The 144,179-nt window shown below is 39.3% G+C and overlaps 1 protein-coding gene across 1 annotated transcript; it reads right to left on the bottom strand.

Moving 5' to 3' along the window:
- Positions 1-41,889: 41,889 nt before the first annotated feature.
- On the bottom strand, positions 41,890-127,524 carry vstm2a (V-set and transmembrane domain containing 2A). The gene is made up of 5 exons (XM_073488866.1): positions 127,446-127,524; positions 126,067-126,233; positions 62,931-62,981; positions 58,490-58,820; positions 41,890-41,966 (listed from the first exon to the last, which is right to left on the bottom strand). Exons 1-5 carry the CDS (start codon positions 127,522-127,524, stop codon positions 41,890-41,892), a joined length of 705 nt encoding a protein of 234 aa, XP_073344967.1.
- Between the last annotated feature and the right edge of the window lie 16,655 nt (positions 127,525-144,179).

Below are 144,179 nucleotides of genomic sequence, written 5' to 3'. Positions count from 1 at the left end.
GCTAAGTTAGCCACTTCTAAAAGTTATTTAGGGCCAAGAGACTAACAGATGCTGCCGTCAGCTTTAATCATAACGATCGCTTCCACATTGTGACTGAAAAATAAACCTGCATGAGCCTCGGACCAGCTCTGTCCCAGCTGTTGTCTGAGTAGCACCACGACCGCGGCACAAACGTGCCCGTAAACCGTAATCTCTTGTTTATGACAGACAAGACACACAAATACACACATCGTAACGCGTATATGATAATCCATCATATTGATTTAGCAAAGGCTTCGTTGAAAACAAACGGACAAGACCGGGAGGAGGGTTAGCAAAACAGCTGAGTAGTGACCGGGCGAGAGGTTTTTATGGAGAAATAAATCCGGACAGGATGAATGAAACCCCGACGTGAAGCGGAGGGTTTCATTCATCTTACTTGCATTGCTGCTTCATTTAGCTGCCACGAGCAAATAAATAGGCTGATTTGGTGTAAACATGATAGCAATGTCAGCTTGTTGTTAGCTTACAATGCTAACATAGAGGCTAACGTCTCCGTCGAACAAGTAAACAAGTGTTGACAGTATTGCAGAGACAGAAATTGTCTCGAGGCCGTCTAATAACACAGAAAAAAACTAACAGCAGCTTTCACAGTCATAAGCCAGCATCGGCATGAAAGTTATCTGTGTCACAACATCCACAATAAAGACGAAAGGTTACCTGTTCAACAGAAACTCCGCTGTATCAGCATCAGGTCCATATCTTCACGGAGCTTTCGCCACCGTTCAAACGATGACCCGATGTTTACTCGGGTTTGAGACCTCTTTGTTTACATCTCCGCTTTGTGTCTTTTCAGTGACAGACTTTCGCTTTCTTTCAGACTTTGCCGGTGGGGCAAGCTCTGCTTTCCCTCCGTACCTGAACTGCTCAGGGCAAAACAAACCTCTTGTCTGCTTGTAGTTTCAAATGCGGAAGTGGGTCGGGACGAGCCGTGACCAGGAGCAGGGGAGTGAGCGAGGGGACTGGATGGGAAAATTGACCAATAGGAGCCGCATGGCTCCTATTGGTCAATTTCTTTGCAGTTTTGCAGGCGCTAGAGAGAATGGATTTATTTGGTTCCTTTTGCTCTTTACATTGTGTAGGTCGTACTATTGGGCCATAACCACCATCTAAATAATGTTAATAATAATGATCAATCTTTCAAATTGTAGACCATAGCTTAAACACACTAAGTCAGGTAATAAACAAGTAATGTGAACATAATATCACAGTATTACAGAAATGTCAATATGGCACATGTGACACGTGACATGTTTTCAGCACAGTTAACATTTCATCGTGATAACTCACCAAATTCTGCTCTCTTTGACAACATGTGTCTCTCAGCCTTTGCCAGTGCGAGCTGTTAGAGGTGAGGCTAGCTGTCACACTGGATCAATGAATCATCAAAGGAAACCAAGTGAGTTAACAATCATTTCCCAAGGCCTCTGTGTTCTGTGCCTGTAGACAACAGTGACATGCAGGAATATCACCAGTGTCCCAGATACATGATGTTTTCATGAGTCACGCCTGGAGTTAAATAAGCATGTCAGAGAAGAAAAGGGCTTTGAATCAGAGTGGGATCAGTTACCTCTGTCATAAACTGACATTCAAAATGACATTTTTAAATCACAAATTACACATGTTGGTGTATTTACGCAGGATTATAATCACCAGGTTCTTCTCGGTTATTACAGCTCACCAGAGTGACGTTAGGTTGGTTGTTCTGTGTACAGAAGACTTTCACATCTTGTAACAGCTCTCATTTGGAGGCGGTATCTCTCCTGAGAGGCTCCACACAGGAACAACTGCGACATGTGCCGCAGTCCTTATGTAAAACTTTGGCTTTTTGGAATTGCCGAGTCCTGGTTCCTGCTCTCTTCGGTAGAGAGTGGGGGATTTTTTTTTTTTTTTTTTTTTTTTTTTTAAAGAATGATGAAAAGCCCACTTCACAGCTTATCCCGGCTGCAGAAAGGAAGACTTATCTTTTCAGTAAGATTCCAAATTATGAAAGGCAGAACCTCGCTGGCAGATGTGCTTTGCTTTCATCAAGCTGACTCCTATTTGCCTGGGTTTATCTGCCAGCAGATATCCACGATGTGACAGAAATACATTCTACAACTGTAACGACAAGCAGGCCAAATCCTGTGACGGAGTAACATTCAGCAGTCCTTCGTAGATGGTGTGCAGATTGCAAAGTTGCATATTAGTCAGAGTGAGATAACACTGAGCCCCACTTTATTATAAACTGAAAACAAACACGGCGCTGCTGTTAATTCTTTCAGAAGGCACCAGGAATTTGGAAGTCAGGCGGCTGACCCATCAAGCTTTCAGTTGATCTTTTTATACCTTTCTTTGGATGAGTATTCAAGACAAGAATGTGGTTCATCTTGCATCAGAGACCAGATGACACCCAAACTGTAACTAATGCCTCTAAGCTTACTGTGCAAGAAACTCATTCTGTTTGCCAAGCCGTACAAAATCAATGTCTGTGCAATCACAGAACCATGGATGCAGCTGCACGATGCACTGTTCTGACGTGTGTTAGACTAGTTTGTGTTAGTGCAGAATATATTTATCCAAGAGCACGTGACAGTCAGGGCCTACAACGTGATCAGCCATCAGTCATCAATCCATATAACAACACGACACAAATAAACATAAAGCGAGCAGGGTTTCAGAGCTCAAATGAGTTAATGAATTAGCTTATATTTATACTTGTAATGGATGTTTGTTACATGTTTTCTTGTTGTTACCGGTCATGTCCTCCGTGTGGATATGAGCTGCAATCAGTTTGACTAAAAAAAGATTTTTTTCTATGTCTTATTAGAGGATGATTAGAAAGACTAAAATAGACATCATTTTTGCAGAACAGACTTCTCCTTCTCTCATCTTGTGACCAGTACGATTTATCTTTCACCCTCAGATGGGAAGCACTGGTCCAATGAAATTTCAGCCCAGTCGTCAGGATAAAATGTCGGAATCACCATCAGACATGGATTTTACAATACCTTCATTACCGTAATATATGTTTTAGCACATTAAATACAGTGTGTTTCTTCAGTATCCTGACTACAACTGGAAAACCCTTGTAGGCTATGTATTCACTGACCATTCTACTTTGGACTGCTTTCTCAATGCCAGTGACCACAGTTCCAGCCTGTGGTTCAACATGGTAAGCGTGACACCACTGGATTATTTTTATGGAGACCTCAGGACAATTTCCAGCAGTTTTTATGAAAACCAAAATTCAAATCAAGCCAGCAGATTATCTTTTTTTGTGCCTAAGCCTGACCAGACCTTCAGTACAGTGCTGTCACAACATAAAATAGAAAACTGAACCGAGACAGACATTGTCAACATTTGGTGTGGCGATTTGGTCGTGCAGTTTATGAAAATAAAATGTTATATTTTAAAAATACATGTTATATATGAAAGGACTCCACTGATATTTGACATGCCAGTATATCATTTTGCTTCAATAATGTATAACAAAATATATAAACTTAAGTTTTAAAAATGCAATGGTAACATATACTGACATGTCCAGTATTCAGAAATATATTACTTAAATATATTTTCCAGTTATTAATAAATCATATATAGTAAAATATATTTTACAACATATGAAAAACACCAATAATTGGTAGATTTGTCAGCATACAGAGAATAAATCATTTGGTATTTTCAACACTGCAAGTACATTATTGAAAATACATTTTAATACATATAAGGATGACTACTTTCAAACATAAGCCTGTGTCATCTCTTCATAGCTCTGTAATATATAATCACAAGGTGAAAATATTGTCATAACACTTTAAAGGGCCACTGTGTAGTTTTGGAGAAGAAAAATTCAAACTCAGAATTTTCATATTTACAATATTAATGAGGTAATAATACAAACTTTTTCCATAAGTGAATAAACAAGCTGTTCTCAGAGGAAAATAAGGTCCCAACACTGTTTGAAGCTAGAAAGGTGGCAGGGTCCGCCACATATAAACAAAGTCAAACAGTATGAACTTGTGTTGTCCTTTAAGGTCAGTTTGTTTATTCAGTTTATTCAGTCATGAAAGCAAAGAGAGTTTGTTTATTTAGTTTGTTTAGGCAGAAGAAAAATCAGCCAATGAAGATCTTTCTCTGCTCATTAACATTTCTTCAACAAAACTACAGACTGCTCCTTTAACAGACACCGATACTAATAAAAAGCTAGAATGTTAATCAATCTTTCAGACTTTTTTTTTCATACAGCAAAAATGACACAAGCATGAGGCAACTACATTAATAAAACACAAAAATACAAAACACATACAATCGGGTCAAAATGTCCGAGACCACCAGTCAGAACACCTCCACCCTGCAGCCCGTCCCGATCGCAACACCACCCTCTCCACTACAAACCACAACACCAGCTCAACAATCCAAGCGAAAAAGCAAATCAATCATATATGGAAAATATATTCGGATTGCATACCGGTGTGAAGATAAAATCCCGGTACAGATGAATACAAAACTAAACATTTAAATGAATGAACCAAACATTTGATTCAGAGGTGATTGAGGGTCCTCGGGTCAGTATTCATGTCATCATGTTATAAAATGTCACATTAAAAGTGAGATCAGAGAAAAGACCACAGTACACCTGTAGGGGATAACAGCATTCATTTTTCACTCTATTCACTGAGATCCCATTGAGCTTTCTTCCTCATGCATGACAGATAAATATTGTATGCATGTCTGCAAGAACACAGCCACATCTATATGCACACACTGACACACACACAATGTAACTGTGTCTCCAGGCACTTTAGGTGTTAAGAGAATATCAGGGCATCGGAACAGCTCGCTCTGCCTCTCCTCTTTCTGATCTTCTCTTCAGACCTCCCGCCTCTTGATGGTTCTCAAGTTCTCTCATGCCTGTCTGCTCTTCTCGTGACCTTTTCAAAGTTATACATACAAAATGAGATTCTTTCCCTTCAGGAATGTACCATTTGAGAGCGAGCCCATAACTTAGAAGACACTTTCGAGCGCTGCGAGGATTTTCAAATGCCCATTGAGACGTACTGTGCATGATTTCTCTCGCCCCCTCCCCCTGCCCTCCCCATTCTTCTCCCTCGCTGTTTTTTTCATAGTCATTCCACACTTCAGCTCTCACTCTACATCTAATATTGGGCCAAGATTTCAATTTGTTGTTTGACCTTTTCTCAGCTACATTCTTGGGGAAAGTGCAAATAGCATTGTGCTCCCAGGACTTTAATTCTGGGAGCTGAGCTTCGCTGAAGGAAAAGTCCATCTCTATTCTTCAAACTAATATATCCTATCAATAGCACCATATCTTTTGATGCCTTGGAAATATAGCTATTATTTACAGGTATTAGATACTCGCCCACACAACATTAACTTTCAAGCGATGTAATGCATCTCCTCTGCCACCTCACCCAGACGCATAATGGTATTCTGACTGTTTTACATGACCGATGCTATTTTCATTGTGCAAATGCAACTCATATCATAAATAAGCTTGTTAATTTTTGCCCTGCTGTTTGTGATGACAAATCACCCGCCGTGTAAACATTGTCAACAGATGGCAAAATTACTCAAGCGAGGGTGTGCCTGATACTTCTGGGAGGTGTAATGGTGGGGCTGTGTCTGGCAATGGGATGCTAAGTGATGCAGGGCTCCATTCTTCTTAGCTCAGCCCCAGCAAACAGCTTCATACATCAAATCGACGCACCACCTCAGACAGATGCGTGCCGAGGAAAAGACGGAACACATGCTACTATTACCTCAGATGGATCTCGCCAAAACAAAGCGCACAATGGATATTCCACAGTCCCCGAGCTTGACAGGCCTCTGCAATAACAGTGCCCCCCAGGAGGACAATGTGTCTGTGTGTAGATGTGACTGAGAGGGTGTTTATCCCTCCTGTCTTCACCTTATGTGCTCAGATTGATCAAATTCCATTCATTTCCTGTCAGATACATGAAGTCATCACTGGCAATTATCCACTTTTATTATGAAATGGAAGTTTTAACACAGTCCACATTGTGAAAAGGGTCACGGTTGTTTGCGCCAAAGTTCTTCCAAACCACTCTGCTCTCCTGTTCCTCCTCCGCCTGTCTGAGAGAAAGAGATCAAAAGGGACAAAGGACCTGATACTCAGACTTTGTGAATATGGCTTTCACCATGAATAGGCTCATTGTATCTGCTGAGATGCAATTACGCTGCATTTTTTGCACTTACTCATGCCTTGCCTTGTTTCCTCACCAGCTGAATAGTGATGTTGTGATAGTCAGATGTGTGAGGTGAGAAGGGGCAGGCTGAGGTGGTCTGAGTCTTTGTTACAGCTGGGAAAATATGTGTGGCAAAAGTGACTGAGGAACACTGTTTCACTGCACCATCAAAAGTTGCACGATAATGAAGGTCAAAATCCTCAAGTTGGACTGTGGTGATGATTTTAAAAGGTAATGGTCATGGTTACATATTTTACAAAGGGATTTATTATTAACATTTCAATAAAACACATTCCTTTCCGAAACTTAGCCAACAGCTCAGGCACCAGAATAAAATGGTGGCAGTTAATGTTAATGCAAACCACTAATACATTCACATTTGAACAAAACGTGTCATATCATGTTTACATTACAGGTTTATGACCCGACTTTCATGACGGCTGGCAGAGGGAATGGTGTCGGAGGTAAGCGACATAACTGGCAAGCCAGTGGCCGCAGTTCATGACTGTGTTCCAACATTTGTAAGTGTGAAACCACAGAATATTTTTTAAGGACAATTTCCAGGACAGTTTTTAAAGGCAAATAACAAAAATATGTATTTAGTAATGTAAAGTGAAAGTGCATACATACAAAAAATGTCATACATATTACATAATTGTATACTTAAAAAGGTTACTATATTAAGCCACTTTCATACTTTGTTTGAGATATATTTTTTTTCAGTTTCATTAAAATAATTCATTTAGATAACAAGTTCCAACGGGCTCAATGTATTATTTGGATGTCTGAATACAGTGTGCTATATTTAAATCAGTCTGACTAAAACATTTATGTTACTGTATGTGCCTGAATGTTCCCTGCCTCTCTGAAAAGACTCTGCCACTGAACTCTGTCTCAGTGTCACTGATTACGCATTTCCCTCTTCCTCCTTTCTCTGCTGCGGCTCTGTTTTTTCTCATGTTTTTTTATGTGTTTGAATAAGTTTGTGGTGTTGCCACAGTGAACAGCTTTCCTGCACACATCACAGTTCATTTACAGCTGCGAAGTAGCTCCAAACGACGCCCCTCTTGCGTTCAGCCATCACTGCATGTCGGATGAAACTAGTGGTCAGGGTGCGTACCGGGGCGAGCTGCACATGCACAATGCGCGATTTGTGCACACAACACGACAACAGCAGAGCAGTGGAGAAGCAAAGAGAAGGCTTACATGTGTTCACTCTGAACTTTTTTTAGACAGCTCTACTTGATGAAATATAAATAAAAGAGCACAACGTAGAAAAGGAAACTGACCTTTATATCAATCCAATTAACGCTTGAATAGATCTAAAAAAGGGGTTAGTAGTATTGGTATTTTTGGATCGACACCAGATTGTGGCATGGTGTGTCAGATTTACATACGCAGCATTTTATTAATTCATCTGTAAACTGTGTAAGCCTGATTAAAAAGACTTTGAATAAAATAAATTGCAAATAAATAAATAAAGACTATTATCTTTTTTTTTAATCCAGTCAAACAAATTAAAAACACAGGACAAGCACTCAGTGGAGCGCATACATCCGTCAAGGTCCATTTTAATTCAATCAGGCCTGATCAAATATCAAACTCACCCTGTATCACTCAGCATTTTCACCCACCCATAGCTGTTAGGACCTGCACCAAACTGTACTCACTCATAGATACAAGCGCTCCTACACACACATGAGTTATCCATGCATCACTGACTGAGAAATTAATGAAAATGTCAAAAGAACACCCTACCTCACAATGTTAAAGAAAGAGACAGACAAATCCTGAATCTGTCCCTTCATCTGGATCTGCACCAACAGTTAATGGGGTCTATTCTGGGTCTCAACCTAAACCATCCAATGTGTAATCCTGCTGACAAACCAACCAACCAACCAACTGGACACGGGTGAAAACATAACCTCCTTGGCAGAGCTAATCATCAGTAGAATATAGACCGTAGTGGAATGGTAACAATGTCTGCCACCGTATCTTTTTTGATCCTCACTACATTTGTTCTAATTCTCCACATTGTTAACCCGACGTGCCACATGGTTTCATACAAGGAACCATCTGGAAAGACAGTTCTAGAAACCGTTTGGAAAAGGGCAGGCACTTTCAAAAAATCACTTGCCACGTAATTGGACGAACCATCTGCCTATCTCTGTCAAACCCTTACTGAGGCCAGTCGGGAGAGAAGCAGAAGCATCCCTCATCGAGAAAAGGCTTCAATGCCGGTCTTTTTCCAATGAAATATATTCTATATGTGACCAACCCCAGTGTAAGGGTCTCTGCATAAACCCACAAACAAATTTATCCCCAGGTACAAGGAGAGCCGGAGACGTGCACTCAAGTCAAAATTCTAATTATGCAAACTGAAATCAACTGATGGTAATGGACCTGATAAAGAAAGAAAGAAAGAATAATTAGTTTTAGCACAATACCTTTAATACTACAACACTAATAAATATTTAAAACTACAAGGTAGCTGAGATGACTTATTACAATGAATAGAAACAAGCAGGAGTATACAATACACTACCTGCTAATAAATAAATCGTCAGACAGGGTACTCACCACGGGGAGATTCTATCGCAAAACCCAATAGCAACCACCACGTGCACACCGTTACCACTGCAAATCACTGCAACGGACACTGCAACAATTGAAGTAAATCTACAAACTACTTTTACGGATACTCCCCGCAGATCCTCCCACTGCCTGACAACCAAACAAAAGAAAATACAATATTAGTACTCGGTTGGTTCACACATGGTTATCAGCTGACACAGTAAAAACAACAGTCCCAGCAACAATACAAGACAATAGAAAGCTCATGATGAGCTAGTTTACATCCACAGCAATTCAAAACTATTAGGAGACTTCAACCAGGCCGCATGGCACATCAGCCCAGGCAAAGCAGCAGTCTGGCACTAAATCTGAAAAAAGGGAAAACGCAGCCATTAAATTGACTGGCAAACATACCTCGGAGGGAATAACCCTCCTACGTTACCATACCAGTCGAGGTTACCTTCTCAGTCTGGGGCCTTGTCAGACACTGGCACCGGTGGAGCTGACTGGCTCTATACTGTGACTCAGGGAAAAGGCTGACTCATGTCCTAAGGAATTAAATTGGACACATCACTAATAATTTCTGTTGTCAGCAGCCTACCTCTCAAGCATGGGCCTACAGCGCAATCAAACTGGACCGAGAGGAAACGGCTGCACCACGGTTCTGTATAAGGATGCTGGTCAAAATCCCCCAAAATACCAAATAAAGTTCTCCTTCTGCACAGTTCTCTTACCTGCACAGACAAGACTGTCCCACCACACATCTACCAGGCCTCAGACAAAGAGGCACTAATGGCTCACACCTGTCCTTATGAAGAGGGGGAGCTTTCTCTAGCCCTACCTACAAGGGGCAGTGCTCCTAATCCAAGTGCCAGCCCTCACCCTCATGAACAGTAAGAGTGTGTGTGTGTGTGTGTGTGTGTGTGTATGTGTGTGTGTGTGTCTCTAAGGTGCCTGCCCTCACATATAGTTTTGATATAACTGATGGTGTAGCGGCAGATATGCAAAACTCTTGAGGGGCTGCTATTGTTGTCACTTCTTCTAACCCTAACCCATTGACATACAACCCATTGTTGGTAAATGAATTCTTAGGGTCCATTGGTTCGGACTGATCAACACTGTCCAAAGCTTTGCTGTTTTTTCTGTTTCTACCCACATAATCCCTTCTAGTAATGAAGGTCTTAAAGTCTCAAGCAGCACACACACCCCTGACTACCATTTATTTGAGCTCTCCTCCAGATCAATAAGCTGGTATGCACTGGACAGATAAAGTTGGTTTCGATGCAAAGCAGAAGTGTGTGTGATTCTAAAATCTCAGCACAAATGCTAATCAAAATGTTGATTTGAAAGGAATTGAAGGCAGGAGGTGGAGCACTGACACACACAGCCAGTGACTGAGCATTATATTAATTCACTATGCTAATCCTTTCAGCAACGCAGCTGGAGTCCAACTTAGAAGAAGAGATACGGCTCAATTCTCAGGTTCAGGTTATTTTAAGACATAAGAGACCTCATTTTCAAAGGAAATATAAAATGAGAAAGAAGAGGTTGGGGCCTGAATCGAAACATAATCAGGTATTCTCTACAACAGTAATTATCTTTTTTTTATTTCTTACAGCAGTAGAAGTGCGGGCTTGTCTTGCTTTGCTTCCATCTACTTACAGATGTGTATCTCTTCTCATCTTGTTCATGCAAACATTTGATTATCCAGCTTTTCTAGTGGAGGCCTGCCACATTTTATTATTTCATCATTCAGCGGAAAGTGGTAAACACCACTGCATGAATGATGATCAAATATCTGCAGAGGAGCCGTTTTGTCCTCTCAGCCATCTGAACACATAGCATCCGATTATTAGGAATCGTGCACGGAGACAGAAAACAGTTAAAACCCAAAGGATGAATAATAAATCTCTTTTGCTTTTAGACACCAGTTATACTACAGATCAGTAACAATCACAAAAGTTCCTCCTATAATTTAGCACATTCGTCTCTCTGATTCCTGTTCACAGGTAATGATAAAAGGTCTCGATGAGGGATGTCATAAACAGAAAGCAATTTTGAAAGCAGCCCTCTAGAGAACTTGAAAATTCTAGTCGGAGCCTGCCAGAGTCACCTATCAAATCTGTGAGGATGACTGTGTATTGGAGCCATGAATTGACTGTCTAGCAGCCCCAGTTTAAATATGTAGCAGTAAATATGGACAGTCCTGACTGATGGACTGGCTTATTTGCTGAAGAAAACAGCACAGCACAAGGAAAACAGAATATTATACAAGCAGTACTTGTAGCATCCCACTTTTGACTGTCTTAAAGGGGAACTCCACAGGTTTTAAGCATCCTTATTCGTTACATTTACACTCAGCAACTCAGAAACAGATGTTTAATGTTGTCTATATTCCTGGAGAGGCATTGTCAAGTCACACATGTGATTTGAAAGACACATGTACCATCCATGGAATGTATGAAGAAATACCCTGTCAAGTTGCATTATGGGAAAGGTAGGGAGTAAGGCTTAGTCCCATTTCCATTTTTACGAGTATCCCCTTGCACCTCAGAACAGACTTACAAGGGCTAGTGGTTGAAATCTCCCCCCCATATGAAATTGAACAACCCATCAGGACCCTCAAATGTCATCAGTAGTCATCTAATGAGTCAGCTAGCTACTGAGACTTCTGCAAACAACAGCGATTGTTTTAAAGAAAAGGACCGCAATAGACTGAAACGACGAGTTCCCAGTTTGAAGAGAAAAAACTCCCTTTGGAGTGCCATGGAGCCATGGAGCCCACTTTATGTATGAAAAATAGATATGTCCATTTCAAAAGATAAAACAGTCTCTGCCAGCCTACTTTCATGTGTCCTTCATATGGATATAAGTAGTATCTGTTTGCCTCTGTGTCCGGGCAATGTAACATCATAAAGATGTTTAAAACTTCTCACCAACTGATAACCACTCCTTAAAAAGCGCCGCCACTTTTAAAACTTCTTCCTCTCATCCTGTGGTCAAGTTTCACTTGAAAAATTGTCTACACTGCCCCCCAGGACTACCGGAGATACTGCTCTGTTTGTCTGTAACCGTAAGCTTTCAGAAAAGATGAAGTACGGGCTCCGCATATATATATGTATGCGTATCTAATGTAGAACATAAATGCACCTTTACACTTCACCCTACCACTCCATCCCAACAAGAATCAGGACACCCCTAGGTGTGAATGGCAAAATGGAGAGGCAGGGGCAAAGGAAGTATTGAAGTCAGAATATCTCGGCCGCTACCGCTGTGATTTTGGTTATTCTCCTCAGGCGTTGCACAGTTCTAGGGATTACAATGCTCTGACAGACAGGCCGACATTGATGTGATTTTTTTGTTTATTTTTCTTGTGAAGGCCTAGAAGATGAACTATAATGTCTTGGCAGAGATTGGCAGAACATTTTGTACAGGCAGTGAATCCACATGACTTCCACTGACAATCATTCAATGGATTGTTGTGACATTTGCTACAGCCATGGTCCCCAGAGGATGAACCTTGAAAACTACGGTCACCCTGAGTGCCAGTATCAGGAATAACTACTTGCTGGAGTACTCCTGTTAAAAACTTGAAGTAATATGGTCAGTGCCGTGGGCACTTTTTATTGCTGATTGGCTCACCAACCTGTGATACAGAACAGAACACCCCTTTTCTCATCCTGTTGTACAGCGGTCGGTTTGTCCATTCTGGGCTGCTATAGAAACATGGCAGTGCAACATGTGCAGTGGCGATCGGGTACTGACATGGAAGCCAGTGACAATACATATATGGTGTTTACTTTTTTATATCTTTTACTTCAGTATTTACACGGTAACATCCAGAATGTCAGTGTGTGTCATTGCATTGTGCCAGAAAATTAGCGCATTGTGCCAGAAAATTAGCGCGTCTGCCTGAATGTTGTTTTTTTTATCACAGCCGATCAAAGCTGGAGCCAATAAACACCTGTGACTACTGCATGAATATCAATTGTACACATTTACATTGTAGACCAAAGCCTGATGTTAGTGGGTGTCGGTGGCGTTTTGTCCAGTCTGTGAGGGGTATTATTTTAAGGTAAATGCACACTATAAATACCACAATTGTGAGTATTGTATTCCATATCTGCCCTTGAATCCTCCACACTGGACATGTATCTAGTTCTTGTCTTCTGATTCCTGTACAAATTGCATAATGTCTGTCTTTGGATTGACCCTTTAAAATCACTTAAAATGTAAATAAAAAAATATAAACAAATGAGGATACAATCTCTTTGTAGCTTAGCTGCTGAATTCCAAAACTTAACTAATGAGCCCTCTCTCTCTCTCTCTCTCTCTCTCTCTCACACACACACACACACACACACACACACTGCAGCTGAAGTAAAAATAGAGTAAAATAAACCAATGCAAGCCTGAGTTTTGGCTTGGGAGCACAGAGACTTAAAAGAAATGGCTGCTTTACTTGCAAGTGTAAGCTATCAATATAAAATGTCTGTACAATATTAGTTTGTACCCACAAGTCCATGAGTTGTCATCTGAGCATAGGTGAGGGGAAGATGGAGAATGGGCGAGGGAATGGTGGGGAGAGGCTGTGAGTGGATTTCAAGCTGCAGCTGCAACAGTCCATAATTAATTTAATTCAAATGAGTCTGTTGATTTTAAACAGCTCAGATGAATTTATTTCAATGTTACATTTCTCAAGATTATATGTCCTATTAATTGCTTCTTTATTTATGCCGACAAATGGAATGTCATACAGGCCTTCAGTGTATGTGTGTGTTCATATGAACACATGGTGGGTAAACAGTGTATTGTTGATTCTTTACAAGCCTCAATACATCTGCAATAGGGACAAACACAATGACTATAAATGAGCAGCAAAGTGCTTCAGCAGCTTTTAGCCAACCATGCCTCTTCTGCCTGGAGGGTATGTTGTGGTTTTTGCTGTTGAATACATATTACATTCTGGATAAACTATCCACTGAGTCTCTGTGACTCTGAGTGCTTTCTTTCTTTCTGTTTCATAACTGGAACAGAGTACAGGACACTTCCCTAGTGGCATGGCTGCCACCGCCCCCCTGGGATCCCAGTGCATACGGATGGAGGCCTTAGTGAGGCTTTTTAATGTGGTCCTGAGTTGGTTCATGCCCTCTTCTTTCTTTCCTCTGAGACCTTCTCCTTTTATATAACTAAATCTGTTTGGTAGAGGAAGAAAAAAACAGCCGAACCATACTGCAGAGAGAAAAATATAAATAAATTGGAATATACAAAGCATGAGATGCAGTACTTTCTTTTGATGATTAGGTATCAGCCGAACCCTTTTCCAGTTTTGTCTATTAACCACAGGAAATGAATAGTTAAGTGCTGAACTCTCAACTGAAGAGAATACTAATGAGCAGTTACAATATGTGCTCCAAATTTTGCACATAATAGTAGTTGCAAAGCGTCCCTGACGTCAGTGCCTCAGGCGAGCGGTATGGGGAAATGACACCAGCTTGTTTTCAGCACTTCTCGTCACAGTTAAAGAATGTAGGACAGAATGAATAAGAGGCATATGAAGCAGAGAAAATAGCATGTTGTCTCACTCTGCCATTGTAAACACATCTTTATTGGGTGGATTACATTCTTTTTCTTGGCACGGGGAGGTGATCCGCTCATTGTGAGTGTCAGAGGAGGCGGCTGGAGTCGGAGGAGTTGTTGGAGGAGCCGTATCATCATCACTTATTACTGTGGTCCTTACATGTGAACATCTGAAAGTCACATCTGAAATAGTGTGAGAGTGGAGAGAAACAAATAACTACATCTTGCACAATATTTTTTGAAATAATTACCACAGCAGAAGGCAGTGGTGATATAAGGAAGTATTTTTATTTATTCAAATCAAAAAAGAAAAACTGTGACTTCAAACTGTGCAGTCAGTTGCGGCACATTGCTTTTCATCTTATTTAGAGCTTCCTTTTCAGAGACCACAGGGTGGCCATGCAATTAATTCATTTCTCAAGTACCAAACAAATAAACTTAAACTGCCAATAAACAACTTCCTTGCTTTAACTCATCATCCTCAAGTAAATACTGATGTCACAGTGTGGTGGCTGTAGGAAAATGACATCATTCACGTATACATTGGTTGTCTATAGGCCTTGCTTTCCATTCAGTCTGTCACTGGGCAGGGGTTTTCCCCAAAAATGAAGGTTGTATTACACAAAGGAAGCGAGTCTGCCATTGCACAACCAAAACAGTTCGAGGCATTATTTTCCCTGGTCACTATCTCCAGGTAACGGTGGAACAACTGGAATAACTGTGGAAGAAGAAGATCCCCACTGTTGGAGAAGGCGATAAATGTGAAGAGGGAGAATGATAGAAGCCAAGGTAAAACGAGTGAACAGATGGACATTCACTGGATGGAGAGTGCTATTACAATTTCTGAAACCCTAAGAATTAACCCATCTATAGGCAGGTAGAAGGTGCATAGGCTATAAGTCTGTTAAGTGTTGGTTTGACTTCTGTTTCGTTCTGTTTCTTTTACGGCAATACACATGTGCACCTCACAACACCACCAACACAGCCTTGCGCTCAATGGCACGTTCTGCACACCAGTCCGCAACCATACCACTGGCTAACTCCAATCCTCTCGAGGAACAGGAGAAGCCTGCTAACCTTTCTTCTAACCAGCCTTCTTTTCATCTTCCTTTCCTTCTAATTTGAAATATTATACACATATTAACACATTACACATTTTAAAGTGAACATTCTTCTCTTGAGACTGTTTTCCCGTCTGGTTATCGGTCCCTGATTCCAGGGTGGTGCTCCATATTATTCATTTATATGTTAATATTTTATTATATTAATATTGTTTTTAATAATTCCTATCAGTAATTATTAATCGCTAATAACCAAACCTGCCCAACCTTTGTAACCATCAAATGTGTGTATTTTTTCAGTCTTTTCCCCAAGTCACAAATTACAAAATCATAATAACTGTGGTCCTGGAGCAACATCAATTATTATATTCCAGTAACACCAACACAGCAATATCAGATCGAGCATTTACTCCTTTGCACTGCTCTCCAGGTCTCTAGAAGAGGTCTCTATTCTCAGTGTTTGTTCTGTGTTATCTACTAGTCCTCTCTTTGCTCTCAGATGTGCTGTCTGAGCAAGTACGACTGATCCCTGTTTGAACCAAAGCCAAGATCAGAAATTATTCAGTCCTCAGATCATCACTGTGCTGCCTGACTGCTGTAGAAAGCCCAGCGCTGGTGGGACACACAAGGTTTCATCTTTTCAACTCAACTGTTCGGACTGACCTGAGCAAATAGTGTTGGTGATGGTCGGAGATCATGTTTCTAACCATGGCAGTGACATTTCTACCAGATTCTATATCCACAGAAATGACCTTTCCACCAGTGCTGATGATGTTTCCACACAGGGCAGTGCTGTATTTACCCACAGATGACGTCTCTGACCCCAACAGTGACCTTCAGTGATAACATCTTCTCAGTATGGGACACTGCTGGGACACTTGAAGCATATTTCTAGTTGTTGTTCATTTCATTGAATATCAGCTTAATTATTTAGAACAGAAATACAGAATGCCCTCTGAACCAGACTGTTATTTTAGTTGGTCCATTTGTTTTTTAAATGTTCTGGTCTACTAATTTCCAAGGACAACATGTTGATCCAATATTAATTTATACTGCCAGAAGCTGTTTAGGTGGAAGGTCTTAGGAACTGGTCGCTACGTTAACCCTTTATACGGAGGCGGAATCCAAAAGGTTTTTCAAATGAATATTTTCTCTAGTTTTTCTCTTTTTTTTGTAATGTAGAAGAAGACCAACAAGCATGCCTTCATCATTGATTGTGACAGATCATGCCATTTTAAACAGGTCAAGAGTATCAGGTGCACATAACCTGATGTTTTTTTTTTTTTATTTGATATATGCCCTACTATGTCCCTTAAGATTGAGGGACATAGTAGGGCATATATCAAGGAAAACACAGCATCACATGTAATAAATGGAAAGATATTATTTAAAATGATTAAAATAAGAAAAAAACAACTTGAGAATAAAAACAAAATTAAATGAATAAATAGAATTTGTGTACGTGTTGATGAAGGTTCTCAGTCATCCAGGTCATGGTAATTCTAGGTGCTGTATCGTAGGCAGCTGGACGTGTTTCCGTTTCTTGAAGACGTTTCAGCTCTCATCTAAGAGGCTTCTTCAGTTCTAACTAACTGGAGGGGAGCTGCAGGCTTTTAAACTCTGTGTGGGAGTGTCCTTACAGAGTCGTTAAGGACACCTGTGAGCTCTGAGTTTCAGAGTCGTTAGGGCCACCTGTGGGTCACTGACCCAACCGGCCTTCATGTGGGTTGTTAGGGCTAGGTGAGCCCAGGTGTGAATGGTTGTTAAGCTGTCTGGGGAGGGAACCCCAGAACTGTTCAAAAACGGTCGTTCCAGTTTGACATAGATGGATTATTTTACTCCTCTTTCAAACCATCTGTCTTCTCTGGCCAAGATGTTTACATTGTTGTCTTCAAAGGAATGAGGACGAAATATATATGTTTTGGCTTAAAATACCAGCTTTGGTCTCCTTACAAATATCCAGTGGTTTCACACTTAGAAATGTTGAAAATCATTCTCGAACTGACAACACTGGCTTTGCAGCCTTCTCGCCCAACATCCCCTCCACCTCCCAAAGTGGAGGGGATGTCAGGTCATAAACAGAAATGTAAATGTGATATGACACATATTGTAAATGCCAATATGGTTTGACAACAGGGTGATACGTTCAAATGTGAACGCATGAGTGGTTTAGAGAAACGTTACATGCCAACATTTTGTCTTGGCAACCGTACTGAACTGAAAGAGAAAGTCAAAATATTGAAATAAATATTCATTTGAAATAAGGTTAACTGACTGAAAAACTACCACAAAATATTAAACTTCAAATGATCAGCTGTTTTATGAAGATAAAATAATATTATAAGATAAAATAATCATTTAGCTGTTATTGTATGCATTTATAACCAGTGTTGGGGGTAACTCGTTACAAAAGCAACATGTACAGCAATATATTTCTTTTAGCGGTAATGGAGTAATATAACTAATAACATTTCAGTAATATATTACTACAATTATGTCAGTAACGCGTTACAATTCGCGTTACTGACCGAAGTGAAGGGTTTATTGTTGTTTTTTAAGAACCCATCCACACCAATATGACCATATCAATATAGACTCTGTGTGTTTAATATAGACGAGCCTATAAGTTCTTTGTTCAGTCTCTGTGTGACTGAAATGAGCTGTATTTTGTAGGCCTAATGATGAAGCCTTATCTGCCGAGCGCACTTTAATTTACGTTCTTGAATAACATATGTCCATGCATTCCTTATTCTGTGGACTAAAATAAAAAGGCATAGAAAAAGAGATGTTGGTCTTGTCATGTCATTATAGGCTACATTATAGAAGGAATAGGTCTATTGTGCTCATCCCTGTGTCCAAGATCATTCCTTTATTTAAAAAGATCGTGGCTACTTAATTGTTCTATATATGTTAATTGGGCATTTTGTTGGAAGTAACTAAAAAAGTAGTGTAATAAGTAATTTATTACTCTATGCAGACAGTAATATTGTAACGTAATATATTACTTTAAAATGAAGGTAACTAGTAATATGTAATATATTGCATTTTGAAATGAACTTGCCCAACACTGTTTATAATCTTCATGAACAGTGAATTGATAAACTGGAAGTCAACCAGTGGGTTAATCAATAATGAAAAATGACATTTAGTTTCTAAACCCTTATTTTATTTATCTTCAACTCATCTGTTAGCAAATTAACCTGAGGAAACATCACACAGTCATGTTTAATATAAGCCTCTCTTTGGGACTCTCCACACTGCTTGCTGAGGGTATTATTTATCACCAAAGCCTTCTGTTACCATCAGCTTTATGATGGGAACTAGTCATGAGCCTTTGTCATAACGAATAGTATCAAAAAGAAAACAGAAAAATAAGGAAAGGACTTGCCTGAATTGTAAACTCTGGGTTATTATGAGGACTTTTGAAGAATGAAATGGGCAAGTGCTGTGGCCTCTCTTCTATAGCTTTTTCAGGAAACAGTATGCCCCAATTCCTTTCTTTTATGTGCTTTTTTTCACTCTTATAGTACATTTCCTGCAGTTTATGTTTGCCCTGTGTTGGTTTGTGCAGCACTCTAATGGTGGTGCCATTTTGTGTGCAGAGATTTCAATACACGACTATCTACGTTATGTAAAGGTAAGGTATAGAAATAGAAATACACTGCAGCCTTCAGCATATGTATGATAAAACATGTGCTTCCTTCCATGAGTTGAATATGTCATGTCATGTGAGCAGCATTCTTCACACACTTGTACAAGCTTATCAGTATTAGTGGTAGAACTGTTAGCTCTAAGCAGCTGACACTTTTTGACTAAATATTGTATTTTCTGTTCATGTTTGATTTGTGATTAATGTCCCATTTTCATTTTAGTTTCTCTACTATAAAATGACTCATTCCTTTTGAGTAACTTTATTTTTTCACCTGATGACTGCAGTACTTCCCTCTTGTGTGCTGTTTTGTGGCAGTGTCACCAGACTAAAGGCTTGGTTGCAACAGAAAGCCATAATTATCCATGCATCATTTGGAAAAGATCTAGAAGAAGAAGAATATGATCTCTAATTTTAAAACAATCATTCAATTTGCAACATAGTGAAACTGATTGTGTGCATTTAACCCATCCCAGAGGAGCAGTGGGCAGCCAATGTACAGCGCCTGGGGACCATCGCCAGATCTGTGCCAGTGCCTTGGTCAATGGCAGTGATTGGAGAATTGAGATGATATACACGTTTTTGATGGTGTAGGAAAGCAAAGTACCATAGAGACTATATTTACAGGCTAGTTGGTGAACTGCCGCTGCTGGCGAGCTAAACGCTAACTTGACGGCTGCCAGGCTAGCACTATTCAGCCACAACAGAGAGCGGCAGGGATGACGTGTTTTTGTAGGCTAACCTGTAAGTTAGCATCACCCTGGTTCCCTCCACAAATAGGATTTTTCAGTTGGATATCGGATTATTGAAGTAAATATTGTCCGTGGCAAACACAAGTTTATGATACTTAAACGTTTTGTTTAGCAAGATAGTCTTCACAGATGAACACCACTTGATTTATGACATGATTTTTGAAGCATAACTTCAGTCACCAGAAGCAAGCTAACGTTAGGCTATACATTAATTGCACCAAGTCACACGGCTACAATATCATCACCTCTATGCATTTTACTACACTATAGTATGAACACTTTACAATAAATTAATAACCCACTGACTTTGAGACGAGGGTACCAAAAATGCTGATGTATTTCAGGGTTCACACTGTATAGCTCTAGTAGATCTATCTATTCTGACTCTCTACTGTTCTGTTTACTCACCATTGGGAGTCTGTCACCACTGTAAACCATTTGTTTCTATAGTTAGTTCATGAAGAGGGAAGTAAAAGCTCTTTAGCCAACAAACTTCCCAGCAAGTAGTTTGCAAACTTGGGAAAAGGTGCTAAATAAAGGCACAATGAAAGAAAAGATGAAAACTGAAACCAAATCCAGCTGGACTCCAGAAGATTAATTTCATATCACAGCAACAAGATCCTGGGATTGAATCATTATCCTCTCTGAGTGGAGTATACATGTCCTCCTTGTGTCTTGTGTTTGTAGTCTCAGTACAAAGACATGCAGGTCAGAAGTAGAGGGAACTGCCTGTAGGCATTGATGTGAGTGTGAGTGGGTGTCTGTTTAAATGTGTTAACCTGGTGACAGACTGGTGACCTGTCACGGGATAGGCAGGTGTGGATTGATTATCTGTCTAAGGCTGTAATGAATGTTTCATTAACCATTAATAACAAAGTCATTAGTGAGAACTTGTAAACAGATTATGTCTGTTTCTTTGTACGATTGTTTTGTTTATGTTTATGAACGGATCAGGCTGAGCAAATGTCTCAAAGCCTCTGTAATCCACAGCATCGCCAATGATGGATGGAAAGAAAATTAATTTTATTGTGTTGGAGGGTGAACTGTGCCTTTCATGATTATTACAGCACATGTAAAGGATTTAAAGATTAAGCACCATACATCAAACATTGATATATATGCAGCACGGATACTGCAAAGACTTCTTGTTCTGTGCAACATGCTTAATTTCTAATGCACATTTCATGGTTATATACCACATGACTGCATGCAATAGTCTCAGTTCATGTGTTATGTACTGTATATGACTTGGATAAACACCATGTCCTTTTTTAAAACATCTAAATCCAACTTGTTTGATTTGGAAAAACTCAAAAGTGCTCTTGACTGTAACTCTCCAACATGTTTCAGTTAAAAGCCAAAGAATTTAATCCATCACAATCTATTCTTGCTTCTGAAAGATGACATTTTCACAGGTAGCACGTCTGAGGGCAGCAGCAGAGAGGCTAACATGGAATGTAATGAGTGTGTCCCAGACATGGCTCTAAGGATGGCCTGGAGTTAACAATAGTTTGTGTTAATTAAAATGTTAATTAGAATATCCCTGTAGCCAGACCCAGAGTCGCAGTGCTCTTTTTTCAGGTCACTCCATCTAACCTCCCTTGGACACCACAAATATCATGAAACAGCAGGGAAGCCACTTTGAAGTCCTCTCACATCTGAGATTTGAGGCGCAGCAGTTGAACAGAAACATGGGAATGTGCAGCTCGCTGTAATTAAGGGAAATTTTCTTGCACCCATAGTTTGATGTTATGTTATGAAATGTTATGTTTTCATAAAAAGAAATATACATGTTGTCCCAAATTAAACAAATGTGTGATAGCTGTCCATTGTATCATTAAACTGCTGCACCCACAGCTTTGGTTAACTGTTGTAGGTCGCAGTTGTACAAGAAGTGAATCTGCAAAATAACTCAACTAATGATGCAACTAAAATGTATTAGCAGTTTACATTTGCTGGTAACATTTGTGTGTTCGCATGAAGTAAAGTGACATTCATGGCACAGGGACAAAGTGCTGCCACTCAACTAAACATCATAATACCAGAAATAACTGTTAGTACTGTGGTAGTTTACTATCAGTTATTTCCGGTGAAACAAACGTTGCTATGACAGCCCCGTTGCCAGAATGTTGGTTTCTGCAAACCACAGATGTTCTGAGACTTAATATTTCTTGTTGTGACAATGTCGAGTTAGGTGTTTGATTAAAAAAACCACTTGGGTAGGGACGGTTTGTCATGTTTTGGCTTAAAATACCTGCTTTGGTCGCCACAAATGCAGCTGTTCATGTCCTGAGATCTCAGGTTTGTCACTGCGAACACAGTCCACTCGCCTGGATATGTTAGTTAGTTAAACTTTATTGTCTCCAGGACAACACTGCACATCAGCTTTGCACACATCATCCCACAGCAATGACAGACAGAAGTACATGAAGTGCTGCACGACAATGGCAAAAACAAACAAGATGAAGAAGATTTAGCAGTTAATGTTTCTGCAAATCAGAGATACATCCGAGGTTGACATTTGTACCAAACGTTGCATATCACGTTCACTTTAAATGCTTGTTAGCTGACTTTTACATCAAGTGGTGGAGAGGATGGTGGTGGAGTCATTATAAGCCACAAAGCTGCCAAGAGGAAACCCCAGTTCGACTCTGGGGGGAGAATTCAAGCCACTTTTTTTGGCGACCAAAGCTGAATATTTTTCTTGGGAAGGTGAACCATCTCCAGGCGCTCTTCTGTGGCAACAAGACCAGGTGTTTTTTTTAAGGGGACCTGTGACAGTTCCTGCCTTTTTTGCGCAACCAAATCAGGTAGACTATTTTAAGCCAAACCATGATGTTTTCATAATTATGTGGCTTTTGTGCCTAAACCGAACCAGCCCATAAGCAAAGTGTTGTGCAACATAAGATTGAAAACTGAATCTGACGAAACTTAAAGTTTCTACATATCTGTGGTTCCCTGAAACATAACATTAATTCTGGCGAGTTGGTGCTACTGCTTTTCTCCCACTTCAGCTCAGCATGGAAAGAATTCCCAGGAACACATAAAAAGGGAATATTCTATAAGCTTCCCCACATTTGATGGAAAGCCAGTATGAACACGGAAAGATCATAGCAAGAAAACCCTGTTTCAGTGTTATATAGGTATGTGACTTGGAACCAATCTTCATATGCCCTTTACAGCTGCACTCAACATTTTCAAAACCACAGAGGAAACCTACTGTAGAGATTCAAATATAAGGTCTCCAATAAGAGCAAGAATATTAGTTGAAGTTCAGTCAGAAAGAAACACAACATGATAATTTGACATCCTGAGAGTTTTTGTACACTTCAAAATTGGAATGGACTGAATACATAATAGGAAAGCACTTTTTCTTAAAACACAGCATGTTTGATTGTGGCACATGCTGGAAACTGAATGGATGCAAAATTAAAAAGATGAGCAAACACTCAAATCACACTGGAATTATCCTTAATTATGTTCCCATGGTATCAACCTTCTGTTTTGCTAAATTACCAGCCTGCCTCGTGTCCCTGGAACTATCCATACTTTATATCAAAACAGTCAATCACTGTGAGACAAACACCCGCTCACACTCACACAGATACTCAATACTAAATATAAATTCTCATTAATTTACTGGATGTGATGAAACGGTTTCTTTTATCGTTGAAACCGCTCCATTACAGTCATGTACAGCTAATGTGCGCCAGGCTAAATGGCTTCATAATACACACTATAACTCAGCGTCTTCACGGGGACGGAAACATATTACTGTCCTTTTCAGCCGCAGCTATTCAGCCTGTCCTCCATCCTGCCATATGACATCTATTACAATACTAGTCAATGAGATTCGCAGAATGGCAATGAAAGGTTCTCCCAATGTCAGCTTTCCTATCTCTGAAATGGAGTCAATGATTAAAAGGAATAAAGACCGAGTGCAATAGGCCGTACTCGACAGGCGGCCAGAGAGTGAGAGGGAGTTGTTCAAGTAGCCATTTGCTGCGCGGCAACAAAATGACGGCCCCAATTATATCTTAGCAGCAGCGAGTGTGAGGAGGCAGCTGAGCAAAGCAGTGGGGAAAAATGAACCCCGCTCAAACTGTTGTAATTAAGAATTACAAACAATATAATACATCTTGAATAGCTCTCACATGCACCGCTGGATTCATCTGTAAAGTTTAATTATGACACAGCCCTTATTTCCATTTGAAAGTCTTTCACTTTTGTCTTTTTGAATCCAATCTATTCAGTCGGACAGGTTTGAAGCAGTTTTCCAACAGATTCTTATAACAGAAATCATTCTACCTGTTCTGAATGGCCGACACTTAAAGTAATGGTGGTCATTTGAAGTTTCGTAGTCCACGAAACATTACTGGAGTTTCACAGCAAAGCAGAAAAAAAATAATAAAAAAAAATAAAAATAATTAAATCTCCATATGCTCGTCCACTGTAATTTAAGTCTCCAGAAGCCCCAAGACCCCAGATTGATTTGAAAAGATGTTATCTTCGCCTTTTTTTAAGCAGAAATCTTCACTGTATAGCTGCTAAGCTAAAAGTGTTGGCATGCACCCCGTCTAAAGTGTGTGCTCGAGCTCGACATCAAAAGTATAAATAACGTCTTTTCAAACCAATTTGGGATCTCAGGGCCTCTGGAGACTTGGATTACACTGGAAACTTCTATTTGGCTCTTTTACAGTTTAAAACAAGTCCCCAGCTACTTCAGTTGTTTAGTAGAATGCTGCAGCGCTGTTGTAGCTGTGAAGCTGTGAGGTGGGGGCAGGGTACTGATCCTTTAAAGTAGTTCTGCCATCATTTTCTCATTCTTTTTGGATCCCTCTGTCTGTCCAATCACTCTCCAGGAATTCTGGATCAGATTTACTTTCATAAATTGGCACAGATATGCAATATAGTTCTCAGTTACTTAGCAGCCGCAGTGTGCAGTGTATTAGCTCTGATTTACTGATGAAGCAGATGATTGCGCACTAAGCTCCTGGACTGCAACTTCTGCTAGCGGGCAGGTCCAGCAGCTCAGGTGCAGCAGGTGGTGCTGATTCAGCTGATGGCTCATTAGAATAACAATGCATTCAAATAAAACTATTAAAAAAAATTAAATTAAACAAAAAATTTAAATACTGTCAATGCCTAATCAAAAGAAGTACAAGTACAGTACAACTAACATCAAGTTCAAATTCAAGGTCCCATCAAGTCAGAATGGACATTTGACATTTTTTTTTTATCACATATGTTGTTTTGTAGTAATTCTTAATGGTGTTTTAGAGCTTTAGAGTCAAAAGTCAAATCAAACCTGCACTCTGGGAAATTAACAAATATTTTGTCTAATAAATGCATTCTTAATTTTTATGTCACTGTCAGTCTGTAAAACAAAAACAAGAATATCATTAGAGCGTAGTGTCTGAGGCTGGGCCTCATGGATTACTGTACAAAAGCACAACTTTATATAATAAATTAGACATGCAATAATAGCAGTAACAAAAATAAATAATTATTGCTCCTTTAGCTTTCTTAGAATCAGATTTTGTAAAGGGTTTATATTTGATTTAGATGTATTTTTTGGATAACTGATATGATGCAGGACATTGTTATGGTAAGGCTTCTTTGTAGGTGAGGTCATTGAGATTGCTGTCACCACTGTAAGGACCATCTGTGCTTTAGAATTTTCTGACCCCGAAGAAAAAACATGGATATACTTACAGCCAGCTGAATTACTCAATCATTTTTGTTACTGCTTATTATAATAGTGGGGTTCAGAAACAAAGAGCAGTGTGTATGTTTTTTATATCTACGGTGAATCTTACAAAACAAATGAGTCATTTTTACCTGCAGCGCCTGACAGAAGGAAATGACTCACCTTCAACTGTTGGCTAATTTACTGTATTTATTTTCTAAATTGGCTTATTAAAGGAGTCCAAGAAAAGAACTGACAAAGAAATCATAGCTACAGTGAATCTAACATATTTCTGTCAGCAGGGCAGAAGGAGGTGTGCAATAATGTGCATACAATTTCACCAGCTACTGGTAACCTGTGGCTTTAAATAGTTCAGACTTATAGCTGTGACGCACATGAGACCAAGTTATGTCTTCAAACCCTAACACAGAGGTTAGCATGATGGACAGACGGAACCAGCAGAGGAACACTGAGTCATCTGAGTGGTGGGAAATATATAGATCACATTTTCTTTCTTTCTTTTGGCAAGCATAGCCCTTTCAAAGATAACCTTCATTCATTTTTTTTCTTTTTTTTTGGTCTGTTCTCTCACATTACCTTGAGCCAAGTATCTGTATGAGCTGGATGAGGAAAGGAAATTCAACGTTACTAACTTGAAACTGGGTATATGGCTGGACCGTGTCTGGTCAAGGTGTGAAAATGTGGCCATTTATTCCCGGGGTGGTCAGTGGTAGAGTTTACGATATGAATTTCTGGATATAAAATGCACAATGTACAAAAACTAGTAAAATATTCCTTTGTCAGTGCAATTTATGAATGAGTTGGGTTATTACACACCTGTTACATTCATCGATTTTTTTAAAATATATATCTTACTCATTATCATGACAGCTGTAGTCTATAGATATGTATTGCTGAGATCTACTGATTATTACCCCTTGATTTATTTAACAAATTTCCATTTCCCATTCTGAGCGTCACAATTCATGTTTCCCTTGTCTTGTTTCCGTTAACAATTTCCTCTTTGCACATGCTTTCAGATTGACCGTTTCCATGTCAGCATTTGCATTTTAAATTGTACTTCATTTTACATTAATATATTTTACCTTTTAATGTTGTTTTCTTTTTAGGTTTGTTTATGACCTGATTATTCCTAGTTGTGCAGTACAATAAGAATCTTTTTAACTGTATTTATTTTACCTTTAATTTCTATTTGGAATTTTAGTTATGACTAAAAATATCTTCCACTGGATGTTCTGAACGCACCAAAACTGGAACTGAACAAACATTTCTGACTGAATGTATGAATGCACCATATATATAGCTAAACAATCACACAGAATCCAGCATTGAGGCAGCTTCCTACTGAATTGTTTGTTTTTTTAAGAACGTAGCCGCTGTGACATGATCAGAAAATAATGTTTTATTTCTCTAATTAACAGTTTTTTCGGGATGCTGCCACTCTCTCTCTTCATTCACTCTGTAGCTCGACCAATGCTGACATGAGATTTCACATCAATGAAGCAGGGAAATTGAAAATGGCTTTCACTGAGATAAGAATACATAAAACCATCCAATGGGGATTTATGTCATTTGACACTTCCACCTCCTTTTCACACAGTTTTGTCTTGTGTCTGTAATTACTAACATGTTGTCAATGATTAGCTCGGTCAATGGCCTTCAGCTTCAAAACAAGACGCTCTGCCTCTCGAGAGTCAGTTTTGTACATGAAGGGCTCCACTGTCAAGCTCCACTGTCAGGCACAAAAACTACTGGCAACGCTGGCTACACTTTCAAAATAAAGCTTGCTGACAAAGATTTCATATATGATGGCATATTATGACTTTTGGACTGGTATTAACATTGTCAAATGGTTGTGATTTGGTTAGGTTTAAGCAGCAAAACTTCTTGTTTAGGTTTCGAGCAACATGTGCTGAACAACCCAACATAACTTTAAAACAAATCACTGTCAACCCTTAGTGACACACGGGACGCCAACCCCAGGAATATGACCCACCCAACCACCCTGACAACCCCACTACTTGGACTTTTCTCACTAGTTATACAGCTATGTTAAGGGAGAGCGTCCAACAAATGATGCTAGAGGGGTTACAGTGTCCAACTCTACAATGTAGGACAACTAACCAGGCTGCTGTATTTGATGCATTGGGAGTGAAAGCAGGCTGTTATTACAGACATAGTCCCCTAGTGTTTAACAGAAGGAAATGCATTTCTCTATGAATGGATTGATGAACCAATGTAACATGGGAGAAGAGTAATTTTTTCTGTTTTTATATGCATAGGGAGCAGTATCGAGACGAAAACAGTACCAGTAAAGCATGGTCATGAATCACTTACATTATGGATGCAAATTTTTAACGTACTCACAGAATATTCCGGACAAAAAACTGCTTCACAAACACATCGGAGGTTCCCGTAGGAACGTATGGACTTTGGTTTGAGGTGCGCACGCACGCGGAACTGGAAAACGTCCCACCCTTTCATTAGAAACCTGAAATTGGATGCTACAGCTGATCTGACACGTCAGGCTGCATTGAAACTGCCGCAGAGCAACACTGCAGTCAAGTCAAACTGCCGGCCTGGACGAACAGACAACAGCACCAACTCAGGTGTAACATTCTATTTTTTAAACACATTCTCTTCTTCACCTAATTAAAATGATTGGATCAGTGCTAAATGCAGCGGTGAATCAGGGAGCCATAAGCCCCCTTTTCAACCTCTCCTAATGTTTCTTTACTAAAAAGCTTCTTTTCATTCTCTTATCTCTTGTTCTGCCTTCACCGTGCATCTTGGCTCACAGTCAGGCGCAGACTTAGAATCTGTGATAAATTACTCTTGGCCCCGGGCTGAAGTTTAATTTTCATTTTAGGCTATTTTTGTTTTAACCGTTTATCATAACAGAAGCTCACCTGTATATCAAACTAATTAGCCTGCAGACTATAGAGTATTATCTTTTCTCATTGCTTTGTCATGGCTGCTTCTTTAGCAATAAACACATTTGATTTTGCTGTCATTTCTTATCATCAGGTGCGAACCGATTAATCACGGTGCATAGGGCTGTGCAGGCTATAATCACCACTTTTTTTTTGACAATGGTCATTCAATTATTTCTACTTAACATTGCATTATACCTGAGATCAGACATGATAAATGTACAAGCGAAGAATAAATGATTTAACTGCAAGGAAATCACAGCACAAACATATAAGCTATACACATTTATACATATAATATGAGTTTTATTATCATCTTATCCTGCAGCAATAAGCTGCACCAACAAAAGCCAATAACACTTTAATGAGCTCCGATTGGAAATATGTAAGTAGTGTTGATGAATGGCTGGTGTCTGGAGTGAGTATCATAGATAAACTATGTGAGCATGTGAAATATACTCACTGACAAACTGTATTATGGTTTAATCCATCTTTAATTGTTGTTGTGGTGTTCGTAAGCGAATCTCTGGGAAACTGCTCATGAAGGAAAATATGCACAGACTAATAGTGACTTCAGGGCAGTTGATGTCCATTGGCAGGTGATGGAACTTTGCAACCGTCATCAGGAACTGACGTTGCTTCAGAAGATGCTCGAGGAGGAATGGGCGCCGAAATGAGGCGGACTGGCCGACGAAAGGGCATAAGAGGAGTTAATGGAAAATAAAATTCACTCTATTGACTGGTGTGTTCGGGATGAGTAACATCTCAAAATCAATTCTGAATTATTGAAGAAGTGGATGCAATGAGGGCTGAAACGGAGGTTATGCACTCTCTCAACATATTGTGCTTTAGAGCTGGTTTGATGAATGCTTGAGACATAAATATCTGATTCTCTGTCTTGTTACTTCATGCGCTCTCATCATTGAGTCAACTGAGAGCTGCAAGAGGCTGCAGAATGGTTTGTTGATCGTCAGTGGGATCGCCATTCCTCTCAGTCCTTCCACATAACGGGGAGATATTAGAAATCAAAGGAGGCTTAATATTTCGGCTACAAAGGCTGCAATCATGCTTGGTTTGAGACTAAATGGCCTTAAAAACTGATTTTAGTTGAAAGACCATTTTCTGACACTCTTTGGAATTGTCCTTGATTTAATGTTTTTCCACAATTAACTGATCAAATTTGGTGAGGGGTAAATTACAGTTGCTCAAGCAAAGAAGTTGGTTAAACATTCTGTTACTGGAAACTACAGATTTCACACATCACTCTGTTTACAGGTGTTGGGGAGTACGACTGCATGTGTGAGACAAGGTTGTATGAAGCCGTTCGTGGCTCCAGACGGAAATGTGTTCTTAAGTGGTGTCACTTGAGTCTGTGTCAGTCGGGTCTGAAGACAACAAGCTTTGTATGTCTCCAGCCCAATCGCTAGAATTAATGTTGGCAATGTGTATTCCTGCAAACCACGGATATGCTGAAACTGAAAGGCACAAAAAAACACTCGGTTAGGGCGATGTTTCAGTTCAAAATACTTATTTCTTTTGGCTGCCACGAACTGCTGGAGATGTCCCGACTTCTTGTCAAAAAATACTGTTTTTTTGTCATCACAAACATGGCTGGAAAATGAGGACTCCATTCAAATATCCAGTGGTTTCATACTTGCAAATGTTGAACCACAGTCGCAAACTGCAGTAGCCTTGGCAGCCTTTTTCGCTTGTAACTCTACCACCATCCTGTCCACCTCTGAACTTAGTATTCTAGAAATGTCAGTATGGTACATAGACTATGATACGCACAAATGTGAATGTATCAGTGGTTTGCAGAAACTGCCAACATTTTATTCTGACAACTGAACTGTCATGGCTTAACATATTTAGATCTCTGGCCAAACTGTTGCCAGTCAAGTTGCGTTTTGGGAAATTTAGGCGCCAGGTTTTGACTACAAAGAAGAACGTGTGGGGTGAAAATAGACAGTGTATCTGGCGCTGCTGCATTTATTTTGATCCTTTTCTTTTCTGTCTATCTAAAGGTTTATCTTGAGTCCAACAACATTATTGGAGTGTAATGCTAAATCAATGAAGTAGTTATTTGTCTGTCATTGGTGGCACATGGGTTATTTGGTCTGTTTCAATGACAATCAATGTGCCCCACCACTCATAAAGGTACTTACTGACAGGAGAAGCACTGGAGGCTAGAAGTTTCCCCCTGCTTCCACTCTTTGTGCTAAGCTAGGCTAAACCTATTTTATGTTTGATGTTTGATGAATCTCTGCTCTGAAAAAGGTTTTTTCCTGATAAACCAGTAAATTGTGTGACATCTCGAATGACAAAGGTGCATGTTTGTCATAAAATCTTAAAGTCATTGTATTCACTTGAGTGTAACAGTGTGTTTAGGTTCACTAAGCAACCACACAGTGAGAGGGGTACGGGACCTGTCTTCTACTTCCACATTCATGACACTGATTTATTTTCAGTACCTGAGATGCCCCAGAACAACCTTGAATTGATTTGACAGCAGGGTGTCACTTTCACGTCCTCTGTGTATGCAGTTCACTTCCTTCACCCGTGCCCCCGTGGCAACCTGTGAGGATTTGAAGGAGAAAGGAGGATTTTGCTGGAGGGGTCTTCCATTTTGCATGGCACTTAGATCTGGAACCGCAGCATGGCATCGCCTCTGAATGCTGGATACAAAGAGACAAGGATGTACAGTAGACCCCAACACACACACACACACACACCCACCCACACACACGCGCCTTCTAACTGTTCTGACTGATATTGAATTGAAACAAATGTGTTTGTTGACATGTAAGGAGAACAGAACGTGTCAGTCCCCAGTTCTATAGTTTAATGAGGCAGGCTTCGCATCCTGTCAACGCACGTTCAACACTCAATTCTCCTGGGCTCTCTCTTTTAATCAACACACCCACTCACTCACTTATAGCAAGCAGCACATTTCCATAACAGCCTTCATACTGCTTCATTTGTCTCTAATGTTGGGTTAAACTCAGAGCTTTGTATTCACACACTTTAAGCTGACATGGCCGTTGTTGTGGTATTCAGTCATTTGCAGCCATCCTGAGCCCGCTGCTGTACATTTTCTGGCTGATACGCCAATATGATTTCTTCAAAAAGCTTTGGGCTTCCTAAATCCCACGCTGCACTGAGTGATGCTTAGCATTGATGGGTCGGCGCAAACACATTTCCATTCCTTTGGGCGTTTTGTGAAACAAAACAATCAAGCAGGGTTAGAAAGTCACAGGGTACATTACAGTGACGGATCCCTGAAAGCCCAATAAAGACCCTTACATCAATGCCAGTTTCAATTGATTACTTTTAATGAGTGCAAATAAATAATGCAGGACCGTTCACACACATACTCACTCTCTCACACACACACACTGGCAAGCAACAGAAACTTTAGTAAAGTTTATGCCCTTCAATTGCTTCGCCTTTCTTAAATTGTCTTTTAGCAGAATTGCTTGTTAGTGCTCTGCCATCCACCAGATCCCAGTAGCACCAATGAGATGTCAGAGGACTCTTCATCCCGTTAAGGCAGATGTACTGGTCAGCATGTGTGAAAGCATGCAGGATATTTTTATTCATTGCTGGGATGTCCTAATTAGCAAGAAAATTATGACTTTTCATGCAGCGCTAAGGGCAGATCATAGATTTTGTTAAACCAAGTTGTTTACAGAGAAGGTACGTTCTTGCTTCTTAAGAAAAATGTGCCACATAATCATAAGGAGAGACACATTCATGCTAGGGCTGTCAAGCAATTAAAAAAAATAAATCTAATTAATAGCATACTTTGTGATGTTAATAAACCACCATAATAATGTGTAATTAATCACAATTAGTCACGCATACCAATATTTGTCATAGGCATTTAAAAATATATGTACAAATTTAAAATAATTCACTGTAAATGGATTTTATTAGCTGAATGAATCAAGAAATAGCCAAACATTATAACTTTAAAAGGAAATTATATTTCAAGCTTGAAGTAGTCCGACAACGAAATTCCCTGCTCCATAAAATGCTCTGGTCAGCAGTTTCATCTGGGCGTTTTTTTGAAGCCCATGTGTGTTTTGGTATTTGTATGATGTTTCAGTAATTTCCTGACAATGTTTTACCCAGGGACTCTTAGATGGTGGCGTGGCCCCTTTAATAACAGGCCGGTTTGTAGAGAGTCAGTGTAGAGCAAAGGTTGGTGGCTGAGCTCAGAGCCACCGGAGCTGAGGAAAGTTTAGCAGAGAAGTTGTCTAGTGGCAGTAAATGTACAGTACAGGTTACAGTCGACCATGAATAAACTCTGCAGCTCCTCAATACACAAGAGGACCTCATGTTTGAGTGGCAGCTATCACTATCCCTGTTAATATCCATGCTATTTGTAACCATACTAATATCCATGCTAATGATGTTAATTATGCTGTAACAGCAGTCTGTATGCAATGGTATAACGGCTGTCTATTAATCGCACAAGCATTCTGGGTTTGAGAAAGAATGTAAACAGGAAGAAACTCTGGACTTTATGTTTATGAAGCTGCTGTGGAATGTGAAGGGAACATGTTCAGTGACATAAGGTCAAGGGGCGTCATAGAGCGCGATTAATCTGCGTTATCATTTTTAACATGTTATTTTCTCTATTGTTAATTTATCAAAATGACTGTGTTATGTCGACAGCCCTAATTCATACATGGTAGTTGCCCATAAACATTTTTTTTTTGCCCCACAGGCACCGAGTCCCTCAAATTAGAAATGACGCTTAAGGTCCATTCATCTATACCACACTTAGTGCAAGTTAACTCAGCACTGAGTGGTATGATTTCAGATCAAATTATTAACCCAATCTCCAGAAAAAATGTTGGCAATGTACTTATCTGCATGCCACAGGTATGTTCAAACTTTATATTTCTTTATGGTGCAACTTCAAAGATCACATTTTGGCTTAAATTACCTGTTTTGGTCACCACAAACACAAATGTCACGTCTCTTTAAAAACACACAATTTTGGTACCACAGACATGCCTGGAGATATCCCAACTTCCCATTGAAAATGTCCAAGTTTTGTCACCTCAAACACGGCTGGAAAGTGTCCCGAGGTTCCCTTAAAAATGTCCAGTGGTTTTGCACTTCAAAATGTTGAAATGTGGTCTCGAGCTGCAGGTACTGACTTGGTTGCCTTCTCATTTAACTCCAGCGCTCCCCTCCACCTCCCTATATGAAACAGAGTATGTTTGTTCATGCTTCTTGAGAGAAAGTGCTTCAAACCAACTCAAAACCACCTGGTAAGATTTCAGATTAAAGTAGCAGCCCCATCTCCAGAATAAACATTGGCAGATACATTAAAACTTTACACTTCTCTATGTTTCAACTTAATGTTTCTTTAGGGCTGATTTACAATGTTGTGTTGTGACAACGCTGTGCTCATGATCTGGTTAGGTTTAGACCCAAATATATGGAACGTAGCCTATGACACATATAAATGTGAGGATATTAATGGTTTGCAGAAACATGAACTGACTACATTTTATTCTGGTATCTGTGCAGAAATAAGATGTAGGTATTATTTGTACCCAGAGGATGACATTGGCTGCCATCCCCTGACCTTAATCAATATCTAAAAAATGAAGGCCTGTCTATCTGTGAATTTCCGTTAGTCCAGGCAAAGCACTGAAGACATGGTTGTATTGGCTGATTGGCATTAGTTGGCCATTCATGCTTCACAATCACCGGCCCTTTCATCATCTCTTTGGCTACTGCACCAGCTAACTAATGACTGGTCTGATCATGTGCATGGCTGTTTCAGGCTGACACAATACTACACAGACACCATTTGCTCCCACAATTCCCTCCCCCACCCTAACCTCCTCCATATAAGCTTTGGTGTTGTTGATTTATGATGTTCATGTATGTGTTAGGGGGGATCGGTCTTACCAGAAATCATTAAAGCTGTTCACATTCTTCGAGCAATACCGCAAGGGTTAAACAATTCACTATGAATGTTTAACTTGACATGTTTCCACTTTCAAATTTCCCTTTTTCCTCCAAAAACCTTGTATGTCTCCAAAACACTCACCACAATGAATGTCCTTTGAATTTGTCCTTTGTGGATGAATATGTTAACACATATAATGTCTTTTTGTTAAAGGTTTGGATTTCTTGAGGTTAAATGTTCTTTCTGATGTTGAGCCAACACTGTGCTTGTGATCTCGTTAGGTTTGGGCCCCAGCACCTCTGGGCGAGGGTTAGGAGAAGATCATGTCACAGCTGGACATGTCACCACAAAAAGGTCTCCTTAAGGTCTCCTTGAAAATGTCCAGTGGTTTCACACTGACAAATGTTGAAACACAGTCTCGAACTGCCGTCACTGGCTTGGCAGCCTTCTCACCTGTAACTCCACCATCATGCCCTCCACCTCCTGATATCAGGTCATAAACATGTGATGTGAATATGATATGACATGCTTTGTAGAAATATCAATAATCTATCTCTGACGTACAAATATGAACGTATCAGTGGACTGCATGAATGCTAACTGCCAAATTATTTTATTCTGGCTGATGTCTCCTCTGGAAATCAATGCCAGATGATTAGCTTTGTCCTTGAGGTTGGAAGACTTGTTAGATGACATTTTGGTATCCCTTGCCTCAAATTAACACTTAGACTTAAGACATTTTGAATCACAGTAGGCTGGTTGCCTTGACATTTGCTCATGGCAATTATAAATCACCTTCCTAAAGTAAAAATTTCCATCGACACAAACTTGAGCATGCTTGTTAGTGAGCACAAGGGGCATAATAAGCCCCTATGGGCTACTTGTAAGGCTTCAGACTTTAAGGCAGATAAAGCTGTTGCTCAACAGCACCTTTGTAGAGTTGTTCAGAGAGACAGCACTCTTTGTGTCTAACTCTTCTTGCTGATATGCTTGCAGTCACATCCATTTCTCACACCTTAAGGCCACTGCATCCCCACAGTGTTTTTATGGTTAGATCTTCCCCATTTTATCTGATGCACAATGTCATCCTGGAGGTGTGAGGAAGCAGTTGAGAACACATTGCCTGCCTCATGCAGTGCTACCAGTGGGGTGCTTTGCATTAAGGCTGGAGTCACAGTGGCTCTTCCACTCAGCATGGATTCTGTCCCTACAACGTACGCATGCATTTTTCATGAGCATTTGGAAATGTAAACTTCAGTTATCTTGCTGTGTTATTTCGATCTCTCGATGAAGCATGTAAAAAGACTAACAGATCTTGGCTATCTGTGATTCATCAGCTCTGCCACAACACAACATATTTTAATATGGAACATTTAGATGGACTTAGTCATACGATACAATCATTTCCACCATCCCTCTTTATCTGTGCTGCAAAAGGACCAGTGGCCTGATTAGAGCGCCAGAGGCAGGCTGGTGATTTGCCTTCTCTTTGCCTCCACATGAATAACTGTGTCATTGCTCGCCGAATTAACAAACACGGGCAGAGGGGTTAATTTTGTATTGTTGCTCATCTATCTCTCTCGCCTTCGCCCTCTTTTGCTACTTCGCCTGCTTTGCATTCTGAATCCACTGATTAAGTAAACCTGATTAGCTGAGCCGTTGCTGCCAAATTCACTCCTCAATTCCAAAGAGGATCTTTTTCCCCTCTCTTCATTTTCCATTCCTCTAGCTTGTCTTTCAAACAGATGAATGGATGATGAGATTTGACAGGCCCGTCCCTACCAACAGAGAGGTAGTTTCCTGTTTCCTGAGGTTTGCACTGATGAAGGCTGACTGCCAAAGCCAAGAGACCTGCAGTAAAACCAATTTGCAGATTCACCTGCAAAATGCTACTTTTCTCCCCCCTCGAGTCAAACATCAATGGAATCATTTGTGAGGGGTTTGGACTGCTTTGGAAACTATTGACGTAAAACGGCAGTCATTTAGTCCTGCCAGCTTTTGTGCCTGTTTTTTTATGTATACATTTTCTTTGCTTACCTGTATTTTTATGTTCATATATCAATAAACCAGTCAGTTTATGCAGTGTCTACCTTCTCCTACAGTTTTAACACACATGTCAAATTGTGTAAAGTTCTTTGTACGTCGGTGCTTTGACCTTCTAGATTGTTTGATTTTGTGATTTATGAGTTATTATTATGCAATGCATCTATTTTGTTTATATCACAGCCAGTGTGCAAACATTCAAATTTCGAATGGCTCACTATTGCAGAGTGATCCCCTGCACAAGATTTTGTGTGATGTATAAACACAAATTTGTTCAAATCTGTGTCAGTGAGCGTTTAACTTTTCCCCAGATACCAGAGCTGTTTCCAGGGAATTGAATGTTTTTTTCATTACTATAAACCATCTCCAATGTCGTTTCAAAGAATGTGGCAGTGCATCTAGTCGGCCTCACACCTGCAGACCACATGTAAGCACGTTCTCACTCCCAGTGCATCAAATATAGCAGCCTCATCAGTGGCCTTAAGCTTCAACTACCTACCCTCCAGTTTCAGTTTTTCACATGAAAGGCTCTGCAGTCAAGTTAGCAATAATATGTAATATACAACATCCACTTAGACTTTCAAAATAAAGCTAGCTGACATGTTTCGACTTTTGGACTGTCAGTAAGGTCAAACGGATGCCGTTTGGTTAAGTTTAGGAAAAGATCATACTTTAGGTTAAATAATGATGTTCATAATGTCTCGTAACATATGTGACATATCTTACATAATTTACATACATTAACTTACTTATGTAATATAAATTAGAAACTATTCACTTTTGGTCCCACATGGGATGCAAGTGATGGGAGTGAGAACGGGCTGGCACATCAGCCCAGGACCTCCACATCCAGCTTCACCTGCATGATTGACTGAGACCAGCCACTCAGACAGATGATGCAACTGTCTTTTTGCAAAACCAAAGAATACGTGCACAAGTGTCAGAAAGTGTCTCAGGGATGCTCATCTGTAAGGCCCCTCATCCTCACCAGGGTCTTGACCTGACAGCAGCCCGTTGTTGGAACCGACTTGAATGCTCACCTTCAGTAGCGTCTGGAACTTTGGAGAGGAATACTCTTCACAGATCAATCCTGGTTGCATGCATGCAACGTGTCGGCAAGCAGTTCAAACAGATATGTTATGCGTAGGGATAAGCTAGGGTCAACACACTGCCAGTTTTAATGCACAAAGATACCGTGTATCTTTACATACTACCTACCCACCAGACATATCAGACATGTTGCATGTTTGTGATGCTTTGATTCGTCGGGCACGACAGCATGTTCCACCTCTTGCCAATAACCAGCAACTGAGGAGGAGAGTTCCAACAACCTCATCAACCCTTTCTATTTCTTTGGGGAACCTGTGACCCAAAATATTACATATCTGTAATGCTTGTCATGTGATGTCTACAGTTCAGTGCCTAATAAATGTCCTTTTTAAGATCAAACTGCACATTGTAGAGTGCTGAAGTCTTAAATCTTCTACTTCAACTTGTTAAAAATAAGGAGCAAAACAAGAGTTTTGCATTTATGTCAGGACTTAAAGTAAGTTAAATACTATATTAAAGGCTTTGGAGGACCTTACAGTCAATGTATTCAAACTTCTTACCGCAGTGCATCAGAGTGTTTTAAAGCTTCCATTCTTACCATAGCCTTTATACCTCAGAGAATACTTCTCTAGTTTTATAACACGGTCATCCCGTCTTTCTGTTCTTTCCCATTTCTCACAGTCACAAGCGAAGGGCGGATTGATTTTGAGTAACATTTAACAGTACTATCAAATTAAAAGTGATTTAGCCCACACATAAAAAAAGGAGAAACTCTCCTCTGAGTTGGAAACTGGGCCAGTTTTTGGCATTGTCAGCACTTTGTTCAGCTATAAAGCTCAGTATGGTACCAGCCACACAGATGGAACCCCTCAGTGTTTGAATTTAATCTGTGAAAATGGTTTATTTAAATATTATTCTGATATCGTCATTATAATACAAACTGTTGCAATGTTCCAGTACAGAAGCCTCACACAATACCAAAGAAAAGAGAACTATAATTCATCAGAATTTTTGACAGCTCAACAAACAGACAGGACCGCATCGAAATGAAATACATTAGAAGAAACAAATACATCTAGAGTGAATGAGTAGTGTGGCATATAAAACAGAACAGAAAAATGGTTGTGTGATGTTTCTGAAATAGCATCCCTGGATGAAGGAACCGCTGCTCCAGCCGTCATCGTGAACTGTTCTCTTCTTTGGTAACGGAGGCCTTGTTGCTTGTAAGCAATTCAGCCTCCATCACGACCCAAACAAGCATCATTTTTCATCACTCCGATTACAGTTTCTAATCAATCTTCGCTCCAAACTCTCCTTCTTTGTTATTCAATGTGTTGCAAGGACCCAAGCGAGTCCCCTAGATTAAGGTGAAAGCTTTATAAAGGAGATGTTTCTAATATATATAGATATATTTTTTTTTTTGTCAAATACATTTTATCCAAGTTCATTTTGAAGAGATGAAAACCCACTTTGGACTTGTTAACACTTGAATATGAGTACATGACACCATTGTTACAAGTACAGAACATCACTGGCCTCTGCCTTTTTAAATGGATTTTTTAAAAAAATGTTAACATGCTGATTATTTTCATTTACAAGTTGTACAGATCTTTAACTTTTTACATGAGGGTTGGACAAACTGTCCACTCAGACTGTGCACACTCTCTCCAAAGTGCTGTGGCACATTTCCAACAGTATCCACATCCAAATCCCATTCTTCATACATTAAAATAAGCTGTACTTTTTTCTGAAAACTAAACATTCTGAACCATATTATATAACATGTCTCATTTCAAAAACACAGCAATTGATTCCCAGTCACAGCAGAGTGAAATATATAAGACTGATGCTAGGTTAACTGTCCAAATACATCCTGAAGCTATTTGGAACTCGAGGGATCGGACAGGGCTGCCCTCTGTCTCCCACACATCCTGTACCCAGGCTGGAAGCTGCTTATTACGAGATGTCTCTGGTCTGATCCCAAAGCAAGACAAACTCTGTCAGCCTTTAAACTTCGGTGCTGAATCAACAAGTTTCCCTCCACAGTTCTTTGGGAATGCAGTACGACTATACAAGGGGGCGTTTTTGCTTTGTCTGCAAAGCGGAATAAAAGCTTGAAGGAAGGTGAGCATTTTGCTTTTGAGAAAAACACAGCACAGTAATCGTTGGCAATAACATCTGTACGTCATGTATGAATGTTAGATTATACCATACAGCACATGAGGAACTACATAATCATGCTTCATGTTAGCTTAAAGGTCCCATATTTAGAAAGGTAGATTTGCATGTGTTTTTTGAGTATAAAGCAGGTCTAGGTGCTATAAACACTGTGAAAGTATCAAAACGCTCAGCTCACAGAAAAACTGACACAGCCTGTGTTCAGATACTGTGCCTTCAAACAAGCTAAGGTTGTGATGTCACAACAGTACAGCCACGCCCCCCAGCACGGCTGTTGTTGTTAAAACACCGGCAGAGATGGGACGGAAACGCGGTGGACGGTGTCTGATCAGAGCAAATTGGGCATTTCGGGAGGGGGGGCCTTAAAGAGACAGTCACTGAGACAGAGGGAGGATAGAGGTGCTGCAACAATGGACAGTATGAGAAAAATAATGTATTTCTCAACACTAAAGCATATAAAACTTTTCTAGTAGACACCCAGAATAAAGCATGAACCTGAAATGAGCGGAATATGGGACCTTTAAGTTGGTGTAAATTCTGGGCATCAAATGAGCAAAAAACAGTATGTGCTTGGAGGTCAATGTCTAACAAAAAATAAAATGTTGATCTCATTGCAGGGCAATTGCTGCACTGTGGCTGCATGATACTCATGGTGGATAACATTCATGTACAGGATGATTCTTGAGACATAAATCAACTACTCTATTATTCATAAATATTTCAGGTTGAGTCGGAACATCTGCATTTCTGATGGATGGTGCACATTTTCCTTTTCAGCTCAAAAGTTAACAACAACAACAGAATCCCATTTATTTTACCAGGTTAAACTATGTCATGGTAATGATCTAAAATTGTTGCCCTATGAAACCAAAACACCTTTGTCTGTGTTTGTGTCGGATTGTCAAAGCGTTTTGCTTATAAATGCTCTGTGTGGATAAAAATCTCTATAATATATCATCTGAAAATAAAACTAAAAATATATTACTGTGAGATATAAGAGAGAAAATTTCAACAAAACTAACTTATTTCTCCCAAACATGGGTCATATACAATGTCTATGATAGATAAGCAAATGTTGCACTGCATCTCATGTCACCTTCCAGCCATTTAAACATCTATCTGCAAATGTGCGATTGTGTGTGTATTTGCTTGTGCGCCGGCATCAACATAATATAAATGAGCAATAGCCATGATCCAGAGTGGGTGAATACTAATTTACCTCTTTGTAATGAGACATAGCAGGGAGGTGCACAGCAACTGAAGCATGCCATTTAAAAAATGGTGCAGGTCAATTAAAATTAATCATCCAATTGTCACATATCAGGGTTTTGAATGAGTCATAAATCGTCACATCCTTTTTATTCCTACTGAGGATGCAATACAAATTAAAATGACATTTTTTTACACCAAAGCTAGCACATTAAAAATAAAGCTAAATTCAACATACTGTAACACTGAACTCCAAGTGTTGACTTACGTAGCTCAAATAACGTTTGCTCCCTTCTTTTAAGCCTTCAGACTAATAAGCATGCACACCTGTATATGTATCACTAACAAGATGTAAAATTATGCACATCAGATCATTTGGATGGCTAATACTGCTGAAGGAAAATGAGAAATGTAGCCTTTTTTCAACCTGATGGTTGATGTTAACAGTCTAAATTAACATGTACTTGACTTTCTTTTGCTTCTTTGAGAGGGCCAGAGTGCCTCTTCACAATGAAGTTCCATGGCCAACATGGAGCGCTATGTATACAGCACATACAGTAATTCTAGGTGTTTCAAAAAAAACAGATATATATCTAGAATCATATATATTACACAAATGTAGATTCTCTGTTTTTTCTTGTTCACTTTTGAGCAATGAACACATGAAGAGGAACAGCAAAACCATAAGAAAGTCATTCTTCCATGAGGGTTATCCAACAAGATACAGAGTCCGTTTTCACACCGGAGTGTTGCACCTCGGATGGTGTCGACAGCTGTACAAAAGGTAATCCAACCGGTTTAAAGGTGACTGGTGTTTACAGTGGCTAATAACAATGTGCTGGGTAACTGTGCAGTCCGCATGGTGAGGGAGGGGAAGGGGAAATAAATCAGGCAATTTTCTCGTTCACTTTGAGAGCAAACAGAGAGAGCAAGATCAGGGCGCAAACCATATCAGTTCTTCAAATTATAACAAGGCATCCCTCACCAAACCACACGCCAGAAGGAGGACAGCCAGTCCATAGCTGGAGGATATTCTTGTACCTGAGAAGAGAAGAAACAGAGGATTAAAAGATGTACAGTGAAGCATACGTTTGTGATATAACCACTGCACAGATGTTCCGAGCTTTAGATCGACCAATGCAGCTCTGTATGAAATAGACATGTTTTAAATGTAATTATTATTAAGTTGTATGGCAACATGTCAATATGTAATCAGATGATGTTATACAACTGTACCATTTTTAATCGAGGTTATCACAATCCAGAAAAAAAAGTGTCAAAAACAGCTAGTTTTTTCATCACGTTGAGTCAGTGTGAATAAATTAAATAACTGAACTCTGATTAAATAACATTTATGCAGACTTATACATAAACTTTATGTTTTTATTCAGTTATATCAAATATACTTAAGGGGATCTTCTACATAAACATGAATTTGTTATTCAAGCACTGTACATAAAAGTAATGCATTTCCATTAATCCATATCTTGTAATAAATTGCACATCTACTTATTATCTACATCTATCCATCTATTACTACATCTACCTGTTACCCATCCCCACCCCAGGGGTCCTCATAGTTGTGCTGGAAAAAAATGCTTTTAGACTGGAGTTAAGAATGGTTAACAATGGTTTATATTACAATGCCTGTACCAAATATAATTTGCCGAAAATATATTTTATTGAGGGTGTTTATAAGAGTCAGGTCAGTAAGTGTGCATGAAACACTGCGTTTAAAGACCCAGTGTTGGGGGTTGGGGTTGTGAACACCGACCAAATTGTTGTGAGAGGTTGCAACATAAAAACGTTTAGAACTACTGATTTAATTCATGCAGATGGACTCAACATGATAGAGCATGTTGCATTAAATGTGACCCTTTGAAAAAGTGATGTGTCGTAGCGCTACAGGAAATAGACAAACAACATGTTTTGTTTTTTAATTTGAAGGATTTGTTTCAACCGTCACATCCTTACAACTTTCCACATCATAACATTAAATGCAAAATAGTTCATGAGATTGTAAAAAATGTGTCTAAAATGTTTTTTGGTTTGTTTGTTTTTTGTTCTTTAACTTATTGTGTTTTACCCTCTTCTGCATTCCACATTTCACACCATATGTTTGAATTAAACCAAATATTGTAAATATTATTTTAGGTTCTTATTTGTAACAAAAGTGATGCACACACGTTAAGAGGTGAACCTTAATGTATGGATAGTGATCGAGCTTCAATTTACAATACATATTCATCTGGTCGAAGCTGCTCAGCATATTTGCAGAATTTGATAGAAAATGGTGCAGCATTCATACAAAACTGTCAAGGTCTAAGATTGACCTTGTGCCTATGAAAATGAATATACATATTTCTTCTCCACCATCTTTGACAAACATGACAGACACGGAAACTTGTGTGGCCCCTAACCCTTAAAGGAAACAGTCTCTGAACTGTTATGAAAAGGATTTACATGGGCAGCTGCCGTCGCCTTGGCCCTGACAAACTGCCTTCACCATGGCAGGCAGCTCGGACTGTTTACTGAGCGTCTGACATGACTAACAACTGCAAACTAGAACACATTCGCCTGAGTCTCAGGAATATTGAACCTGAACTGATGAGAGTAACAGACGACACCAATACAATCCTTTGCAGCAGAATTCTGTGTCCAAAAACCGAAACAGAGAAAGCAAGGCTGCGAGAAAGACAGGGCTTTAAAGGAGGGAGAAGTGAGCAAAACAAGAAGTACAAAGTTTTAATTCTGTGAAACAAGGGCGGACTTGGGAAATAGAAATAAAATTTTCACTAAATCCTGTTGACATTGACTATATTCATGTGTCAGACAACCTTCTAAGAAGGAAATCTTCCAGGGGGACACTTTGTTCCTTGCAGCTCAGCTCTGGATTGTCTGGGCTGCTGGGGATTGGGGGATGAAGGGAAGGAATGGTGGTGGCTTGAGGTGATCTAGAGAACAGGAGTGCCACAGAGGAGCAGCAATCACTCTGGGCCAAAACACCCTTCACACAGAGAATAATTAATCAGCCTCCAGCTAGCAGTCTGAGCAAGACACAGGCGCAGAGAGACATACAGATGTACATGGGAAAAACATGCACTAATTCTCTAATATCCAGCTTTGTACAATAATCTACTCTGTGACAATTGAACCACAGTTCATATTCACAGTAGACACACATCTTTTGTAAAGTTGCAGCTGATGTTGATAATACCTCAGAAATGGTTAATAAATATTATGCAGTTCATCAGTAAACATTATATGGATGGTCTTTAATAGACAAAATTGCACCTGATGTTTATAAATCTTTACAGTTGCTTAATAAATGGTTAATAAAGCATTTCATTGTCATTAAGTTTCATTTACTATAAATGTGTCATTTATTAATGATGGCTATGATGGCGGTTATCAATTTACTTTGTTAACCAGGGCATTCCTTCTTAAAAAGAGTAACTGGGCAATTCCACTGGTTGCATGTACTCCGCTATGGTTTTGCTCCATGCTCCGCCGTCCGTCAACCCCCACCAGCTGTGTTTTGAGTGCAGCACGGCGCAGCACTGCCGGACAGCTGGAGTTGTGAGACCGAGGAGTTCCTGCGGTAATTACAGAATCACACCTATGTGTTATAAACACAACAACAAACAGACAAAAGGTTAGTGTTCCCATCTGAAGGATTAGAAGAAGGATTTGGATTTGTCTCTTTTTTGAGATTTTTGTGCTGGTGTCAACAGAGTGTTTTATTCAGAAAATGAACCGGATGTTGTGTCGTTGCTTCGGTGTGTGACTTCCTGTCTGCTCTGTACTGAATTCGGCTGAATTTTTGCGCCATGCTCCGGCATCCTGCAGAACTAGAAGCCCTGCGTGTCTGCTACGGAAGGGTCCGAACTGCCGGAGCTACAACGGAGTAGATGCGCAACGCAGCAGAGCCAGTGGAAGTACACACATAGACTAGAGTGAAACCTATACCTTTCATATGTTACACATCAATCATTCATTATCCAATACAATATTGTGTTGTGATTCAGTTTGAAGAGAGACACAAAAAAAATGATCCAAACTAATTATGTTAGAGTGTTGATGATGAGTTCAGGAGTCTCACAGCCTGAGGAGTGAAGCTGCTCTGTAGTCTGCTGGTACGGCAGCAGATACTTCTGTGTCTGTTGTCAGATGGCAGCAGGGTGAACAGACTGTGGCTGGGTGGGTGTTGTGTTTAGTATTCTTTGGGCTCTGTGCATGTATTAGCTAAACATCTGGCTGAATTTTTCACTTTGAAAAAATGTATACATAGAGCTGTATTGCATTCATTAATCAGTTAGCTAATTTGTTTTCGTGCTAACTTCCTGTGGCAGGCAGGGGACACGGTTTATCAAAAATAGGCTGCAAAAAGTTAACATTTTCAACATACTTGAGGCATAATTGGCACTGGGAAAAAATAAAATAAATAAAACAGGGAGGAGATGTCAGAGGTTCCCACTGGAATGAGTAGAGTTCAGGTTGACTCACATATAAACACAGAGCTATGTGAAAACAAGGCCTGAGTCTCCTGCAAGATTGTGACATTGTGACCAAACAAATGAATTTTTTATTAAATTAATATTTGATATATTGAACTTACTGTATGAACTGTAAGGACAACAGTGTTGTTGTACTACAGGCAAAAGTACATTGCTATTACCCAATCAGGGAATGTACTTTTTATGTAATTTTTATTGCTTTGTTGTGCTCCAGCTACATTCATTGAGTTACTGTGTGGGTCACTGTGTTTGCAGATTGCATCAGGGCAGCTTTTCTTATGGACTGGAGGCAAACACATCCCAGCACCATAGCAGATTTCATCACATCATTTACTTACTAAACTGCATAAGGAAATGTTTCCTCTTAGTCTGTTGTGTGTTTTTAGTGCATAGCAAAATATTCATAATATGTTCTCTCTAGTTTGTTGAACATGATTCATGATTTAAGCAGTTCAGTGCAACACTGTGTTCAGGTGGACAGTTAATGCACACTCATAGCCATCTGGTGAGAGGCCAGAAATCTGCAACACCTGCACAGCTGGGCTGTAAGAATGGCTCTTGGTAACATCAGGTTTAATTGATGCAATATATGGAGCACTTCCAGCTCTACTCTTTTTAATGTACTGTAGTGGGAATTGCAATGTATGAAAGATAATGGGAGCCATACTGACACCATGCTTCAGAATAAGATATTGTCATGTTGTGTAATTGTTGTTATACAGTACATTGATACTATATTTAATTGTGGTCTGTGAATGGTCTTTCTCTGTGTCACAGAGCTCCATTGTTGTTCAAAACTATTCAAACACATCACCGAGCCAAAGTGTTACACTGGGTAACATGTTCCTTCACTACCATGAACACACACACTGTAGTTTATATTGACTCAATCCTACATACACTGTCCTGATGCCACAAATACTTTCTAGAACTACAAATTATTAATAATTAGTTATGTATTAAGATGGAGACTAACCAATTGGATTTGGTGTGTTTCAGGGATTTGCTTAAATAGAATGATGCTAGCCCTCTGTGACAATATTCACCACAAAATACATGTGAGTTGAGGGAGAGTGATAGAAACAGTTAAAACAAGAGTGACAGACGGACATTCACTGGATGGAGAGCACTCCGGTGTTGTGTCAAAGTCTGTTCCCCCGTTGGTGTGTTTCCTCTTACTACCAGGAGCATTCTTTCTACTAGTTCAGTAAGTAACAAAGACAGGGTTTTGAGGTCAAATTGGGATTCTTTGTTTTGGACAGTAGCCAGGCTGCTCGTGGAAGCCATGTTGCTAATGCTGTCTATGCAACAGCAGAGCTGACAGTAACAAGCTGGACGCACTGGTTGCCTGAGTCGGAGTCTCGTCTATTTCTATTGTAACACACGCGGTTCTCATCAAAAATGGACCTGAAAACGACCTGTAGACAGTCATCTGAACGTCATACCAGCGTTTCACCACAGTTTTAATGTCTGTATGTGTAGAATATGTCACAGACATGAAGCGAACACACACGACTGGGGAGGGGCAGTTTCTTTCCTGTGCACTCTCTTTTTCCTTCTCTCCCTCCCTCTCTTTCCCCTTCCCACTTTCTCTCTCTGTCATCGGAGTAAAGGAAAATCATGTCATCATATTTATTGATAAGGCAGGAGGACCAGCTGGACCTACACCTAGTCCAGGGCTCTGGACCTGAAACCTGTCCTGAAACATTTTTAGTTGATCTTACTTAAATTGAAATGAAAGAAAAACAAATCATCAACCATTTGTTTTTCTGGAGTGGCAACTTATTACAGCAGCCGACAGAGCTACCATAATGACCTCCTTCTGAGTAAAAACAAGTATAATGGGTCACACACCGCATGAGGCACAGCTGTGCTGGGTCATTTCTTTGGTGTCAGTTCTGACATCTCCCAGATGTACTTTTAAAATCCATCGAAGCAACTCTAAACAGTCTAGACTCCCTCTAGAATTTGGTGATCAAGCCACACTTGTAGAGAACAGCAGGGAGATTGTTATTCATACATTATTGATTTGCTGTTGCAGTGGCTTCTATTGCTTTGGAAAGCAATTTTTCAGTTTGGTTGTCTGAGAAAACACAAACGGTGAGAGAAGGTGAATGTAGATATGATTTTATCAGGTAAGAAAAATTCATTCAGAACCAACAATCTATTCAGGGCGTCTGTGGTAGTGTTGTCAACACACTGGAATTTCTAACTTACAATACACGATACAATACCCCAAATAATATTTATATTCGATACCACATTTGATCGCTATCGTAAATATTGACACTACATCAGGGGCAACATTTTAGACTAGATAAAATATGGCTTGTTCACTGTGTATTTAGCAAAACAGCATCTTAGTTAATTAACCTCTGGAGGAGGTAATCATTTCTATCCTTTACAACAACATATGTTTCTTATCTAAGGTGTGATGAAACCCTCTTACCTTCAGGTCAAAGGTTAAAGCCTATACTCTTTAATGTTTGGTCATATGTGGACTGCCTGTTTTGCTCTTGGATGTTGGACTGTGAAAACACCAGGGACAACGATGATAAGCCAAGACTTTATCCTTCTATCTCTGATACAGTCTGATATGTTATTTTCTGATATTTCTTTTTAAGATATCAGATTGTTGTTGTCAACAAACAGAATTAGGAATCTAAGCCAAGGTAATAGCAAAGATCTGAGAGCAAGGAAGGATGAGTGGACAGATATTCAGATAGCTTGTGAACAAGCCAGCAGTCTATTTGGAGCGTTGACACGACTGGCTCCCAACCTTTTGGGTTGTACCTATTTTAGTTAAGTTTCTATACATGATCCCTCATCGCAGGTTGCATATATGATATATATCATATGTCTATGAGTAATGTTAGAGAAAATTGAATATAATTTCGTATAAGAGAAATATTTTTTGTCTGCTTCTTTTCTCCTTTTGAGGAGGTTTGGAACCACAATTTGGAAGTAAATCAGGCTGAGGGCTCTCGAAATGACTCTGAGAATTCCACATTTCCCTGGAAAACTGTTTGTACAGTAACTGTATGAAAACTATGTATGTGTAAACTATGTAAGTGTGTTAGGTGAGTTGAAGCAGTAATTCTGTGTAACCTGTTATTAATGGTTTATATTTCTACTGTGCACCTTCATACTAACTTCACAGTAAGCCAGTGTAAGATTTTATGACCAAGAGAATTGAGTCAGGCAGGAGGAGAACTGACCCCCAGATCCGAATTGGGTCTGCCACGGCGTATTTACTCCGTTGCAGCTCCGACAGCCCGGACTCTTCCGTAGCAGATATGCAAGGCTTCTATTTCTGCCAGATGCTGGAGCACGGCGCATCAATTCAGATGAATTCAGCACAGAGCAGACAGGAAGTCAGACACAGAAACAAAATCAAAACATCCGGTTAATTTTCAGAATCAAACACTCGATGTTGACGCCAGCACAAAAAAGGACAAATCCAAGAAAGTCCCCCCAATCCTTTGGTTGGGAACACTAACCTTTTGTCTGTTCGTTGTTGTGTTTATAACACATACATGCAGGAACTCCTCAGTATCGCCCCTCCATCTGTCCAGCAGCGCTGCGCCATGCTGCACTCAAAACGGACCCGGTGGGTGTTTTGATGGACGAGGGAGCACGGGGCAAAACTGCAGTGGAGTGGTTTCGCAACGCACATGCAACCAGTGGAATTCTGGAGTGATCCTCTACCTTTGAAATGTTTTGGGCTCTGCCTGTAGCTTGTAGCTGCAGAGTTGGGCTTTTCCACTGTAGAACTGCTGAGAGCCTTTAAAATCTCTGCTCAGCTGCAACACCAGGTCCCATTAGCAGTCTATCACTGTCACAGCTTTTGAGTCTGCACGAGTGAGACAACTGTGCTCCTATATGTGTTTGCATTTTTGGCAAATTGACACCATTAAAAAATATGCTGAATAAGTTAGCAGGTGGTCTGCAGTACAGGCAGCTATCACTGAGTTATATAAAACAAAAAAGTTCCGGAGTTATAATGAGCATCATTTATTTATGATGTATATGGTATTTATGGACCATTATTTGTGTCGAACTTTGGAGATAATGATATCCCTGTCATTCACTTTGAATCTAAAAACGGTATCATGCCTGTAAAACTCAGTGTAATTCAGACAAGGAGCACAATTGTTGCTACAAACTGACAATGAGGCATGAAGTGTTTTCAAGTACTTTAATTGCCTCCATGAGCTGTGTGTCACAGCAATTGCTGCTTCGACTGCTGACCGTGTTTGTGAGCGAGTAAAACTACAGTAACTTACTGTTAAGTTTAGAAAACCTGCATGCACCTCTGCCTTCATCTCACACAATACATCTGCCTCTGTCACTACCTCGCTTCGCTTTCCTGCGCAGCCCAGTCGCCAGGATGAAATGTTGGCAGATAACATTTCCAATGTTTCCTGCAAACCACTGATACGTTCACATTTGTACGTCTCATGAACAGTCTACCAAACTGACTTTTCTACAATACGTGTCTTATCATGTTCAATTTACATGTTTATGACCTGACTTCTGTATGAGGAGGTGGAGGGGATGGTGGAAGGCTGCCAAGCCAGTGACAGAGTTCGAGACTGTGTTTCAACATTTGTAAGCGTGTCACCACTGGTTGTTTTTTAAGAAGACCTCGGGACACTGTTCAGGTGTGTCCAGATATTTCAAGCCAAAATATGATCTTTCAGAAAAATAAATGTAAGTTACAACATAAAGAAATGTTAAGTTTCAACATGTGCATATATGGTATATATTTGCATATAGGCACATTGCCGACATATAACCCAACAAACACTGTTATGGTTTCTATATCTCTGCCTCATGCCTCTACACCCTTCACTGTCCTGCAACCTGGGGAGACATACCTCACAGCTGGAACTCTTCTGAATTGTATAAATACGTAGATAAGATTCAAGTTGTAATAAACAGGAGTTGTCTCCTGCAGAGTCATTTGGAGTCTTTCCCTCAATGCCAGCCATATTGAGTGAGACTATTTTGCATTGCACTACCTTTGAGCATGCATATGTTATATTTGTTGTAGTTGTTATATTCTTGGCACTGAAAATGCATATATAAATCACATATGCACAGCTATTGAATTATATTTTTTTGTGTGGGCTGTTTTCCACTTTGAAACTAACCTTGCCAGCGAGCATAATAAAGGTACAGGTACCTGCTGTGCTCCTGTGCTATTTTTAGAAAACAACAAAGGAGGAACATTTGTGAATTATTGTGTTTTTTGTACACGACCATGCATTTTAATTGCTGAGCAAAGAAAAAAAAAGTCTGGCAACAGAGCTGAAAACACACCCTAAAAAAATACATTTCATAAGGACCACGGGTGTATCTTTTCATTAATCCATCACTGTGTCTAAAAGCGTCTCCACCAACATCCTGTCACAGTTTCCTTGACGAGACCATTTCATGGATGTCTTTACAAGTCATTTTAGATTAATTCACAGCTGATTTCTTCTGTGGTTGTTCAGCTCATAGACAAATGAAGGCTATAGGTGAAAAGGCTCCATGAATTGGAGATGCCTAACGTTCCACGATGTCTCAGGGTTTAGAACTGCCTCTGTGAGTTTGCATGCGTTCTCCTGCCTTTCCTCCACATTACGAGGGAGTACAGACTGACTTATCTCCAGGCATAATGAGTAAGAATATCTGTCTGAGCTAGTAGAGACGTTTTCAGGCTTTCTTGGTGCATGCTGGGATAGAATAGACCCACAATGAATACTCTTCATTTTGTCCTACTTAACCTAACACAACACTCCACGTTTTTGCCAAAATGTTTTTGGCTCAGTGAAACGGCAATGTGGAATATCAATTCCAGGCCAGCGAGGCAGTCAGGTTCAGCGAGGCAGGGAGGTGAATCACCACAGCACCTCCACAGGGAGCTCAAACTGGCTTAGTGCCAGTTCCATCTATTCCTGCTGATCCCTGGCCGGCTGACTGGCTAGCTGACTGTCTCTTTGACTCGCTTGCCTACTTGCCTGGTGGCTCTGTTATAAAACTGGCTTTCTGATTTGCTTGTCGACTGATACACTCTCTAACTGACAGTGCGGCCGCCTGAGCCATGGCTGGATTGTTGGCTGACTGACTGGTTAAACACAACTGGATGTCATTACCTTGCAGCTTCACTGTTCATCTGTGCATGAGGGCAAATGCGATAACACAGTCCGGCGTGTAATGCTCCAAATATACCATCCGCCACATTTGAAGGGATCACACTCGCAGTTATGTGTGTCTTAGCCGACATTACTGCAGCCATTTTACAAACTGTGTCAAGCCGTAAAGCCATATCTGACACGAGGGACACGCAGCTGATTAGTGCTTCTTACTTGAGCCCACCACGGACAGTTTTATTTATCTTTCCTCTCTCAGTATCACTGTTTCTTTCCTCAAAAAAAGGGTTTTACTTGACACTTCTCTACTTGTACTCCACTACATTGAGGGATTTGTGCTTTTCACACCATTGAGAGTTTTAGATTCAGTTAATTGAAAGCTGCAATAGAAATGGTCTGCCAGCACCTGCATTGGTATCTTTGCTTATTGTGATGTGACTTTCTGGAGTGGGCTATATTCAAAGGCTCAGTGTGCTCTCAACTACATTATATACACTACGCTCAAAATTAAAGACTCAATCTCTCTCCGACAGCTATTAACCTGCTACTCCACTGCACATTGTCATCACATTTTGCGTCGCACTTCACTTAACATAATGACGATGATGATGTGCATACGATGTGATATGGAGGAGGACAAAAGCTTTAGCTCTCTGCTATTATTGTTTTTATTTTACAACGATTTAGTAGAAGTATTTTTTTTTTTCAGTTTAAGACTTTAAAAAATAGCGTAATCGAGATTTAAAGGAGAGATTATCATCATAATGACCTGGATGGGGACATTTTATTTTCAAAACTCTGCACGCAGGGAAGAGGTGAAAGATATAAAATGGTCGATGGATGAGTACTACCAACATTACACTCCCCGGCTACACACATCATACAAGACATTTCCGATCTCAACAGTGAAATAGAGGAGGATTTAATTAGTTTGAATTAAAAGGTGGCATCTCTGCTTCTGCTGTATCAATTTTGAGTCTAATCCAGCGGACTGCTTTTCAAAACCTGGCACCTACATTACCCACAATGCAACAAAGCCACTGAGTTACATCACTGGACATAATTTAGCAGATTACATGCAGCTTCCTCTGGAGCCACAGAAGACTAAATACTACTTTTATTTTTTTTAAATTTATTTTACCCTTTAAATGTTAACTTGATGGTAATTGACATCCAGGCGTGGAAGTAACTTATTACATCTACTCGGCTCATGGCACAGCCGGAAACAAATTAGTAAATAATGTACACAATTAATCAAAAATGAATAAAGAAAAACCCTGAAACCTTTGGTGCTTCTCAGTATTTTGATGACTTAAGTTTTATGAGCTGGAAACAGGTAATCTAAAATGCTCTCACATGAAGTGGTTCTGTGTTTATTTGTAAAAGGGCTAAAGGGTACCACAACACTGGTATAACTGACCACAGGTTGACATGTGAAATCACATAAAAGTTATTTGTGGTCGGTCAATTTATAGTTTTTCAGGTGAGTTTTGGACACGTACAGTGTTGCTGATAGAAATCATTGGTTCTACTCCGTGACTCCATATTAAAGCTGCTCCTGTGTTGTCTTCTTTGTACAGTAACAGACGCAGTGATGCCTGAGTCAGTAGGACACTGCCTGCCACTGTTTCAGTCTCATTTGACATGAAGACATTTAGTCACATGTAATGCCGTGTGGATGTTGGAAGTGGGCTTTTCCTCCACTGGGCACTCACAGACGTTAGCCAGATTGACATGGACCCAAAAGAAAAGAGTGTGAGGACCCTCAGCAGCCTCCACATGAACCTGAAATGACACACTGACGCTGCGTGCGACCGCTTGAGCAATATGAATGCAGCCATGAACGGAAGTCTTGCGGTTTCCAAGCCTCTACTGGAGTGATGACTCATTGGTGTTCTTTCCTTAGACATATGCAGTCGAGGCAGTTTAAAAAAATATGGTGCTTCTTAAAAACAAGGTCAGTGATTTTTTGTTTGGATGAGTGCTTATGCAATCAAGCTGAGTCCATATTTGTTTTTTCTTTCATGCGGGAACCAGGCTGGCCTCAGGGGTGGGGGGACAAGTCTGGCTTAGGGGACATCTTTCTTTGCTTTTTTTTTTCTGCATTCAGTGGTGGTCACCTCTGAGCTTTGAGAGAACAACACTGCCAGGAACGATGGAGGCCGAGCTGTGATCTAACAACAGCTGACACACTGGTGGGGAGTAGCTGTGAACAAACCACTCTGCTGCTGCTGCCGCTGCTGCTGCTGCTGCTGCAGCCGCTCCACCAGCCACAGTCACAGGCCCCCATCTGGAAACTGCCTCATTGTTTACAGATGCAGCAATGCGGAAAAGGAAAATATCTGCACTCTCCCAGGTTTAATTTCATCTCAGCCCATTTACCTATTGTTGCTCATCTGCCTCCAACCTGAGCATGGCAGTAATAGAACTCTGTCGCCCTCAGCCGTAACACCTCTCTGCCGCTCAGAGAAGGTGGCTAAGGCTGCCTGAGCAGCCACGGAGAGGCATTTATCAGTGTCAGACACACCGCACAGAGGACTCACTGCAACACAGTTGTCAGCATAATTTGGCTGCCTCATAATCTCCGACTCTGCAGCCCCGGGGATTATTCAACTTTTTACCTCTTTTCAGTGGCAAGTAATATCTTTCTATGTTTGCTTCTGGGTGCAGAGGGCTATCTGAGCCCAGAGCAAGCCGACTCGTGTTTGGACCGTGTGACCAGGTAGCAAATGATTTGGCATTTACAGATGAGGAGGAGGCGTACAATTATAACATAATTTGACAGTCAGAGAATTAAAAATAATGCAGAGTTAATGAGAGAAAATTCAAATTGAGCCTCCGAAGGGAAAGAATTACATTGCTGCTTAGGCTCCTACAATATTGTTAAACAAGTGGAACACCATGAAGATGCAAAGCTGATGTCCTCTGTCAGCTTAAGTATCTGGATGTGGAAAAAGGTATGAGTGCAGTGCAAATGCAGATATTAAGTCAACTCCACGCACATACTAACACACAAGAATAGCTCACATACATGTCAATTAGTTATATTTGTCTAAGTGTTAATAATAGCATCTGGAACATGTTTATTGTGAGATCATAAGACATTTATAAGCACCATGAGAACTTGATAACATTTTACAGACTCCCTGATAACCTTAATAACAATATGGTAGCTGTAAAAAGTATAGTTTACTGTTAATAAATACATAATAAAGTATGCATTAATCTTAATTAAGCCATGAAAAAAGCATTGTGAAGTAAAAAATAATGACATTATAGGTAAGTTTAACTCACTAAATGTGTAATGTTATTATAAACAATTATAAGAAAATCATAAAGGTTTTATTAACCTTCTTAAGCAATTTATAAGATGTTGACACATTTTTTATTCAAGTGTTTATGAATGTTTTATAATCCAACAGTGAATGTGTTTATTATGCTATTATTAAGACTTTATTATAATATATTATGTTATAAGATGCTTAATGACATTAATAAGACTATATAAGGACTTATGAAGGCCTTATTTCCTATCCATTAATACTTATTAGGAGTACCTTTATATAAAGCTTTGACTTCTCATCCGTTAATAATATAATGCAGCCCATCATTGTCAGTTTCAGTTCAGTTATTTTATCTAAGGTTAGTCAAAATTAGTGCTCAGGATTTTACTGTTTGTTTCGGATGGTCCTCACCGGAAAAATGACATCACTGATTTTGCCAACATGCCTGATTTATATTCTCTGTCGGACCACATTTTGCATCACCATATCAGAAAATGATCGTATGGGTTGCTTATGAAGGTTAATGGAAAACAAATGAAGGTATGAAATCTTGCATGGAGTGTACAGAACGATAAAAAAATCCATATGGATATCCACATTCATATACCAGAATCCATATGGTCTGCACCTTTTCATATAGACTAACAAACAAAGCCTAAAATGATCACTGAAAAAGTCATTATAGATAACAGAAGAGAAGACAGGCAGGAAAGCAGCATATCACTGCTCCTCTCATCGAAAGCTGCAAGAAACTGAAAGATTGTGTTGACTTAATTAGAGATTTCTAATATGAAGTGAATTGCGAGTTGCTTAAACCAAAACTGAAAACTGTTTTGAATCATTACAAAATGATCTCATCTCGTCTTCTCTTTCAGTCAAGGTCACAAACAAATTGCATACATTTCTGTTGTAAGTTGTGTTATTAACCCCTGGAGCATTTTAAAAATGTAAATCGTATTGTAGAAATGACTTCACCTTAATTATCATGTTTTCTATGAGACAGTGAAAGCATTAAAAGAAGAAGGATGACTGTATTGGTCAGATTGTTTGCTGTGTATGAAGAGGTGAAGTTTGTTCAATCCAGGAGGAACACTGCTGACCTCAACAGTAATGAAAGGGTTAAATCATCCTCCACGAGCTCGGTCTGCACGTTTTCCATTTCTTGCCAAGGCTCATGATGTTTGCTCTAGCCAGGACAACTCAATCGGTACTAGACTGCACACATCTTTGAAAGGACTGCGTCACATCGATATGCTTTGCAATCTTCTGAGTGTAATTACAGACTGGGCGTTAGAAAAGAGACATACTGCAGTAAATAGCATAAATTACATTTGTTCAAGTTCAATAAATATAATAATGACATAAAGTCAGTATGTGTAGCGTGTCTATGTGATTAAGGATCTGTCATTCTAATTGTGTTGTTCTGTGTAGGACAATGAGTCATTATTTGAAAATGAGGTCTTGCTTTCAGCCCTTTATTCTCACTGTCCCTCGGTGACTTCTTATGGGCACACATTCAGAAATGTTCAAATTGTAGCCACAGCAAGGTCTTAAGTAAATGTGGACAATAATTAAGAAGCAGATTTGAACTAAATAATTGGTGCTAGTACTTTGGACTAGCCTTCTCATACAGTAAGTTCCAGAGCTGAGAAGCCTGCTGCAAGAAGACCCTCGGTAATAAGGTGAGTTTTGAGAAGCACCAGAGGAAGCCTGCCTGAGGATCCAAAGAGCCTCTCATGGGGGAAGGAAATTTCTAAAATACAGCCGGGAGCATGGCCATGTAGTAGTTCTTTAAACATTACCAGTAAAGGCTTAAAATCAATTTTAAAACTCCAGGGAAGCCAGAGAAGAGACGCAAGAAAGGGCGGAATGTCTTCTCTTCTCCTGGAATTAGTTAAGAGGTGAGCAGCAACGTTTTGGGTTTGCTGGAGGCAGGCGACTGACTTGCATAAAAAGGAAGTGAAACATTCCAAAAAAAGCTAAAATATAACAACCGACTTCTCTGATATCTGTGGTAACTGGACAAAAAAACAACACATTTTGGCAATAATCCTCAGCTACAGGAAACAACTCTGCATCATCCTACTCACTCTGTAACTGAAGTAGATGGGATCTTATTTGAAAATGTGAAAAAATAAAAACAACTGACAAGCTTCCAGAGAGGTCTGCTGCTTTATAGCTTTACCAGACAAAATCAGAAGTCATTTTCCTTTTCCATATTCTGTAGGTGTATAGTGTCTTTTATATTTATTTCTTTTTATTTTACATTGTGTTGAATGTTCTGGTTATGTAGCAAATGAAGAACCTTGAACCTTTGTTTCATGGCTGGAATTATGTGGATCATGTCCTACGTGAAGTACGGTTCAGTCTGTATCTCAAGCAGCTCGTCCTCATCAGAAAAACGACCACGAGTCAACTGTGAAAGCAGCTTTTTACAACCCATATTCACATTCGGTGGTGACCTCTAGTGGCCATAGTAATGATTACAGCATCAAAGGAGGAAGTCAGGTGAAGAAGTATAACGAGCAACAAAGTCTGCATTGGTAGGAAGTCGGTGATGGACGGTAAGGTCAAACAAGCACAGATCTTTCACTCAGGAGACTGGTGTTGTCCAGTGTGGAAGTCAAAGTCAATGGTCACATATGCCAAAGACAATACGTCACTAAAGTTATGTAAGTGACGTAGGTGCGTTGATAAATAACATAAGTAACAGTTGTTTCGACCCAATTTACAATGTTTTGCTGTGATCGTACGAAGTACAGCTGCACACCTGCAACGATCATGTTGTTTTGGAAACAGTGATAATGTCGCTTTGGCATTCTGGCAATCGACCTATCCAGCCATTTAGGTATGAGGATGTGTTGGCAGAAAGTCAGCTTGAGGACCCCTATAGGCTTGCCGAGTTTGGACAGCCCTTGACATGTGCTTGTTAACTCTGCACTACTGCAAGAACAGACTTGTGAATGTATGGACAGGACTTTGACTTCCTGGCTGCTGTGATTTGATGCCTCACAGCTGCACTCAAAGGTAAATCATATTCACCTTTTGACCTTTGACATTTGTTGTAACCTTTTTAATGTGCAACCAGTCAGATGACAGCTGACTGCGATGTTAACAAAGAGCTTATGGTATTCTAGGTTTCTAAGATCCGAGGCACGTCTGCTGCCACCTTAAAACCACATTGTCTAGGCAGAAAGATTTAAGCATGGAAGAGGTATGAAAAGCCAGCTTGTATTCTTGTTCTGTGACACTTTATATGTATATCAGTGAGACCAGATACTTGTCACAAAGTCTTTTTAGCTCTTCAGATGCAAAAGATACTTAAGGTTCCACTCTCACTGGATCCAGTGCATAGATAATCAGCCTCTATGAACCATGGAAATCTTTTTAAGGTGAAGGTCTTCTAGGGTCTGTTTTCTAAAAGTGCCATTTTACATTTGACTTTGTTGCTCTGAATCTCAACCAAACAACCTTTTTTAACCGCAGTTGGTGACTCATGAACACGTTTAACATATCAGGAAGGTTACTGACCATCCTGGGAGTAAAAACTCTGGCTACATGAGTCTTTTTTCTGTTCCACAGTGCCCTTATTATGTAACACTCCCGAGGGGCCTTACCTGAGCCGGGGTTGTGTTTAGCTGTGTCTGAGGATGTGTGAGAGGTGGAGGTGGAGGCCAACCTCTGGTCTGAACTCATGTTATCCTGGCCAAGAGATGAGCTGGACTTTCTCGGCTTCTTGTCTGTCAGGTGCAGCGGGGAGCTTTTCTTGGGGGGTGGCAGTGGTCTTCGTGGCCTTGCTGTGGCATTGACCTTCAGCCAGGCTTGGGCTTTGTACTCTACAATCTCTCCGTAGTTAGCTCGTGTCACCCGGCACTCGTACAGTCCTTCGTCATTCTTGCCGACTCTGGAGATCTGCAGCTTGTGTGAGATGTCGTTGCCCTGGACCTTCACAGTCTGTTAGAGTAATTAAAAGAGACCAAAGTGTCATAACAGTGGACGGTATGATGGGATACATCAGGGTTTCATTACACATCATGCCACTTTATTCTACAACCTGCTACAGTACATGACTGTTATACTGTGACACTGACACATCAGACTTGGACTCATATACAGAAGTGTTGATATTTACAGGTGCTATATATATATATATATATATATATATATATATATATATATATATATATATTTGCCTGGTGTGCCTGGTATGTTGGGCCCATTTGTTCTGTTTGTGTTTTAGTGTTACATGTTGTTATTTATGAGTGATATAATGAAGTTGGAAACACAAAGATTAAAAACTGTGATAAGATGATCGTGAAACAACGTGAACTTCGTTTGTTTGCAGCTTCTTCCCTCACTCTTTTACCTCTTGAACTCAAACCTCAATATATCTTCAATAGTGCACTGTGAAAATAGCTTTAATTTTGATGATGTATACAACCCAGATAAGTCAGAATCTGACCCGGTTACAGACATTAAGAATAGCCATAATAATTATATAGAAATAGCCAGTCCTCCGACTGATGGTCTTGTTTGCCTATGGGGAGCACTATTCAATTTAAGCTGTTTCATAACAAAAACTCTGCAGAACATTTAAACACTGTTGTGACCCTTGAGGCCTCTGGACTACCCTTTGATACCAGCAGCACTGGAGCTAATATGATTTTTTTTTATTGGCCTGAGCACAAAATTGTGCTGCTGGTTTCTTGAGATGGACTAAAAATCTTCGATCACAGTACATGTGTGTTTATATGGCAACTTCAACCTTCACATTACATTGTGAAGTAAGTTTTCAACTGAGAAAATGGTTATAGATATAAAAGCTTAGCTGCTAGCTGGTAATGTATGTCTTTTACAGTCATTAGGGTACTTGCATCAATCTTGTAAATCCAATATCTCAATAAAGCAGTCCTGCTTATTATGTTGCCTATAGCCCAATACATGAGGAAGTATTTAATACCTTGTGGGATATGGTAAAGAAAAATCTTTGAGTTGACATGTTTCTATATTGACATGTGATCCTATCACCCAACTGTGGTGGTGTCAAATGAAAGGAAATTTAATCTTGGTATTTTGTTTCTGTTTGTTATTTATTCATGAAAAGGTGTGAAGACATCATGTATGAGATCCCCACGGTGGCCTGTACAGCCTTGAAAGCAGCATACATTCTTAGTTGTCTATCCATGTTAATCTGGACTGCTCAACTGGATGTGCTGGTGGGACCGATAAATATGTAAATACTTAGTGGTACATGGCAGATCTTTGCTGACATATGCCAAACCTGTCTCCTAGAATTCACATCTATACACAACTTCTTTGTTGTTTAACCAAATTCCCTTGAAGGAAACATAATAAACTGTATCCCTGAATCCTGTTCACTGGCAATGTTTTTTCCCCCGCTCCACAGAGTGCTACGTTGTTGTTGTCCACAGAGGTCGTAGGAAGGTTGGGGTAAGCAGCAGGCAAACAAAGCACAGGACTTTGGCACTGGAGACTGGGGTTTGCATCCTGAGTCCCACATGTGCTTAAGTGTAGACAGAAACAACAACAACAAAATGAAGGCAAAGTTTCTATTTGATCCAATATTAAAATAATCTTGCTTTGTGCTTCACTCCACTTTTAACCCTTTTAACTTTAACCATGTGCAGATGTGTTGGATATGATGATGTTGCAGATTGATTTTTAATGATAAAATGTTCTTGTTATGCTGATAAAAACCTTACTTTGGTGGCGTTAGGTCTCTCTGGAAACATATAGTATTTGCTTAAGTAAAGTTTGGAGTCATTTTGGGACAGAGGGATTCATATGCAAGTAACATCAGTACAGTCTCGAGCTCTGCAATGCCAAATGTGTCCCAGGGCAGCCTTGTGTAGACCCCTATAAGTGCAAACCTTTCACTTATGTTACAGGGACACAACATTTCAAAGAGTAACAGCCCTTCTGTGTATTGTATAAGAGACCTCTGTGACACTGAGTAGAACCTTTGAATATATTTTTAACATGGGTCTCTCTGCGTGGTTGATGATGTTCTTAAAGGAAAGCTATGGTTTCACACAGCCTGAGTCCTAAAGTTTAGTCCATTACTCCAACTGTTAATAATGTACTGTAACACTGAACTAATATGGCTGAGCAGCATATGGACTTTCAGATGAGATATAGTTTGAGACAGTGCTGTTTATATCGATGAAGTGTGAAGTGTGATGTGAGTTGTGTGGCCTGTGCTGCAGAACTTTTAACCTCCGCAGCACCAGTGCCATGTGCAGAAAAACACAACCGAACAAAAAAAAAACATTCTCACTCCCAATAGGTCAAATACAGCAGCCTAGTCAGCCATTCTAACAGGCTGGCCACACTGACTGCCTGAGCAGCACCTGTGTGTGGTGTTACATCTCGCTTTTCACTCCGGCGTCCATGTTAACAGCTTAGAGCGGACACACTGGCTGCATGAGTCACGCGGCTCACACGCATGTTGAGCGAGGCTGCAGCAGCGCTTCATGTTGAGATTCAGCCTCGCCTATTTCTACCGCGACAGGTGTGTGGTTCTCAGCAAAAATAGAGCTGAAAACAACCTGTAGACAGTCATATGGACATCATAGCAGTGTTTCACTACAGTTTTAATGCCTGCATCTGTAGAATATGTCACAGACATGAAGAGAACACACACAACAGGTGAGGGGCAGTTCTTTTTCTTTCCCTCCCTCCCTTACTAGTTCTTGTATTTGTCCACTACTTTTTGTTGTTTGTATGCTCGATTGGATGTTAATGAATTTTCAAAATATGACCTGGAGACTTTATAAGTTTGAAATGCGACTGGACATATATGCAGTGTGCATTTTGACAAGATAGTTTCAGTAAACTAACATTTAAGAGTCCAGCAGCTTGGCTACCTGACCCCTAACAGACAACCGTCTAAAACAATCTAAATTGGGTAGCATAATTGCTAAAGTACCAGTCTCTACCTTTGTTTTATAATCCCATGACGCCATATGGGTGACTGGCCAATCCTAGCGCTTGAATGCTCCGGAGGGGCGTGTCTTTGCGAGAACGTAGGTGGGTTCCATAATAATGGGTACACTACTCATCGCAAAATTGAGACAGAAGATTTACACACACGTTTTTAAATTCCTGTTTATGGGCACATCAAAGAAAATCAGATAATGAGTCGTTTTTTCGTTCTCCGATTTTTAAGGGGTCGTAGGAAAACAGCTTGTTTCCCGATTTTGGTTTTCTCATTTCAAAATGAAAATCCGTTAGTTGCCAAGTTCATGGACTGTACACACAGCTGCTGTGTTTTTAAAAAAAATATTATTATTATTTATTTTAATTTTAGCGTGTTTTGTGGCTGTAATTATTTGAGCTGGCAAGAGAACCCTGTCTTTGCATTTAATTTAGATTTTTAGATTTTATTTGTATTTGTTTTGATCTTAACACTGACCATTTTACTACTGTATATGCTGTGTATTGCCATTCAGCCTGAAAATAGAGAGATATACATTTTGATTTATCTTGCCCTGCCTTATGTACTTAATTCATTACTTCCATCCCGGAATGTAGCTGCATTGCTAAAGAAGAAGTGAGACAGGGTAAGAGACGCGTGTTCCTCAATCAATGCTGTTGCTTTAGGTTATCATCACCCAGAGAAATGACGACCTAATTTATACTAAAACAGATTTAGCTATGGATAACCTTGATCCTGGACCTGCCACTTTAAATTACATGATGTGACATTTACGTCACTTGACTCTTTGATTATCTAAGGACTTCAGTGAGGTCATTATGATCCATTCTGCATGCACACAAAGCACATACACTGTGGCAAGAAAAAGGGGGTGGAGCAGTTGCTGGGGCGTGAGCGCAGGAAGGGAACCACTTTGACAGTAATAATACAGTGCCACTGATTTCACTGATTAGCTCCTTTCTCTGCTTGAAGGTGTATTATTCAGGGAAATCAGCTGCTGTTGTGTTTACTCTGAATGAAACGCTGCCAACCTCGGGTGACAGTGTGTATTTGAGAAGCCGGGGACTATGACCATGCAGGGATGTGTGACGTGTTCTTCAACTTACACTTATTTTCGTCCCCTCATCGTCAGGATCAGGCTCTGGTATCATCTCCATCTGGGAACACGGAAAGCAACAGAAAGAGAAAGAAAGCATTAGCAAAGTGAAAGCAGCCTGCTGTGTACTGTTGAGCTCTCAGAGTTACTCTGAGGATACAGTCAAAGATGTATTTTCGGCACGTCTAGTCTCAGGCCCCCTAAAACCTGTTATGAAATTACTACAACAACTTTAAAAAAAGCACCATCTATCTGCCGATGGTTATAAATCTTTCATTCCGACATCAACCCACAGTTTACTCACAGACTGAGTGACTGCATCACTACTGTTCTGCCTTTAAAAATAAATGCACAAAGATGTCATTTTTTGCAACAGTTTTTGATTTATTTTTAGGCTCTCTGAGTGGCTCTGTAGACAAATTAGAGACAGCTTCCAGACGTCGCAGCGAATCAAGGTGAAGAAGTGGTTCAAGACCAGGATACTGTGTGACAAACTAACAGCCTTCTGAGACAAATTGTGCCTCAGAACCTCCATCAGTCTCCGCCGTAAAAGTAATATTACCCATGAAAACTTATGACAAATAATAAATGTCAGAAGGCCTGGAATAGATTTTCAGTAAAAAATAATTCAAAACCCCAAAACACTGAACAGCAGCGTAGCTCAGGGGCTCAAGAAATGCCCCTGTTTGAGCCCCGGTGACATAATTCTAGCATGGTGGCAAAGCACTGAGCCTACAGCCTACATCATGGACAGGGCATTGATTTTAGAGGCTATAATTTATTTATCCCACATCGGATGCCAAATGGATGTGTGCCCAGAAAAAAAAGTCTGCTGACTACAAAGCTGAAGAGGAGCAAGAGCGCTGCAGCAGAAAAGACTCAAGAGGAGGAGGAGGAGGCAGTTCCTCCAGAGGACGTGGAATCTGTAGACCAAAAAAAAAGAAGGGCAGGAGAGGGATAAGATGGCTACTTATGAGCATTTGCAGCAGAGAGCGTTCCTTCAAGTGCCGTAATTACCTCGGAGGAACCAGGCACTTTTCTCTGGAGGATGTTCAGCAGACAGGTGATTAATGAGCAGAATTAGGAGCCATAGCTTTCACTGTCTGCATGTATGCATGACTCTTACATCTCCCCTCCACAGATGGACCTGGCATCCTCCATTGTATCAGGGAGACGTCTTTAACAGTGAGGCAGGATTAATTGTCCTCAGTCTTGGCGTCGGACTATTTCAAGTCATCAATTTCAGCCTTCTCTTTTACAAACTTCACAGCGGTTATATGGGCTGGATGTGCAAGTCTATATATGTCACCTGAGGAGGATAAACTTAGAGTTCCACCAGAGGACGGATGCTCTACTCCGGTCTGCACACAGTGGCTGCTGCGTTCAGGATAACATGGTCACAGTGACAAATAAGATGCAGGAAAACGGTTTAATTGCTTCTCAAACATTTCATTATAGAAAATCCTATGGGGCTATTAAAATGGCTCGGATTTAATTTTCCCAGTGCCTAGTGTCTAATCAATTAGCACCATGTTTGGTAACACTTTATAATAACCACGGTTTATCAAGCATTTTATTGTTTGTTATCAGAGAAATGAATATTAACTAAAGTTGAATTAATTATGAATTTACCATTTATTAATGATCGGGGGAATATAAAGAGAACCTGAAATCAGTTAAAGTGGATCTTCACGTGTGCACCTGTCACACTCTGAAGTGTACTCGGCCTGTTGAAACAGTTGTATACTATCTTCTGTGGCTGGATGAGCTTCGTCAAGTCACAGAACCTGATGATGTCAGCGGGGTTATCTCGACTTGTGTTTGGAGACTAACCCTTTTTAGGGAAAGCTGCAAACTAGCAGCATGGAGTTTGACAGTTGGCAGGTGTTTACCAGGCAGGTGGGGTCTAAAGAGAAGACATTATGGGATGCAGAATGTTTTTGGACATTAACCCTATCGACGACTGAAACTACCAAAATCAAAAATGAATAATGAAATAAAATAAAATGGCACTCAGTAGAGCGCATACGTGACCCCTTTGATACGGAGCCACACCAAAAGTTAATGGGGTCTATTCTGGGTCGACACCCATCATCCTTTCATGTTTGGTGGAAATCCATTTTTTTTTGTTTTTGACAAGCTGTGTGAGTAATTAATTGAAATTAATCACACATACCAATATTAGAAGCATTTAAAAAGATTTCAATGTAAATGTATTTTGGTAAATGAGTGAATCAATGAATAGACACACATTAAAACTTTAAAATGAGGTGATATTTCAGGCTTGAAGTACTCGATGGTACCAAAATTCCTTGCTGCATAAACTGCACAAAGGGCTGCTCCTGTCAACAGTTCCATCTGGGTGTTTTTTATAGCCCCACTCCAGCGTGTCTTTTCTGAGTCATTTCCTGACAACGTTGATGAGTCACACTGTTCACAATATTTTTTGACATATTACTTAATTTTACTCAAAAAACTTGGAGCTTAAAAAAAAAATGATCGGAGCAGAGGAAGAGTCTAGCAGAGAAGTTGTCTGGTGGCAGTAAAAGCCCATTCTGGGTTTGCGACAGCATGTTAACTGTTAGACAGGAAGAAACTCTGGACTTTTCCATTCAGTCGGCATGTGCTTGGCAGCGTTTTGTCATCTGCCTCCATCATATTTAAAAGCTGCTGTGGAACGTGTTCAGTTCTGTAAGGTAAATAAATGAAAATGCCATTAAAGTCAACAAACCTACTATCAGACATTAATTAAATTATAAATGTGACATTAATTGGTATTTATGTTGGACCTTTGTGTTAATTCAACCTTTATTTACTTCTCCATTCATTAAAAGGTAGTTATTTAATTCGGTATTTATTTCTGTGTTATCTTCCCTTTGCATTTCCCTCCTATTTATTTCTGTGTTGTCTTTATTTCACAGCCCTACATATGAGCCTGATAAAGATGCTGAGGATGAAAATACACTTAATACACCTTGACAATAAGTAAGCCTTCATTTGCTCTATAGCGTTGTGACTGATCAAAGGCCTGCTGTGATACCTTCTTTAACTACAGATTAAGAAGTACTGAACATCCTCTTACTCCACCTTTGATTTCTCTTTTCGTTGCAAACTCTGTTGAAGCTAACAGAGAATATAATCCAAAGTAGCTGCCAGCTCAACCCTCTTTGTGTTCTTTGTGACATTATTTGCCAGTATTTTGCACTTATTGAGTATATTACAGCTCCTCTAAGTCCTACTTTGTCCCATATAGGTCCTTTGGTTGATTGCAGCTCATCCATCGATGTTAGTGCTCAGTTTTCATGCTATTTGTTGACCGCAAACAGCTACAGGCCTACAGTAAATCAGCTACACTGAGTGACGCACAGTCTTTGGGCCCTTTCAGTTCTTTGGCCATGATCATACACATGGCTGTTGCAAAATAACCCTGAACCTCTGTTCTTACTTAACATATTTCTCAACATATTTCTACTGTGTATCGATGACACATTTAAAACAAATCACACAATCTATGAAAAACTCAATTACAATTTCTATCTCTGCTTTTAACTCCGTCAGGATCATCCCCTAATGCCAGTCCTCTCCCCAGCATCTGGCCACCTGAAACCTGGACGGCATATTTGATCCCATTTTAGTCTCATTGTGACAATACGGTGGAATTTAACTGCAGATGGATCATAGTGATGACGAATAAAATCCCACACTGTTACACACAAAAAATCACGATGACAGTAGGATCTTCAACATGTGCTGAAACATTGATTTAACTTTAATAGACAAACGTTCCTTTACAGGAAAACTCACAGGATTCCCAAGCTGTTGACAGGGAGACATGGCAGGGACAGACCTGTTTATATATATTCTGTTTATCATAGTCACAGTCTGTAATATGACCACCTATAACACATGATAATGTATTCTTTTTGATCCCATCACACGTCCAAGTGTACCAAGGGTACCTGGCCACCAGAATACCAAAAATGCACTTGGCAACCCCCCACTAATTGTGCAGGGAGCACTGAGATCTGTGCTGCGCCGCAGGGTTCCTGAACACAAAGTAAATCTGTGTGATCAGCCTCATAGTACTGGTGCTCAGGTGTAGCAGTGAGAAGGAGGGTACAGTTTGTGAGTCTACGTGATGAATGGGAAAATAATCATCTGCCTTCAGTACAACCAGCTCAAGTTCACACTAGTAAGAGTTAACCTTATTTAATGATTACATGTCTTCCTAACTAAGTGTCTCAGATAGTTTCCTCAGCCATACTGTAGTTGCCTTATGCAGATGGTGTTAGAGTGACTAAGTGAAAACACAATAGTTTGCAGTTTTGATCACAGAGAGACCAGATCAGGTGGAGTTACAGGCAAGAAGGCTGCCAAGCCAGTGACCGCAGTTCGAGAATGCATTTCAACATTTGTAAGTGTGAAACCACCTGATATTTTTTAAGGAGACCTCAAGAAAATGTTCAGCCGTGTTTGTAGCGAACGAAACAGGTATTTTAAGCCAAAACACTATCTAAACCCTGACCAAGTGGGTATTGTGCCTGAACCTAACCAGATCATAAGCACAGTGTCATCACAAGATAAAATTGTTAATTAAACCTAAAGAAACGTAAAGTTGCAACATATCTGTGGTTTGCAGAAACACAGGTTGCAAAAGGTGCAGCGTTGTAAGAATCAACATACTTTCAAATGGCATGCAGAGCCTTAACATAACACATGTGAATTTGTCTAACTAACAAAAACAGAGCTATTCATCAGAGTTATAGAACTGCATGCACAGACTCATCACATGCAGTATTTTACAGAGCCAACAGCTGTGAGTTTGTGTGTGCAGTGGGGGAGGATAAAAGGAACTAAAATATGAATCCTTTTTTTTTTTGTTTTGGGGACAATTTCTCTCTGCCGTGGCTCCAGGTCAGCTGCCTGAGCTCGCCCCGTTCCCATATCGAGAATAAATTCATGTCTGGCTTCACCTCTACCTTTCAAACATTTTCAAATATTTTATCTAAATTGACTCTGTGAATTTGCAGGCACTAAAACAGAAAAAAAAAAAAAAGCAAGGCAGTATTTTATGAGTGTGAACCCATTAGTCACCCGGCACTGTACAAATGCAATTAAGGTAATTGTGACATAATGAATGTCCAATATCAATTCAGAAAACCGGCATTTATTATCCGCTGTAAAAGGCATTTATCTGCCACGAAGATGAGGCTGCTGTGTGTCCTTAAAAGAACAGATTAAAATGTTGAAGTATGAAACCTTTAATACAGAACAATCACTCTCGTACATGATTCAACTCGTCAAGAACAACTCGTTCTTACCTAAATGTGTACCTGTTCCAAGAAGTACGTTTCCAGCCTGTGACAGCAATGTAAAGGTTTTTCAGTGACACTGTCGGAATAAACCTCCATTATTTCCCCATTTATATTTCATTTCTATCGCATGAGTGCCCTCTGAGCCAAAGCTGCGGCCGCTCGCAAGTATCTCAATTTCAATCGCTTGTCTCTTTATTGCAAAACCCTTCCACCATGACACACCATTCTTCATGCAAATTTCAAATTGACTTCTTGTAAAATGTGCTCCGCAATTATTGTGCATCAAAAAAAGCTTTATTGAGTTGCTGAGACTAAATTAACATCACATGAGGGGAAAATGGTCATCGTTTAAAGTGAAGTGCGAACGGGACCACCCTGTGTTGCTGTGATTGTATTACAGCTCTTTACTGTGAAGGGATCTCATGTGAGAGCCCTGACCCTGCATGATAGACATGAACGACCAATGAGAGCACATTAATATCTGAATGAGTTTATCTGGCAATCTAGTTTTACAAACACAAACACACAGCGGAGGTTAAACTCAGGTCATGGACTTCATATGACATGTTAAACCCTGTAATCTTAAGCTATGGTAGCACAGGAAATGTGTCATTATATACTGCAGTGAAAGGCTTATCATCACTAGTGTGCATAATATGATGCCAGCTTAGCAGTGCTATTGAAATACACATTCAAAAGACCTCTGAATTGTCCTTTAAATATGACACCAAGCGATGATATTTAACAACTCTGTGATGTGATGTGCATCGAAATCAGTCTGAAGACAAATGGATTTAAATGTATCTCAATTTATACTGACACTGAAAGTGCACACAGAGGAAACTTATTGAATTCATTTCAGAATGAGATGAAACCTTTAGACACTCAAAGAAAAGCCTTTGTTAACAAACAACAGAGTCATTCCATACCAACTCACCTAAGCCTCCATGTTCATGTCATGGATTTCCTTTTAAAAATTCATGTTATTGTGTTATGACTTTTGTCGTTGTTTTTGTGATTCTAAACTTGAAATTTGTCCTGAACATTCAGAAGATGTTTTTATTTAGATAAATATTAAATAGCTTTTATTTTCAAAAATTCTTATCTCCACTAGTTTCCACTTCATTGTAAGCAAATGTTGGTTTTGTGTAGTATTAATATAGATCTATCACATCCAGAAGTTATTTGATCCTGCATAAAAAACTAAGTGCCACAGATCTTATGAATATAGCTTCAGAGCTGGAAAGCCAATTTTATGGGTTATTCGGACTGTATTTTCCCAACAAGGATTATCTTAATTTCCCTGAAACTTAATAATGCGAAAGTGTTCATATAGGCAATATTCATTGCATATACATCAACAATTCAAAGATGTTATATTTAAATATGTTAATTAGATCATTTTTTCGTACTTTTGTACAAATAGATCTTTGTACTGTGTTGACTTCAAGGTTTTCTATCTGTGTGATACCTATTGAGCCTGTTTTTCATTGGGTTCTGGAAATAGCAAGAAGTTATAGCGCTTAATGGTTCCTTACCACAATGCACACATATACTCTTTTTTATAATGTCAAACTCTCTGAACTGATTTCTGACATCATCAAATAGTAGCACTATAACATTTTCAAGGGAATTAAAATAATCCTTCTTGGGGAAATCTACAGTCAAAATAAACCGAAACTTGGGTTTTTCAGCTTTGAAGCTTATTTATAAGATCTGTGGCACTCAGTTATTTACTCAGGACCAAATAACTTCTTAACTACATTAATACTACACAGAACCAAAATTTGGTTTCAAGTAAGTGAAAACTAATGGAGATATGAATATTCTGAGATGAGATATATGAGATATTCCTTGTTCTGGTAAAAAAAATGACTTCCTGTTATTAATTTGATTATTGTAACCATTCAGCAACAACTATTTAGGGTCCTAAGATGTTCAAGACACATTTCAACCCAAACCAATGAAAAATAAGCGATTAGTGAGGCTGAGAATGCAAAGAATCACAAAGAAGCTGAAATTCAGTCCTAAGGGCCAAACTTCAGACATTCATGAATTAAAAAGTATTTGGAGTACAGCTATAGGATTTTGCAAGGTCTTGTGAATTTAGCAAAGTTTCAGATTTTGAGATTTCCATAACATGAACTGGGAATAAATCTGGATTTTGGGTGAGTCGGCATGGGATGACCCAGTAGTGTCAGTTGTCTTCCATCAGCTCTTACAAAATGCCACCAATTGATGATTGATTGCTGTTATTCTATAATCAATTTGTTTTTTTTTATTTTCTAGGGTGGACATTGGATTTTGAGTGTTTCATCAAGCAGAAAAAACCTTTACATTTTTTGTGATTGGCAGTTATTTTGGCTTGTTAGAGTTGACAGCAAAGGGCTTCCAGACTTCTGTGAAGTGTTAGAACATGCATGGACTATTACAGGTGAAACACATAATTATGGCTGATTATTCAACATAAAACTTTCATTAAGCTTAATCCAAGTGACAAAGAAAAAGGAGATTTGTGTGCAGCATGAAACAAATATAATGAAGATTGAGTTTGTGAACAGTTTCGTTTAGGAGGCACTGATAGAATCTAACTGAGCTCAGCGACATGTGAGTTCTTCCAAACCAATAGTGAATTGGCAGTGATACTGTCTTCATACCGACACAACACCTGCATTTTTGACCTAATGTGTGACATTAAACACCTCGTTTGCCTCATTTCATTAATACGTGACTCTCACACAGACAAATGCAGACCTTGGTTTGTCATTCACACGTCTGTTTTTTGATGGACATGGCATCAACTGTCAGTCCAGACTCAACCCTCAGATATAGCATATTGATTACCTATCAGCCTTGAGCAAAAACAAACTGTTGGGTTGACATGATGAAATGGCTCAGTAGAATTGTCCTTTTCAGGTGATTAAGGGTTCAGCTACCTCAAACAATAGAAAGAATCATTTGTACTTCTCGAGTAGATAGTAGATTTTTCCTCGACCAAAGCAGAGTCTTTAGATAAAAGTGTTAATGTTAATCTGAAGAAACAGTTTGTCAGTCTGATGTTCTGCACTTGTTTCTCAAATCTAAAGTAGTCAGTTCCAATAAATTGTTGGGATTTAATTTCCTTTAATGGAGGAGATGGCAGTGGCAATACATCTAGGCAAAACAGCTTCCAAGCCATCGCAGTTTAAGACAGTGTTTTTACATTTTACAAGTATGAAACCACAGGATATTTTTGACTAGATGTTGGGACATTTCGAGCCATGTTTGCCACAACCAAAACAGGTATTTTAGGCCAAACAGGATCTTTTCCTAATCCCAACCAAGTGATGTTTGTGCCTAAACCTAACCAGACCATGAGTACAGAGTTGTCACAACATGAAGTTATAAATTGAAGCTTAAGGAACGTAAAGTATCAACATATTATATGTAACATTTCAGTATATCTGTGGTTTGCAGAAATGTACATCGCCAAATCTGGGTTTGTGACTTGAGCATGAATTGAGGCCAAACCAGTCAAGTAACTAGAATACAATGTTGCCAGTTTACATTTCTATAAACCACTAAACGGTCACATTTTTACAATAAATGCCATATCACGTTCACACTACATGTTTATGACTTGACTTTCATATCGGGAGCTGGAGGGATGGTGGCGGAGTTACAGGCGAGAAGGATGCCAAGCCAGTGACCACAGTTCAAGACTGTGTTTCATCATTTGTAGGTGTAAAGCACCTAAATACTTTAACACCCTTTTTAACAGCTGTTGGCTGTGTCCCCGTACATTTGGGTCCATTTTTGTATTAGCTGGATTATCTCTCCCTCTTGTCCTATGACTGGCAAAAATCTGCACAATGTGACACAGTGTCAGGATATTTCCAGTGCAGCATCAATGGGGTTTGATAGCAGAAAATGTCTCGGAGATCTGAAAAACCATGTCTTGGTGTCAGTCTCTCATAATCAAAGAGCGAGGATTTCTTTGTAGAGCCGCCATTTACACTGATGCTCACTAATGATACCAGGAGAAATCCATCATGGAAGAGGCCGAGAAAACACCCACAGCAGCAGAAAATAGACTAGCATCTGATGTGGCAATATGATGATATGTTTTGCGTAAGACAAATGTAGCAAACAACTGTGTTCCCACTTTGGATCCAATTATATGTGCGTACACCCACTCTGATTGAGAGCAAGTTCATGGCCTTTCACTGAGGGAAGTTGGCAAGGGATGTAGGACACCATAAGCTGAAGTCGAGGTGGATGAGGCAACCTCTGGCACATCGTACATCATAAATTGATGCTGTTTAAAAATGTAAGAGTATCTGTTGAGGTTTTTTTTCCTCTCTTCTGTTGATGTTCATGCTTTGAAAGAAAACATCTGCAAAAGGCGGAAGCCGGATCAAGGAAGTAGTTTGATTTTATATGATGAATATCGTAAAAAGACAGCCACCCTAAAGAAAATAGAATATTCCTCTTCTTTCTATTGTAGCTTTAAAGATATGTGACCAACTTAAGACAAGCATCTGACTTGACAAGCCAACAAGAGATACAGAACAAAAACTTAACACAAAGTATAGACACAGATCCTTACATCATCTTTTAAAATATACAATCTCCAACTTGAAATACAAGTGTAATGAAATACATGTCATCATCTTAAAGAGAATACCTGTCTGCCTGTGAAAGCATAATTTATCAACTGCATAAGATATTGTGAAGTAACTGTGCAAAACATCAAATGCTTCCTCCGACAGAATTTTCTGGACACTGCTTCAAAAACCAGTGGGTTAGACGCAATCCAATCACCAGAACAAACATTTGCAAAGAACTTTTATGCAAAATCACATTCAAGTTAAAACATTATGTTTCTTTCAGTTGTTAAAATTGCCAAATTTTGCTGCTTGCTTGCTTAAAATACCCATTTTGGTGGCCACAAACACGGCTGGAGATGTCATATCACACGCATTTTAGAAATGTCAATAGGTTACATATGACACATACAAATGTGGACGTATCACAGTAAGGTTCATACTCGTATTATCATGAAGGATGTGACATGGCAAACCTCTACCTCACACAACCAGGATGAAGATATTCACCTAATCTGGACAGACTGCCGAAGCTTCATATTCTCTTCTAAAGTACAGTCGAAGAAATCACTGCCAGTAGACATAGAGGGATGATTCCAGCAACCAATAAATCTTTCAACTTACATACTGTATAGCGTGAGTATTGTATTAAGACAGCCTTGAAAAACTCAGTTCAATAGGTTTCTTCTTCCATGTCATTCCAGAAGTACAGCATATAGAACCTCAGAATTCAGAATTTCTGCTCCTAAATCTGTAAAGGTTTAAGTTTGTTACACTTGTTCTGGCACTGTGAGTCTGAACTTCTCTTACCTTCTCAGAATAACTGGGAAATCTTCCATATAAAATCCTGTGAGCTGTATAAAGTTGGATTTGATGTGCTCTTTCCGTAACTCAAAACCACAGTGACACTTCTTAAACTCTTATGATCTACTCAATGCTTTGTTTAATCCAAGATCATCCATATTATATAATACACATCAACAAACCTCCAGGGAAATGAAACAGAGGAGCAAACACCACGTGTAAGGCACATACAAATTGACTGCGTATTGATACTCAGTGACACGTCTCCAATTATGATGGATGTGTTTGGTGTTCATCGCCATCGACATCCATTACAGCCAGGACAACTTAATCATATCCGATAATGAGTTATGAATGTTGATTCATTTCAGATTCAATCTATCCTCAGCTGAGGCCCTCAGTGACAGCGGCCCCCTCTTTAAGAACAAAGTGAGGCCATAGTGGGTGTAAAGTTAGAGCACATAAAGCACAGTAGTGCGCCCTGTAAAGTGCCTCCTAATTACAATACACTCTGACTCCCGCTTGAAGATGTTTTGGGTCTAAGCGTAGTTGTTAACCCTAATTACATCCCACAGCTGACATGGGTCCTATTCACATGCAAACACTAATCCCCTTCACAGCCCATTGGTTTATGACAAGAGCTATGTTAATTACATGTAAAGCCTGCAATTGTGCGTGTAGAAAACACGAAAGTGCTTGAATTGTGTACAATTACTCCATTACTTTATCCAGTGAGGGGGAAATGATCCTTTGACAAGCCAATGTTACAGGAATTAAAGACCAAAGTAGCGCTCTTATTAAACTGTGAGATGGTCCCAAAGCACAGCTGAAAGAAAAGGTGCAAGATGGTCCTATAAAGGGACACTAAAAACGCCATGAAGTCACATGCACTGCATCACAATTATCATCTCAGCCCCTGATAGACACCCATACAAGCATTGGCAGCTACATTACCGTTGGAATGAGGACACAGCAGTCCCATTGTGCACACTGAGGTCAAAAATCAGAGGTTTGTCCTCTTTTCAGCTACTCTTCTTGCAAATAGATGTGCAGACATCCTCAGACACACTTGACTGTCTTTGTGTCGGAGCGTCAGAATCCCACAGCGTTAGCTTCAACGAATTACAATTAGTCGCCCGGGCCCAAAGGGCTGCTCGAGTGCTTTCAACTCTTCAATCATCTCTTCAAGTTTCATCAAAACTGCTGCACTTAGACAAATAATTCTCCCGTTTTATGCATGAATCAGAATTTCATGAGCAGCTTCTCTTAAAGTCTACTCTTTAGAACATTTCAAATATTTGTGCAATAGAGGACGTTTCCAGCCCAGTCACAAGGATAAAATGTCGGCAGTTAACGTTTCTGTATGTACCATTTGGGCATTTACACAAAAAGCGTCACATCATGTTTACATTACATATGCTTTATGCCTTTCATATCGGAATGTAGGGACGATGGTGGTGGGGTTACAGTACATGCCAGAAGGCTTCCAAGCCAGTGACGACCATTTGAGTGTTTCTTCTCCTCTTAAGTGAGAGACCACTGAATTTTTTTTCAGAAGACCGCTGGCCGATTTGCTAGCATGTTTGCGCACGACAAAGTAAGGTATTTTGAGCCAAAACATACTTACGCTAACCAACCAAGTGATTTTTTTGTGCCTTAACCTAACCAGACCATAAACAGAACGCTGTCACAACAGAACATTTTAAATTGACCTAAAAGAAACAAAGATATCGGTGGTTTGCAGAATTTTACATTTACTTTGTCGATTGGGTTGACATTTGCTAGCATGTCAATGTATCTTATAAATTTATATTATGGGAAAGAATTGAATTAACAATGGGGATTTAAATTAAGAAAAAAATATTAAAGATAATACTTTCAAACTTTTTTAAATCAAACTTTTGATTTATAATTCATTTATTTAACTTTTTTAAATGTTCACTTGTATAAGATTAACAAAATGATCAGCCGTTTTAATAATGATAACTTTATATGTTACAGCTTTGCAGCCTCAACGTGTCAAACATATAATAAAGGTCCTCACACTGTAGCTTCCCTACCAGCAATTTATTAGCACATCCACAAGTGATGTTTCCAGCTAATGGCCTCCTTCAGACTCACTTGTCTGCACGGAGACACAATCTTTAGTTACAAATGGTCAACAAATGATGGTCACAGGATGACACCGGTGAAACATCCAATCCATATATGTCAACCAGTTACACTGCATACAATTACATGTCCAAAAAAATTAATACTCATAATATATGAGTGCAGTGCAAAAGCACAACATCAAGCCAGCAGCCATCATAATTCAAAATGGCTGACTCTAAGGGGAGGCATCTCTGTATTCAAAATCAGATGTCCCTATAAAACATGAAAGGAACAGAAATATATATTATCAAACCCATTAATATTCATGAGCCTCACATACCGCAGATACACATCTGGAGTCAATCAAATATACACTTATAGTACAACATTTTGTATATAGAATATATAGAATAACGCCTCAATATAAATCACATTGAGTGGCCCAGAAAGTCACAGGACAGCATCAAAATCACCCTGTACATGTACAAAAAGTAAAAAAAGAAGTACTGTATCCCTTTGTTCTTTAAAATGAAAACAGTCTTACTAAACATGAGAATCCACACACACCCCTCTTGTAAAAACCTGGACCCTGGTCACTGCGTTGTTGCCTGCAGCTGTAATTACTCAGTACTGTAATTAAGCAGAGTTTTTTTTGTGTGTTCGTCTTTTGTCTCCAGCTTGAAATCTTAATCAGCATCTTGTGATAAGAGTTGCATTTTGCATAAGCTTTTGTTTTGATTTCTTCCATTTTACATGAGTGACAGTTGCCAGATACTGTGGACATTTTCAATTGTTGAGACAGTGAAATCAGCAAAGCCAAAGCAGCCTCCAAGCATGTGTGTGAGATATATCAACAATAATGTGTCCTGCTTTAAAATAGTCTGAATATGCCCACACAACAACCCCAGCAAACAGAAAAAAACTTCTTCTGCACTGAAAAGAAATGATTCATCGGCCAGTCAGAGGGCAACCAGAATGGGAATGAACCGACAGATGCACCCTTTTTCCTGTCTGATTCCAATGGTTGTAGACTTTATCTTGCAAAAATATAAAAAATATTGGAAAAAAGAAGAAGCAGAAAATAAAGAAGAAGAAGAAGAAGAAGAAGAAGAAGAAGAAGGAGGAGGAAAAGGGGGGCGAGGGGATGGAGAAGAAGAAAAATATATTCCCAAATATATATATTTGTAACATTCAATCATACTCAGTACAATGAAGTGAAATTTGAACTCTGCATTTAAGCCATTTCTGAGGAGCAGTGGGCATCCATTGTTTCGTTGCCTGTGGACCACCTCCGGCTGTGGGCCAGTGCCTCAGGGACGGGCACTGACTGGAGAAATAGCCTAATGCTCAGGTTTTTGATGGTGGGGAGAGCAGATGAGCCAAAAGAAACTCACACAGATACAGTGAGAACATGTAAACTGCACAGAGAAACATCCTGCCCTTCAAACCTTCCTTCCTTCATTTCTTCATGACCTTCTTGCTGTGGGGTATTTTCCCAGCCATAGCAGATAACAACAGGTCTCTCTGAGTCAAGCTTATGGAGGATTGTTTCTGATAAAACTTTCTAATAAAACCAGTCAACCAGTTCCCAGACTCCACACTGTCAAGCAGGCTACACAGTGGAAGATGCCTCCCTCGGGAACCACTCACAGCATGCTGAGCCCGGCTCGTCTCATATGTCCCCAATGCATTAACCATCTGAAGATGGATCCGGTCCAGGTGATAGCCCTGTAGACCAGCTCCTGCTGTTCAATGCACCGTCGGAACTGACTATTTGCATGCGTCACATAAGAAAGGAGGAGGAGAAGGCTGAACCCTGTGCATGAATAGGATGAACACATAAAGGACATCTATATTGACAAGTCCTCTTAACTGTATATCAATACTTCCATTTCAAAGAGACATCACAATGATGACATTTTTGTGCCCTTGAAGACCAAGCCTTGATGTCTTGCACCATGAAGCCATAATAGTAAGATGATTTAACTGGAGGACATACCTCTCTGATGCTTATCGCAGGCCCAGAGTGGTAATTTATACTTGTGACACCGATTTATGTACAAGGCCCACCCATCACCATATTTCTGCCTTTGCCACAGCAGCAGTCTTGAGCAGCTACACTGTTAGAGATGCAATAAAAGAGGAGCAACAGGTGGATCTGAGTACAGCTCAGTCAAACAAAACAAAAAAATCTTCAACAGAACACACATTGTTCACAACTTGGATCCAGTGGTGGAAAGACAGACTTAATGAAAAAAATGAACAATAGAAGTAATTTACTGTAATGATACATGATATTTCCCTAACCAGAACTAAGTTTTCATGTCTTAACCTAACCGGACCATAAGCAGAGCGTTGATGCAAACAAAAATGTGAAATTGAACCTAAAGACATAAAATTGCCAACATTTATGCTGACAATTTGATTGGAGCATTTTCTGGACTGATAGACCATAGCATGGCAAAAACATTTCATGATTATAACTTTAAGGTTTGGTTTAGGCACTAAAACTTGGTCAAGGTTATGTAAAGATCGCTGTAATGGTCAGGAGAATTCAATGTAAAGGAACACCAGTCTCTCTTATCCAAGTCACATGCTTTGTTGTTATCATCCACTCCATCCTTGTCTCGGTAGAATGGAAAGTAAAAGACACACAGATGTGATAATGTTTTCAAATTATGAGAATAGAGGCATCTGTTTTTTTTTTTGTATGACAAAAAAAGTGGAACAATGTTTTGCAAATTAGCTACTTTTGCTTGTTGCAAACCAAACCATGTTGTAGCTAACTTGAATAGTGACTTCGTATTCAGCATCTCCTTTTAAATGTCTACCTTTGTAGGTCGGCGCATAGCAAAAGAGCAACCAATAATCCGAGGATGGAAACAGACAGGCGTAGAAAAGGGCATGATGAACAGGCATGAAAATGAATCTGCACCTTTCTAGAGCCTTAATTGATTTGGCAGTTTAATTTTTTGTCCTGGCTGGCTTATCCATTTCCAGGGAGACAAAAAGGTGAAATGGCATGGCTGGAAATGGGGGGACAGAAGCGAAGGCAGTCTCTGAAGAATACTGAATGAAATGAGGGACACTGAGTGAAATGTCAATTCAAGGCGACGGCTAGCAGAATGACAAAGTACTCGCTACTCGCAACGGGAATGCCTAATGAGAGCCGAGAGGTGACATTTGAGAGGAACACTGAATTGTGACAGCTTTAGTCCAGTTTTTAAAGCTCAACCAGGCTATTTTGCACATTGACGGCTTCTGCTGACAACTGTTTGAAAAAACCTGAACTGAAATGTCCAGAAATCCTCAAAGATGACATTGCCAGTGGTCTGTCGAGTATTATCTGGACCCCGCATTGCTCACTGTTATGTAGGAGAAACCTTTAGACCATTCAGGGTGGATTTATCACTTCCTGTCGACAGACTTTTCCATCAGTGACAACTCAGAGAATAGCATTTCATTTGGACAAAGGCAGCTCAATTATTGGGAAGCTCTTTTCTCTCCCAGGCCCACTTTGTGATTTAGGCAGGTCACTTCGACATCAATGTTTTGCCTATTACAGCTTTATGTCCAGCAACTTCCTAATGTTCCTGCTCTTTTTGTGAGGAATCCAATCAGCTCTTCTGTTAGCTTTAGATACATTAGAGTATGTCAGCAGTCTTACATGATCAAAAACCTAATGAAATCACATTATTTTTCAGACCCACTTACTGATGATCTTAGCACAATATGGTCCAAACACACTGAGGTGCAAAGGAGAGATTCCTAATGAGTTCACAAAAAACTCTGAAGTGTACCCCACAAGACTTTGCTCGAAGAATAGTCTCTTTTCAAAACACTACAGATGGCTGCAGTCTGCGTACAGTAATGGTGCAAGACTGTTAAAAAAAAGAAAGAAAAAAAAAAGACCCACAGGGGTGGTACTATAATGGGAACAGCACATGAAAAAGGTCTTTGAAATAACTAGATCACAATTACAAATGCAGCCACACAAGCGAGTTGTATCAGGATGAATGACAATTAGCAGTATATGTGTCAGCACAGAGGAAGTATACAGGAAGTTTGGCAGTCGCTACTTTTATAATGTGCAGAATGTGTTGCCTGGATAGTTATCTAGATGACAAATTGTCCCAAATTGTGAGATAACTGGTCTCAAAACCAAAACACCAAACACAAAAAAGTTTTCTTAAAGGGTACCAATTTTACACATTAAAGTGTGTTTACAGGTCTTAGGGAGTACTACTGTATATGTGAAAAAGTAGTATAAAGCCTTTTTTTGCTCCAGAGGAAGCTGAATGTAATTTGATACATTGCTGCAATGGCAAGTTGCATAGTGGGTAAAAACACTTTAATGTGTAACATTGGTGGAGTTACCCTTTAATCCTTTAAAGGTCCCATATTGTAGAAAATACGTTTTCCATGTCTTTTTTTAATTATCAAGTAAGTCTTTATGCTATATAAATACTGTGAAAGTATCAAAACGCTCAATCCACAGAGAAATGCAACGTCTATTGTGCCTACTCGGGCCCGTGAGAGCTGACCAATCTGAGCAGACTTCGATTTTCAGGAGGAGGGCCTTAAAGAGACAGGGGCTAAAATGCAGAGTTCATACAGAGGGTGAATAGAGGTGCTGCAGCAATGGACAGTATGAGAAACATGATGTTGTTTTTGAACACTAAAGCACGTCAATATTTTTTTAGTCAACGCCCAAAATAAAATTACAAACCTAAAAAACGCATAATATTTATAGGACCTTAAAACCTTTTGGGTGTTTTTATTATATATACTGTATGTACTGGAACTGAAGAAATGGCCATGACTCGAAAGAACATTAAAATAACATAACAAAATAACATCAAACATTGTGCCACAATTGAGCAGTAGATTTTTTAGTTTTGCTGATAAGGAGTGGTCAGACAAAGCCAATAAAGTCTCCAACCCACAGTGCAGGCAGTGTAAGGCCAGAAGGACAAGCACAAATGTTGTTCTAGAGAAGGCGTCCATGTTTTAGCAATATACTTAACTGTTCAATAATTAAAGAGTTGTTCATCAAAAACAATACAAAGCCAGTTTTCTTTAATAACCTCCCAAAAGAGCGGAACTAAGCTTAACCAATACTGCTTTTCCACCAGAGTTAGCAGGTCTACACAGGTTTTTTAAACGCGGGTCAATGTGCAAGAAATCGCCTATTGACCCCATTCCCACTTCCCGCAGGCAAGGCTGAAGCGTTACGTTGTACGTCACTGATGAGGTATTTTCATTGCTGGGAAGTCGGCTTCCCATATTTCATGTTTTTGGCTTCAAAACACCACTGAGTAGCTTTCATAGGAATGAACAGGGCTCCACCTCCAACACTGTGTCCAGTAATAAAATTTTCTTATTAGACCACATCCCAAATTCATTCGTCAATTACGTGCCACCACCGGATGCTGATAAAGCGTCAACACTTCGCGTGGCAGACTTTTGCGTGTTCACCCGGGCCGAGCAGAGGTGATAAAAACCTGTGTCTACTGCAGAGTCAATTGACCCGGGTGTAAATGCCGAGTTCACACATTGCACGTACAAGACTATCTTACTGTAGCATGTTAAGAAACAAAACCTCTGAGAATCCAGAGGCTCTAGAAGTACTTTACTAATTCATTTTAATTTATGTTACCAAAATCATTTCCTTGTTTCTGGTCTTTTAGATGCAGACAAAAAACGTTTCACATTTACCAATGAAAATTACTGCTAAAGACTAAGGCAGCCCCCTGATGTTCTGCACAAAAGCAGGGTTAAGCAGTTTTTGCACCACTTTCACTTCTTCTCCCGCAATTCAATTTAAAAAAAAAACGTTATCCCATTTCTCAGAAAGGTTGATGTAAAATCAATGCCAAGAAAAGCCCATAAAATCCTGGAGGGATTGCTAATAACTACAGCTCATGTCCCTAAAGTCAATACACTGGCTTTGAAGACATTCAACTAAGACTGCATGTACAAACAAAAAAAATTAAAGTTATATTGATACAGAAGAATAACATTATTATAATTGTGAACTTTACATACTTATAAGAATTCTGACAGGTGGTTCCACCAATAGAATAACTCAGTTGGAATCACCAGGTATCTGTCAACAGTCTTGGTCGTTGCCAGTTTGTGGTTCTACAGTATGCGTCCAGGTAGCAATAGCAACAGTTATTCTAGCGTTAGCAATGTTAACATTTGCTAGCTAGCGTTAGCAACATTAGCTAGTGCAACAAACTGGAAACCACTTGAGGGAGCAGATGATTCTCACAACAGCGTGATGTGTGACATGAGTGCAACTGAAGGGGGGATGGAATATCTATTCATTGGCTGAATGTTTTCAATAACACCTTTAAAATCTGCGTAAATATCTTCTTCAGATTGGACTGTTGGGTGCAAAACCCTGAGAGAGACATGGTACGTTGAGTATCTTGTATTAATTTCCAGCTGGCTGTATGATGTTGTTAGACTCATAGCATCTTTTAAAATGATATCAGCCACATACTTCCATCATTGTCATCATGGCTTTATTTAATCTGCACGATTCTATTTCTCACTTTCTAACGCGTCCATCCTCTTATATACTGTGACATCATTAAATGCTTAATATGCCAAATTATTTCAGTGCAAAAACCACTTCACATTACATTAGCAGAACAGAATGGTATAATTGCCGTCTAAAGAAAATAGAATCATTGTTTAAAGTTTCAGTAAAAGGTGATAAAATGTCAAGAAAAAGATAGAGGAGATGGAAGAAGAGTTTCTGTGTTGGTTAGTGTGGTTAATTTCACAATCGAGCGTAGATCACAGCTGATTAAGTTCAATACTTAACTGATGTTGCTTTAACATCTATAAAAACTGCTAAGGCACATCACTTTAATAAGACAATGAAAGTTAGTGAGGATTTTCTGATGTCTTCAAACTTAATTTCCTGTGTTAACTTTGTAAGGTATAACAAAACCATTTGGTCTCAGAAAAAAAACTCCAACAGCCCTTTAAAGCCACCATTCACAGAAGTAGTAGTAGTATGCCTCCAGGGTCCTGTAGCCTTACCTATCGCAGCATCCCTGATACAACATCTGATATCTGACAGTCACTGGAGAGAAGTGAGGATGAAATGCTTGGCATATTTTCATCACAGTCTTTTTGTCTCTTTTAGCTTTCACCACGAGCTCACATGGTATATTGCCTTCCAGCTCAACAGTTTGAGTTGCAAGATGTAGTTTCAACCCCCAAACGGGGAATTTTTCACTATTGATCACTTTAATCTGCAGTCTGCCGTACACAGCAAGCTTATGTTTACCAACCAGGCTGATGTGTGGCGCTTCATAGAAAAAAGATACCAAAAGGAAGAGAGAGGCAAATCATCTATCATTTTCCTGCAAAAACTGAAAATATCCGCCTCTGAGGTAGCTTCATACGTCGTGTTTTTCTGTTCTGCTCATAAAATGTGTTCCTTCGTGTTCTCTGAGGAGGGTTTCCTGGCAGGTGTCATTTCCAAAAACGTGAGTTTGTGTGGACAAAACCAGGTCTCGTGTTTTATTGTGTCCCATTTCTCATATTAGGGGTGTCATGCATCACTGATGGGTGTTGTCTGTCTGTGGCCAGTGGTTGTGGCCAGTGGTTTGGCAGATTCTCCTGGATCAGAACACAAAACCTTTTCTTACAGGGGATTCAATAAAATAAGGGTGGGGATGGATGGTGTATCCACTGAAAAAGGGGATGGTGCTTGAATGCAATTTAGTATACTTTATCAATACGTCACCAACCCAGTCGCCAGAATACATTTCTTTAGGTTCAGTTTTATTTTATGTTGTGACAACATTGTGCTGATGATCTGGTTAGGTTTAGGGACAAAAAACACTTGGTAAGGGTTTGGGAAAAGATCATGTTTTGACTTAATATACATGTTTTGGTTGCAACAAACACAGCTAGAGATGTGCTAGTTTCTTGTCAGAAAATATAATTTTTTCATCAGTGGTTTTCAGACACTTTAACTGCAAACATTTTATCTTGGTGACTGGGCATCACTCCCCTTTTTTGATAGGAGAGTTTTATTTCATTCACTGAAAGTTGGATGAGTTTTTAAAGATGAAGTGTTTTAATAGTCCGCTCAGCCCAGGAGCAGTGTCAAGCCAGGTCGAATTATGTTGAGTCCAATCAGAATGGGTAGTGTTCTGTTGTTCTGTCGCAGAAATCTGAATGGTTTCTTATCAGCACTACCTTGAACTGGGTCTGATTATCTGCGGGATCAGTTCTGATTGCAGAGGGCTCTTTTTGTTCAGGTCTCTGTTTTTTATTTTCTTGTTTTCCTTCATTCAGTTAACCTAGAAAATGTATTTATGCACAGCAGTTCCTGGAATGTTTTACAGGAGTCTGTTTTGAATTAGGTCCAAATTTTGGACCTAATTTGCCCATCTTTGCAAGCTAAACCTAGACTCTCTGAGGTTTCAAAGATCTCATATTTGTTGTGTTTGTGTCATTACACAGTAAAATTCTCTTAATAAACTTGTTTTTAACCAAATTGCCAAACACAGCAAAGAGCCCTAGGAGGTTACTCTGACGTGGTTTCCAGGTGCTGTAAGTGCATTTCCATTCACTCTTAGCATTGCTTTTTAGTGCTTTATGCATTGTCATCTATGCAGGGCTGATTGGAGTGGCCTTGCCTTGACAGGCCTGATCAAGCATGATTCAGCAGCTGCATGACCTATTTTTAGCCTCCAATTTATTTAGAGACAGACTTTGATGAGAAGAATTTGAAAAATTTAGTACAGCTGCTATGTTTTTCCAATTTAAAGGTCAGACCAATGACAGAGAAAGATTCATGCATCCGATTGCATATGGGGAGCGGTTGGTGTGTGAATGAAGGACACAACTGTTGATGATTTATTGTATAGCCATGAGGCAATCTCAGACTAATTCTTCCACGGCATTACCACACCACCATTAGAGAAATAATGTGATTACAAACACTCTTCTGATGCAGAATCATCTACCGCATCTGCACCCAACCATTTCTTTAAAGCCACTGTTCAAAAATATAACTACAGATTGGCTTTGATCAAGAGTAGCACAAGTGAGGTTAGTGTGAGCACTATTCGTTGGTGCAGTGTAGACCATGTCAACAGACAGTCAATGGTCATCATTATTAATGTACTGCCATGGCAGTGTCAGGTACACAATATGTTAATAAATGACAACACTGGTGCAAAACAACTATAGGCAGGTGGCATGACTGCAGCAAAACAGAGTGAGATTATATAGAATACTCAATGAGGCAAGGGTTCATGGAGCTTATTAGGAGTAAAATTAGCATATGCCAAATTTTATGACTTTCTAATTTCATCTGACATGAACAATTTCATTAAAAAAATGCAATACAGGAAACTGACCATGGATCAGCCATAAATGATCCAATCGCATAAGGTAACTCATTGTGCCTGTGTTTCATCATTTTCATTTGGTTGAAGGGTCAACCTAATGGTACTAAAATGCTAAACCTGTTTCTGTACATGCTAGGATGGATATGTGTTATGTATCCTGCAGAAAAGACACTGGTTGTAGTTCAGAGGCTGGTTGTGTCACAGTCTGGATTTTAGACACAATAGACTGGCCTAAAATATGATAATTCAGAAAACCTTGGCCTATTATTCGTTTTTTGACTAAAGTCACACTTGTGTGGGCTTTCTGGGTCACCTGCTGGCACCTAGAGCTGATTTTGGGGTCCAGGTGGTGGGCTGCTTAGCTTTAGACCAGGGATGCCAACTGTGGCTGTCAGCGCTGCTTCAGGACTTGAAAGAAGGATGTTCTGCTGTCCATCTCTTGCTATGTAACAATATATATTTTATATTGTTACATAGTATTTTACAACAACAGCAAATAATACTCACCAAAAATGAAAATATAATAATAATAGGCCTTTGGCGATTTAATTCCAAACAACAAAAGACACATTCAATTTGTGACAACGTTTGTCTCCATAATCTGTCCCATGTAATCCCTCTTCCTAAACAAAATCAATAATGGACGACGCAATTACCTGAGTAAATGTAGATTTCCTCAAATGGTTGATATGTTGAAACTTTGCATTTATTTAGGCTCAATTTAATGTTTTATGTTGTTGCAACACTGTGCTTATGCTCTGGTTAGGTTAAGGCACTACAACCACTGTAGGAGAAGATCTTGTTTTGGCTCAAAATACCTCTTTTGGGCGGAACAAACAAGGCTGGAAATTGTCCTGGGTTTTCTTCGGAAAGATGACTTATAGGGGCCTTGAAGGCGTGTCCCATTTCATAGGGGAAGATTTCAACCAATACAACTCTGTTCTGAGGTGTAGGGGTAAAAATGGAAACGGGATTGAGCCTTAATCTTTAAAATTACTCTGAAATTTGAGAAGCACACTTAGATTAGCCTGCACTTCTTCACTAATGTAGTGTCTAGGGTCTTGTATTTCTTCACATCCATGCTGAATAATTGCTATAATTATGAGATAGCTATTACTTATGCACAGTATAATAACAGTGTAAGATTCTATCTTATTTGGTGGAAATTAATTGGCACATCAATCATGCATTCAGGGGCTCCATTCTTGTCATTTCCTTGTCAGGAGTATTAATGGATACTTTATTCAATCGCAGGTTTAATTATGATTCAAAACAGAGTGAATTTTATCTCAAGATTAATACAGGGTGACAGGCGGAGTCACATATTAATATCTTGACAAGCTTGGACTTATGGAGATAGAGGTGATGTGTCAGAGGTGTGGAAAAACAGCACTGTTTTTGTCATCGCTGTGGAAATGAATGCAATGATACCACAGCTGCTTCAGATGAATGCTATTTAACAAATGCTCTGGGGCTTGGAGTCGAACCTTTTCACTTTTCCTCCAGCGAACCGTAGCCGGGGAAGGTGTGTGTGCTGCATTATTGAGAGGCTGTGCTCCAGCGGTGCTTTGATTCTATAAGCAACAGTCCTCTTTAAGCAGATAAAAAAGTTTGCGAGAGACAGACAGTGAGAGAGAGAGACAGAAACACACACACACACACACACACAGAGTCTCTTCAGAATACTTTGCCAGGAATCCATATCAGCTTTGAAGTTCTGATGCCTGACTTCAGAAGGTAATGAAATAGTTATCACAAAATTTCCCAAAGTTAAAAGGGAGAAATGAAGGCATGGAAGGGGAGAAATTGCACTTAGATGTCACCTTCTGTTAAAAAAGATTGTGAAGCTGCTAAAACTGAGCTTGATTTCTCACACAAGAATTAACTCCCTGGATAAAGTATATCAGGATTATATTACATCATTAAAACATTATTTGTAAAACATTTTCATAAATCAGCGCATGTACTCTTATACTGCCGGCATTAAAGCTTTCACTCAGCTCAGCTAACGGAGGGGAGGATCCTCTTCAGTATGAACCCATCAACCTGACAGCCATCTATCTGTAAAGTTTAATTACATGTTGCTGCTGGATAATGGATAGTGTTTTAATCTGAGGAGCAACCTTGGACAACTTCTTCAACTCTCTCACGGGCAGGCATTAGTGTCTTAATCAATTTTACGAGGCGAGCGATCACAGCAGTCAGCAGAGACGTCGGAGGCGTGGGCCGTTGGGGAAGCAGATGGAGAGAAATAGATTGTTAGAAAATGAACTGTATTGCAGATGTTTTAAGTTATGACAGGAAAGGTTTAACTTTAATGATATGATGGTGAAAGTATTGATTAATTGTAGTAGCACAGTGGTGCTGACTGAGTGCTTGCCTTTGAATTTTGAAGGGAGAAATTTTTATGTGGCAGCAGCCTGTCCATCTGGCGGCTCGGTCCAGAGCAAGACATCCCAACAACTACTGGCCAGATCTCCATTTATTTTTCTGTGAATTTCAATGCTCCCTTGAGGGTGAGTCTAAATGACTATGGGGACTTGCCTGACAGCCCAGTCGCCAGAATAAAATGTTGGCAGGGATCAATCTTCAATCTGTCTTATGTTTTTGGTGAATTTTTCCTCTATTGCCAACATGAGGCTAAACATTTCATCTTGTGCATAAACAAACTTTAAATCTAACTGAAAGAATGCCATAAAACGTACACCCACGCTCCCCAGAGGATGAACCAGTGATGGCTGGTCACAATGTCATTTTTGACAGGGATTTTGCAAAAGTTTAACACTGAGGCTGTTTTCATTCCTGGCCGAATATTCAACTTACACTAGTGTAATGTGGAAACTTGACGTGGTAACTGTCATAGCGCTGGCTGTGCTCGGTTCTACTGAGCCCTAAGTCGTTGTGTTGTCATGGAACATTGTTGGATGCTACCTGGGAATTAAAGCTTCACTGTATTTACTGTTTGCTGATAACCTTCCGTACTCTTCACCTCTACTGGATTAAATAGGGATAACGTGGCAAAATAATTGCCTGTGTTTGACCATGGTGTTATAAAAAAATTCAATTTTGTTGTCGGCGTCAGGGACGAAAAAAGCCCTGTTGAATTGCATTGTGGTTGTCGTTCCTGGGAAACAGCACAGTGATTTTGTCAGCAGCCATCCGATGCTCTGCCCTTATCTTAACAAAACTGAACCTTAATCTCAAGACTGTCCATCAACAGGAAACAGCCTTATTAACTAACACTCCCTTCAAAAGGTAAAAAAAAAAGACTTTGGTGCACTTTTGTATCTCCCAACTGTTCCTGTTTGTTTACTCCATCATAATAAATCTTAGCTTGATTTTGTTTTGACATTTTTGATTTGATTCTTCCTTGCTGAACTCTGTCCTCGCGCTGTTAAATTTTGAAGATGCTCTGTCCATTTCAGACTATCTCGTGGCTGTCCCTTAGAAAAATACTATTTCTGGTTTTACAGGCATAAAAAGAACTCATCAATTTAAAATAGTGTTCACAATGGATTGAACATAGAATCTTTGATGGTGTCTTTTTAAATACAAAGCAATGTCTATATTTGCTGCAATGTTAGCATCTGTTCAGAAAAGGACTGCAATCTAAGTAACAGGTTGGTCACTGACATCTTGGAAATCATAAAATCCAACTTTTCCATTTGTATTGACCATTTCTTTGGCCTTTTCAAGTGCAATCACACATAATTATCCGCCCAATAACAACACTTCTACTAGTGACAAGCACAGTTTGTTGCTGTTTGAACTGCTGATGTGTTGCACAGAAACATTTAACAAATGCTGAAAACTCAGAAAATAATGAGGTAAATTGTGGGCTTTTGGCACCACAGTGCTGGTGGAGCTCTTTAATTGCTCTGAGTTGTATGTGGGTATTATATTCATATTATAACACTGATCATAGGTGTTTTTATAAGCTTGTATGTTCTCATATTTGTGTTTTACAATTGAATACAACATTTGGGCTGTTTTTTAATGTGTTTTAACTTCATCAGGCTGCATTTACTTGAATCTTTTGTTGTGAGCTGGACCATGTGACATTTTGTTTTGGTTATGTCATTAATCACAGACCAACAGAGGATAAGAGGATGCTATTGCAATCATTCAAGATACAATTCATTATCAAATATCTTATACGAGTTTAATTTTAAATTTTGTCTCCTACCTAACTACTTAACTAAAACCTGTGATAGAAAGAAGGAAATGGGGGATGGTTGTCCTCGTTTCTGCCACTCTGGCACTGAGTGCATGTGAGATTGACTAAATTACTCCGGAGCCAGAGAAGTACCTGGCACCTCTCAATGTCGTCCAGTGTAATAGTCCAACTGACAACACATGTCAGCCAGGGAGCCAATCAAGATGGAGGCTTAGCAGGGCCTTGGGATTGTGTTCCTGATAGGAGATCAGGAATGAGACTGGATTGTCACCCAGGCAAAGCCAAAAGCCCCAGGTTCTCTACCTGTCAAATGCTTTTTGGGAGTTTAATTGCTGTCAGCTTTGTTTGATCTCTACAATATCACTGGGGTAAGTAGTTTCCCCTTGTGATATTTGCCACTTTTAGTGAAATGTCTTCACAACTCTTGGAAAGACTGCCATGACATTTTGTACAAACATCAGTGTTTCTTAGATTGTGCCACCATGAGGTTGATATTTGTGGTTTTGAATGGAATCTCTGAACAACATGGATTGCCATGAGATATGCTACAGACATTTGCGTTTCCCTATAAGTGAATTGAAGTCACTTTGGTTTTTGCCTAGCACTATGATCAGGTGATAATTTTATGTGTCCAGTACTTGGGTTTATGACTCAAATACCTGCAGAAAAGGATGACATTCCCGTCAGCTTCAGCTGTAGTTTGTGTTTTGTGCTAATTAGCATATGTTAGCATTTAAACATGCTAAAATACAATGGCGGACTTTGCAAACATTTTGCAAGGGCTGGGCGATATATTGATATTACATCGTTTATCATAATATCAGACTATATACATATATATATATATATATATATATATATATATATATATATATATATATATATATATATTAGATTTCAGATATTGTTATATGGTGATACGACATAAGTGTCTTTTCTTGTTTTTTTTGTTCTAGTACTTGTCTTTACACATTTCTTCATTATATCCACAAAACTGATGATTATTTATCCAAAATCTCATTTTTTTTAGCATTTTGTGAAAGTGCCAACTGCCTTCCCTACAATATTGCTGCAATATCGATATTGAGGTATTTGGTATTTAACTACAACATGTATTTTGATATTTGATTTTGTCCCTCAGTCTGGTCATTTATGTAGTGCTTTTGAAGAGATTTCAACAACACAGTCTTATTTTGGAAGCATAACATTGCATGTGTTTTACTGCTAACTTGACCACAGAATGAAAGGCTAAAACTACTTTGTTATGGTTTAAAAAAAATGTTTAGCCTCCAATGACTTCTCCCTTAATAAATGAACACTTTATTGGCTTCACGAGGAACTCCAACAAAGCTCGCCTGAGAAAAGAACTATGAATGAACCACACAACCGACCCCAACCTCCTCCCGTCACAGAATTTCTGGCTGTTCGTCCTTTGGTCTCCTCATTGTTGCCCCCCTGCTGCTAATGTGCCTTAATAAATGCGTGCATTTTTCACAGCAACATGAGGCAAATCATCACACTCACCTGCTGAGCTCTAATGGATTGGCTATTACGTGTGTGGTATGAGACTGGGCTACATTATGTTTGCATGCTGACTTTAGCATTAAGCTCAAAGAAATGCTGTGCCTAGTACAGCTTCACAGCGCTGTTAGCTCGGCTGCAGACGTCTTGTATTCACTGTCTAGAAGTTTGATGTTCAAGAAAACAACAGTCATGTAAGATGCTGGTAAAAGCACTGAAACATGAATCTCTGTTGAGAAACTGGCTGGAGCAAAGAATAATGTAGCGTTTCCCATAATTCTATGTAAGACGTTTTGACGAGGATACTTCAGTTATATGTTGTTGAATCAAACGAGGACAAAAATGATGATATAGATAATGATATAAATAATAGAAAGCGGGAACAACTTAACTGAATACAATCAATAGGCTGACTGCAGATAGACAGATAGTAATTCCCTCATAGACGGAGTGATCGCCTGTAACCAGTCCTCAGTTTGGGTATAATGTCAGTGCATTACCAGTACAAACCCACTGCACTCTGGGTGATTGATGCCTCCATCTTCGAGCAGATGTCAGCGATTTTCTTTGATTGACAGCTTGAAATGACTTTCTTTACTCACCTAAAGTGCTTTCTGTCTGCTTCCACCTGAGGATATTGAATCAGTCATTCCTGCCCCCCCCACACACGCACACACACACACACACACACACACACACACACACACACACACACACACACGCACACACACACACATGCACAAACATGCACTTTGTGATGTAAAGAATTTCTTCCTCTCCTCCTTCAAAGTTTATGTTGGCCTTCAGACTATCATTGACCTGAGACTGATAATGCCCTGCATTGTGGGAGTATTCAATTTCTATAAGCCAGCTACGACTCATTTCGCCACAATTGTGGTTTAGATAAACAAGGTCTGGAGGACATGGTGGTATTATCTTATCTTATTGTGTTGAATTATTCCCTCAATTTTCTCTGCCTTGACACAGAAAGCAATGTCATGTGGTCACTGTAATTTACAGTCACATTCCCGCACCACAGCAGCACCTTGACAGCACACGTGTCAGTGATGTGGCATCTCATCTGGGGTTATGCAAGTGGGGACCACAGATAATACTTAAATAAAGCACCACTGGGAGAATAATGTCAGGCCCTGAATGCAAAAGTGCCGGTGCTTCATCACCTCAAGCACCCTGTGGAAAATTGCCTAAATGTTAATGCAACTGTTGTACGAGCTTGCGACAACTCCTCTTCCCCTCCACACCAACAGCAATCCTCTTCGTTTGGTTTTCTCCCTCTGTTTTCCTCGACAGTCACTCCATTTGCCATGGTAACATGATTGCTCCAGACAGAGGTAGAATAGAAAGAATGAAAGGGGAAAAATAATCAGACACGAAAGAAATTCAAACAAAAAACCCGCAGGATGAGTTAAGATTTAAGTGGTCATTTGAATTAGGTATGAGGAGGCAGAGTGGAGAGGATGTGAGGACTCAGGTGATGAAGCAGCATCACAGGATGAGGCAGCGTTTAAATGAGCTCATCCTGGCTCGCTGAAATGGAAAAGCAAACATAATGACTACAGCGATGTAAAAAAAGAGGTGTGTGTCAGGCTGTGTTTGAGCTGACCTTGACCCACCGAGTCAGAGTTCATTCACATCATATTAAAACGCCTTTAAGGGATATTTTTGATATTAACATTAAATCAAAGGGCTGTAATATGAAAGGCCTGCTCCGGCTGCTAACCCACTGGGAAATAACAGCCAACTCTGCAGCTCTATGCAGCTTTTAGCCAATTTCGGCTGAATGTTTGGGGTTTGTGGCCCATGAATACTGTATAGAGGGTCATGCACAGACATGAACAGAAGGGATTTGAGTCAGTTCCAAAAATGAGCTAAAATAAATCAGTCAACAGTGAACATAAGGTGGATATAAGGCCTAGAGTCTGGGCCTAATCCCTCACACACACATAATTATGTGCTTTTATGTGCTTAAAATCAATTAAAGCTGCATTAATCAATATTTTAAGTTTAACAATGGATCCAATTACTATGTTAATTTCATTTATTATCCTTTCAGAAATTCTTTTCATGTCTCTGTCAACAAAAACAACCACAACATTACAACAGTTACAGTCAAATACACACATTTAACAACGTGTCATATCATCAACAACTAACAATAAAGAATATAGATATAAATATACAGAAGTACAAGTGACACTCACCTCATATCATAAGGTTTCATTAAACAGAGCTATACTAGAAGGTGTAAAGAATCTCTGGGCACAGGAAGACAATTTGTCGAGATGATTTCCAGCCATGTTTGTGACGACAGGACCAGGTAAGCCAAAACATGATATTTTGCTTTAACCCCCAAGTGGTTTTTGTGCCAAAACCTAACCAGACCATAGGTGCAGTATTGTCACAACATGACACTGAAAAAGTGAACGGAAAGGAATGTCAAGTTGCAACGCAAAGAAACCACAGCCATGGTTTGCAGAAATGTACATTGGAAACCTTTATTTGTACCTTTATGGGTTCCTACACTTCTTCCAGCTCATTGTTTTGCTTAAATGACCAACAACTTTACTGATTTGGTTCACGCTCATTTCTCTCAAAACCATGTACACTACTCTGTAGACAGAGTTAGAGACGTTTGTTAAATCAGCTAAGGCGCTATCGTGTCCATGTTGTTTGCTTAATGTAGATCTAGTCATTTGTTAAGAAAACAACACTGCCACTGATCATTTTAAAATGAACATAACAAACAGAAGTCATTTTTCCAAACAATAGCTACATACTTCTTTCTCTTTTTGAGTCTTTTAGTGTCATTTTTGTTATGTCCAGTTCACTTTGCATTGCACACCACCAGTAGGAGTCACCTGTGTCATGACACAGACCTTTGTGCTTGAAGGAAAAGCTGCTACCATGAATTTAAAGTCTAGAATACAGGGTCATACAGGGATGCATGACACAATGTGTCATCCATCCCTGTATGACAAACAAGCTGATTGGTTGATATGATATCCAGTCTGATACCTCTTTGACCTCTTTGACCTCTTTGACACCTCAGATTGTTGTCAAAGTTTTAACGAAATTTGGTTGCAAAGGAAATAGCTATGCAAACACCTTTCAAATTACACTTGCAAAATCTCTTTCTTGCGGCCACAAAAATCATATTTCAACCCTCATCCTCAACTCAGCCTTGACAGTTTTCCACTGCTAACACTCTGCCTCCCTCAGCTCATCCATGCCTCCTGTCTTAAAAAGGCACTGTCACTGTAAGCAATGTGCAACAACCAATATGAAGCTTCATTTAGAAAGCTACATTAACCTTAGCTAACTACAGTCAACAATTAGCCTGTAACAGTATGGAGCAATTATGACCTCCACAATATCCATTACAGAATGATGAAAGCAGTACCAGACAGTTAAGTAAAGGAATGAGCAATTAAAAATACAGCTAACAATCACACACACACACACACACACACACACACACACACACACAGGTATATGTGTATATGTACCAATAGCCATATGGTGGCAGAACAGATCTATGTCCTTGCACATATTTTATGAGTTCAAGGCTAATGAAACACATCTAAAGTCCGTTCACACAGTCTAACCTTGGTTTTAGACAAACAGCTGTGACAGGTCATTAAATTCCAGCATTTTTAAACATGGGCCCTATAATTACATGTTTTGGTGTGTAAATTACTGTCCAGTAGATCACCCAAGCTGGCAGCCACAGAACAGCTGCAATGTAATCCTTCGGGACAAGTCGGACTGTCACAGGTACATCCACTAAAAGCGTTTTTGTCACTGAGGTCGTTATTTCAAGTGTATGATAACATTATGGGAATGATTCCTAAAAGGGACCTTGCTGTTAAATAACAAGATCCTATTTGTAACCACAAACACAAGTCTCATTCAAGGAGAAGTCTTGTTCTAAAATCTTGCAAGATGTGAATTGTCACACATTGTTGTTGACTCTTATTGTCAAAATCAGTTAAATATTAAGCTGTGACCTAAATGATATAAATTCGTGCTAGCAGTTACTCTAGGTAAACTCCCACTGTCCCACAACGAGAATTGTGTTTCTGGTCACAAAAAGGATGTTAATATCTATTGACACTCAGTTGCCCAAATGGATTACATTGCAGCTATTTCAGCTGAGTCCAAAACTTTTGATTAGTATAAAACATTTCCCTTTAAAATGACATTGTGATAAAGAACTGATTTCATCATGTTCATTCAAGATGGGGAGGGGGGAGGAAGAAGCTGTGAGAAAAGTGCAAAGTTCAACTCAAAAATGAATACAGATACTCATGATGATGATGTCATTGCTCTTAGAAGTTTTATTACAATACTTACTATAAATAACAGGAGCAGGAACAATAATCCGTCATTCTATGAATAACATCTATTTATTTTGGTCGTTAAGACCACCCTTTTTCAAGGGAGTGAAGGGCTGGTGGCTTTAAAACCTTCAGTACAAGTGGATGCTACCATGACAGCATCATGTTTTAAGAGGCCAATGGGGTCGTGTTGCCATGTATTGAATAAGCCAATTATTTGCTTGCATGTTAGCTATAACCACTAGACATTAAAATTGCTATCAGGAATGCATTTCTGTGACTAAACAAAAACCAATGTAAATCATAAAGTGGTCCTGCGACAATTAAGTGTCTAAAACCACTACTGAGCACACAGTGGATCCACCCTGGTTCTGTAAAATAAACTGTGATGCTGCGTTTTGGCACTGCGCACAATGTGAGAGGAGGCCATATAATAACCTCACAGCTCTGAGTAATAAAATCCATCAAATTTTTAAAACACCAGCTGCTATCTCCAGCTGTCAATTGGGGCTGCTAAAGTGAGACATGGCCTAGTGCAGCTTTAAAATAAACAGGCTGACATTTTGGGAAATTCACATTGATTGCTGTCTTACCCAGAGTCGGATAGGAAGATCAATATGATTTTCATCATCATGCATTCAGCACTCAGATGTTTAGTTAGCTTTGCACAGAGCCTGAAACCAGGGGGAAACTGCATCGAATAAGGAAAAAATATGTCCTTAAACATCACTACAACTGTTTTTTACGCCTCACATATTTATTGATATTTGTATAAAATTGAATCTTTAGCAGTTGTAAGGGTTAAGAGCTATTTATTGGCAAATCTTATTCTTTATTTCCAGGTTGCCAGGTTTAGAACTAATATGACTGTTGGATAAACAGCAATCTTAACAAGTCCTCAAACTTACCAACAAAATGCATGATGCACATTGCCTTTAAAAATGATTTTCAACAGGTTAACATTGTTTGTATGTGCCTTCCAAACTGTTACAAATCACGTATCATAAAAATGACTCAAATTAATGTTATATTTTTTCCCTACTGCCAGACAAGTTTGATAATTCACACGATAGCTAGAGGTCCTACTTAGTTAAACATAAACCTGGGTCATATTTCGACATTTGAACAGTCTGACTGAGTGTGTTGTTTTTCTTGGGATGACTCTTGCTATCTTGTTAGCATCCCAGCTAATTAGAGACAACATGCAGTTAAATTCAATGAGTTTCAAAAAGTCCCACAGACCACTGTCATAACCTGGAATGAGAAGCAGTTATGTAGAAATTGGTAATTACAAGGTTTTATGCCTCAAATATGAATAAGATTTAGAATAATTCAGTGTTCTCAATTAGCTAAAACTCTTAACTATTTTTTACCAGTTACGTATAAACTAAGGTGAAAGATTTATTTAAAAAAAATCCACATCATTTCCATATTTATGCTGCTATTGAGGCTATCATCAATACTAAATTATCAAATGTAAAAATTTACAAGTGAAAAAATGCTTACTGAATCAGTGGGTCAGCGTTTCCCACACATAGACTTTACTCGGGTGGGCCACCCAGGTATATTAATGACTGGCAAAATATATTTAATGAGCCATTTTAGCATTTTTGACTTTTATTTCTTTCTCCATCCAATAGAAAAATGTTTTTTCATGTGTCGAGCCAACGTTTTCATGAGAAAATGTTCTTATTTTTGTGTGTGAAACCAAGTAAAAAAAAGGCAAATTTTTCTTAGTGTTCACTTTTGCAATAGGGGTAGGGTTAGGGTCATTTTGACCACAAGAGGCTGAAGTGCACGACTACTCGTGTCCTGAATAAGATGAAAAGCATCCATGTTCCTCCAGGGGAGTTTTCATTTCTCTCTGCACTCTAAACACAATATGTTAGTGTCACAGGTGGAATACTGTGTATTATCAGCCTTCTCATCAATGGGTGTATACAGTGAACAGTGAATCGCTACAACTGAGAGGAAGACAAAGACAGTGCATGTTTCTGGCACAGAAAACGAGTTGTATGTGTCTGAGATGGAGGTTGAAAACACTTATTAATTCTTCCATTCATGTTGTCCTTTAGCAGCGCGAGGACAGTGAAAGTCCACGTAGCCATCAGCATTACGTACCAGTGCCACCGCCATGTTTACAGCGATCACAATGACTGCTTCTCGTGCCCAGACTATGTGTGACAATCAGTGGCATCCCTCAGCCTGGGATACCATCTGAAAATTGAAGTCTAGTTACGGTGAACTCGGCCTGCATCATGATCAGGATTCACAATGAGGATATGGAGTGGAACAATTGTGTGAGTGTCACTGACTTTATTTACAGGCTTTGATAAATCATACAGTCCATATGTTCAGGTGGTGAGGATGTACCAGGTGAGCTGACTGGAGAAGGCAGAGTGTGTGTGTGGAGACAGAACTGGAGCCTCACAGCACAGTCATGTCCACTGCAGTGATTTCACACACAACAACTACATGGAAACTAAAATCGTACTTGGTGAAATATGCACAGTATTCATTCATCTTGGATTTCAACCATCGATTATGTTAACTGGATCAGGTCGTTACCAAATAGTCCGGCCCTCTCTGCTGCGCTCCAGGGGAGGAAATGTGATGGTGAGACAGCGCTGAAAGGTGCTTAAGGAATAATTATTACACTTCACTACAAGCACAAATACGGAAATGTACAGTACATGAGTAACACTGCTGGTTTAACGTTTGATATGAAGTGAAATTAAAAGTGAGATGTATCATTATGTGTAAAATAATGCCTCTCGTGTTTAATTTCTACAGTCTGGCTTTAATTTACCACCTCTGTGTCGCTGTCAATGTTCGTATGCAGCCTTGTAAGCAAAAAGAACGATAGCATCCATGATTGATTATCTATAGTGGACAATCTACACTCACTCTGCCAATTCCATCTACTGACAATTGCTCTTTTTTTCCATTCTGTGCACAGATACATTTTGTCACTTTTCACATGTACAACCAGGTGAAACACCATGAATCCCTGAGGAGAGACAGTCCAAAAGTGTGCACCTCACTGTGACAAAAAGATTTTCACCCCACCTTCGAGTGTGGCCATTCGGACCAGCTATAACCTTTTTTACCCTTTAGACATGATTGACGGAATTGATTTGTTCCAATCATGACCCAGCTTTTAGATGGTTTCAGTACATCTACTAGTGGTTTCTTGGTAAACAGAGTCATTGCAGAGCTGACTGGGGGAAAATAAAGTGGAAATGACAGAAAATAGAAAGGCTTTTTGGTCAAATGGGAAGGACCCAGGGTTCATGCACCACAGGCATTTGACCATGAGTTATGACTTAAGATAAATGTTAGTCCTTTTCCTTTGAGAAATCTTTTTGGACAAAGAATCATTTTGAAAACAGAGGAGGACAGGGCTGCAGGAAATCATTAGTTTGGCTCAATAAAATATCCATGCCTGATGGAGACGGAGCGCGGCTCTGTCTGAGTTATGCCCCTAAACAATTGCCGTAATTGTTTGGAGGTGGCCCCAATCGATAAAAGGATTATTGGCACTGACAACACATGAGTACATATCAGTGTGTGATCAGTGTCATAACTGTTCTAGTGCAACAATACATTACATTTAATATCCTTGGACTGCTATCCAGCAGGCGGAGGCCTAAAGCAATTAAAGGCAGAATCAATGCCCTGAGTCAAAACACTGTGACAGCTCTATTATCCCTGGATATAGAAGGCCTAGTGGAGTCCCATTTCTCGCCTGCTCTTGCTTCCTGTTGCCTGGTGAGCACATGCACACACACACACACGTTCTCTCTCATCCGTCTCTAACTATCTGCAGTGGAGTAGATACACCGCCTCACTATCACACACATAATACACCGACCTTTCACATTTTCAGCCATTTTCCTTCGCTTTTTTTTCCAAGAACATTCTTACCGTCTTTGAGTCTGAAATAATCCCTCCTGGTATTTTCTTACTTTTTCCTTCATTACCTGCCTCTCCTCATTCTGTCTCCCTGTCTGTCAGCATCAGTCTTTTACTGCTGAAATCCACCCCATCACTGTCAGCTGCACATCAGCACTGACAGCACTTTCATCTAATCGCACTCTTTAATGTGCTCAGGTGCTTCTAGTCCTCGAAGGTACCACAGGTGTAAATGATTTTTGCCTGCATTTGTTCATTTTGACACATAATACTTTGCTTCATTGGCCACTGAAGCTACAGTAAGCCTAAAATTATATGAAAGAAATCTCTCAAAAGTACATTCTGCCAAGTATACACCAAGCCAACCAAAGAAGTAGCTAACCTTGAATTAAAAACTTTAGTATTTTTGACCCAGTTTCTTCTAACAGAATTCCATATTATTTCCCCTGAAGTGTACATCTACTCCTGGCATTTAGACCTTCATGTTGGTAAAGTAAATATTGTTCCACAGTACTGCTTTATTCTAGAGGGCAATACATTTCTAAACTAATATACTTGGAAACTTCTTGAAAATAATACTGTACCATTATTTGGTGAGTGAGGCAGAGGACGATACAAAGGCTCTCTGGGCATGTGATGTCAACAACAGCGATACCCTGTACCTCCAACCTGATGGTAACAACTCGTATTCACCATAGAGAGGCTGTGATACATCAATGAGGTTTGCCCATTCTTTCCCTGCAGCCGGGGTCTCACAAAGCAGTGTCATGCTGTGTTTTTGTTGCCAGACATATGAACAATCTTTTGAAATGTTTTGGTAGTTTATTCTTGTTGACAGACAGTGTGATGAACCAGTATTGTTTGGCCACTCCAAACTGTTGAGGATTCAACATGAAATACAAATTTGCATTTAAAGGCAACACAATGCAGCCGGTGGCCAGTAACTGCCAACATGGACGTTTGTTCTGCACCTGTATCCCACTGTGGCCTAAATGCATGTGGCGCGAGAATGCACCAGCCACAAAATCAGCTTGATTTTATTGTTTCCTGTTGAATTTATGTGTCATCTACAAAAAAAGAATTTGCAAAAAGCAGAGATGCTCTCAGGTCATTTGTTGCAAGTCCAAGTCAAGTCTCAAGTGTCTTAAGGTTGTAATAAGTGTTCTATCATCGGCTGCATGCCACCCGGGCTGCTTACAACACTGCATAGTTATATCTACAGAATTCAAAGCATGTACTATATTATCATCACTCCTTTATCTATTAGCACAGACTGCGGACTATATCAATCTTTTTTTGCGAATATAGACAAGGGGGCTAAAAAAGTGGCTATAGAATGTTACTCAGGGCAACAGGAAAATATTGCTAACATTATTGGGCATGCAATAATAACTGTAACCTATTTTTCAATAACAGAGTACACCCATATTAATTACACTGGGTCTCCAACTAATGACAGTTTATAATCTACTGTAAAGTAACACATCACTGGCCTCTAGCTTCTCAAACCCAGTGTAGTGGTAACCTAATAAGCCTGTAATGTTATGTAACGTACGTGGTCACCAATAAACCTGTAACCTGCCTGTAGCTGATGTTAATAACTAACATGGTCTTTCTCTCGGTTTAACGTTAGCTTGCTATGGTGGCAGCGGAACGTGGAGGATTAAGTGACCGGCCATTTTATAGTCATGGCAAAGCAGCGCTCTGAGAACAAGTGTGGCAGCAAACAAACACTCATCTTATCAAAATATTCCGCAAATACAAATGTAGTCAAGTGACCCTCCCTCTGCTACAAAGCTAGTAGCAAGCTAATGTCAACATTAGATAGCCAATGCTGAGCTAGACATGTTTGCTAACTGCCTATAGGCGCTGAAGTTATATTCATATATTCATTCCACAAACGTTGCATTTGGTGCCAAAAAAATAAAATAAAGATTATTCACGAGTCAAAAATCTCGAGTTTTAAGTCAAGTCTCAAGTCACTGAGTGTGCAACTTAAGTGCGACTCGAGTCCAAGTCGCAAACTTGAGTCCCCATCTCTGAAGCCACGGTCTGTTCACCCTGCTGCCATCTGACAACAGATACAGAAGTATCTGCTGCCATACCACCATAATATTCTCGCTCTCTTTCTCTCTCTCTATATATATATTTTTTCTTTTTTTACTTTTTGCAATTTTGTTCTGTTTATTATTAAGACAACCTGTATTTAATATTCTTCTCACTGACAATGTTTTGCATATGGGGAACAAACTGAAAATGTGCTGGTGAAAGATGGGTAAAAAAAAAAAAAGACACAGAGTGGGTGAACAGATGGATGACAAATTAAACGAATCACCAACATAAATTGTCTTGAAGATGTTGTTTCTAGGAGCCTCCAAAAACAGCTCCAGTGCTCCTTGACACTGGTTTTAAAAGTGTGTGGAACTCCCTCATCTGGTGTTCTGATGATGTTGGAAGAGAGCTGGCAAACACATCTGCTGAAGGGCTATCGACATTTTTTTCATATTTATAACACCATCCAGCAGGCTCTTTGTCTACCTTCTACCTTCTTTGTGTTTCTCCTCTCATTTATTAAGTTTGCTCTTTGACTGTCACCGTCTGAACAGCCAGTCAGACAGCTGTCTCTCACAGACTGCCTCTGATACTGATTCAACATGAAGAGTTGCCTAAATAACCACTGACAAGGGCCCACCACAGCCAACACACAATGCCAAACACACTGCCAAAGCAGAAAGCAGCAATCAGCCACAGATGCTCAACGGTGGTCCAATAGTGCCTGATTATCTTGTAGAACTGGCCACATTTGACATGCTAAGTCTTCACTGAGTCTTTAATATCTTTTGTCATATCTATTTTATGAGGTATTTTACATGAATGATATAAGAAAATCCCTACAAATCCACTTTTAGTTCTTTGCTATTCATTCATTCAAATGAAAGGAAAACCCACTCTAACTACATCCACTCAATAAACATACAGTGAACATCTCAATGAAACACTAGATATTTCAAATACGCACACACAAAAAAGGAAAACTAATGTGAAATTTCAGTCTAAAGGAATACACAGCAGATACATTTGTCCCGCTCACCTGTTCTGCTTTGTGTAAACAGCCTGTCAGCATCATGGTGGTTAGTAAGCTTAATGCCAGCAGACAGACAGGGCTGACTGATGAGGACGCTGCCTGAGGAAGTCACACTTCCTGCAGAGTCCCTATGTGTTTTTTTGACACTTCACTGTCAATATGTTGCCTTAATGAAGTGCAGCAGGTCCTGCAGCCTGCCTGCTTTACCACACATACAATATAAGTGTTGTTACCAGACATGTATCTGGAAGAGTCCTGCGTTGGACTCCACTCATGTCCTGCTTAATGTTGGTAATATTGCATACAGTCACACTGACATTATGATGGTCTATATGTATGAGCATATAAGACTGACAAACATTTCAGCCCTGTCGCCAGGATAAAATATTGGCAGTTAACACTTCTGCAAACAGCTGATAAATTCACATAAACACCATATTGACATTTCTCCAAAATGTGTCATATCACGTTCACATCACGTGTTTATGATCTGACTGCCATATCAGGAGGAAAGGATGGTGGTGGAGTTACAGGCAAGAAGGCTGCCAAACCTGTGACAGCAGTTCAAGATTGCATTTTAACATTTATAAGAGCGATACCACTGCATTTTTAACAAGGCTTTGGAAAATCTCCAGCCATGATTTTTTTCCTAACCAGGTGGTTCTTGTGCCTAAACCTAACCAGATCACAAGCACTGTGTAGTCACAGCATACAATTGGTAAAAACTGAACCTAAAGAAATGGAATATTGCAACATACCCGTGGTTTGCAGAAGCTCATCAGGCCACCAGGCTTCAATATCTATATCATACCATGAGGTAAATATAATATACAGTCATGGAAAAAATTATTAGACCACCCTTGTTTTCTTCAATTTCTTGTTCATTTTAATGCCTGGTTCAACTAAAGGTACATTTGTTTGGACAAATATAATGATAACAACAAAAATAGCTCGTAAGAGTTTAATTTAAGAGCTGATATCTAGCCATTTTCCATGGTTTTCTTGAAAAACACTGCTTTTAAGCATTCCATGTTTTCTTTTCTGTTTGCTTTAAACACATGATACACACAGGAGTTAGTACTTGATTGCGTAACCATTGTTTTTGATGACTGAAGCCATGCGTCTTGGCATGCTCTCCACCAGCTTCTGACATTGTTCTGCTGTCACAGCAGCCCATTCCTGTTGCACAAATTCAAACAAATTTGCTTTGTTTTTGGGCTTGTGGTTCTCCATTTTGAGTTTGATGATTTTCCATAGGTTTTCAACTGGATTCAGATCTGGTGATTGAGCAGGCCAAGGCATGGTGCGAATGTTGTGGTTCTCCATCCAGGCTTTAACTGACCTTTCTGTGTGGCAAGGGGCATTGTCTTGTTGGAAAATCCAGTCATTCGAGGCAGGAAAGAGTTTTCCAGCTGATGGAAGAAGACTGTTTTCAAGAGTAGCCCTGTACATGACCTGGTTCATTCGCCCTTCACACAATTGCATTTGCCCTGTTCCACTCATACTGAAACAACCCCAGATCATCACTGATCCACCCCCATGTTTTACTGTAGGGGCAAGACAGTCTGGTTTGTAGGCTTCTCCAGGCCTCCTCCTAACCAGTAAGTTAGCTGGAGTGGGCATCAACTCAAAATTGGATTCATCACTGAAGAGAACCTTAGCCCAATCATCAACAGTCCAATCCTTGTGATCCCTAGCAAAGAGTAACCGGGCCTTCCTGTGCCTTTCGTTGATGAAGGGCTTCTTCCGTGCTCTGTGTGACTTCAGACCAGCTTCAACAAGTCGGTTTCGAACTGTCCTTGCCGAACAAGTCACATTTCTCGACAGTGCCCACTCATTTTTAAGGTCCCTGGAGGTCTGACGACGATTCCTGACACAGGAACGGACGAGTGCACGGTCATCTCGTGGGGTAGAGAGACGTTTCCTGCCGCGGCCAGGTAGCAATTTGGTAGTGCCGTGTTCGGCTTGTTTTTTCTTGTTGTAATGAACAGCTGTCTTGGAGATCTTTAGTTTTTTTGCTACCTGTCTCTCACTCATGCCAATTTCCAGCAGTGCCAAGATGGCTGCCTTTGTGGCTTCACATAATTCTTTTGTTTTAGGCATTATGTGAGAGCTGACAACTTCTGAGTTGTGCTATGGCTTGAATGTAAGCAGGAAACCACTCTAAGCCTTTGCATGTGCAGTGCTGCTTATGACATGACATGGCCTCTTATATACCCTGGGAATACAATTAAGCTTAAGAATGTCAAATAGGACATAAAGTATTATGTGATCAGCTGCATTTTTTGTCGTGTTCATTGTATTATACCTTTAGTGGTACCAGGTATTAAAATGAACAAGAAATTGAAGAAAACAAGGGTGGTCTAATAATTTTTTCCATGACTGTATGTGCAACGGTCAAGTTTCATTCTCCTCTGCACAAAAAATATGGTTACAGTGCGTGGAAAGTAAAGGATGAACCTAGGTGAAGGTTAAATGTAATGGATTATCTTTTTATTAGTTTTTATTTGGACAAATCTGCACCACCAGTGGATAAAAACACAAAATCTGAGGATCAGGCAAACTCTGATGTTTTGAGAATTCTTTTTCCAAGCAGACTGATGGACGTTTATTCCTGATTGACAATGCATGACATTCTTAATTCACAGGAGACCTTGAGTTGTGCTGATTTTAACATTGCATCAATTATGTCTTCATATCTGATTAAGACACTTGTATTCAGTTACACTCATAATGCACAGAGAGAAGAAACTGGACCCTCAGGAGGAGCTGACCCTTCATTTCTTTTCCCCAGCTCCCTTAGGGGGTTAATGCAGCCCTTCTACTGGTAATGATTTCTGATGACTTCATCACCAACATCTGGGACTCTCTGAAGGTTCCAATGTGTCATTTAGACACATTTGTGGAAGAAGACAGAGCTCACACTGTCTGTTTCTCTCCACATATTGTTGGATATTGTGTCTGTGGCTCCACTGTGTCTCCAACTGACAAAGCTAAAGATAATTATGTAGACTATGACATTTATTCTGGTTGGGCAAAGATTTAAAATCTTAACCCAGAAACTTTTAACATTGAGCTGTCTGCTGAGCTTTATGCCTCCATTTACTGTGACTCAGCAACATTTTATTTTAGGTTTATCATTTCAGGCTGGATGAGTGGAAAGGGTTAAAACTAATTCTTCCTGCTAATAGGAAACAATACAGTACATATTTAAAATCTGGCAGTGGGCATGTAATTATCTATATCTCAGTAAAGATAGGTGAATAAGGGGACTGGAAGCAATTAGAGAAATTAATCATGATAGCCAATAAAAGTCCACTACATTAGATCTAAGCTCCTCAGGGAAAGCATTATGGGCCATGAGTCCTGTAAGCTGAAACAAATCATCCTCCACTCTTCCTCTGGCTATAGCCGGCTACCATTATGATCTCGAGTAAAACTCAAAGAAATACTGCCTCCATATTTATAGTTAGGTCGTCCTGCCCTCCAACTTACTGTTGGAGTTTCATAACCTCAAGAACAAAAGATCTCTGTCGTGTTACACAGAAGAAATTCATCAAGTTGTTCTTTCAATTTGCACCTCATTCTGCGATGTAATCATTTTTAAATGAACCCTGTCTGGTAGGTTTGTTAATTATTTATCTTCATATACAGAAGAGAGCCATAAGATGTTGGACAAAAGTCAAAGCATGTGGAAATTTGGTTTACTCTTGAGTTGTCGCTTTTACTGACAGTAAGTGGAGAAATTGAACACAATATATGATTTATGCCACAAGACTGTATCAAAACAAAACAAAAAAGACATATGACAGGTGTTATGTGGGGAGGGCCTGTGGTGCGTTGGATTCTGCTGATCCCAAGATGTTTACAGACACAGGGAGAACTCAGAGGTTACTTTTTAAATTTGGGAATTAAAAAGTGGATTTATCTTCACTCCTGTTTATCAACCTGACTGCAGCAGTGATCCGTGTTTATGTTCTGTAATGTTGACTGCTGACTGGAACAGAAGGGAAAATGTACTTTACTTCATGAACATAACGAATGAATTCAAACACACAGACACACACACCCTCAGAGCTACCATTGCTCACTAGTTCAGGGCTACAGTGCATGTACAGTAAAGTAATCTGGCTCTTTGGTCTCGTTTGCCAACTCCCCTTTCCCGGAAGTAGCAACAGGCGACCAAATGAAACGCACCGTTATCTTGAGTGAATTTGTGGATTTCTCTGGTTTGAACATTTTTGGAAACAATAGGATACTGTAAATATACAACTCAACAGAATATATAAGAAAGGTATCGTCGTGATATTCAGCCATGGAACTCATATTTTGATATTCAATTTTTTACAATATGAGGTAGAAATAATTTAACATTCAAATTACCTTATCATATAATGCCTTGCATTAGTATATACACATTTAATAATAGAAGTTAAAACACACTATAACGTAGTTTTAAGCAAATATACATTAAAGACATTTTATAGTAATGTATTTTTCAACACTGTAACTCCTACAGAATTAGAAGCTGGTGTATAAACAGATGATGAATGGTAATGTAGTAAATCACGGTTGTAACAATACACAGTAAATGTATCTTCATAGAAGAAGTTATATTGTTTGATAAAACCGGTCAATTAACAATTGTGTTTGTAATGTCAATGTTTGTAAATCTGCTTACAATTACAACAGGCTGTATTATAAATAAACGCAATTATGGGGTGTCACATCACATAATTGTATGTAAAGAAACCAGACCCCACCTCATGTACCATTCCAAGGAATGTGGTGTAGCTCCCAGCTCAGAATTGTGTGATCTCATCTTCATTCATTTCAAGCAATATATTAATTAAGAGCATCACCGCTACAACATGTGCAGCTAAGATTAATCATGCTCTTAATGAGGGCGCTGCAAGACCTGCTGGATATGATTCAATGAAGATGGAGCCGCACATCTAAAAGACGACCTTTCAAGATAAGAATGAATGGAATGAATACTAATGAGTGGCTGGAACAACAGACAAAATAACTTTAACTAAGAGCTAACATACAGTTTGATTTTGAGGATGTCCCAGACAGCTTGCTTTTTGCTGAATTAAAAACTTGAGAGTGACGCTGGATGCTGTGAGTTGATAACGTGTCTCTGCTTGCAATCTGCTTCTTTTGCATTTTACATTGAAGCTGTACCAGGCATTCATACAATAACTCAAAGTGAAGCTAGGGAAGAAGAGTGGTGGTGTTGGGTGTCGTACCTGAAAATTTATCAAACAGTCAAACAGACACCTACGCAGATACACCCGTCCAAATTCTGTGTGAAATTTGAGAAAAACTCATAAGGCTGTCAAAAATAAATACATAAACAATCTTTCCAAGTAATTCTTTTTTCTCTGTCTGGGTGCAGCCTGACCTGCAATCACATACCTTCTTCAAGCAATCTGCTCCCTGAAAACATTTCAACACAGAAGGAAATATTAGACTCAACCCTTTCAATGCTGCCTGAAAACACTGCCTTCACAGTCTGCAAAAGATGAAGCAGTCGTGCTTGATGGTAGTTACCCAAGGCAAACTTTAGCAGCTAATGCTACGACCAAAGCACACTTGCCCAGAAGTCTTCCAGGATGAAGGCAGTTATTGATGCCATAAGTTGATTTATTTACCAATATAGTATTAAAATATTTAATTTGACGGATGACATTGACCCCCTGAGCCAAGGTGAAAAAAAAAGAAAAAACAAAAACAACTCAGCCTCCTTGAAGACTAAAATGTTACTTCATATATTAACAACCATGCTCACTGGTGACAGTACGTTGGGGGGGACATGTTTGATTTATGGATACTGACCTCATACACTTTATGAACATGTAAATATTTTAAAGCCTATCAAAAAGGCAAAATCAGTATTAAAACATAATCAAATCATGTCCAATCAGCTTTTAATGTCAAATTTATGTCAGAGCATGAATGCATGTATTGAATCGACTAAGAGAGGATGATGGACACCCCATACGAAACCATCAAAACACTGTATTCTTACAGAATCTATTGGACTTTTTGTTTTTCAAGAGACATTGATCGCCCTTTCGGCATTGCAGCTGAGGCATAATCCATGTTTCAGGATGATGACATCTTTTACCTGACTGTTCTGTTCATTTTCATCAGGAACAGCAGAAAGATTCATGGGTAAAAGTGACTGAGTGCATGTTTAATTGTCCAAAATATCCAAATAAAAAGGGTTTGTACTTTACCTCATTACAAACACCATTACTAAAACTAAATCAATATTTAGTGCAATGGTGTTCGTCACCTTCTACAGATCAGGGTTCCACTCGTTGTCATAAGAAAATACATGTTCAAACTTTTTTATGTACATTGGAACAACCGAGATATAAAATGCATGAGTTTTCCATAACATTTAAATCTTATCTTATTCTATATATATATATATATATATATATATATATATATATATATATATATATATATATATACACATATATATATATATATATACATATACATATACATATACATATATATATATATATATATATATATATATATATATATATATATATATATATATATATTGTTTTTTTTTTTTTTCATGAGGTAATGCTGATAAATAGAGACAACAAACCTCTTCTGTTCAGGGTCAAATTGACCACTATGTCAAATATGGAATGCTAAAGGACACATTGTTCTTTGCTCATCATCTTTAGAAGGAATGAAGAAATTGTCGCCATATTATGTCTTATTATTCCTTCTATGCATAAATACTTTTTCTATTTTCCCATATCATTTTTAATACTTTTATTGTAATAAATTTACATTTCAGGTCACAAAATGTCAGTTGTATTTACATGCATTTGTAATTATTACACATCATATATGTGTGCAAATAAAGAAATGTATGTACAAGAGAAAAACATCGTCAACAAAGATTGTTCATATAAACAAAAATATATCCCTGTGTCACACGTCACAGCACAGAGGGAAAGAGCAAGCAAATGGCAGCAACTTGGCCATGTTTCCAAATGGAGGAGTATTCCAACAGAGCTGGAATCAAAGGCATCATCTGTAGGCATTTGAAGAAGCCTCTGATTCAATTTGAAAAGCACTACTCTGAGTCTGACAACTGCTTTTGTGACACCAAATGGATTCAGTTTCCTTTCGGTGATAGTGTAACAGAGGGGTCAAGAAGAACAGTGACAGCAAAGGATCCATTGATTGAATTATCTGCAGTGGCAGATATGAGATCCAGCCCCCCTCTTGTCTCCGGCTGTATCGGCTGCACGGCAGTTACTGGGGCTGACATCAAAAGCAATAAAGTGACTTTGCTGTTTACGACCATGTATCTGTGACAGTGGACTCTCAACCCCCGTGTACGAGGAGAACAAATATAATGCCATGCTTCCTTTCCAATTGGAGTCTGTGTTGTTTGGCACGTTCAAATTTCCCAGCGGCAGGAAGAAAAATCATTTTAAAATGAGTCTCTAATAATGAATACAATGGAGGTTCAAGGATTGCTTTTGAGCCAACATGGAGGTTGAAACAACAATTGATAAACCATTGGCCACTGTAAAAGTAAATTGTTAATATTTTGAATGAATAGGCATCACATCAGGCAGCAGCAGCAGCTCCTGTTCTCAATGTAATCCTCATGGCCATATCAGCAATAAAAGATATAAAATAGAGCTTGTGCATTCAGATCAATCTGAAGAAAACAGTCAGTGTATGCAAGCTGATTTGCATGGTGTTAAAGTCACGGCCAACCTTAACACCTCCATCATTACGCATGTATTATAATCTGCCTCTGCTATCAAACAGCAAGGATAAACCATCTCCCTAATCCATGCTTAATTTCCTGCCCCACTGTGATGTATATAAGCCCTTTTTCTGCCATCACTGGTCATTATCTGCAGCTGATTAAAGCACCAAAAGGAATATGGCGGATTATGGAAAAACTGTTGGTAAATATATCGGCTGCAGTCAATATAAAGACGGGCGGGAGCAGCAGTGATTGATGCGCACTCTATAGGCTTTTGTATGATTTTTTTTAGAATTGATCGTGTGTGGTAATCAGTTGCTTTAAATGGGGTTACAGTTATTAGCATTTTTGGAAAATAAATGTCCACGCTGCTATTGTCACTCATGATAGCATTTACATTTGATGTGGTAAACTGATAGCAGGTCAGTTTCCTGTAATTAAGGTTCTGGTCCTGACACCAAACATTTGACATGTCTTAATAGCACTTACGTTAGTTGGTTTCCAAAAACCAAGGGGTCATTTATGACTCCCAGTAGAAATGCATGGAGTCGTTATTGAGTCATGTTATGTTCATTTAAGAAACACTGCCAAACTCTGTCCCTCTTGCCTTTCCAATCATCTCTTTTGATTGGTTTGTTTTGTCTTTTTGTGTCTTGACTAATGAAACTGTATTCTTCTTTAAAGAGAAGACACCATAGCACAGCTACAATCAGTTCCAAATTGTGCTGCATGATAAGAAAGAGGCCACAGTGTTTTCTTGTTTCCTTGGTGCTGGCTTCCTGTTACATTTAGGAATGACTTCGTTCCTTCAATTTTTTTTCAAGGCACAACACAAAAAAACCCTTACAGGGCCACCGGGCCTCTTAGGTCATCAGAATAAGTGCTCCTGGTACTCGGATTTCACGACTCATGTTGACAGAGCATCTTCTGTCCCGACTCTTCGTTCATGGAACAGTCTGATCAGCAAACTCTTTTCAAAGGCCGTTTCTGTCGATGCTCTCTCGGCCAGATTTGTGTTTGATGTTTTTATTCATTCAAATGCTTTGATCTGTTTTCTGTAACTTTGTAATCCATGTTTTGAAAAGTGCTTACTTACTTAATTACTTACTTCAGGGAACATTTCTCCCAGTAGACCCGTCCCTCGGCACTGAATACATGAGACTGGGCCAAGAGCAGAATCACTTGAGGATAAAATTTACTTTGATTTTGTGGATGTCAAATACACCTTCCAGTGCAGTCACCCGAATAAAATGTTGGCAGTTAATGCTTCTGCAAACCACTGATACATTCATATTTGTACGTGCCATACGCACCGTATTTACATTTCTACAATACGTGTCATATTGACATTACGTGACATGTTTATGACCTGACTTTCATGTCTGGAGGTGGAGGGGATGTTGAAGTGATGAGGCCAGCAAGCCTGTTACCGCAGTTTAGACTGCGTTTCAACATTTGTAAGCATGACACTTCATTTGTGGCGACAAAACCAGTTTTTTTTTGATGGGAAGGCTGGATGTCTCCAGTCATGTTGACAAAAACAGCAATTTTAAGCCAAAACATGATTTTCCTAACCCTAACCAAAGAGGTTTCTGTGCCTTGACCTAAGCAGACCACAAACACAACATTGTCACAACATAAAATAGAAAATTAAACCTAAAGAAATGTAAAGTATAATTAAATGTAACGTTTGAACAGAAACATACATTGTAAGCATTTGTTCCGGTGATTGGGTTGCACCTGTCTGCTGCTGCTGGATTATGACAGGTTTAATTCTGAACAGTTTATCTCAACCAAAAAAAGTGTTTTGACAAGCTTTTATAACTGAAAATATTTGAGTTATTTTGAAAATGTGTGGCTTTAACTGTAGGATAGCAGAAGATAAATTAAGTCTTGGCATTTGGACAAGTATCATGATGTAATTGAAGACTAAAACGTCCGTTTGGACCAGACATTGAGTGCAATGCGTTGACAGTCCAGTCACTGTTGATCAAAGGGAGCTGAATGTTCATAGCTGAAGTGTAAAGAGCAGTGCTATGCCAGCTAAACCACATTATCTCTTATTGCATAGTTCAGTGTGCAAATGCATTGGAATTAAAATGAATAACGGAGGAAACAGTATGTTCTCGACATTGAAACAGAAGAACACTACAATCATATGGTCCAATAACTCTCATCTCTGTGCAAGGCATAAAAACCCCCGCAGGCTTTTAGACTATACTGCTGTTATAGAATATTGCCAGTACACAGACTAGTGCGCATTCATATGAGCTCTGAATACTAGTCTGATTGAGTCACTAACTAACTAGCTCCTGCTCTGTCGCTCATCAAGAATAAGGAGCATGGACAGCTTGCTTCGGTGAAACAAAGTCCCTGCTTTGTGAGTCTGCTGTGTTCTTGTCAGACAGTCTGGCCAGTATACAGAGCTGTGCAGATCCACGTGGGACAGTAAATGAGGATTGGTTTTTGCATGCATGTATGAATCTCTTCCAGATATTTCCCCAGAGGCATCCTGTATCCTTATTGCATCACACCTCCCATATGTTTTTTCCATCTGCCTGTCCCTTCATCCCTGCCTCCATCATCTCATTCCTCTGCGGCGCATGAAGCTGAAGCTGCCCTGGATCTAACAACAGAGCCATTTAAAGTTCCACATCAGGGTTTTCTTGGCAGGTTACAAACAGAGTTCAGAGAGAAGGATTGGTTTGGTTTGCAGAAATAGCAGCGTTATCTATTAACCTTATTTACTGACACGTGCTTTTCTAAATACGTTTTAGTTGATTAACCGACTGAAAATCACATCTTCCTGTAAAATCAGGCCATGTTGCAGACCAAACAGCACAGAACTTGCAAGGCTGCAAATGGAGTGTCTTAATACCATAAAAGGCAGACCAAATTAAAAATGTGCAAATCCAAGCACAATAAAATCCTCAAAAGAGTAAAACAAATCTTCTCTGTGACCTTCAAATTTCAAAATGCATTATGTTTGTGTTGCGTGACAGTCCGATGAGTCATTCCACTGCTTTGATTTTCAAAGAACAGAAAAGCAGACAGGCATCTGAATCAGATTTATCATTATGGAGAAGTATAGCATTGCAGAGTCGGCTGACAGAGCCCCGTCTGTCATTCTCTCTGAAAGCACAACAGTCAATCACAGTCCAAAACACTCAATCCAGTGACATGATGAGAGGATAAATGCCCTCTGACTACAAAACGTTGGCATAACCTTTATCCAATGCTGCCTTTGTCCATTATTCACAACCCCGACAAAAAGTGTGACAGTCACAATTTCACGATGTTTTTCCTGAAAATGAAGCTTCATGTGAATCAAAATTTAAACATAAAATTTACATTTTTGCATGTGAATTGCAGACATTCACAGGTGATTGGCTTTTTTCACATGTTGATTAGAAATTTCCACATGTGAAACAAAACGTGGCACATGAAAGGGTTATGTGTATTCCTTATTCTCTTAACATGTGAATATTGAAATTATGTCTCATCTAAAATGTACGAAAATGTCACATGTAAAACTTGCCGTTTCACAATTTCACATGTGAATTGATTATTTTCATGTGATTGGCCATTTTCACATGTGAACTGCATTTTTAACATGTGAAAGTAAAATAACGACTCATGCGAAATGGGCATTTTTAGTCTGGTAATACACTTTATTTTTTGTCAAGGAATGTTTTTTGTGTGTCTGATTCTCCAAAAACTATTAAAAGCACATCCCTGAGCCACCCTGTTTCATTAAAAACCCCACTGCAGTTCAATTGAAAAACTCACTAGAGAACAAAGTATGGATTAATCCGCTGCTGAAAATAGTCCCTAACAAGTGCACTATTTCGTCTTGTTTGAGAAACGTTTGCTAAAAACTATTGTTACTTACTATTGTAACTATTTGTAACTTTTGTTAAATAGGAACTTTATATTCATGAGATGTTTTTAAAGTCTGTCTTTTTTAACCAGTTATTTTCTTTTTCCTATGTTCTCATGCTACAGCATACAGATCTGCCCCTTAAATTGCATGTCTTGTGCTCACTACTAAAAGGGGAATTGTTCATTTATAGTATTGTGAAAAGTTAGCCCTCTTTTCCCCCAACTCGCCTGACATTTTCTGCACCATTTAAATGGACTACTGTTTATTACACGCACGCACGCACACACACACTTACACGCATACACACACGGAGCTTCGGGCGTTTGTAATTACACGCGGCGCCGGCAACCGCGGCGTAATTCATTCATGCGCAATCACTATTTTACACATATTTCAGTTACTCACCAAACTTCTGCCAACATCATAGCGGAGGACGCGGTACCCGTCGATTCGGCTCCATAACTCATTTCATTCCGTTTGTCCATACATCATGCACGCAAACACCAACAGTACATTGATAACTTTCACTTTCACTTCCTGGTCCCGCATCACTTTGCTTCCCCAAGGAACACGAGTCCCCCGACGATGACGAATTTATTCCCGGTTTGGGACAGGGGAAAGGGTTGCTTTGAGTGGGGGAAGCTATGGGTACATTACAAAATGTTTAACTATAAAGAGATGTAAATATTATTTAATCATATTCATTAATAATAATAATAATAATAATTAATATATTAATATTATTATTATTAGTATTGGAACAGCTGTGGGTGATGGGTAAAATATCCGTTGAATGTCTGTACCTACAAAATACCCTGTCACGTTGGTTTCTTCCAATTAGAGGAACTGAAGGGCTATTTAAAGCCAGGGTTTTCTGCCTCAGGGTGTGGGAGTCTGGAGAGAGCAACTTGCCGAGAGGTTGTATTGAGAGAGAGAGAATTGAGTCAGTGCCTTTAACGTTGAGGAACCGGTGGGTTCATGTTTTTTTGTTTGTTTGTTTGTTTTGTTTTTGAAGTTTTCTTTTGTTGCCATTGGGCTGGAACACTTATTTTTTTGCACTGTAAATAAATCTGCACTTTTCACCCTCATCCACGTTTGCCGTTGCTGTGTTTTTCACCTCATCACCACCCAACCTCAGTGTGTCTTGTCGCCACCATCCTGTGTGGACGTGGGCTGCAAAGTCCATTCTTCACAAGTATAGTTATAGTTAGTTTCATAACAGCGCTGTGTCCATCCATGAACCGGGATCCTGCCTGTTCCTCATACATAAGAGCTTCTTTTTCATGTAGCCAGTGAAATAAGAGCATTTTCAGCTGTATTTAGTTAGTCAGTTGTAATACCTAGAAAAGGATAAGTACTACTAAATACATAAATTACAGGTAAGGTCAGTTCTTTGTTCTTCCCCAGCACTGCTGCTAATAAAACACTGTCTGTCTTTGTCTTTGGCGTGCTGCTCGCTACAGTGTCTCTCCACGTCCTTTAACAGCCTTTAATCAAACATGTACGCCTACTCAGAGGTTGGTAGGCTAATGGAACATTTCTGATTCATCTCCCATTTCAGGACATTTTTCTTCCCTTAAATAATAATAAAAAATGCTAAATAATTTAGAAGGCACTCTGACATGACATTTGAAGACTAATTTGGTTTCAGTTGGCTGTTTTTATTTATATGTCTTCAGCAGGAACACATGGGCTTGAGGCTTCAACCATTTCTGTTTCTTCATGCAATTTTGATGATAAAATGATTAATGAAGAGTAATGTAAGCTCAATGACAATTGTGTAAAAACTGTTTTTACATTGTCAAACAGTTGTATTTATCAAGTTGGACCTCCCATCGGGGCCCTCACCTGGCTGCAGGAAACCATTGTTTACATGATCCTGTTTAAATTGATATCAAATAATAAAAAAAAGACTTAAAAAACTAATAGCTAGAGCATTCTTTGTTTTTGCAATGGAAAAACGTTAGAATGATGCAAAATGTGACGATGTGCAGTTTTCAATCAAAACGTATATTTTGTAGTTTTGAACAAAGTGATTGATTGAAATCGTTATTTTGAACATGTAAACAAAACAACAAAAGCATAGTGCATATGAAAACAGGCAAATCTAGTGACATGTTCCAAAAGCAGTGGGAAGAAGTGTGAATTTATCTAATCCCACCCCCTCTTCATTAATCTTTAGCTAATAATTCAGCATAAGCTTAATCACTACTTATGAATAAATAAAAAAGCAAATTGGTCTTGCATATGTATATATATATATATATATTCACACACACACATACAATACATACATATAATTTATATCCAAATATGTACTGCAAAATATTCCATTTACGTTTGAGTGTTTTTTGTAGTTGTGAGCATATTGATCATTTGATGATCGTCGTACAGTAGCATCATTATAAGCAAACATACCAATGTAGGCACTGGGGAATTATTTATATTGCAGATGAAACTATTTGTACTCTGGTCATTAAAATGAGCATTTCACAAAAACTAAAATATGTAAGTAGTTCAAATAAGTTATTTTGTTCATGTTTCTATATTTCTAAATATTTTGGATCAATATGTTTTGTGCTTTTATACAGTACTATTTGATGAAAAAAGCATTTTTTTTTTAGTTTCTGACATAATTTCATTATTTTTATCATGTATTATTGTTTATTGAATTACATAACCTCTTAACTTAGGTTGTACAGATTTCAGGGATATGATGCATTTGAAGACACTCCAAGAAATGACATCACAGTAAGCAAAAGCACCAATGTAGGCACTGACGAACCATTTCTATTGCGAGTTCAAAGGGTTCAAAGGGTACTAATTGGCTCAGCTGGAAGTGCAAAACTGACGGAAACAAATGTGTATTCATGTGCATTTATCTTAGACATTAGATATGATATTTTTTGATGGAAATCGGGAGAACGTGACTCCAGTGAGGTCCGACACAAGGCCAGGTTTGCAGCAGCACGACGCAGTGATGCAGCAGCTTTTAGTGAATTTTAAAAGAAGCCTTCCTCCTATGACTGATGACTGTGGTGGAGTCTGACAGCGAGCGGTCCACAGTCCACTAGTCGAAAATGAAAGCAGCAGGCTCTTTCATGTGTCGGTACATGTTCACACACCACAACCTCCCATGAAGAACTCATATTCATCTCACACCATTTGGAAACCATTACAATCATTACCGACGTGTGTGTGCATAGGCAGGCGTCAGGGCTGATGAGAGCAGTTAGTGGGACTCCGCCTGGTGCATCATATTGACTCCCGGTGCAGTTATCACAGCACGAGTGTTGGAGGAGGCTGCAGTCAAGCGGTGATGGAGGGGCGGGGAGGAAGACAGTAAGGTCACTCAGAGAGTACAGCAGACGATGGATTTTATGCTTCCTTGCTGTTACACCCACTGGATTTATAAACTCACTTGTTAAGAGAGGTAAAGCTCGCTGTGGCTCGAGTGCTTTTTGGTCAAAGAGCACCAGTGGATGTTTTATGTAATGGGCATTTGTATTCTGACCGCAGGACGCAGCTGATCCCTATTTTCGCTGGCGGGCCTGGGCGAGGGCAGCCTCGCATCATGTCCGCTCGCCTTTTTTTTTTTTTTTTTAATTCATCTCACATCAGACGCATCATGCCGCCTTTTAACATATCCCAGGTCAGATAAATCCAGGTCTGAATCCAGCAGCAGTCTAGCCACTCATGCACTCGGGGCGGTATTTGAGGAACGAAATGCAGTATGAATTTTTAAACAGCACACATCTGCGTCGAGTCTCCAGCATCATCTCTTCGACTCTTTGTGCCTTCGCTTGATCCAGCTTCGAAAATCAAACTGTCAAGGTGTAGCTTTTCTGATATTCCAGATATGCAGCGATCCCCCCCTCGCAGACAGCATTAAATTGATTCTAAGCTGTTTTTATTTTTCATGTATTTATTCCTAACCTGAGTAGGAATATAAATACGCCACTGCAAACACACAGAGCACTGGCTGAAAGGATCAGAAGAGTTACCTTCACAGATATAACTCAGATTTCCTCCCTTTTTTCCTTATATCCAAACCTAATCCCACACCAAATAGAATTACCAGTGGGCAGGGTTGTAAAGATTTACTCAATAAATTGATCTTATAGCAAACAATAGCGGCTGGATTAGCTGGATAAAAAAGAGAGATCAAACCCCAAGAAGAATCGAATCCACCTCTTCAGAATGAGAGGGATTTAGGGTTTGAAACCAAAAGGGGAATTGGCTAATGTATTTTTAAATTGAAATACATGGAAATGAGGCTCTTTGTCCACCATGTGTGACACAGCCTTCAGCTAATACCATTACCCAGGAGGCTGTGTTCTGCTGTCTATGCTTTCTGACTCTATGATGGAGGTCAAAGCAGCAAAGCAGGAACTCACAGCCTCAGGGTGTAGTTATTTAGTGTTGGCGTATTTATTACCTCCACCGTGCTTTCACCCCTGACTTTTATTTATGACATCACAAGAGTAACTACAGACGTGACAGATACGTGGTTAGATGGGCAGTGGCCTCAGGATCAGCTGAATCCATGGTTTTGATATGGATGTAGAATGTCCAGCATTAGATGATTCATAATTTTGTTGTTCAGAACTGTTCACTTTATCATTGTAGGCTTCAAGTCGGCTGCTTAAAAGTATTACACTCACATGACAGCCAATCAAACACTGAAGATGAAGGATAGCCAATAATAAGATGGATGCAACTGAGAAGAAATGTGGCCAAGTCATCGGAAATTAAATTTATATCATTTTTGCATCTCGTAAAGTGATTTTGATACATAAATTCCTAAAACCTTGGTCATGGAGTTGTTTGTTGTGAAGTGTGACTTTGGTATCACTTCCTCATTCTTGACAGTTTAACTGACCTAACTGTGTCTGTGGTGATTTATAACTTAATATATGTATAATGGGATCGGCAAAGAATTAAAATATTGTTATATACATTTGTATTCATTTATTTAAGTACAGGCCAGTTTATCAACACTTAACACTTAAATAAAGAGATGAGAGGTGAGGTCATGAGGGTGTCCGGCTCCGTCTCCCAGAGATGAAGTCTATTCATTGAATGTGCAGCAGCAACATGATGCAAACACAACGCCACCTAAACTTTGTTGTTTTACATATAACTCACAAAATGGTCATCATGATCTAACCTACAAAGGTGTATAACAGCATGTTTCTTTTGTTTCCCAAAAAAATATGCATATTCAGGATCTTTTTCTCAATCCAGCTAGGACATGATCTGAACCCTGATCTGAGGTGTCAGAGTCCTGCTTTTCGTGCCTCCTCCCCAGCCAGTACAAGGATGTCACACTTCCTTGATCGAAAAACATTTTTGCCAGTGTTTCTATTGAGTTCAACATAGTCGCCTAAACATGTTAATAGTAATAGTATACAACTGTGATTTCTTGGATTGGGGATGCAAGTACGCACCGTTTCACTTTCAAAGGGTCAAAAAGGAAAAGAGTTGTGAATGACAGGTCGGATGACTTGACTAATGGAGCATACGGGAAAAGCAGAAACAACCTCAGGCTGATGAAGGCAGAGTTACTGAACGAAAGTGGTGTGACATGCTTTAGCTCTTGACTGAACCTGGATCTCTGTCTTTGGTGAGGTTACAGACCTAGAGCATCCAAAAGAATTGGACTGCACAGCGGATCAGCAGAGGCAGTAGGCTCCTCTGCTTGATCAGTGTGGCACACTGCACCTCTGACTACAGTCCTCATCCATCTCATTACTGTCATCTTAGACAGTTGAATCTAAAAATGAAACCTGCATGTAAAAATGGAACAAAGATGGCTTTGCTGTTACTCTTTGAATATAAAAAAGCATCACGGATACTTGCTGTGCTTTTAAAATAAGAGAGGTGGTATATATATAAAAAAAACTACCTCCCTGGCTCATAATTTAACATTTTATTCTCCCACAAAATTATATTCTGTGTATCTTTTGAGAGCTTTTCAGCCTCCGCGGATTACAATCATAAATTACCAAAAGCAGTCCCAGAGCATGCAAAGGAAAATCAAACAACCCGACACAATCATGTGTAATCACGCCCTACACTTCCACAATTTGCTGTAAAAAGTCTGCAGCCAAAATGTCATACAGAGTGATGACCCATCGCTGCCACAGCAATCTGCTCATGTTCTGTAACAGCAAATGTTTAGCTCACACCCGGGCTCCACCACCACTCTCCGCCTCTCTGTGTATCTTTACTCTTTGACTTGAATCAACAACATCACAAGTGCAGCAAATCCCGTCAGCAGCGTGAATCCTCTTTGTCATGGAGGTGTGAATATTTTGTTTCTGCCTCTCTGTATTTGTGCATAATTATGACTTGGCAGCGTGTCATTTATAATCTGAGAGGAGGATCATTCACCACTTGTGGAAGCTAGAGCCAAAACAGCAGCTTTTCTCTATTGACATGTTTGTTTTGTTGCTTTCTTTCTCTAATCCATGTCCGGTCCAGTCTCATGGAGTTTCATTAAATGAGCACAAACAACTGCAATGTAAACGTTACAACATCATTTTCCTCCAAAACAAATTTGACTCAGCGAAACATCAACAATGTTCTAATATTTGTCATCACGTCAAAAAGCGACATGTTTCAGTATTGTCATCTGAGCACATTCTGAAATAAGATATATGTGATATATTATATATGTATGTTATTTTGCCCATTATCTGTTCCATTGTCTGTTTAATTCTATTAACTAATACTGTTATTCACACGTTTTTGGTTAATTTCCTCCCTTGTTTCATAATTGTAATTGTACTTCGGCCAATGCCATGCCAATAAAGCCTATTGAATTGAATTGAATTGAATTGAATTGAACTGAAATGAATTGAATTGAATTGAATTATCAATCCCACACTGGCTGCAGCAAATGTGGATTAATCCACAGCTTAAAACAGTCCCTAACAAATGCACATTTTCTCCTGTTGCCATGTTGGCTAAAAACTACAGCACCCTCTTTGCTTCCTGTTTTTATTATGGCGGTCGGAATTGGTTTCTTTCAACCCAAAGCCAATGTTTCACTAACCATAACCAAGTCGTGACATGAATGCAGCCAGTTTAGTTCTGTGATTGCAAATGATGTCACTTTACCCTGAGGAGCATCAGTTTAGAGAACACATATGTTGTCTGGAAGGTAATTCCATTTGTCGTTTCATTTGGGTGACTGCAATTTTCCAGCTCTCTAACACTGACGCATTTACAGACTGTCAGATAAATGTTTCTTAATCTTTGTTAATGGTAGGGTTAGGGTTTGGCTTCTCTATGAAATGTTTATAAAATGATGCGCAAGACACCTATAAAGTTTATTTTTGATGAAATCGTGCAGCCATACATTACAGATCAACATCGCTCCATGACAAGAAGCAATGCAACAAATGTAATGTATAAAGGCCTTTATCTCAGGGTGTTATTGTGGTTGAAACCATCAAATAGAGAACAGATTCAGATGTGTACATTTGCATCTGTGTGTGTGTGTGTGTTGTACATGCCTGTCTGCATTGACATATAGATGTGAGAGTGTGTGTTTAAGTGTGTATATGGATACAATATGTAAATGTTTTTGAATCTGTCCAAAAGATATTCAGTGTTGACGTTGTTGTGACTGTTTAACAGAATATGTATGTGATACTGCCAGACAGAGTGGGGAAAAGGATGATTTTTTTAACCTTTACGCCCCTTAGAGGAATTCAATCTTTTAAAGTTCATTGCTATCTTATAATGGAGGAGAAGAGGGACTGTAACTACGGACAATTTATATAATAATAACATCTTCACCACATTCACTCAGCTCCGATATAAATTCAACTTTAACAGCCGACCACTTTTTCTGCTATTAGAATTACAATAACATTAATGTCCCCGACTTATAATTTATAAACCTGGTTTGCAGATTTGTTTTCAGATGAATCTGGCCCATCAGCCAAGTGTAAATTCAAGATAATCTAATAAAAGGTGATTTACTGACTTCATTATAATCAGATAAAACTGCTTTATGTGCGGTTCAGTTGCCAGGATAAAATGTGGGCAATTAACGTTTCTGTGAACCACTGATACGTTCACATTCGGATCATATTGGCATTTCTACAATACGTGTCATATCATCTTCACATCATATGTTTACGACCTGACCTCCACATCAGGAGGTGGAGGGGATGGTTATGGAGTTACAGGCTGCCAAGACAGTGGGTACAGTTCAACACTGCATTTCAACCAGAGAACCAGACTGATCATCTTTATATTCCATTGATTTTTTTGTTGGTTGTCAAAAACTGGTGCCTACATTATCCACAATGCAACTCGACCAGATTTGAGATGCTGGTGTGCTTATAGTGTAACTAGCAACTGCTTGTGTGAAATGAAGGAAATGACAGGTCATGTCCTCTGTGTATGTTGGTGTCTTGGTGTTGGTAGAGTTTACATTCAACATAAAAACCAACATTTGCTCCATATCTAATTATCTTACTGTAACAATTTTACACTGAACATATTAGACTGTGTATATTTTCAGCCCAGTTGCTAGTATAAAATGTTGGCATTTAACGTTTCTGCAAACCACTTCAAACCACCATTAAAAATTGTCAGTTTCATATTTATCATATCAGCACAACACAAATCATATTACGTTCGTCACATGGCAGAACAGATGGGTGAGACTGCTGCCAAATGAGAGAACACTGTTCGAGTGTTTCAACAATTATAAGCATGGAACTGCTGGATATTTTTTTATGGAGACATCAGGACAATTTCCAGCTGGGTTTTAGACGACCGAAGTAGGTACTGGTAGGTGGGTTTTGTGCCTAAACCTAAGCAGAGCATGATGAAAGCGTAACATAAAAAAGGAAAACTGAACCTAAAGAAAGGTCGAGTTTAAACACAAAGAAGTGTAAAGTTTCAATATATCCGTGTTGGTTAGCGGAAACGTACAGCTGAAGGTCTTGTTAGATCTCCAGCTTTGGGTTTGACTCGAACTACAAAAGATGGTGTTTCAGTGTTTCAAACCCACACATTCTGGTTAACTGTATCTTCCTATTGGTTTGAGCTAAGCAATAATTCATTTTCCTTTTCTTTTCTTTTTTTTTAAAAGGACTACTCCTTTGCACATCTTAAACAGCGGGTGACTGAATTAAACAGCATGTGGAAAAGATTAGACAAGATGTAGCGGGAAAATCAAACAGGTTTTTTTTAGACATCTATTTCTCAGCTACTTGAGCGAACCAGAGCGAACTTCAAAAGACCTGAGTGATCAATAGGCCTCATTTATGTTTCTTTCATGAGAAGAAGTGAGTAGACTGTTTATTATTAATGTATGGGTGCATATTAGATTTGTCTGCACGGTCAGTTTTGCTTTACTGTCCGATCTGCTTTCTACTCCAGGGATACTAGTGACCCATGAATTCTGGCATGTTGGGGTCTGTGGAGACATCCAACAGACAAGAAAATGACATGATATCTAGGTATGTGGCTTTTTTTATGTGTTTTTCTTTGTGATATGACTGAAAAGCTTAAATAAAAAATAACACTGTCTCATTATAGAACATTAATTTGTAAAGTTGAGAAGTGATCCAGGGTTGACGGGAGCTGAAGAATCCACCCACCCATCCGCCCGGCACTCCTTCCCTTCTGCTGCACTGTTTCTATGTGAAACTGCTGTCTGTTTTTTCTCCACGTTCGCCTTTTCATGCCATCGTTTCAAAGATCCAACAACTCTTACTTCTCATGCATCCAGCTTGTATTTGCATACGTATTTGCATTCGAAGACATCGCACTCATTTCCTCTAAATTTCCAGGAGACCAGCTGCTTCCCAAGCAGCGTCTCTCGCACAGTCTTGACTCTGTTCCCATTCAAACTGCAGGACAAACACACACACACACACATACACAGCGGCTTTCATTTTTTCAAACAGCCCTCCCTGATAAGAAATGTGGGTAACAATGTGATGTCTGCATCAATAGGCCACTTCAGCCCAACATCCAAGAGTCACGTGGGATCAAACCCACATCAAAGCCTGGCCGAAGCCACGATGAGAGCCGGGCAACAATGGAACAATAATTAAAGCCACATGGATATCCAGCCACCCCCTGTCACTCACACACACACACACACACACACACACACACACACACACACACATTTCATATCTCTTCCTCTTTGTCACAGAAATAGAAAGAGCACCGTTTGATGTCTGTCATGACAATACACCAACCCCTCCACATCTTGACAAGCAGCTACCTGCCATACAATATGTAAGCAAGTCATTTTATTCCATTTGAATGCGATAAATACATCCAGACGCTCTCATCCACTAAGAAGCCAGTCATTATTCGGGCGAGGGAAGCTGTCATGGCCAGCGGTAATGCAACAGCAATACATAACAAAATGCCACAGCACTTCCAATGCACTGTTTAATTAGGCACTATACAAGAATATGGCTGTATTGATTCAGCCACATTTTATCCTTTCATGAATAGTCAGGCTCATTTACCTCATTTATTATGCAATTAATATCCAGAACGAGCTCGCTCTTTTTTTTCCAACAGTAGGCCTTGATTAATGTTTGTGTTTTTGCTTGATGGGCCTGCTCTCTGCTCAGAGTTTGGATGGATTGTTTTAACTGTTCGAGGGGCAGAAGGGACATTGGAGTGACAATTATCAAGTCAACCATGAAAACAAATAACACCAGAGAGATGTGATGGATATTGAAAGATTCTTATCAAAAAGGATTCTGCCTCCGTGTGGATGAAAAGTTATAACCATTGATAATTCAAGGTAAATGTATGGCTAATTAAAGGTGCAGTATGTAGTTTGGGGGAGGAAAAGAAAAATCTTCACTGACTGATTTTTAAAATTGAATAAACTAAAAGAACAAACTGTCCTCAGTGGAGTGCACAATGTCCCACCGTCTCACTTACTGGACCATCTAAGTACTGTGGCCATCTTTCATGCGTCAAACAGCGTTCTGGGGACCTCAAAGTTTCTATTAATTTCTTTCTCAAAACTACACAGTGTACCTTTAAACTTAAGTTAGAAGTTATTTCATCGTTAACAAACTATGAAATGCTTTATGAACCTGGGAACCAATGATCCAATCCACGTGCTCTAAGAACTCATGTCACGTTGAGTTTCTCAGCTTTTCAATGGTCACACACATTATTGGGCATTCAGGGGCTCCGTAGTGAACATGATTATGCCATCATGTGATTCATCAAGAAAGAGTTTTTTTCTCTGGGCCGACAGGCGATGGTCGTAGCCAAACTACTTGTGTTGTGCATGTTCAATGGAGAATATATTTCAATGCTTAACATCCCTTTTGCTTCAGTCTCCTCTGTTATGACCGAATACCCTTTCTATTTACTCTCACACAATAAAGGATTACACCTGTTGTTCACTGCAAAACACGTTATAACAATGGCTGCATCTTGCTTAGGAAAGGTCAGATGGAGATAATAATTCATATAGAAGTCTAAAACATCCAAGAATATCTTTTTTGATAATTAAAAAAAACTACATTTCCTGAGCTTTAGTGGAGTTCACATTAAACAAAAAAAAAAAAAAGATAATTTTCTTCAAGGTCTTTGAGAAGTTTTTTCCTAATTTCCATCCTAATAATGGTTATACTGCTGAACTACACAGAACTGATTAACCATTTACAAGTGCTATAAACATCAGTTGCAACTTCACTATAAACAATTGTTAAATAAATGATTTATAAAGAATTACATCGTTTGTTAACAGCCAAATAACTATTAATAAAGTTTGATTGACTATAAATGTATCATTTATTTATGATGGTTATTATAAAGTGTCTCAAATATTTATTAAAAACATTTTTCAATAATATTTTGTCACTAAAATGTGTCTCCCTCACTGCGGATGGAAATCTAACGGTGGTTCCTGATGAATGAGGGGATTCTTTAGTTTAACGCAGCTAACAGCGCGTCGAGTTTTGGATCACTTCGAGGCAGCAGCTGGAGATTTTGAAGGTCATCGCACCTTGAAAGGAAACAGGGTCAGTGTAAAGTTCTACCGTGAGAGCCCGTAATGTCTCCAGAGCTGCCACACAGGCACGACGCTCGGCTCGATGTCATAAAGGAGCTCGTGCGTAATAACGCGGATACTTGTTGGAGTGGGTGTGCTTAGAACATAACTCCCACAGCTTTTTTAATGGGGGAGAAGGGAAAAAAAAGAAAGAAAGGGAGAAAAAAGGGGTCCCTTGTACCTCTTCGGCATCGACGTCCTCCTCGCTGTCAGTGGGTTCCGGCGCTTTCACGAACCACCACTGGATCTCCAAGTAGACGGACGCGGTTCCGCTCTGGAACGCGCACGCCATTTCTATGTTTTGTCCCTCTTTAACCGTCATGTTGGAGGGCAGATCCGTGAAGCGACCTGCAGATGAGAGATGGGAGGAAGTGGAGGAGGAGGAGGAGGAGGAGGGGGGAGGGGGGGAGGGATATGATGGAGACAGTTATGTGATTTCTGCACGCAAAGAAATGCCCATGAATTAATCACTCGGAATGGTGTGTGCTTGTGGGGACGGCAGCTGTGTTGGTGAAAGCATGCGCTTGATAAAGGTGCGTTCTTGTTTTAATTGAAGGAGAAGCCCCCCCTACACACCACCACCACCAACCCCCAGTCTCTCTCCCCGTCACAGATCCTGACGCGTCTTCATTGGGAATTTACATAACGCACCAGGGCTACATTAGTCACTTATTTTATCTTTAATCGCAGGTTTTTCCTTTCTCTCATCCCATTTTGTGTGCCGTTCTGTGGCCCCTCGTCGGACTCTTTGTGACCGCGATTAAATACAAAATAAACTTGACTGCGCCAGAACGAGGGCAAGCGCAGAGAAAGCACACGCAATAATAAATGAGTTTGGTTTGAGAGAGAGAGGCTAAAAAAGGAAACGCAGCCTGGAGGAGAGTGGCGACGACGGTAGAAGGAACTAGAGTGAGAATATTCAAACTTTGATCATTTTCCAATCCGAATAAGAAACTACGGCCGTGTTCACACTGATTGTCGGGGCTCGTTCCTCCGTAATTTGGGGGGGCGCATCCGTGAGGGGGAGGACGAGGAGCACAGAGGCAGTTTGAAAGTGTTGAGCTCAGGCTGGATGGAGGACGGAGCAGGGCAGGCACAGCGTTTCAGCACCGCGGACAGCCGCATGCAGCAGCAGCAGCTGTCCGCGGTGCTGAAAACCTGCAGCTGCTCGGTCACTTTTCAAAAGAAGTTACATCTCCTTTGCAGATACATTTCTACATTTTCTGGCATGAAATCAAACTGGAGGAGAAAAAAAAAGCGCCCGCTCTCCTCCGCACACCAAACAATCACCAGTTGCATTTTTATTTTGTCATCACGGGGTTAAAAACACAACCTTCTTCATCCACATCGCCTGCCTGCTTGTCCCCCTTCATTGCTTCGTTACACTTAAACATCTCGTCTTTCCCCTTCCGACAGCCTCCTTCTCTTTTCCAGAAAAGGCTGCGCACTTTTAACACTTTCTCCGACCGAGCAGCCTCCACCGCGCAGGGCACTGAGCCCGACACGATGCACTGAGAACGACTCTTTGTTAAGACAAAAAAAATAAAATGCAATTCTTACCTTCGAAGGAGAATCCCAATTGCACACAAAATCCGGCTAAGAAAACAAATCCAACAGTATCATGAGAGGTCCACATCATTCCAATATAGAGAGGTCGATTTTTTTACATCAGCCGAAGGGGGGAAAAAGACGAATCTGTCCACAAAAAGAGAAGAGCCTACACACCAGCAAAATCAAACAGTTGCTGGGCGAGTGTGTTGAAACGGAGATTGCCGAAGGTGTAACATGCTGCAAAAAAAAAAAACTACAGCTTGTCGCTGCTGAAGTTCTTTTATTCCCCTTCTCCGTCTCTCTGCAGGAGACACTGTCGACTGCTTGGCTGTACTGAAGTCTGTAGAATAACCGGGCTGCGGTCTTCGTGTGTGCGCTACCGGAGAGACGTCAGTCTAGTGGATCACTGTGGCATCCACACACTCCACACCTCTGCAAATCTAGTCCTCATCCGGTCCCTTACTGTCACCTTGACCGCTTGATTTGAAAATGCGCCGCGCATTTCTGCGTCCAAAGCAAATAAGCGCATGTTTTGTGAGAGATCTTTATTCTGAAATGTGTGTATACTGAGCGCCAGATGATGTGGAGTTTGTTTCTGATGCCGTACTTTTTTATGACAGATGTTTTAAAGGCCTCCCACCAGAGCTGTTTAAAGAAGAAGGATAGAAAAGTTGCCACCTCAGAGCCATTATGTTTTACAGTAATGAATAAGTGCGCGTATTTAGTGTGGGTGTGTCCAACATCTTGATACTAATGCAGTCAGGAGACATTCTGACAGCCCGTCTCAGAGGCTATTAAACAATACTGTAGCATCAGATGGAGCAAACAGAGATGGGGATGGGGGTGGGGGTGTGGTGCGGGTGGACCAGCGACCCTGCAAGTGCAGGGCGAGCACAGCATGTCCCGAGTCATTAAGATAGAAGAGATCCTGCTGGAATATTATTAGTCTCCTGGGCGGACTCAGAACACTTTGCCCTTTGTTGCAATGGGCACAAATTGTGCCACTCCTAATATTTGCTCTTAATTGATTCAGAGGCCGATCAGGGATCAGCCTTTTGGGATGAGCACTTTTCTCTTCCATCAACTCAAGTGTCTGTGGGCAGAGGCATTAAAGGGACTGGTCCAATGTCATCTGGATAATCACTGGTCCCTGCTGTCTGCTGGTTCACAGCACACTCACCATGTAACACTCGAGTAACACTTTATGAAAAAACATCATTAATACATTTATAATTCATCAAACTTAAGTTCATTGTTATTTCACAATCACAAGTTGTAACAGATCGTTATAATAATGTGTAAATTGTTAAATAATTACATTATTACATTATTTGGATGGCCATTATAATGTAGCAACTGATGTTTATAAAGCTTTACAATTTCTTTATAAATAGTTTATAAAGCAGTTCATAATTTTTAACAGTCAAAAGACTATTAAGTAAAGTTTAATTAACTATAAATGTAGCATTTATCTATAATGTGCTGCCAAAACCTGTACCAACAGGCTGATTAGAGGTGGGGTAAATCACATAAATATTAAAATTCCTGAATCGATTATTTAATTCTTGAGTTGTTTCAGATACAGAGGCAGATTTCCCCTGTATTTTTGAAACACACAAGATCTCAATAAAATAGACTGCGAATTTACATTTTGAGTGTAAAATAACAGGACACATCTGTAATTGTGAATAACCATAACATATCCAAGATTTTGCAGAAAAATTACTTACTAAAATGCTTTTGTAAGGCTTTTTTTATTACATAGGTTTTTCAAAGTGATAAGTTCTTCTCCAATTGACACACTTATACTGCTACTTATAGTGCCAGTGTGCTTTGCTGGATAATACAGATGACGGTGAAGTTAGCCAAGCATTAATGCAATTCCAAATAACAGATAAATCATTTTAATTAGTAGATTTTATTTTGATTAAATTATATGCTTTTTCATGTTAAATTATTTATTAAAATCCAATTAAAATCAGCACTGTTCTGTGATTCTAAGTGTGGTTATTTGTAATATATCAGTGTTTGATTGTATTCAAAAGTATTTCCATTGTATATATACACGCATACCCTTATTTAAACATTAAAAGAAACAAAACAAGATCATCATGTCAAATTAAAGTAAAAAACTGTATTCTATACAGACAATTGCTTGTTTTTTACAAAAAAGTTATGTTATTTTACAGTATTTTGACCCCTTGCTGCCAGAATATAACTGTTTATTTATTTTTTTTACAGTGTAGCACTTAGTCCATTAGCTCAATGCTAACACATTATAGGATTTTCCATTAACGTGTTAACAGAATATAGTTTGATAGCAATCAAACTGCTCTACAATTGATCCATCCAAGTGACAGGCTTACAATTATATGACGTGTGTGTTCATATTTCACAGACAGTATTTGATTTACCACTTTTATATGCAGTATAAAAGTAGTAAATCAGCACTTTTACTCTGAAGTTCAGCTGAAGATCACATGATGCTTCCACAGTTTAAGTTAGACACATCAAGTTATCGTCTTTTTAGTATGAAATTCCCTCTTTGTGCTTCCTTGGAAAGTGTTTTCTCGCCAGCCTGACATGGAGGATTAGTCACAAAGAGGCACCACATTAGCTTCACCACAACCATATATTTTTTACCTGAAATATGAGGGAATGTGTATTTTGTGGCTCATTAATATTTCAATCATGATAGGAAGGGCTGTCATTGTGGCCAGTGTGGACAGGAAGATCAATTACAGCAACCAATAACCCTAAAAATGTATTTATGGGCATGTCAATATTATTGTAAGATGCACTTGACAAAATGTAAATCTATCCTTTAATTTTCGTCAATCAGTAGTTTGACCTTCCAGCTATATGGCAGAAAAACAAAGCTGATTCAGTAATTAAGTGTTCGGCTGCTTCCTGTCCCTAAACACTTTTGCTTGACCTCGATGGAAAACGTTATGAGGCAGAGGAGAGATGTGAAGGAGAATTCAAAAGCAGTGAAGAAACACAGCTGCAGTGCTATCTGATTGCACTTAAACTAAGGCTGCAAGGAATTATTTATTTTCCTTTCATAAAGGATGGTCCTGTGTATCTTAAAGGCAATAAGAAAGGAAGCATTGAGGCACATTCTCTTAGCATTTAGAGAATCCAAACAGCTCTCATCATGGCTGCCACTTAGATACTTCTGGGTCATTTCACTCAGTTAGGAACCTTCCGAGGCAACAAAGACTATCGAGTACTGATCGCAGCCTAAGTCTGCTGGAGACCTTCTGCTGGAGTACACTGGAACAACACTCAAAGTCATAATTCCTACTTGTAAAACCAGGGCAGATCCATCCCTGACCTCATGAGGGTGCAGTTGTCTGATGCCCCACAACAACGTCAGCGCTGATGAGAAGGACATAGGATGTAGAATGCAGTATTTGTATTAGGCTAATAAATGGAAAATTCAAAAATGTTTCAAAGTATAACAGTGCTGTAAAATAAAATGTTTAATGGAGTCTGTGTTTATATGTGCAAGGAGGATTTTCATTTTACTTTTGGCATCGGAATTCTGACGTCCAACTTTGAATGACTTTTGAAAAGCCCCTGAAAATGTGGGTTGAAATAATGTTTTTTCAATAACATAATTCACAGCCATATGCACAACAATCACTGTTAAGGTTTGGGGAGAAAACGTCCCTTGGTGTTATTTATCAAGGGTTTAAATGCTTTGAAAATCAGGAAACTTGATGTCACACCCTTTCAACACTTAATAGACAAGAAATTGATGTAACTAATGTCTAGCACTTCACAATACTATCAACAAGCTCAACCTGAGAATTATGATCATATAAATACAAATATAGATAAATATAATATAAATATATATCATATATTGTTAATACTGATATATTTTTTACTTTCTAAGCTGTTGCCAACTGCACCAATAACACATTTCAACATCAACGTACACACAGCTTTTTAATTAACTTAAACATATTTATTAATTTGTTAAAATTGAAAAGTATTGTTTACAGAGCCACAACAAACTAGAATAATTTACCACCTAAACAGTAACTCAATTCTCAAACAACAATTTTATACATTAAAATGTGTCTTGGGGAATGGGGAGTACCACTGCATTAATTAAAAATATAGTCATGCCTTTTGTGGCTCCAGAGGAAGCTGCATGTAATCTCATCAATTGTTTCCAGTGAACTCACTTAGCAGTTATAGTAATTAGTTATTAAGTTAATACAGTAGAGATATCACCTTTTTTATTCCACAAATTCTTCTTCCTTTTCAAAACCTGCTGCCTACATTACCTAGAATGCAACTTAGCCACTGAGTGACATCACTGGAGGCAGTTTATGAGATTACATGCAGCTTCCTCTGGAGCCACAAAAGGCCTCGTACTACCTTTTTTTTTCACATATGTAGTAGTACTCCTCAAGACATAATTTAGTGTGTAAAATTGATGGTTACCCTTTAATAGCAGTCTAATTAAAAAGGCATTCATTGGCATTTAGATAACAGACTAAAGAGTAGTAGGATGTATAATTGTGCTAGTTTTCAGTAATTGTGTGTCACTTCATATGAAATGTAAAATTCTCTTTCCTTTAAAACATCATCAATACGCTGATTCTTCATTTACCGGCTTTGAATTGTATATGGCTGTATTATTTTTCACATTAATGTAAGTTTTGATTTTTTATATTAATGTACCTGTATTAATGAAATTGTATGTATATTAATTGAACTAATGTTCATCATGTACTGTATGTGATATGTATGAGTGACCCCGGTATGATTGGCTGATTGCCATGGCACCAGCTAAGGGGATCCTTCAAATAAACAAATATCCTGAACATGATGCACAAATTTGGAGGAAATATACATAGTAGGACCATGTGATGAAGGAATTTCCATGTTAGCCTCTAAAAAATAAATCATCACTACAGCACACCTTTGATATGAAACACACTTGATTAGCGAGCTCCCTTTGCCCACCACACCTGGATGCTGTATGTAGGTTTGCCGTACGTGTTTGGCTGAACAGTGTTTCCTCCCATCTGTGTTGCAGCAGACCTGTTTTGTGGGGGCGTTGGAGTTGTCACCTCCAGAAGCAGTGACACAAACACTGAGGCTTTTCCAAACATTGCTCCACATTTGGTGCACAGGTGTGAGACGATAAACATCCAAAACCATAAACCATGTTTACCATAGGCACTGATTGTTTACTGTAACCAAAGGAAATGTGAAAACCCCTCAACAAGTATTTTCATAGAACAGGATAATATATTTATTTTATTCAGCATTTCCATGAATCAATTATTCCATTACTTATCCCTGAAAACACAAAAAAGTAATAGATCACAGTTAACATGGTAACTGAATTGAAAAGTTAAAAAGGAATAACTGGAGACACCTTAGAGGTTCTGTTGTTAAGAAATGTTGATTTGAGTCTCATTCCCTACTCGTCAAATAATGATGCTCTGGGTTTCCCAACTCATCAAAAACGCTTTTGGATTGTATGATGGGTCGGCCACCATCTCAAAGCATTGGTTTTTGATGAATTGGGAGGGAGACTCATAAATCATTTTCTCTTACAAATAGGTGCTTTTAAGAATGCTGTAAGCAGTAAACTATGTGACTTTTCCCTTCATTTACACATCAATTTGGAATATATTATTATGAATTATTTAAAAAAAAAACTGATATGAGGGGTGATCCTAATCCCTTAAAAATACATTAATTCCATTAAAAATGCTCATGACAGTTTAATGCACAGTATTCCAAACAGTATTCCAAAATACAACATTCTAGAGCAGAATGTTTTTTTAGGGGGGAAATCGAAGATTAATTTCTATACAATGGAAAAAGAATTCAGAACGTGATAGAATGATTGTTGCTTTCTTATAGAAGATTCAGGAATAGAATATTTAGATTATAATCCAAAATATGTCATTCCAGGAAGGAATATTCCACAATAGATTTGTCTCAGAATTCAGAATGAACTCTTCTAATCTAGAATTACTTTTATTTAAAAAAAAAAAAAAAAAAGTTTCCATTCTAGATCATGGAAATTGAACATATATATCCTGTTCCACAATGTGTTGAATGAGTGATACTTTCTAATAGAAGATTATATTCCAGAATTGTGAAATAAAATAGAATATGTAGATTATGTTCCATAAAGCAACATTCAGTAACAGAATGTTCTGCAATGGAATGTTTAATCTACAATGACCTATTTTCCTCACACAAGACTCTAGTCCTATACTAGAACACATAGACATAGAATATAATTTGTTGGTACTATTCCAAAATGCATTATTCTACAACTGAATGATCTGTTCAACAAAGGAATATTGTATTCAGATGAAAACCATTCGAGACTGTGTCCATGATTAAACTAATTTAAAAAATATTTCCAAGAAATTACCAATTACTCATTTGGTGAAATTAATTTGCTTGCTGTCAGTTAACAGTAGTCACTACAGGCAACAAATTTGACGTTTGCAGTGTTGACATGTTTGATAGCAATGAGACATTCTGTTTCTAATGGAAAATCAATTTTAGAATTTCTAAATAACAATGAATATCTAGATTCTAATACAAAATACAACAAGGTTCAAGTTACATGGGAGCCAATGGGAGCTGAGCTCTTTAAGGTAGGGTTTGAGCTCCCATGAAAGTAGTAAAATCACACGCGTGGTCACTAATACATTACCAACAACCCACTATTTTAATCACAAATATTGAATTTTTCAATGTTATGAATATTTCTTACATTGTTGATATAAAATGTCTAAGTGCTGTATCGTAGGTGTCTGTTTTGTCTGTTTTGTTCCTGGTGTCTCAGATCTAGCAAAAGGCCATTGTTAGATTTGAGATGAAGCTGGCTTTTAAGCCCTGGTTACGGGAAGCTCCAGAACTCTTATCCAGAGTGGCTACAGTTACAGCCGCCTTGATTTTGCCCTCCCATCGCACTGCCTTTTGGCCAGAGTTCCCCCTCCTCCTGGGGGTTTGCCTAGATTCCACTGTAAACACACCCATTTATTCAATTGCAGGGTGTCACCATGAGATGGCGCTTCACTCCCAAAAAAATATACAGCATAGATACCCTTTAAACCTAAACCATATTCTTCTACCCCATTACATCTCAGTGGCAAATATTAAATAAAGCTTTATTGTAAAGCTGTATTTAGTTTAGTTAGCGTTGGCCCTACTGGTTACTTTACTTACCTTATTTATATTCTATATCAATAATCTAAAGTTGTAGCTAGGTTAAATTATTATAAGTTAAGCCACCCAGCAGTATACAGTTATTAAAATGAGTTCATCCTTTACCTGCTGCAGTCCTAAAGTTATAACACATTAATGCATCAATAGTTATAATTCAAGAATATGCTATACGTAGATTATTCTGAATTGGACCATTGCGCATGAAATCAGTCAATAAAGATCTTTCTCTTCTGATTAAAATGTCATTTTCTGACACACTTCAGTAGCTCAGTTGGTAGAGTGTGTGACCCATAAACAGACACTCTACAGAGGCCCAGGGTTTGAGCCTGACCCGTGTTCTCTTGCTGTGTGTCATCACCCTGCCTCCCATCATCTCCCAAGCTACTCCACGAAGAGCAGTGAAACATTTCTCCCCACCGATTTGTTTTACAGTTTCATCAGAATTTTTTAGCCTTCATTTTCATAGAACATAAACAAAATGGCGGGGGCTTCCGGTTCATGAGCTTTCTCTATTTTAGCTGAGTACTACATGGAAAATGTTCCTTTATAGCATGTAAGGGGATGAATAGGCAATGTAGTAACACATTCTTGCTTTACGTGTTATCCGCACAGCCAGGTTTATACAGTTTGATTGGAGTTTAGAGAGCGAGCAGCGGTTCTCGCTCTCGGTATCTGTTTGTGCTATTTGTGTCTGTGGACGCACACTGACAAAATGCGGGACAAAATTGTCTATTTTGACCTGTTGGGATGTCCATTGACATGCACTTTAATACTAATGATGTGTTTGGCTCTGTCACCTCTCAAGATACGCAGAGGATGTTTGTGAGCACACTTTTATAAACATATGTCTTTGCATGTCTTTTATCATCGCCACTGCGTGAGGAATTTCAATTTCAGTGTTTCACCTGAGCATAATCGTTCATGTGCTTGTAACCACCCACACCCAGTGAAATATTCAAACCAAATACTTAAAATACAAATATGATCACGGACCGAGCATATTTAAAGATTATCTACCATGCCATGAGGTCTGTCGTGGTTATGGACTCCATGTTATTTTCTGTATATGTTTGGCTGTGTGTCTGAGTCTCCTGCAGTGGCTGGGCATGGTAGTTAAAAACATGTTGTGGATTTTGGAAATGATTACATCAATATTTTTTCCATACATTTCAGCTTTTGGAATTTTTAACACTATGAAGTTACTTCACATGAAGTCTGCAGATATGTAGTAGCCAACCTTAATCTGCCCGTGGAAAATAGCATTCTTCAGCAGGTATTTTAGTTATAACAACCTCGAGCTAGCTAAGCATTTCTGTGTTTATATGTGCAGTATTGATTCAGTTTGGGAAATCCCAGGATCTCTGGAGCACTCAAGCTGGACTCAACAGGGACTAGATATCATCATCACTTCACCAAATGTGTGCTCTAATGTGCGTTCAACATTTGCCAAAATATGGAAAAAATTAGCAAATATTTTTGTCTTTGTTTTGTTTTGGGTAGGGTTGCTTCTGACTCGTGTAATCCGAACATTTCTAATAATTTCAGAGCACTTGGAAAGTCCAAAAGTCAAATTATATTAAAAAAGGATCAATGTAATAATTTCCAAAATCCACAACATGTTTTTACCTAATTAAATATTCTGCTTGTTGGTGTTCAGCCTTTTAAAAATAGCATTTTCACTGTGGAACAAAAAAACAAAGACAACACACAACACTCCAATCAAAATAATTTGTTCTCCAATAGATTTTTCTAACTCAGAATGGAGTAATCTATCTCAAATTACTTCTTTTTATTGATGATTCTTTCCTACAACATGGAAATAGGATAGCATATATATAGATCCTATTCCAAATGAAGACAATGAGTGTTATTTTCAATTTGGTTCAGATTCAATTTTGAAATTCAACAATCTAAAATAGAAAGTCCTGCAATGGAATCTTCTAATTGCAAATGAACATATTCTACAGTGACTGTTATTTTCTATCAGAGCATTGGACCAGAGAAAATTTAAACCCTTTAAAGGAATAAATGATTTGTATTTGCTCAGTTTTTTACATGTAGAAAACCTCTTAAACCCAGCAGATCATCCATTAAAACAAAACATAACAATATATCACAACGTGAGTTTTTCAATTTATTTTCCCCTGAAAATCTCAGTCAGGTCATGAGCTGTTTGTGTAAGTGAAGCCACGCTGTGGTCAGCTTCTGCTTCTTGTCATGTCAAAGTGATCTGAGTAGAGAAACCAGATGTTGACATCTGACAGCCAGTGGTTCCTCCTGCTCAGAGGCCCGGCATATTACAATGTCATGAAGGCACTTTGAGAGTCACCTTGGAATCAGGTGACCACTCATTTTACAGGCAGAAAATGCACTGTACATGTTCAAGATGAAGTCTGTAATGAACATCTAAAATTTGCTGTGTGTTTGGACTGTAACAATATTTAACGTGTTGATATGCCAGGCTGTGACGCAACAAAGAAACAGCATAGCACATAATATTCATGCACTTTCCTATAATTATGTGACTCATCGATAATGTAGCTGATTTTGTTTTTCACATATTTTTCTTTCAACAGCTATTTCGTAAGAAAAGTAATTTTAACAGATTTATTTGTTTAAAGAATTCTGCTTGAAGACGAGTTATAGCTCTGCTGTTCATGTCAATAAATATTATGATTTTAGTGACTCATAGTAGATTCAACAAAGATTTTGGGAAATGTGGATCACATAACAAATTCAACACAAAACTGAATGTTTGATTCTTAAAGTGTGCAATTAATCAGTTTGTGTCAGACTGTTGCAGTAGTCCTACACCAAAGAATACATTCTTCTTCATATAATGAGAGAAAACCGATGTCAAGACACTAATCAGTAAATGGAGTTTGCTTTGTTGTAATGGGGATGAGAGAAAGTTTGAAAAGTTCAGACACAAAATATAAAAAAAAAGTTTGAAGAGAGTGGCATGTAATATTTGAAGGTTTGTTAACACTGATATCACACATTTTACACCAAAAAAGGTTGTGCATTGCAAACTGTGTTGTATTGTAATAAGTAGCTGCAATACTTTGTTGATTTTTTGCATAATGTTTTTGAAATTTCTTACATATTAAAATCCATTTTTTTAAAAAAGAAGTTTTTATATCAGTCTTTGCACCTCTTGGTACACAGTGGGACATTTTTTTAGCTGTCAGTCTCCTCTAGGAAAATCACTGACTATGATACAAAATAAAAACATGTCATGATCTAACAACGATCTAAGAATTGCTTGACAGATAAGAATCTGTGAGCCCCGCTGTGAAAACAAGAGAGCCTCTCCTAGACCGTCACATGAAATCAGAATTTGTATTCCAGTACCCTGACACAGCATGACGTTTGATTAAAGGATTGACTCAGTGTTGGGTTATGAGCAAACAAACCATCACACCAGAGCCACCGTGGTCAAGATAACACATTTAGCATGCCCCTGGCTCAGTTTGTCATATCCACATGCTTCAAGAAGTCCATCATCATTCCTGAGTCTGAGAAAACAAGACCAGCCTGCCTAAAGGACGACTATCCAGTGGCACTCACCTCTGTAGTGATGAAGTTGATTTGAACAGCTGGTCAAGGATTACATCCGCTCCTCCCTATCCAGCACATTGGACCCACTACAGTTTGTCTTAAGTCCAAACCGATCAGCGGAAGACACCATAACACACCACGCTATCTCATTTCTGGAGAGCCTAAAGCGCTTTTCACTGCACATTGTGTTGTGTGCTTTGTGTATGTGACAAATAGATAACCTTGAACCAAAGACAAAAAAGGGAGCTATTTGAGATGGCTGTCCTTTGTCTACAGCTCAGTGTTTCACACCATAGTTCCCTCCAGGCTCATCACAAAGCTCAAGGACCTGCGATTAAACACCCCGCTGTACATGTGAATCCTTGACTTCCAGAGCCTGGGTGGTGAGAGTGGGTAGACGCACCTCAACACCGGAGCACCTTAGAGCTGCATTTTGGGCCCTCTGCTGTACTCCCTGTACATACACAACTTTCAACTCCAACACAATCACTGATTACAGCAAACAATAAAGAGGACTACGTGAAAGATGGAGAGGAAGTGACCCTCTAGTGTCAGGACAACAACCTACACCTGAACTGCAGCAAGACATCAGTGGAGAGGATGGACAGCTTCAAGTACCTTGTGCCTACATCACTAAGGGCCTGGCCTGCGGGGTGCATACTGACTCAGTGGGGAGAGAGGCCAGACACCTCAGACATTCAAGGAAACGCAGACTATCCCCTAAAATACTGAGAATCTCTGCTCCTGCACCATCAAGAGACGTGGTACGGAAACAACACCAAACAGGACCGCAAGGCTTGTTTGGCTGACCACAGGTGGTACTCTACCCTGCCTAAAGCCAGCCCACCTCTGCTACAAACAACTGCGGGAAACACTGCTGTATGTTGACTACTAATGACAGTATTTTATTGTAAGCACAAATGTATCAAGCCCTTCCATGCATTGTGTCCACCACAGTGGACAGATGTTTGGAAGCCATTTTTAACCATTTGAGCTGGAGTACCATGTCCCAACCACCAGGTGGTGGACCCTCAAAGCTCTGTTCATAATTCCATTTGAGTATTATATTTGTGTCTCTTGATGACATGACATCATAAATCCAAAATGGGAAAAGGGTAGATGAACCAAGTACCTCCGGGATATTTCTTATTCCCTCTTATTTTGAGAAAAAGCAGACAGGTAAAAAAAAAAAAAAAAAAAAATCAACTAAACAATGTGATAGAAATAATTTTATTGAATTTTCAATGACATTTATCCTGTAAATGTTTTTTTTTTTTTGTTGTGACTAAAAATTCATCTGTCCACTCCAGTGGACGTTATGTGCCAAAGGGTATATTCTGCCTAATGATATTCCGCCTTATTTTGTATGTTTTATTCATAATTATGATGTAATTTCCACTTGAATAGCTTAATTAAACATCAATATTAAATAGTTTTCAGATGTTTTTTTTTTCTCCCAAATATAGGCCCATTAGGCAGAATATACCCCTCCGTGCATGACGTCAACTGTAGTGAATAAATAGATTATCAGTCACAGTAAAAAGCAAAACAGTTATTCAAGAATGGCTTTTTATCCAAGTTATTGGCATAATTTTCACTTGTTTAAATGTAAAAACAAACATGAAAAAAATATTTCTTTGAGATTTAATAATTCATGCATCAAAGAGAATAGAAAAAAGAATATGCACAATATGAAATGGAATAATAAAGGCCATAAAACTAGGTTTTATCTTGTGGCACCTCTAAACTGTGATGCCTGTAAACTAGGTTATAATGCAGGTACTGCTGAAACTTTTTTATTTTCCATCTGTTTCTAATCATATTAGCATTTCATCAAATTAACTACAATCTGCCAAAAAGCAAACCTGTTCATTGCCCCAGAGGGTTGGTAATCCACACCCATAAAAAAGAGTACTCTAGCAAGTTAGCATCATTAGACTCATGATGGTCAGTTTAACAAACAAACAATACAAAACAAAAAAGATCTAAATTAATGCTGTCTTCTTTACATTATTCTTGATTGTCAAAACCTCCCTCCCTACATGACCCCCAATGTAATTTGACCAGATTGGAGATTCGGATGTGAAATGAAATAAATGACATATTTTGATCTACTTTGGAATTGAATATATTTAATTTTGGCTATTTTTAGGCCACCAGATTTCTTTTTTCCTGTCAGTGTATAGAAGGCCTTGACCTTGTCGACCTTGATGGTGACATGGTGATTGTTACAGACAATATAACTGACTGATTAGATGAATAAATAAAGCATTTTGCAGGCTTAATTTTTTGTGTCTTCCAGGAAACAGAGGGGACTTGGACAGCGGACCTCGGTATTTCTAAAATCGTATCTCCTGAACTCTTTCGTTTGTTTGTTTTTGCATCAGCCTGTAATAAGTTTAAAACCATACATATAGTAGTATGCTATATGTTGCTGTGTTGGTGCTCAGCTGCTGCAGACATTGATCACTAGGAAAAAAAGAAAAACCTTTTAAACGCATCCGTGTCACCTCTGCTGCAGCAGACCTCAGTGCATCTCCACTGTCAAGAAATACCATCTGCCCTGCCAGTACAATAGCCATTAGGCAGTGAAACCACAGTTTAGCTGGTTCCCTGCCAGCATCCATTTTGTCAGCCTGAGCACACTCCACCAGGCTCGCAGAGTGCAACAGAGTGCATCAAAAAATAATTAAACACTTTTTCCAGGGTGATGATGCAAGCAGTAATTAATTGCCTTTGCATTCAGTAATACTCATTAATGTAACTGCCACAATAATAATACTTTCTACTAAACTGTCTCATCTCTCGTTATCTGGCTTCCCAAGGTTTCATGCTTATAATATCTGGTTGTGGAGAACAGCCAGCATTTCAATAAGAGCCAAAGCCCCAAGTAGCCAGCCTAGTAGTGTACAGTGAGCAATATCTACAGTACTAATGTAAGGAAGGTATTTCTTTAAAATGTAAGAATGTATATGTAGTTCATCTGAATTCACCTAAACTGCTTATTTTGTGCTACACTGCTCTATGATTTCTTTTAAAGGTGGATGGTTTTCAGTTCTTCTTATCATCATCAACCTCCCAGCGCAGTGTCACATCATTCCTGAAGCAGCCTGATGTCAGGGTGATGCAGCTTTGGTGTTTGAGCAGTGTGAGAGGTGTATGAGATGAGCCTGTAGTGTCTTTTTACCTTTGATGCTGGGAGAATGTCATTTATGAAAGAAATACTTGAGCTGAGTTTCTGTGTGCACAATGAAAGATAAGAGCCAATGAACTGTTAATGGAATGTTGTATGTGGTCTCTTTGGAGACTTACTCTTGTTTTTCTCGATCTGTGTTACAGGTAGGTCAGAGGTCAGGGTCAGACACAAAATGCCACCGTTGAGGCCCATGGGATTCGACTTGTGGTTGGCTTTAGTCAACATATGTGCAACCTTAGACTGTACAAAACTATGTCTGTGGTTTCACAGGATGTCACCCACAGGTTTGCAAAGGGAGGAAGTCTGAGTGGGATGCTGACAGTAATAGGTTGACACCTGTCAATCAAACAACACAGCACAGAAGAAAAGATTCTGAAGATGAAATCTTTAAAAACATCTCACAAATATATTGCTTGTTAGTTTTGTTTTTTTTTCAGTAATTTCATAAAACAGCTGGTTATTGCAATTTTCAACAAACGCCACTCAAACGGGAGATGATGCATCTGTTGGGGACTATTTTCAGCAGAGTGTTTGGGTTAGCGGGATGGTAAATGTGGGATTAAATGAAAAATGAACTTCATTGCGTGTGTTTATGAGAATGAAAGAAAATGTCATCTGGTTCAACTTTGTGGCTAATCAATGTGTTTTTAATAGCTGTTGGACAAGACTGGAGCTCTGAGGCACAGAGGAATAAGATATATCAGATAGAAGATACTGTATGTGATGCCAGTTGTAACCCAGCCTTTTGATGTCTGCCTGGATATCCCGCCACAATGTGTCCTTTGGCCGACCTCTTTTCTTCTTCCCTTGAGGGTTCCATGTCAACATTCATCTAGTTGTGTTTGACACTGGTTTTTGTAGTGTTTGTCTGATCCGCCGGCATCTTCTTCTTCCAAATTTCGCCTGCTGCTGGTGATGTCGACGTTATTGCTGATTCTGTCTGGCCAGTGGATATTAAGTATTCTTATGGGTCAGTTGTTGGTGATGGCTTGCACTTTATTGATTGTGGTCTTTGTCATTCTACAGGTCGCGGTGCCATTAAGCACCACTGATTTTACGTTGGCGTAGAAGATTCTTATATTTGTTTGTTACTGTACTCCTCCGGAACATCAGATGTTAATGAGCTGTAAAATAAGGCTGTCCTTGTCTTTTCTTGCTTTGACCTCTCCATCCGTACCTCCCTGCTTGTCAATGAATAGGTGAAGTTCTCAAATCACATTGATTTTTGCCTTCTGTTTATGAATCTTCAGTCAGTATCTGCAAGTGTTGTTGTTTTGTTCTGAATCTAGACAGTAATGCCAGGTTGTCTGCAAAGTCTAGATCATCTAACTGTTTCAACAAATTCCACTGGAGTCTGTGCTTTCTTTGTTTAGTAGTTGTTCTCCTGACCCGGGCGATAGCCAGTAGAAACAAGAATGAAGATGACAGACAACCCTGTCTGACCCCGGTCTTTATCTCGAACTGGTTGGTTGTAGCACGTGAAGGACAGGTCATAGCAGAGTAGCTATTCTCGATGAGTTTCACCAGCTTAGTGGGCACTCCATAATGTATCAACAGCTTCCGGAGGGTCTCTCCATCCACGCAGTCAAAGGCTTTTTTAGATCGACAAAGTTAACGTACAATGAGAATGATTGCTGTATGATAATATGAAGGATGGCAATCTGGTCGACACAAGATCGATCTCTCCTAAATCCGACTTGTTGGTCTCTAGTTGTTGGTCAACTTCGTTATTTTTGTCCTTTTCTTTATAACAAGCACAAAAAAATGACTACTCATTTGATGATGCTAACTAACTAGCTAGCTAAAGTTACACTGTTATTGCTGATTTGTGCATGACAGTCCTGCATTTTTTAAGTATTTCAACCACTGCACCTTGTGACTCTGTTCTGAGGGCCAAGAGGGCACTGGAAAACGAGGGCTATGTGTAAAAATTGGAAATGAGATTTACCTTTTGTGTTCCCACAGTCCTGCTGCTCTACCTGCCTAAAACAGACCATTATAACCTATGCTCAAAGTTGCTTTGATCATTTCTGCAGTACGAGGGTGTAAACCAGTCCCTGACATCACTCGGTTTTAAACCTATGCTTCTGCACATAATAGGAGATACAGATTTCTTTCATCACTCTCAGGCAGTGCTTTCGGTTGCTTTTTGACCTAAACATACTCTGACATGCTGGTAGATTCATGGCAATAAACTGTGATACAACATTTTTAGAACCACCTTTTATGCCTTTAGGGATGACTAGTGTGTTTGATACTCAAGATAGAAGAAAATTCTCTAACAAGAATAATAAGCTCTAATAAGAGCTTTTTCAGTGAAAACAGCTGCTGCTGCTGCCCAAGTGCTGAGAATGAATAAATACATTAAATTTGTGAGCTCTATTCCAGTGATGGAATGTAACTAAGGTAATTTAATTAAGTACTGTACTAAAGTACAATGTTGAGGTACTTTTACTTAACTTGAGCATTTCTATTTTCTGCTGCTTTTTAGTACCACTCCACTAGATTATGGAAGCTAACATTGTACTTTTTAGTCCACAACCAGCACTATCTGTCTGCTGGTGCTTACTGTATGACTATTGATCTCAAAACTGTGGGGCTCCAGTGATAACAAATCTTAACTTGCTTGACGAGTCAGTGCCGGTCTCTAGTGCAAACTGCATGTCGGTAGGGTTCCTTTGGACACAGTCAGTGCTTGCGGGCACCATATGACTCCAATACTTCAATTGCTCTACTAACTACACAACCCTGCTGCCCTCAGT

This window comes from Pagrus major, chromosome 19, assembly GCF_040436345.1.
Source record: "Pagrus major chromosome 19, Pma_NU_1.0".
Taxonomy (NCBI): Eukaryota; Metazoa; Chordata; class Actinopteri; order Spariformes; family Sparidae; genus Pagrus; species Pagrus major.
The sequence above is the reverse complement of the archived record's forward strand: the minus strand, read 5'-3'. Positions and strand labels throughout refer to the sequence as shown.

Coding starts and splice junctions, on each gene's coding strand:
- vstm2a (XM_073488866.1), bottom strand. CDS start 127,524: ATGATGTGGACCTCTCATGATACTGTTGGATTTGTTTTCTTAGCCGGA. Junction 62,982..126,066: donor AGGACGTCGATGCCGAAGAG/GTACAAGGGACC, acceptor CCGTGTTCCCAG/ATGGAGATGATACCAGAGCC. Junction 41,967..58,489: donor CACAGCTAAACACAACCCCG/GCTCAGGTAAGG, acceptor TTCTCTTCTCAG/GTACAAGAATATCCTCCAGC.